This window comes from Jaculus jaculus, chromosome 15, assembly GCF_020740685.1.
Source record: "Jaculus jaculus isolate mJacJac1 chromosome 15, mJacJac1.mat.Y.cur, whole genome shotgun sequence".
Classification (NCBI taxonomy): Eukaryota; Metazoa; Chordata; class Mammalia; order Rodentia; family Dipodidae; genus Jaculus; species Jaculus jaculus.
Genome location: NC_059116.1, coordinates 48,655,551 through 48,777,446, shown reverse-complemented (window position 1 = coordinate 48,777,446; position 121,896 = coordinate 48,655,551). Strand labels below are relative to the sequence as shown.

The window sequence follows — 121,896 nt, the reverse complement described above, 5'->3', positions numbered from 1 at the left end:
GCCAAAAAACCCAGGTTTGATTCCCTAGGACCCACGTTAGCCAGTAGCACAAGGGGGTACACATATCTGGAGCTTGTTTGCAGTGGCTGGAGGCCCTGATGCTCCCTCTTTCTCTGTCAAATAAATAAATAAAATATTAAAAAGGCAGAAAAGGGCTGAAGAGATGGTTTAGCTGTTAAGCACGTGCCTGTGAAGCCTAAGGACCTCAGTTTGAGGCTTGGTTCCCCAGGACCCACATTAGCCAGATGCACAAGGGGGTGCATGCATCTGGAGTTTGTTTGCAGTGGCTGGAAGCCCTGGTGTGCGCTCTCTTTCTCTGTCACTCTCAAATAAATAAATAAAAATGAACAAAAAAAAAAGGCAGAAAAAAGTGACAACAAGGCAGAGCAAAGTTTATTTAAAGTGAATGTAAGAGGTAAAGAAACAGACTTTTGAGAGAGGGAATCCAGAGCTGTTCTTGCTCAAGTGTTTTCTGCCAACAATGAGAAACTCACAGCAACACTCTTTCTGCCATTTTGGGGCACCCCAGTAAAAGAAAATAGCTATTTACCTAAGAGCTCCTCTTCCCTATCTAACAAGCAGAGGAAACTACTTAATTCCTACAGTCTTTCAGTTTGCCAAAGCAAAATCAGAAAAGGACAATGGCCACTGGATTGACAACTCAAGTCCATATACAAATCTACTGTAGCCTAAAAACCTGGATATCAGCATTTGCATCATTTACTTTTCTGTTCCTGAGACAAAATACCCTACCAGAAGTGTCTTAAAGAAGGAAAGAGGTTTTTTTGTTTTGTTTTGTTTGGCTGGTAGTTTTGAGTTAAGTGACCATTATGGTGGGGGATGCATGGCAGCCCGAGCAGGAAGCCTATGTCACATCTTTACATCCTCAGGGAGGAAACAGAAACAGCAAGCTGGGCTGGGCTGAGACCACATGTCAAGGCCCACCCCCAAGGGACACACCTCCTCTAGCAAGGCTCCACCTCCTAAAGGTTCTACAATCTTCCCAAATAGCACCCCCAACTGGGGATGAAGTATTCAAATACATAAGCCCTATGGAGGACATTTTACATTCAACTACCACAGCATCCAGAGATTTATGGCAATGTTGGGACCAGAATGGTAGTGATATAATGAACATCTTGAAGATTAAAATGAATATGCATAATATTGGAATAGAAATCATACTGGGTTACAATCTGTGGAGGGCAGACTAACTGGAAGAGAAGGAACTTATAGGGTGGTGGAAATGTTCTCTGTCATGACAAAAGTATGAGATGTTTGTCAAAACTCAGTAAAACACACAAAAATAGGGATGTTTCAAGAAATTATACCTCAATCAAAAAATTAATGAAAAAAAAAAACCAAAAACCTGGGTTCCTGCCTTCCTTTCTGCATTCCCTTTCCATTCATTCTTACAGTACTGTAGATCTAACCCAGGTCTTCCCCAGGCCAGGCAAGCACTCTACCATTAAGTTATACCTTCAACCCCCAAATGCCTTTATTTTTGCCCACAGTCTGTAGCAGGCTGTGGAGCTCGGGGATGGATAGACTTACTAAGGCAGATGGCTGGTGATCCTCAAATGTTACCTGCCAGTTGTTAGAGTACTGTCAGATCCTTTCCCTGTTTGATGACATAGAAGGTTAGGGGCAAAGAGCAGGAGGGTGTGAGATGCCAGCTCAGTCGCTCAAGGAGGGGCAGCTTCTCAATGAATACAGGGGAAGCTCAGCTCACAGGGTACTCCCACCCTTCAGGCTGTGCTCTGCTAAGCTCTGGATTTTGTTTGAACACTAGGAATGCAAACATAAGGGAGCCTTGTTTCCAGCCATCATCATTGCAAGCTGCCCTTTCAGCTTCTACTCACAGAGAAGGTCTGGAGTCACTCCAGGGGCGGGAGCTGCCGGGGGCTTCTTTCCCCTGTTCTTCAGTTTCCTCTGCTGGAGCACGACTACAGGCCTCTTCTGATTCTTAACTACCCGAGACCTAGGTTGCAGTTGAGAACTTCACCCTGGCAGGACATACTAAATGCATGAACATGATCAAAACCAAATTCTTCCTTTGAAAAACCCATCCCAACTTCACAACAACTTCGCAGATTCGAGCCATCATGATAGGCCCTACTCTCAACTTCCCCAAGGACAGAGAGGCAAAGGTCTTCCCAGGTGAGCCAGTGGGGTAGCCTCTGCCCTTCCTCTCCACTAAGACCATTACAGTGCTCCTTTGGGCAATAGACTGACATTGGACCCATACAGAGGAGATTAGCATAGCTCCTACACAGGAACGAAATACAAATCTGTAAAGTGTTATTTAAAAAAAAAAGACATTTGGGAGTCAGAGGTGGGAGGATCACTGTGAGTTTGCTGCTCATTATGTATGAGACTACATAATGAATTCCAAGTCAGTCAGCCTGAGCTAGAGTGAGACCCTACCTCACAAAACCAAAATAAAATAAAATAGCCATTGGCCTGCTAAATCTCAGGACTCAGGTTTGATTCCCCCAGGACCCACGTTGGCCAGGTGCACAAGGGGGCACATGCATCTGACATTCATTTGCAGTGGCTGGAGGACCTGGCATGCCCATTCTCTCTCTCTCTCTAGTAAATTAAAAATAAATAAATAAATTTTTTTTTTCCAAAAGAAGAGTTGAGCCTTCCTTACATAGCAGCTGCCTCTCCCACCGAGCTAACACTAAGCTAGTAAGTTTAGTTCTGTGCTAAGCCTTCACCTAACTGGTCACTGGGCCCTGGATGCCACTACAGCTCTATCCTCTGGCTCTCCATAAGTGAACCACAACTCACCTGTGGTATGAGGCAGAAACCCTAAGTGCTTCTGTCCCCAGGGCTCTGCCCTGCTTCCTGAGCTCCTGGCCACAGCCCTCCATGACTTGGGTCTGCAATCCCAGACACTGTCCTTGGAGTCCTGACCCGCAATCCCTACTTAGATGCCCCACATCGTCTCTTTATGCTCGACTCATCCCAACCCCATGGCACCGAGTCACCCTAAGCCGGTCAGTCCCCCTCAGTCCCAAGCCCCAGTACTCTTGCACTGTCGTGCCGTCCTGTCCTCACTGCTCTGTTAGCTATATCTCCTGCAGCCGCCGGGCCACCACTATCATGCATCCAACAGCGTCTGTGGCCTTCCCACCAGGTCCCATTTCGCACCTCATAGGGGCCTCCTTCTGGGGTCCTTCACTGGGGCCAAATGTGAACCCTAGGCACACAGTGCGTATAGTTCCCCGGGCGACGGGAGCGAGTGGAGGGCAGCTCTGTACTGTTCCTCCCTAAATTGGCTTCATCTGTGTCGTTGTCTCTACACCAGCACCTGGGATCACACACATGCCACCAACCCACCATCCCACCGCGTCCCATCGGGAGCCCATGTCGCGGCACCGCTACATTCCAGCGCCCAGCTCCGCTCTTTGCGCGTGGGTTTGCCGGGCTCTCCCTGGCATCAGCCGCTCGCTGAGCCTTTCAGGGGCAGGCTCAAGGGCGGAGGCGACAAGGAGCTCCTGTTTGGGCAGCACCAGGGCTTCCCGGTGGGCAATCACAGGGAGCTTATAGGCCAGCTCAAACTTTGTCCTCTGAAACACCAAATGCCACCAGGTACACGTGCGAGTCCTCAGCACAGGGGACCAAATCCCTAGGCGGAGCATGCTGACCGCGCCTTGCTGTGGCCCGGTGGAAAAGAACGCTCTTCCACCTGTCTCGCGGGCATCTAGCCACTACGCGGGAACCTGCAGGTGTCTTGGGACATCTCGGTGGGTGTCACCCGGCGTTTTGCAGAGACGACACGTGGTCCCCGGGCCCCGTCCCAGATGGGCAAAGGCCGGCCAGAAGTGAAAGTTCGCGGTGAGTCAGCGCCGGCCCGTCGGGCGCCGCCCCGCGTCGCGGACCGAGTCACCCGAGGGCCGGAGGCGCGGCCGGGGCGGGGTCTCGGCGGGAGGGCCTGGGCCAGACCCGCCTGGGCCCCGGACGGCAGCGGGAGCCATGGCCGGCGGGGCGGCGGAGCCCGAGCCCGAGCTGCGGGCCTCCCAGCGCTTCCCGGACTCGCTGAGCCGCGCCCCGGGCCTCGGCAGCCTGCGCGGGCTGCGGGAGCGCGAGTTCGGCCGGCTGGCAGGTGAGGCGGCGCGGGGAGGCGAGGTGACCGTCACCCGCAGGGTGGAGCTGTGTCTGTCTCTTGGGGGCGCATTTTGTACTTGATCTCAGCTAAAGGGTCGAGAGGCGGTAGAGCGCATCTGGTCGCACCTGGGAGCGAGAGCCTGGGAGGGATGTGTCCGCGCGTCCGCGGCCTGGTGGCTGCTGTTCTCCGAGGTGCCCCCCCTGCAGCCCCGCACTCGCCTCGGCGATTGCTCCATATACTTTCCAGGGGTTCAAGACCAGCCTGGTCAGTTCGTCTGTTCCCACTCTCTGCCCTCTATTGCTGCGACACTCCTTACTCTCCAAGGTCCCCCTGCAGCCAGGGTCACGGTGGCGAAGTTCTTCAGCGGGATTGGCCCGGTGCGTGGGCAGCGGGGGCGCGCAGCTTCGCGCCGCACTCTGAGGTCCATGGATCTCACGGGCTTGCGAACCAGAGGCTGCGGCCGGGGGACAGCCGTCCGACTCCGCGGGCATGCCTGCATGTATATATGTCTTCTATGCTCCAAGCCTTATATTATTATTTTTTAAAATTTTTTTGTTCATTTTTTATTTATTTATTTGAGAGTGACTGAGAGAGAGAGAAAGAGACAGAGAGAGAGAGAGAGAGAGAGAGAGAGAGAGATTGAGAACGGGCGCGCCAGGGCTTCCAGCCACTGCAAACGAATTCCAGATGCGTGCGCCCCCTTGTGCATCTGTCTAACGTGAGTCCTGGGGAACCGAGCCTCGAACCGGGGTCCTTAGGCTTCACAGGCAAGCGCTTAACCGCTAAGCCATCTCCAACCCCTTATTATTATTCTTAATATTGTCATTACCTATTGCTTTTGGGGAGACGATCTCAAGTAGTCCAGGATGGCCTCCAACCCACTACATAACTGAGGTTGCCCTTAAATTCGTGATCCTCCTCCCAGCACCTCCAGAGTTCTGGGCCTACAGGCATGCAACAAAGCCTCGTTTTTCAGACCACAAGTCCCCAGTGCATCTGAGCTCCGAGCTGTGCCGGCTGGGGGACTAGAAGAATCAGCGAACCCTTCTGATGGAGCGTAACAACCGGGGCGAGCCCGTGAGTTGGACGAGATTACACGTTTTACCCGCTGATTGAGTTGGAAAGGTAGCTTGGTGGGGCAACTGCAGAGCCCCGCCCACTGCTGCAAGTCCTCAACTCCTTTAAGGCTGGAGAGATGGCTTAGCGGTTAAGGCGCTTACCTACGAAACTAAGGACCCATGTTTGACTCTCCTGAACCCATGTAAGCCAGATGCACAAAGGTGAGGCAAGGACAAGGTTGCACATGCCCACTAGGTAGCGCAAGTGTCTGGAGTTCAATTGCAGTGGCTGAGACTCTGATATGCCACTTCTCTCTCTCTTTCTGTAATAATAATAGTGATAATAATAACTCTTTTACATCTCTGTTTGTGGTGGTATATGGGTCCTTTATTTTTGTGTGTGAAGACAAGATCTTACTTTGTAGCCCAGGCTACCCTGGAACTCAGTATGTAACACAGACTGGCTTAGAACTTTCAGTAATCCTTCTGCCTCAGCCTTCCACGTGCTAGGATTAACAGGTCAGTGAGCCACCACATCCAGATAGGTCCTTTATTTTTTTTGTCTTAAAATAACAAAGCAAATGAAGAAAGCTAAACAACACGAATGTTTTAACCCAAACACTAAGATAAAATGCACAATATTTATACTAAAAACAAAGTATTTCAGGAAGAATATTCATTTGAAATGAAATGTTGATTTAAAAAACAGGAAATAAGGAAATAAAAACAGAAAAAAGTGCTACCTTGAAAATGCTTGAATATCAAGAGTCAATAATGGCAAAAATCAACCCCAACAATACTGGGCATTTTTCAAAAAGCTTTATTTGAAAAGACATTAATACTGAAGAAACCAAAATACATCCTCCAAATTGGCAAAGTTTGAGTATGTCCATAACTAATAAAAAATGGCCAAGTTTTTGACTTTATGTTTTTTTTATTTTTTGGTGGTTTATAGGATATTCAGTTTTTACCTCTTCTTCCACTTACACCTTCCTATCCTTTATTTGTTTAATGTAGTTCCCTGCTTTTCTTCTGCATTGTGTTTGAAGTAGACTTTTCTGGACCAAATGGTATCCTACCACCCCTGAAGCAATTTCAATGCCCCTCCCCTCATTGAAGCAAATATGTTGGAGAGAGGACAGAGAAAAACAAACAAACAAAAATAATAAGGCTCCCTCCTCTCCTTCCTCTTCCCTCCCTGAAGGTTCTCTGCAAGTTGAAAAGCACCTGGTTATGGTGGTTCTGAGAGATTAAATGCTTAAACTTGTGCTGAAATTTCTGCCTAACCAGTTGGGTGGGAATTTCCTGGTCTTAGTGAAGGGAGTATATCGAATATCCAGATGTGGCTGGAGTGGTTCTTCAAGCCTCGCTGAGAAGCACTCTGGGAGCTGAAGGAGCCTGACCCAGGAGATGCCCTAGGATTCTCTTTCTTAAAGATCTAATGCAGTTGGCCTTGAGGCTGTTTACAAGCTCCTAATAACAAAGTGTGGGCTGTTTACTGCATGCCAGGCACTGGGCTGGGTAATGTCGCATACCTGCTCACGGAAACCTCATCCATCTGTAGGCAGGATCTGTAACAGCGGCCCAGGTGGCTAGTGAGGGAGCTGGGCTTCAGTCTGGGTTGGTTGACTTGATTCTGCACGGTTTTTTATTTTATTTTGTTTTTGCACATGCGTGTGTGTACTTGTATGTGTGCGTGCATGTTGTATGTGCCCTTGTTTGCCCCATATGCATGCTTGTGATGGTTGGAGTGCAAAGTCTCCCCATTGTTCTTCTGTCCAGTCTTATTTTGAGCTGGAGTTACCTTTTACTAATTCCTGGGTTTGCAGTGCTCCAACAATTCTCTCTTCTCTTGCAGGACTAGGGTCACCAGCACAGGTAGCTGCACCCAGCTGTTTTACTAGGAATATGGAGAATTGAATTTGCGTAGTTTTAGGCCCCCTCAACCCCTCATGCTTGTGCAGGAAGCACACTTGACCTCTAGATTCTGCACTGTTCCCCTTTTATTATCACATCTCTGGGTTATCTAACAGTTGCAGTCCCCACTTCCCAAAGTAACAAACTAAGCAAAGCCAAATCAGGTGCAAAGAATCAAAACAGCACACACAAAGTAGCAAGGGGTTTTTAAAAGAGGAAGGTGAGGGAGAGGCACTCAGAGAGTGTTGGTAGCTGGAGAGATGGCTTAGCAGTTAAGGTGCATGCCTGTGAAGCCTGAGGACCCCGGTTCAATTCTCCAGGTCCCACATGCTAGCCAGATGCACAAGGGGTTGCACGCGTCTGGAGTTCGTTTGCAGTGGCTGGAGGGCCTGGCGCGCCCATTCTCTCTCTCTTTCTCTCCTTCTCTCTGTCTCTAATAAATAAATAAAAATAAAATCTTTTAAAAAAAGAAGAAGGTGAAAATCTAGGTTGGGTCCCCCACAAGGGAGTCTGGCAGTACTTTTAGTCGTTTCTAGGAGGAGGACTTGGTGGTTGAGAGCCTAGGGTGTCTTTGTTTTGACTGACAGGCTGGGGTTACCTAAACCTTTATTCACTGCGCATGTTCTTTTCCATGATGCATCTGATTGTAATATGTATGCCCAATCATGCATAGACATAAGATGGTAAATAGGGGCTTTTCTCTAAAAGTTTATTCAGAGGACACATTTTGCCTTACTGCATGTATATACAAAACTGGTTCAGGCCAGATTGGCTCCCTGTTTCTATTTTGGGAACATGTTTGGATAGAAATGGGGAATTGCTATAGGGTTGTTAGGGAGATCCATGTATTATTTGAAGTAAGTGAAAGGTAGCTCACTGCAGGTGGCAATCTCAGGCTGCTAGGTGCATTGATAGAAAATAGCCCGAGTGGAGTCTTAAGCTATCTTATGATCCTATGTTTGCCTGCCTTACTTTAAAAAAATATTTTTTAAAATTTCTTTGAGGGCTGGAGAGATGGCTTAGCGGTTAAGCGCTTGCCTGTGAAGCCTAAGGACCCCAGTCCGAGGCTCGGTTCCCCAGGTCCCACGTTAGCCAGATGCACAAGGGGGCGCACACGTCTGGAGTTCGTTTGCAGAGGCTGAAAGCCTTGGCGCGTCCATTCTCTCTCTCTTCCTCTGTCTTTCTCTCTGTGTCTGTCGCTCTAAAAAAAAAAAAAAAATTTTTTTTTTAATTTCTTTGAGTGTGTGTGTGGGGGGGGAGGGGTGTGCCAGACACTCTTGGCACTGCAAATGAATACCAGATGCATGCACCGCATTTTACATCTGGCTTTACATGGGTAAATGAGGAACTGAAACTTGGATGTCAGGCTTTGTAAGCAAGTACCTTTAACCACTTAGCCATGTCCACAGCCCACTAGCTTCAGTTTCTTTTATATATATATATGAATTTTTTTAGAGATAGAGATAGAGACAGAGACACAGAAAGAGGATGGGTGTACTAGGGTCCCGGCCACTGCAATCGAACTCCAGGCACTTGTGTCCCCTAGTGGGCATGTGCGACCTTGAGTTTGCCTCACCTTTGTGCATCTGGTTTACAAGGGATCTGGAGAGTCAAACATGGGTCCTTAGGCTTTGTAGGTAAGTGCCTTAACTGCTAAGCCATCTCTCCAGTCCTAACCTCAACTTCTTATTTATTTTATTTTATATTTTTCGAGGTAGGGTCTTACTCTAGCTCAGGCTGACCTGAAATTCACTACGTAGTCTCAGGTAGCCTCAAACTCACAGCAGTCCTGCTACCTCTGCCTCCTGAGTGTTGGGATTAAAGGCGTGTGCCACCACGCCCGGCTTCTCAGTTTCTTATGACACCAAAGATTCCAGCAATAGGGACTGTGGAGCTAACTCAGTCGATAAGACTGCTTGCTGTGCAAGCATGAGAGCCTGAGTCTAGTTTCCGTCACCTATGTGATGTACCAGGCATGACCTCCCGCACACCTGTAACCCCAGGGCTGAGGGGGCAAAGCCAGGAAGATCACAGATGTTGCTGCTTAGCCACCAAAGCCCAGCAAATTGCAGTTCAGCAAAAGACTCTGTCCCCAGACAGGAAGGCTATGGAGCAGTAGAGGAGAACTCCAACATCCTCCTCAGGTCTCCACACACATGTGCATGGGGCACACTTATGTGCACATATTACAACATACACCACATACTACACACACCAAAATAATTTCCAGCAACAATAACAATAAAAAGAGAGAAATGGGGGCTGAGGAGATTGCTCAGTGGTTAAAGGTGCTTGCTTACAAAGCCTGAAGGCCCAGGTTCAATCCCCAGTGCCCACATAAAGCCAGATGCCCAAAGTGGCTCATGTATCTGGAGCTCATTTGCAGTGGCAAGAGACCCTGCCATGCCAATACTCTCTGACTGCCTCTTTCTGTTTCTCAAATAAAGAAGTACAATTTTTAAAAAGAGAATGAAATGGGATATTAGAATAAGAAACTTCTATGTTTCAGTGGATATCATCAAAAAAGTGAAAGGAAAACCCATTGAATGGTACAAACATGTATTTCTAGATAAGAACCTGTGAAGTAGTATTCATAGTAGCTTATTTATAACAGACAAAATGGAAGCCACCTGAAATATTCGTCATCAGACAAGTGGATAAACACCATGTGATCTGTGCATACTGAGAAGTACATTCAGCCGTGAAAGGAAACGAGGCTCTGTAACATGCTACAACACCAATACACTTTGAAAGCAGGCTAAGAAGCCGCATACAAAAGGTCACTTATTGTATGATTCTATTTATGTGAAATATCCCAGATAGGCAATTCCACTGTGACAGAAATTTGATTGGTGACTGCTAGGGAATGGAGCATAGGGTTTTGGGGCATGGTTAATGGAATGTTTTTGCTGGGGGAAATTAATGAAAATGTTTTACAATTAGATAATGGTGCTGGGCGTGGTGGCGCACGCCTTGAATCCCAGTAGTCGGGAGGTGGAGGTAGGAGGATCACCATGAGTTTGAGGCCACCCTGAGACTACATAGTGAATTCCAGGTCAGCCAGGGCTACAGTGAGACCCTACCTCAAAAAGCCAAAATAAATAAATAAAATAAAAATAAAATTAGATAATGGTGATATAACATTGTAGATCTACTAACAGTCTCTAAATTGCATTTTTTTTTTTTTTGAAACATGTTCTCACTTTGTAGCAAAACTTTCCTGAACTTATATAGACCAGGCTGGCCTTAAGCTCATGGTAATCTGTCTGTCCCATCCCTGAGTGCTGGGATTATAGCGTGAGCCACCATGCCTCATTTTATGAGGATGAATTTTATAGTATGTATATTATATTTCAAGCTGTTATAAAACAAATAAAAATCCAGCCTACATGACACCAATCAAAATCTGTGAAATGAATTAAAGAATAAATAGCCGGGAGGCAGAGGTAGGAGGATCGCCATGAGTTCGAGGCCACCCTGAGACTACAGAGTGATTTCCAGGTCAGCCTGAGCTAGAGTGAGACCCTACCTTGAAAAAGCAAAAGCAAAAGCAAAAGCAATAAAAAAGAATAAATAAATCTATTCTATTTATTTTGCTTCCATTTTTACTTTAAATTTTTATTGACAATTTTATACATGTATATAATGTATTTTCATGATAATACTATCCCATAACCTTCTTTCATCCTGCTACTCAGTCCCTTTTTCACTGACTCCCTTCTTTGCTCCAACTAGGCTCTCTTCTGCTTTGATGTCTATTTTATGTGTGTGTGTGCCCACTGAGTTTATTTGGGATCACCTGCATAAGCATGGGGGATACCAGAGTATGTTCAACTTGCCAGTACATGGTCTTCCAGATATGACATTTTCCAGTATATATAGGCATGTTTGCTGCATATGTATTTGTAGGTTGATTTATTTCTTATTTTCATGATTTAACAATGTCACCCCATTGATTTCTAACTCTCCAAAGAAAAAGTCATTCCATTCTTTGCTTTGCTCTTTTTTTTTTTTTTTTTTTTTTTTTTTTTTTGGTTTTTCGAGGGTCTCACTCTGGCTCAGGCTGACCTGGAATTCACTATGTAGTCTCAGGGTGGTCTTGAACTCTTGGTGATCCTTCTATCTGCCTCCCAAGAGCTGGCATTAAAGGCGTGTGCCACCACGCCCGGCCTTTGCTCTTTTCAATAGGTAATCTATTTTTATTATTTTTAATCATTTTTATTCACCAGTGCTCTCCAAACATTTAGTTATTGTACACAATGATTAAGTTTTCCTAATTATTCTTCTGCATTGGTGTGGCACATTTTCTTGCACTTCTGCTTTTAAAAGGAAATGCTACATTTTTCAGTAGTCTTTTACTACCAATTTTCTTTCAGTTACATATTCTGTTATTTATTCATATAGCTTTATTTGTATATGCTCCACCTTATTTTCAATTTCTTTTATTTCTGTCTGAAGTCCATCTTAGCTATCATGTAACTGAACATATAAAGCATCTGTATCAAGACTATTTTAATTTCTTTTGCTTATAATTGTAGCATCTATTTTTTTTTCACTTTCTTCTTCCTAGCTATTGGTGACATGTTCCCTTGTCACCTTATGTATAGCAATTGTTAAAATATGTTTATTTATTTGTAAGCTCAGAGAGACAGACAGAAAAATAGAGAGCGAATGGGCCCACCAGGGCCTCCAGCTATCTCAAACGAACTCCAGATGCATGTGCCACTTTGTGCATCTGGCTTTATATGGGTACTAGAAAATCGAACCCTGGTTGTTAGGCTTTATAGGCAAGTGCTTTACTGCTGAGCCATCTCTCCAGCTAATTTTTAATTAGCTATCAGCAATTGTGAATGTTGTCTTATGGACTATATGACTTCATTGCATTTTTTAAAAATGTCTTAGATTTTGGTTTCTGTCATGTACTTATATAACTTGCTCTTTAATGTAATCTTACTGATTTCTTCTCATGATCATTTTTGGAGAGCTCACATTTAGCCTTCATGTAAGAGATAACTTCTTGCCACTTCTTTCTATGGATCTGTACATTTCTTATTTAATTTTCTGCATAGTTATTGAGGTTTCTCTACTCTGGCTTGGAGCAACATGACTGCCAGCTCTGTGTTTGCTCTGGGAATTGTTTTTCATATAGCAACCTCATTAACTGTTCTTCCCTCATAAGTTATTCTTATGCAACTGAGTTGGATTTTACCCTTTGCATGTACAGACTTATTTATATCTAGCCAGATATTCAATGACACTTCCATGTAGATTTCTGGACCTTATTCATTAGCCTATGCTTGGTGAATGAATAAAAAAGATAATAACTTTTTAAAAAAGAATAAATAGATCTATTCAGATTGTATGCAGTTGGAAGTGTATCTCAGAATTTGCTCTATGAGTACTTAGGAAGTACTAGATGGGTATACAATTCTTTATCTTTTTTATTTAATTTATTTGAGAAAGAGGCAGAGAGAGAGAGAGAAAGAGAGAGAGAGAGAGAGAGAGAGAGAGAGAGAGAGAGTACACGAGAGTATACCAGGGCCTCCAGCCACCTCAAACGAACTCCAGAGGCATGTACCACCTTGGGCTTCTGGCTTATGTGGGTACTGGGGAATCGAACCTGGGTCCTTAGGCTTCGCAGGCAAGCTCCTTAGCAGCTGTAATGGTGAAGTTTGTATGAACTTGATGTGTTTAGGAATCCACAGACATTTCTCATAAGTGGGTCACTAAAGGTGCTACCAGGAAGGATTAACTCAAGGAGGAATCCTTCCCTTTTTCCAGAGGGGGGGGGCACTCTGGGGTGTCTTTATCTAAAGAAGCTTTGGGAAGAGAAGGATGCCCTTCTCCCACCTGGCTGCCAGTGCTTCTCACTGCTTGCTGCTTTCCAGCGTGGGCTGAAGAGCAGTGTCTCCAGGACACCTCCAGGCCTTCAGTGCCGGATTGGGACTGCTGAGTCATCAGCCTCGTGGACTGAGTAGCTACCGGGTTCCTTGACCCTCAGGCCTGCAATCTGCTGTTGTTGGACTGCCATGAGCTAATCCAATAAATTCCCTTTTAGGACAATTCATTCTGTGGGCTCTGTTCTTCACCCTGACTAATACTACAGCCAAGTCATCCCTCCAGCCCTCAATTCTTTATCTTAAATGCATGCTAATGGGCATCTGTTTCTGATCTTTTGCTGTCACAAGTTGCACTGAATATCCTCATGTACAACTAAGTCATTTGGCAGAAGCCTGAGTATTTATGAGATCAAAGTCTTGAGAAGGAATTGTTGAGGCAGAGTATCTGCATTTTAAGTGTGAATGATATATTCTGATATGTCCATAAAGAAATTGTGTCTGTTAGCATATATGAAGGCTACTGATTTCTGTGTATTTATTTTGTATCCTGCTATATGGCTGTAGGTTTTGATCAGCTCTAACAGCTTGCTAGTAGAGTCTTTAGGGTCCTTTATGTATAGAATCATGTCATCTGCAAATAATGATAACTTGATTTCTTCCTTTCCAATTTGTATCCCTTTTATGTGTGTCTCTTGCCTTATTGCTATGGCTAAGACTTCCAAAACTATATTAAATAAAAGTGGGGACAGTGGACACCCTTGTCTTGTTCCTGATTTTAGTGGAAAAGCTTCCAGTTTTTCCCCATTTAGTAATATGTTGGCTGTAGGCTTGTCATAAATAGCCTTTATTATATTGAGATATGTTCCTTCTATTCCCAGTCTCTGTAGGACTTTTATCATGAAGGGATGTTGGATTTTGTCAAATGCTTTCTCTGCATCTAATGAGATGATCATGTGATTTTTGTCCTTCAACCCGTTTATGTAATGTATTACATTTATAGATTTGCGTATGTTGAACCATCCTGCATCTCTGGGATAAAGCCTACTTGGTCAGGGTGAATGATCTTTTTGATATATTCTTGTATTCTGTTTGCCAATATTTTGTTGAGAATTTTTGCATCTATGTTCATGAGGGAGATTGGTCTGTAATTTTCTTTTTTTGTTCTATCTTTGCCTGGTTTTGGTATCAGGGTGATGCTGGTCTCATAGAAGGAGTTTGGTAGAATTCCTTCTTTTTCTATTTCCTGGAAAATCTTAAGAAGCAATGGTGTTAGCTCTTCCTTAAAAGTCTGGTAAAATTCAGCAGTGAATCCATCCGGGCCTGGGCTTTTTTTAGTTGGGAGATTATTGATAACTGCTCGGATCTCCATGTTTGTTATAGGTCTATTTACGTGATTAATCTCATTTTGATTTAATTTAGGTAGGTCATATAGATCAAGGAAATCATCCATTTCTTTCAGATTTTCATACTTTGTGGAGTATATGCTTTTATAGTATGTCCCTATGATTTTTTGAATTTCTCTGGAATCTGTTGTGATGTTACCTTGTTCATCTCTGATTTTATTAATTTGTGTCTCTTCTCTCTTTCTTTTGGTCAGATTTGCTAAGGGTTTATCAATCTTGTTTATCCTTTCAAAGAACCAACTCTTTGTTTCATTAATTCTTTGGATTGTTCTTTTTGTTTCTATTTCATTAATTTCTGCCCTAATCTTTATTATTTCTTCCCATCTACTGATTTTTGGTTTGCCTTGTTCTTCTTTTTCCAAGGCTTTAAGGCGAAGCATTAGCTCGTTTACTTGCAACCTTTCTAATTTCTTAATATAGGCACTTAAGGTTATAAATTTACCTCTTAGAACTGCCTTCATTGTGTCCCAGAGATTTTGGTATGTTGTGTTCTCATTATCATTTGACTCTATAAATTTTTTGATTTCCTTTTTGATTTCTTCATTGACCCACTCATCATTTAGTAGTGTATTGTTTAGTTTCCATGATTTTGTGTATGCTCTATAGCCTTTCTTGCTACTGATTTGTAGTTGAATTCCATTGTGGTCAGATAGAATGCAAGGAATTATTTCAATTTTCCTGAATTTGTTAAGATTTGCTTTGTGTCCTAATATATGGTCTATTTTAGAGAATGTTCCATGTGCTGCTGAAAAGAATGTATATTCTGCAGCCTTTGGATGAAATGTCCTGTCGTCTGACCATAAGACATAATGACAGGACATTGATTCAAAGTGCTCAGCAACTATAAGATTCTTCTTAACCTGGAGGACCCAGATGTAAGCCCAAGTAGCTATAGCCACCTGATATTCAATAAAAATGCCCAAAATACTCATTGGAGAAAGACAGCCTCTTCAGCAAATGGTGTTGGGAAAACTGGATATATATCTGTAGAAGGATGAAAATAGATTCGCTCTCTCGATGCACAAGAATTAAGTCCAAATGGATTAAAGACCTTAACATCAGACCTGAAACTCTGAAACTGCTAGAGGAAAAAGTAGGGGAAACCCTTCAAACATATTGGTCTTTGCAAAGACTTTCTGAATACAACCCCAATTGCTCAGGCAATAAAACCAAGATCAATCACTGGGACCTCATGAAATTACAAAGATTTTGCTCTGCAAAGGACACAGTGAAAAAAGCAAAGAGGCAACCTACAGAATGGGAAAAAATCTTCACCAGCTATATATCTGATAGAGGATTAATATCTAGGATATACAAAGAACTCAAAAAGTTAAATAATAAGGAATCAAACAAGCCAATCAAAAAATGGGCTATGGAGCTAAATAGAGCATTCTCAAAGGAAGAAATACGAATGGCATATAAGCATCTAAAAAAATGTTCTACGTCACTAGCCATCAGGGAAATGCAGATTAAAACTACATTGAGATTCCATCTCACTCCTGTCAGATTGGCCACCATCATGAAAACAAATGATCATAAATGTTGGTGGGGATGTGGAAAAAGAGGAACCCTTCTACACTGCTGGTGGGAATGCAATCTGGTCCAGCCATTGTGGAAGTCAGTGTGGAGGTTCCTAAAACAGCTAAAAATTGATCTAGCTTATGACCCAGCTATAGCACTCCTAGGCATATATCCGAAGGACTCATCTCATTTCCTTAGAAGTACGTGCTCAACCATGTTTATTGCTGCTCAATTTATAATAGCTGGGAAATGGAACCAGCCTAGATGTCCCTCAACTGATGAGTGGATAATGAAGATGTGGCACATTTATACAATGGAGTTCTACTCAGCGGTAAAGAAAAATGAAGTTATGAAATTTGCAGAAAAATGGATGGACCTGGAAAGTATTATATTAAGTGAGGTAACCCAGGCCCAGAAAGCCAAGCGCCACATGTTCTCTCTCATATGTGGATCCTAGCTACAGATGACTGGGCTTCTGTGTGAGAATGAAAATACTTAGTAGCAGAGGCCAGTAAGTTGAAAAGGAGACATAAAGGGTGGAGAAAGGAAGGGAGGAGGATACTTAATAGGTTGATATTGTATATATGTAATTACAATGATTGTAATGGGGAGATAATATGATGGAGAATGGAATTTCAAATGGGAAAGTGTGGGGGTGGGGAGGGAGGGAATTACCATGGGATATATTTTATAATCATGGAAAATGTTAATAAAAATTAAAAAAAAAAAAAAAGAAAAAAGAAATTGCGTCTGGTCACCCTCCTGCCAGCTGTGTGCCTTTGGCTGGTTGCCACCTGCTCCTCCATAGTGATGCACCAACCTTCTGATCCCACAGTCTGACCTGGAGGAAAGGCACCGCACCTCAAGCCCTTGTCTCTGCAGGACTGTGGCTGGAGGGTCGTGTCTGTCTTTCATTGTCTCTGAGGCTCCAGCGCCAGGTCTAGGCTTGAGGGCTATGGAGCAGGGTAGGAAAGAAGAATTAGGGCTCTCCCTTTCGGGCAGCACACAGAATCTCAGGAGCAGAATGTGAATGGGTGTGAGATAGCTGTGTCATTGTTGGGTGCCTCCTCTGGGTGGGGTGCCCTTCCAAGATGGGCAGGGAGCTGCTCAGGCAGGAAGGCTCCATATGGGCACTGCCTGAGATGGAAAAGTCCAAATCAAGAGGCTCAGGACACAGGCAGCTCAGTGCCATGTGGAAATACAGAGAAGTGTGTGTGGTGGGGTGCACCTGGAGGTGGAGGCAGAAGGATCTGGAGTCCAAGGCCATCCTTGGCTAGATAGGTAAGCTTGAGGCCAGCCTAGGTCTCAAGAGAACCTGCCTTAAAAACCAAAACAACAAACATCAACAATAAACACCAAAAAACCAAAATGAAAACAATCCTAGGAGTGGGAATGTGGCCCAGTTCATGCAGCACTGGCTTGGACTTGCGTGAAGCCCTGGACTCCATGCTCAGCACCACATAAACCAGGTTGGTGGTGAATCCCTGTAATCCCAGCACTCAAGAGGTCTAAGCAGGAGGATCAGAAGTTCAAAGTCATCCTTGATTACTTAGTGAGTTTGAGGCCAACCTGGGTGTTAGGAGCAATAATTAAAAATAAAAATGGGATGTTAGAAGCAATAGTTAGAAGTAAAATGGGAACAGCTAGAAGCAAGAATTAGAAGTAGAAATGGCCGGGCGTGGTGGCGCACGCCTTTAATCCCAGCACTCGGGAGGCAGAGGTAGGAGGATCGCCGTGAGTTCAAGGCCACCCTGAGACTACAGAGTTAATTCCAGGTCAGCCTGGACCAGAGTGAGACCCTACCTCGAAAAACCAAAAAAAAAAGGAAGTAGAAATGGCAGCTGGGTGTGGTGGCATACTTGGGAGGCAGAAGTAGAAGGATCGCCGTGAGTTCAAGGCCAGCCTGAGACTACATAGTAAATTCCAGGTCAGCCTGAGCCAGAGTAAGACCCTACCTCAAAAACAAAACAAACAAAAAAACAAAAAATAAAAAAGAAGTAGAAATGGGACACTCACTCAGCAGTGACAAGGTCGCCATGGCAACCAGGGGCCAAGACCAGAGACCCCCTGCAAGCTGACATGCGAATGAGCTAACCCTAAGGTGGTTATCAGCAGCCAGGATGACTGAGGAAAAAATGGGTATGAGAATTCCAGCAAAGGCTCAGGAAATGGTCACTCAACTCAGAGAGGCAGACTCCACGTCTCTCTGTGTGTTGACATCCTCCGCGAGGAGAGGCAGCAGCCCTCGGGACCCCTGGGCAGCCCCGTCGGAGAGGAGCAAGGCCTGGACCCAGAGTCGCCGCCTGCAGACCAAGTGAAGTCACTTGAGAGTGCCCTGGGGGTTAAGGCCAGGAGGCTAGGGAAGTTGAGAGGATAAGGAAAAGGAAATTGGCTTAATCAACATGTGTGAAAAGTGAATAAAGTGTGTAAACTGAATCTACATAATCCGTCTCTTGACTAATGAGTTTAGCGCTCACTACACTGGGATGTATGAGACTCTGTCTCAAAAACAAGAGGATGAAACAAAACACCACAAAAGCCCAAAGCTGCATAGCGTGGCATGGGTCTCACTCATACCATTAGATGAGGTGACAGAAGGCCCATGAAACAACCTGCAGCTTTATTCCTATGTTTGCCTTTTTTTCCCCCAGGAACCGTCTACCTTGACCATGCAGGAGCCACGTTGTTCCCCCAGAGCCAGCTCACAAGCTTCACAGAGGATCTCATGGAAAATGTTTATGGTAAGGGATGTCACATGCACGCTGACTGCAGCCGAGCGTGCACAGCAGACCGAGCCGTGTGTAGAGATGGTGGATGATAGAGACCATGTCGAGCACCTGGCGCAGAATCAGAGCTAGACGGAGGGTCGGGAAGATTTCCAGATGCTGCTGTGGCATATACAAGTGACTGGGGGAGAGTTCAGGTTCATGGACACACAGATCACTTCCAGAGGGGTCAGTGTCAGGAAGGACTCAGAAGTCTCAAAGCACTGTGCTTAGATGTTGTAAGCAACTCTATACAGTGCACAGGATGCGGCAGCAGGAGAAACAGTCAATCCACTCATTCATTTATTCACTCACCCTGTACATATCTATTGAGTCAGTATGGCATGTGGGCCACATTGCTATAACATAGGATGAAAATAAACACAGTCTATTCTTTTTTTTCCTCGATTTTTTGAGGCAGGGTTTCACTTTAGCCCAGGCCGACCTAGAATTCACTATATAGTCTCAGGGTGGCCTTGAACTCATGATGGTCCTACCTCTGCCTCTTAAGTGCTGGGATTAAAGGCGTGCACCACCACACCTGACTCACAGTTCTGCTTTTTATGAAGTTTTGGTCTAGTCCAGAAGACAAGATATTAATCAAGTGATCTCCAACTAACTATAATTGGTGACTGTTTAAAGAGCTGTGGACAAAGGTGTCTGGCACCAAGAGCATCTGGATTTCAGAATGTAGGTGGAGTTGGCAGTGCGCATGTCACTAAGTTGGGAGGGGCGTGGACGCTGGATACTGAGCTGAAATTCACCAGGCAACAGGAGGAGGTGGAGGTGTGCCACAGTGCAAACAGCATAAACCAAGATCCAGCAAGGTTTCGGGAAGTAGCCCAGGACCACAGGGGGGAAGAGGGGTGGAGGCAGGGCTGTGCAGGGCACTGGGTGATGTAGAGGACATGGTTATTGTAGGGAGGACTTGCCACAGAGCTGTGATAGTTGTGATAAGAACACCCTTCAGGTGAGGAAGACTGAGCACTTGTGATGCATCAGGTTCTGCCCCAAGTGCACTGCATGCACTACCACTGATCGTCCTCACAACACCCAAATGCTACAGGTTCTGTCATTACCCTTGTGCTGTGTAGCTTTTTCTCCCAGGTTAAACATGACCATTGCCATCTTGAATCAGAGCAGCTGTGGTTGCACAAAAGCCTCCCAAGCTCAGGAACACTGACATTTCCTTGTGGAAGGAACCAGGAGACCCCTGGAGCACAGGGGCCCGGGAGCATCCGTGAGCTCCTCAGAAGCCTCCCTCCCCCCCAGGTTATATAAGAGCAACCCATTGCCTGGATTGGGACCCTTCTGTAGCTAGCAAAGCCAGGGGATTTCTGGTGGTGTGGCGGCCTTTGTGCTTCTATAAGAACCCCAGAACATCCATGGGTTCACCAACTGGACTTGGATGCAATCATTTCTTTGGTCGGTGTATGCTCTCGCTATCTAGGGTGAATGTTTCCTTATGTCCCTTTAGGAAAAGTCTCATGATGCCTTGATTTACCAGCAAGGAAACAGGTACTGAAAAAGGCAGGTAACTAATCGGAGGCCACACAAATGGAAAGTTCTGGAGTTGGGAGAGCTGAGGGTGAAATCTCCAGAAGTTCGGCTGCAGAGTCCAAGGTCCTGGCCCTGCATCTGCAGTGACCCCTCTCATCATGTCATGCTGCACTATGGGATCTGAGTTTTGGCTCTGGGTAGCCAGCAGATCTTTAAATCTGAGAAAGTTCCCAGAGGAGGTGCCAGTGAAGGATTTTATCTTGACTGGAACCTGTGATTTACAGAGACCTGTAATTCTCCTTCTGCAATCTTTACAAGAGTCAGGACTGTGGGAATGGTGTTAACTTGAGTGATGGCAGTTTTGAGACTCAGGTTGTCATAATGGTGCAGGTGATTATGGGAGATTTTTAAAAAATTGCACAAAAATAGGGCAATGAAAGAGAGAAGAAGTACTCTTTGTGACCAGTGCCTATTTGTGTAAGAATGATCCCCTGAGATATTGTGAAAAACATAACTAAAAACCTACCTGAGGAAAGGCAGTGAGAATATGTGATAAGTCCCATAGGCTGATGTGAAAAATGACTATCCGGTAGCTATAGGGGTCAGTGAGACCCTGGTGTGGTTTAGGGGAGAAGTGAAAACAGGCCGCATTAGAATACACGTGTTGTCCTGCCCTGGGGATGCTGGTATCCAACACACCAGGCTTTTCCACACTCTGTGTTTATGTCTGAGAACTGAGCTTTGAGGGAGATCATGACATTTGGGGACACCCAAGTGGGAGAGGGATACCACGAAAAAAAAAAACACAACAAAACTTCAAGTCAGCAAAAGTAAGATTGGGAAAGCCTTTACTTTTGAAATTGGTTAGCAAAGGGGATTCAGGTGGGCCCCTTCATGTTCTTGCGGGAGGTGGCCTGTGATCTCTACAGGGACAGTGTAAGCAGTAGTGACAGGAATGGCAGGGCCACAGCCAGCCAGTATAGTGGTGTCTCCTGGTGGAGGAGAGGATGATGTCATACCCTGGTCTTCTGGAGTTCAAAGGCAAGGACCTTGTAAATAAGACCCTTGACCTGACCTGGCTGCCTCTGAGATGACTTACAGTCCCCAAATCCCCTTGTTTTACAAGCCAGAAGTGGTTTTCTTGATTTGCTTGTTTTGTTATTTTGTGTATGTGGATATGTGCATGTGTGTGTGTGGTGTGTGTGTGGTGTGTGTGTGTGTGTGTAAGAGAGAGAGAGAGAGGTATGTATATGTGTATATATACATATATATTGTTTGTTTGGTTTTGTGTTTTGGTTTTTCAAGGTAGGGTCTTGCTCTGGCCCAGGCTGGCCTGGAATTCACTATGTAGTCTCAGGGTGGCCTTGAGCTCACAGCAATCCTCCTACCTCTGCCTCCTGAGTGCTGGAATTAAAGACATGTGCCACTATGCCTGGCTCCTTTCTTTCTTTTCTTTTTTTTGGTGGGGGTAAGGGGGTTTCAAGGTAGGGTCTCACTCTAGCAGCTTTTTAAAAAGTTTACTTATTTATTTTTATTTGAGAGAGAGACAGAAAGGGAAAAAGACACACACACACACAGAGTGAGAGAAAGAGAGAGAGAATGGGCACACCAGGGCCCCCAGCTATTGCAAACAAACTCGAGATGCATGTGCTCCCTGTGCAACTGGCTTGCATGGGCCCTGGGGAATTGAACCTGGGTCCATTGGCTTTGCAGGCAAGTACCTTAACCACTAAGCCATCTCTCCAGCCTGAATTATAATTTACATACCAAATTCACCTGTTGCATGTGTACAACTCAGTGTTTTTTAGTGTTCTTAGTAAATTATATAACCATCAGTATAAACTAGTTGGAATATAATATTTTTCTTCACCTATGAGATCTCCCATATGCCTCACAGTTGATTCCTTCAGCCATTCTCAGCCCCAGGGAACCACTCTCTGTACCTTTCTGTATTGGCCCCATTGAATATTCATTTACATAGAATCATGCACCATGTGATCTCGTGTCTGGAGTCTCTGTATTTTGAAGTTCATTCATGATATAGCCAGAAGCTTGTTCCTTGGTATTGCCAAGTACTTGTCTACTGTTTGGGGACACTGTATTTTCTTTGTCTTTTCACCAGTTAGTAAACATTTCTGCTTTTCCAGAATTTGATTTGATGAATAGGATGCTATGAACATTTGTGTGAAAATAGGCCTTTATTTTACCAGGAATAGAATTGCTGAGTCAAATGGTACTTTTTTTTTTTAATAGTGGGTGACTTTAATACTCTACTCTCACAATAGATTAGGTCGCCTAGACGAAAATAAATAAATAAATAAGATATCACAGTTAAATGACAATGTAGATCAATAGGACTTAACACACTGAATTAGGCAGGGTTCTCTAGAGGAATAGAATGAATTTGTATTCTAAAAGGAACCTACTGAATTAGTTTACAGGACATGAGCTGGAGAGTCCAACAATAGCCTTGTGCATCAAGGAAACCCAGCAGCTGCTTAGTCTACATGACTGGATGCCTCAGCAGTCCCAGTCTGGCACTAAAGGTCTGAAGGCTTCCAGGAGAGGCACTGGTCCTCAGTCCACATTGGGAAGCTGATGAAACTCTGTTCTATCGTCTATAAATAGCCAAATGGGGTAGATGTAGATGCATTGTGGGGGCCGGGGGGTGGGGGAAGGAATAGCAAGGACAGCCAGGCAAAATGCATGCACCACTGAGTAGTACTGGCAGCCAGGCTAAAAGGCTGGATTCTCTTGGAGCTTCTTTACACAAGTAGGGCCACTCACTCTAGAGGAAGGACTTCCTCCCTCAGTTAATCCTTCCTGGAAACAACCTCACAGACCCACTCATGAGGCGTGTGTTTTACCTGATTCCTAATCTGATCCAACTTCTGCCTCCCGAATGCTGGGATTATATTGGTTTCGCCACCATGCCTAGTTTTTCTGAGCAGGTATGCAAAGCCTTGTGCTCATGAATTCTCGTGAGCACTCTACTAACTGAGCTACCAACCCCAGCACGGTAACTTCTCTGTTGTCTCCTTAAAGGAATATAGCATAGTAATAGTTAAATTCATGGAGTTTTGGTGAAAGTTGATGGCATCATTACTGTTCAATGAAGTTTAGATATCAATATGTATTTTATCCCTCCCTTTTCTAAAGGAAAACAATTGCAAAATTCAATGTAACGTAAAAAAGCTAGCCGGGCGTGGTGGTGCACGCCTTTAATCCCAGCATTTGGGAGGCAGAGGTAGGAGCATCGCTGCAAGTTCGAGGCCACCCTGAGACTACTGAATTCCAGGTCAGCCTGGGTTAGAGTGAGACCCTACCTCGAAAACAAAACAAAACAAAACAAAACAAAAAAAGTAAAAAAGCTAATGATTGCTTGACACATATTCATGAATATACCTTGTGCACAGACAGGCTGGGCTCAGTGAATCATATGGTATTTTTATGTTTAGCTTCTTTTAAAAAATATTTTATTATTTCTGTGTGTGTGTGTGTGTGAGAGAGAGAGAGAGAGAGAGAGAGAGAGAGAGAGAGAGAGAGAGAGGGAGAGAGAGAGAGAAGGAGGAGGAGGAGGAGGAGGAGGAGGAAGATGAAGGGAGGGAGGGAGGGAGGGAATGGACATGCCAGGGCCTCCAGCCACTGCAAACAAACTCCAGAAGTATGTGCCATCATGTTCATCTGGCTTACATGGGTTCTGGGCCAGGGTTCTTAGGCTTTGCAGGCAATCGCCATAACTGCTAAGCCATCTCTCCAGCCCTACCTTCTTTTTTGCCCCACCTTACCTATCCATAAAATGGGTTGTAACTCCATTCCCAAGGACACTTCCTTGGATTGCCTAAAATCAAATCTAAAATCATTAGACCTGACTGACCTCAAAGCCAAGCCTTTAGTTTGGCTTTCTACACCTGACTCCAATTTGGAACTTTCAAATTACAAGACCTCACTGATTTGGAAATGGCAAGGGATCTGAGGTTCTTTTTTTTTTTTTTAAATTTTTTGTTCATTTATTTATTTATTTATTTATTTGAGAGCAACAGACATAGAGAAAAAGACAGATAGAGGGAGAAAGAGAGAATGGGCGTGCCAGGGCTTCCAGCCACTGCAAATGAACTCCAGACGCATGCGCCCCCTTGTGCATCTGGCTAACGTGGGACCTGGGGAACCGAGCCTCGAACCGGGGTCCTTAGGCTTCACAGGCAAGCGCTTAACCGCTAAGCCATCTCTCCAGCCCTGAGGTTCTTTATTATCAAGTCTTTTTCCATTTGTGCACGTGCCACTCTCTGTTTGACTAGACTGCTCTGCTAACCAGATTTTCCTTCTCCTCCTTCCTCTGTGCAGACAACTGCTCCCAGTGCTTGTCATCCCCAGCCTGCCTTTTCTGAGTTTGATCCAGCAGATGAGCCCTGTCCCTTCTAAACCCATGGCTCTCTCCTGGACAGCTTCCTCTCTGGGGGTGATCTTGGCTCTCCCCCTCCCCCTCTGTCTCTCACCAGACCTAAGCTATTCCCTCAAATTGGGGACAAACTCTTCTAGACTGCTCCACATCTACCTCCAAAAGAAACTCCTGTCTTTACTAGGCCACTTTCTTTAATGTGCCTCTTTAACTACTACTTCTTCTTTTGTTTGTTCAAGATAGGGTCTCACTCTAGCCCAGGCTGACCTGAAATTCACTACGTGGTCTCAGGGTAGCCATGAACTCACAGTGATCCTCCTACCTTTGTGTCCTGAGTGTTGGGATTAAAGGTGTGTGCCACCACACCTGGCTCTTTAACTTCTTCTGCATATAGATACCTAATTTTTCTATCCTTGATTTTCCCCTTTCCGCCAAGAGTAAAACCTTCTCTTTTATTATACATTGTGCATGTTTGTGTGTGTGTGTGTGTACACCAGGGGACAACCCCTTGGGTTTCATCCTTGGTGAAAGTGTCTCTCACTGTTCTAGAATTCAGCAGTTGGACTAGACTGGTCGGTCAGTGTGGTGGTTTGAAATTTGTGTTTTGAATGCCTGGTCACCAGCTGGTGGCAATTTGGGAACTGGAGCTTTGATGGAGGAGGTATGTTGTTGGGGATGGGCTTTGTCGCAGTCAGGTTCGCGTTGCTGACAGAAGTCACCTGACTAAGAGCAGCTTTTGGGAAAAAGGGTCTATTTTGGCTTATAGACTCTAGGGGAAGCTCCATGATGGCAGGAGAAAACAATGGTATGAGCAGAGGGTAGACATCAGCCCCTGGTCGACATAAGGTGGACAATAGCAACAGAAGAGTGTGCTAAATACTAGAAAGGGGAAACTGGCTATAATACCCATCAGCCCCCCCCCCAACAATACACTGCCTTCTGGAGGTGTTACTTCCCTAATCTCCATCAGCTGAAACCTAGCATCCAGGACACCGAAGTTTATGGGGCACACCTGAATCAAACCACCAGTCACTTCCACATTGCTGGGACAAGCATCCAACCAGAGAGAGTGTATGGTAGGAAGGGGCTTGTTTCAGGCTTACAGATACAGGACTTCCATTAATGGCAAGAGAATCTGACTCTGATAGATTCAAGCAGACGGAGACCAGCAAACAGACATCACCACTAGCAAGCTGTGAGCGCATAAAACAGGAACTCAAATTGCTCTCTCCACACCTTTAAGCTGGACTCTAGGATCTGCCCCACTGATACCTCCTCTAGCTGGGCAGCTGGAGACCCAAGATATAAGCTTAATATTTTTTATTAACAACTACCATGATTGTAAACCATATCCCATGGTGATGCCCTCCCTCCTCCCACTTTCCCCTTTGAAACTCCATTCTCCAAAATATCCCCTCCCCCTCTCAATCAGTCTCTCTTTTATGTTGATGTCATGATCTTTTCCTCCTATTATGATGGTCTTGTGTAGGTAGTGTCAGGCACTGTGAGGTCATGGATATCCAGGCCATTTTGTGTCTGCAGGGAGCACGTTGTAAGGAGTCCTACCCTTCCTTTGGCTCTTACATTCTTTCAGCCATCTCTTCTGCAATGGACCCTGAGCATTGGAAGGTTTGATAGAGATATTGTTGTGACGAGCATTCCTGTCACTTCTTCCTAGCACCATGATGCCTTTTGAGTCATCCCAAGGTCACTACTATCTGAAAAGAGAAGATACTTTACCAAAAGTGAGAGTACCATTAATATATGGGTATGAACATTAAGAGATGTGCTTACTGGGCAATTTGGTGAGCATAGTATATAGTTTTCGCCAGAGAGCAGCAGACGTTACACTCCTAGTGCTCCTGGCTACCCCTGTTGTACATTTTTAGTATCAGGATATATTCCTTCCCATGGAGTGGGCCTCCAGTCAGATTAGAGAGTGGTTGGATCCCCCATAACAGACATGCCACTATTGCACCCGTTGGCTCATTTGGCCTGGCTGGAAAAATTTAAAGTTTGCAGTGTCCACTGTTGAGTATCTTCACTGGTGATATCTCTCTCTCCCATTGAACTACATACAGAATGGCTTCTTCCAACTTTCTGTCTTAGGGTCTTACCATCTATTCATGGTGGGAAAACAAAGGCCTCAGCAATGGCCTATAATGTTTTGGGGGCTCTAACAATTTGCTGGTAGAGTCTTTAGGGTCCTTTGTGTATAGAATCTTGTCATCTGCAAATAATGATAACTTGATCAATTCATTTCCAAGTTCTATCCTTTTTATGTGTGTCTCTTGCCTTATTGCTATGGTGAAGACTTCCAGTAAATAAATAAAATTAAATAAAAGTGGGGACAGTGGACACCCTTGTCTAATTTCTGATTTTAGTGGAAAAGCTTCCAGTTTTTCCTCATTTTGTAATATGATGGCTGTAGGCTTGTCATAAATAACCTTTATTGTACTGAGATATGTTCCTTATATTCCCAGTCTCTGTAGGACTTTTATCATGAAGGGATGTTGGATTTTGTCAAATGCTTTCTCTGCATCTAATGAGATGATCATGTGATTTTTGTCCTTCAGTCCATTTATATAATATATTACATTTATTGATTTGCATATGTTGAACTGCATCTCTGGGATAAAGCCTACTTGGTTGGGGTGAATCTTTCTGATATATTCTTGTATTCTGTTTGCTAATATTTTGTTGAGAATCTTTACATATATGTTCATGAGAGAGATTGGTCTGTAATTTTCTCTTTTTGTTCTATCTTTGTCTGGTTTTGGTATCAGGGTGATGCTGGCTTCATGGAGTTTGGTACAATTCCTTCTTTTTCTATTTTATGGAAAAGTTTAAGAAGCAATGGTGTCAGTTCTTCCGTGAAGGTCTGGTAAAATTCTCCAGTGAAGCCATCTGTGCCTGGACTTCTTTTAGTTTGGAGATTTTTTTTTAAATAATTTTTTTTAATTTATTTATTTATTTGAGAGCGACAGACATAGAGAGAAAGACAGATAGAGGGAGAGAAAGAATGGGTGCGCCAGGGCTTCCAGCCTCTGTAAACGAACTCCAGACACGTGTGCCCCCTTGTGCATCTGGCTAACGTGGGACCTGGGGAACTGAGCCTCGAACCGGGGTCCTTAGGCTTCACAGGCAAGCGCTTAACCACTAAGCCATCTCTCCAGCCCATAGTTTGGAGATTTTTGATAACTGCTTGGATTTCCATATTTATTATATAGGTCTATTTAAGTGATTAATCTCATCTTGACTTAATTTAATTTGTATCTCTTCTCTATTTCTTTTGGTCAGATTTGCTAAGGGTTTGTCAATCTTGTTTATCCTTTCAAAGAGCAAACTCTTTGTTTCATTGATTCTTTGGATTTTTTTTTTTTTTTTTTTTGGTTTCTATTTCATTAATTTCTGCCCTGATCTTTATTACTTTTTCCCATCTACTGATTTTTGGTTTGCCTTGTTCTTCTTTTTCCAAGGCTTTAAGGTGAAGCATTAGGTCATTTACTTGAGACCTTTCTAATTTCTTAATACAGGCACTTAAAGCTATAAATTTCCCTCTTTGGACGGCCTTCATTATGTCTGAAAGGTTTTGTTATATTGTGTTCTCATTATCATTTGACTCTATGAAATTTTTGATTTCCTTCTTGATTTCTTCATTGATCCATTCATCATTTAGTCATATATTGTTTAGTTTCCATGATTTTGTATATGCTCTATAGCTTTTCTTATTGATTTGTAGTTTGATTCCATTGTGGTCAGATAGAATGCAAGGAATTTTTCAGTTTTCCTGTGTTTGTTAAGATTTGCTTTGTGTCCTAATATGTGGTCTATTTTAGAGAATGTTCCATGTGCTGCTGAAATAATGTGTATTCTGTAGCATTTGGATATATGTTAGGTCCATTTCTTTTATGAACTCATTTAATACAGATGCCTTCCTGCTTATTTTCTGCCTGGATGACCTGTAAATTGATGAGAGTGAGGTGTTGAAGTCACCCACTACAACTATGTTTGGTGTTCTCTGTGACCTTAGTTCTAATAGCATTTGTTTGATGAAGTTGAGAGCCCCCATGTTAGGTGCATATATGTTTAGGATTGTAATGACCTCCTGTTGGAGTGTGCCTTTGATCAATATAAAGTGACCTTCCTTATCATTCCTAACTAATGTTGGGCTGAAGACTAGCTTGTCAGATATTAGGATAGCAACCCCTGCTTGTTTTCTAGGCCCATTTGCTTGAAACACCGTTTTCCAACCTTTCTTTGTAAGATAGTGTCCATCCTTTGTAGAAAGGTGTTTCTTGGCGGCAACAAATTGAAGGAGCCTGCTTTTTAACCAAGTCTGAAAACCTATGTCTTTGGGTTGGGGCATTGAGGCCATTGATATTAAGAGATATTTTTATTGAAAATGTATGTATTTATTTTTGCCATTTTTTGTAGTTCTTCCAGTTTTACCTTTGCACTCTTGTGTTAACTGGTATTTGAGTTTTTTTTTTTTTTTTTCCAGGTTCCTTATATGTGTGCTTTTCTTTCTTTTCAGCATGGAGGATTCTTTCAAGTATTTTCTGTAGAGCTGCTTTTGTCTTCAAATATTACTTTAGCCTGCTTTTGTTGTGGAATGTCCTTATTTCTCTGTCTATTTGAATGGATAGCTTTGCAGGATAAAGTAACCTTGGTTGACAGTTGTTATCTTTCAGAACTTGGAATACATCATTCCAAGCCCTTTTGGCTTTTAAAGTTTGTTTTGAGTAATCTGCTGTGATCCTGATGGACTTGCCTTGTAGGTAACTTGATTTTTCTCTCTAACTGCTTTCAGTATATTTTCTTTGGTTTGTATGTTTGGTAGTTTAATTATAATATGGTGAGGAGAGGTTCTTTCCAGGTTTTGTGTGGTTGGTTTTGTAATGGATTCCTGTGTCTTCATTGGCACCTCTTTCCCAATTTGGGAGAAGTTTTCTTCTATGATTTTATTGAAAATGCTTACTATGCCTTTGGAGTGAAATTCTTCTCCTACTATACCCTGAATTGACCTTTTCATAATGTCCCCACTATCTTGAGATTCCCATTCATATTTTCCTATTAGTTTGTCTTTTTCTTTGTTGGACTGTATTAGATCTGCCACCTGGTCTTCTAGCTTAGATATTCTGTCCTCTCCTTCATTCATTCTACTGGTGAGATTTTCTACAGAGTTTTTATTTCATTAACTGTGTTCTTCATTGCTAGTAATTATGACTGGTTTTTCTTTATTATTTCTATTTCCTTATTTACATCTTGTATTAACCTCTTTATTTCATTAAATTGGTTTCCTGTGTCTTTGTTGATTCCTTTGATTTCCTTTTTCATTCCTTTGGTTTCCTCTTGTCTTCTTTGAGCATATTTATAATCATATAATCTTTTGAAATCTTTCTCAGGCATTTCCTCTAACTCATTCTCACTGGAGGTCATTTCTGATGCATTAATAGTTTTTGGTGGATTTATATTGTCTTGATTTTGGTGTTTCTTGTGTTATAATATATTTATTTTTGCATCTTGGATGAATTTAATGCTTGGATTTTATAGTTAGCTGCAGTATTATTAGATGTATCAATCAATCTGATGTTATATATCTTCAGGGTAGGAGCTTAAGGTGCTCAGTGTGGCTCTCAAGACTCTCAGAGTATCTACAAAAGTGGCCCTAGGTGTTGTGTTAGCCTGCTATGAGAGTATTCAAGTAGCTTGAGTGGAACAAAATACAGGCAGATTCTAAAATTTAACTAAACAATGTACACATTCAATGAAAAACAGCACAGAGTATTTATGCAAGAGTAGGTATTATGACAACCAGATCCACTAACAAACTCACTTGCCCTTAGAGTTTGTGTTGCCCTACACCTTTAATTCTGTCAACTAGGATATTAAGATTTCTGGTCTTTTGAGGGTTCCAAGCCAGCTTGTGACCAAGTGAGATCCTTCCCTAATGTATAACAGAAGAAGAAACAAAGCCACTATAAATCAAGAAGCAACAAATAACAAGCCCAAAATATAGCTTATTTAAGAATGGCAAATCTGACCATCCATCAGATTTAATCCTGATATGGAGGGTGCAATTAGCACTTCTGACTCAGGCCTATATACCAGGCGTATTTGGTGGATACTGACCTGCTGTAATCCCAGTTAGTTTTTGGTATCATTCTGGTCTCAGTTACGCTGTGTTCCTGCTTAGGTCCCTCTTTGGTGCACTGAAGGTTCAAGTAGGCTGGATGGGTCACTGGGTCTCTGCTCTGGTCACTGGTGCTGGGTGCTGTGATCTCTCTTTCCTAGGTCTCTTGTGCTTGCATTGGCAGTGGGGGAGGGGAGGCTGTGGATGGTGGCTCTAGTTCTCTCTCTGGTCCACCTAATCTTCTACCTCACAATCTGCTCCTCCATTGTTCACTGAGGTCCTACCTTCATGTTTCTTGAGCTTGTGAGGAGCTCTGGTATGAGTGGAAAATCCCCTCACCTGGCTTTTCCTGCAGCTCAAGTCGAGCCATGCAGCTGTGGCCCCATGGACTGCGGCCACCACACACCTGGTATGCTGCTGCTGGAGCCACTCTGCCTGCCTATGGGAGCTCTAGATGCTCTGGATCTCTCCTACTCTCTGCTGCCATTGGTAATTTCTTTTATACCTTACTTTTTAGCCAAAGAGTATATTTTGCTGAGGGTTTTTTGGCTTTTTCTCCCCTAGGCTGCTTTGGCATGGTTCCTACCAGTGGTCCAACCTTAATTTTAATAAACACCTGAGTCTATAGGGTTATATGTTTAAATTAGGCTGGTGTGGTGGTACACATCTTTAATCCCAGCCCTTGGGAGGCAGAGGTAGGAGGATCACCATGAATTTGAGGCCACCCTGAGACTACATAGTAAATTCCAGGTCAGTCCGGGCTAGAGCAAGACCCTACCACAAAAAACAAACAAACCAACAACCACTTAAGTTATATTCAAACTACCACAGTGGTGTAGCCAGTATTCCTTTGCCAGTTTTTGGCATACTCCCCTGCTGCCTTTGCTCACCTGATGTTGTCTAGGAAGTGATGTCCAGCTTCTGCTCATGCTGTGTTTTCCCCTGCCATTGTGGAGCTTCCCCTTGAGTCTGTGAACGAAAATAAGCCCTTTCATCCCCTCAGTTGCTTCTGGGTGGGTGTTTGTCCCAGAAATGAGAAGGTAACTACAACAGCCTGTGAGCTCCAGGGAGTTTCTTGTCTCTGCCACCTCAGTGCTGCGATTACAGTCACACACCACCGTGTCTGGCATTTTACAGAGTATTCGGGATTGGATGCAGGTTTTCATGCTTGTGAAGCAAGCGCTTTACCAACTGAACTATGTCTTCAGCCCCTGTGTTTAGCTTCTTGAGAGTAGAGGGAGAAGAACTTAAAGGAACACAAAAGGAAATACCACACTATGACTAAGGCTTTGTTTCTGTGACCTGCCAGGTAACCCTCACAGCCAGAACATCACCAGCAAGCTCACCCAAGACACCGTGGAACAGGTGCGCTACAGGTGAGCAACAGGGACAGCCAGCTGCCTGGCGGACCACCTAAGTGGACAGACTTCCTTCTTTCAACAGTGATACTCCTACCTCTTCCTTCTGAGTGCTGGGATTAAAGGTGTGTGCCACCATGCATGGCCATTAATTTAGTTTTTTTGCTGTTGTGTTTTTGAAGCAAGGTCTCACTGTAGTCTAGAATGACTTGGAACTCAGTAATCCTAGCTCAGCTTTCCGAGTGCTGGGGTAAAAGGCATGTGTTACCACACCTGGCTCATTTACTGAGTTTTAAATTTTATCTTATTAGGTTTTGAGACAAGGTATCATGTAACTCAGGCTACCTTGTAGCTCCCTTTATAGCTAAGGGTAACTAAACTTCTGATTCTGCTGCCTCCACATCCCAAATGCCAGAGTTAGAGAACACTGCCCAACTAATCCCCATTATTATTGTTATTATTACTTATCATTATTACCATTATACTGGCCAACATCAGGTGGACAACAGGAACAGGAGAGTGTGCCATCACTGGCAAGGGAAAAGTGGCTATAACATCCATAAGCCCACCCTCAGCAATACACTGCCTCCTGGAGGCATTAACTCCCAAATCTCCATCAGCTGGGAACCTAGCATTCAGAACACCTAAGTTTATGGGGGGCACATGAATCAAACCATGAGAGTGAGGTGGGGGAGAGAATGTTTTCCATGGTCCCTGTGCAGGTCAGAGGACAACCTTGGGATGTTTCTCTTCTCCTTCCACCTTCTTGCTAAGACAGGGTCTTGGGCTGGAGAGATGGCTTAGCGGTTGGGCGCTTGCCTGTGAAGCCTAAGGACCCTGGTTTGAGGCTCGGTTCCCCAGGTCCCACGTTAGCCAGATGCACAAGGGGGCTCATGTGTCTGGAATTCGTTTGCAGAGACTGGAAGCCCTGGCATGCCCATTCTCTCTCTCTCCCTCTATCTGTCTTTCTCTCTATGTCTGTCGCTCTCAAATAAATTAAAAAAAAAAGACAGGGTCTCTTGTTGCTTCTGCTTTTGAGCGTCTGGATTTTCCTGGCTCCACCTTCCATTGCCATGGGCATATTGCAACATTGCCACTTTGTTTCTGGCTATGCATGGACATTGAATAGGCTTGACTCAGCTCACCAGGCTTATAAGCAAGCAACTGTGAAGCCATCTCCCCAGCTCTTTTATTATGTTTTTAGACAGTCTCGTGTATCTCAGGTTGGCTTTGAACTGGCTATGCAGCTGAGGATACACTTCAACTTTTGATCCTCCTGCCTCTACTTTCAAAGTACTAGAATTAGGGGTGTAAACCATCATGTCTAGTTTACGCATTGTGGAGTAGAACCAGGGCCTCGCGCATGCTAGGCAGTCACTCTACTGACTGAGCCAGCCACATCTCCCACCCTATAGTGTGGGTTTCCGCCATGCTCAGTGAGAGATGCGACTGGGACGGTGGAATGGCTGTGATAGTTTGAATGTGCAATGTCCCTCCTAGCCTCGGGTCTTTATGATTAAGCCCCAGACCCAATCCCCAGCTGGTAGCTACTCAGGAGGTGGAAACTTACTAGAGGAGATGTGGCACTAGGGACGGACCTTGGGGTTTGGTAGCCCAGCTCCAGGCCCAGCACTTAGACTACTTCCACCAGCTATGTGACAAGATCCTGCTTGTGCAATGCTTTCCCTGCCACGATGAAACCTCCCTTCAAGACTTTTTAATTTGTTTGGTGTTCTGAGGTAGGGTCCCACTGTAGCTCAGGCTGACCTGGAATTCATCTCAGGGCGGCCTCAAACTCACAGCGATCCTCCTACCTCTGTCTTCCCAGTGCTGGGTTTAAAGGCGTGCGCCACCACACCTGGCCTCCCCTCAAGACTTTTAAGCCTGAAATAAACTCTTTCCTCCCATAAGTTGCTCTGGTTGGGTGTTTTGTCCCAGTAACAAGAAGTTAACTACAACAGTGACCATGGCAACTTCAACCCGTTCTTTTCTCATGACTCCCTTTTGCCCCTGCTCTAACTTTATGGCTATCACAACATTGTGGGTTTTTCCCTAGCTACTATGGTAGAGGTGCCCTGTTTAGTAGATCTAAAACCACCTGGGAACACCCAGCAGGTTACTAAGCCCAGGTGTTGTGACACTGTGACGCTGTGCTTCTTCCAGGATCCTGGCTCACTTCCACACCACCCCAGAGGACTACAGCGTGGTCTTCACGTCTGGGAGCACAGCTGCTCTCAGGCTGGTGGCAGAGGCCTTTCCATGGGAGTCCCCAGGCCCAGGGAGTGGCGGGAGTCACTTCTGCTACCTCACCGACAACCATACCTCTGTGGTGGGCATGAGGAAGGTGGCTGCTGCCATGAATGTCATATCCATCCCGATCAGACCCGAGGACATATGGACGGTGGAGGAACAGGGTACTGTGGACTGCGACCCTGACTGCCAGCTTCCACATCTCTTCTGTTACCCAGCTCAGAGTAACTTTTCGGGCACCAGATACCCCCTGTCCTGGATAGAAGAGGTCAGGTCTGGGCAGAGGAGACCTGTGAGTGTTCCTGGGAAGTGGTTCATTCTGCTCGATGCAGCTTCCTATGTGAGCACCTCGCCTCTGGACCTGTCTGCTCACCAGGCTGATTTTGTTCCCATCTCCTTCTATAAGATCTTTGGGCTCCCCACTGGCCTGGGTGCTCTGTTGGTCAATAACCGTGTGGCTCCTCTTTTGAGGAAAAGCTATTTTGGAGGAGGGACTGCCGCTGCCTACCTTGCAGGAGAGGACTTCTATATCCCAAGATCATCAGTGGTGGAAAGGTAACCTTGACATGGGGGTGGTCAGTATCATTCTTCGAGGCAGGTTTGGTATGTACCACTAACAGGATTGTGTAAGGGGCAGGTCTAGAGCACAGGACAGGGGAATTGAATGTTGGAGGTGGCTGCAGGCCGGGGATGGGGCTCCGATCTGGGAGGCAGAGGGCCACTGCTGTAGGTGGCCTAGAGAATTCCGCCCTGGTGTGTAGACTTCTCCAGGCCTGCCGATAGTTTCAGGCAGCAGAGGGGAAAGGCCTGTAGGGAAGAAAGCAGGGTGGGCACTGGGCCTTGGCACCACAGCACCAAGAAGTTATGGCAGTGAGTGAAACAATTTTTTTTTTTTTGTTCTGGTTTTTCGAGGTGGGATTTCACCCTAGCTCACGCTGACCTGGAATTCACTATGTAGTCTCAGGGTGGCCTTGAACTCCCTGCAGTCCTCCTACCTCTGCCTTATGAGTGCTGGGACTAAAGGTGTGCACTAGCACACCCAGCTTAAAGCAATTAGTATTTTTTGGGGGGTGGGGGAGACAGTTTTTTAAATGTGTGTGTGTGTCTGAGAGAGAGGAGAGAGAGAGAGAATGAGAGAGAGAGAGAGAGTGTGCTAGGATCTCTTGCCATTGCAAATACAGTGCCCAACATTTGTGCCCCTTCTTGCATCTGGCTTTACATGAGTAGCTGGAAAACTGAACCTGGGCTGGCAGGCTTCACAAGCAAGAGTGATGCCCTAGCCCTTCTCCATCCCATAGTGGGGATTCTATAACTTTTTTTTTTTTTTTTTTTTTTTTTTTTTTTTGGTTTCTCAAGGTAGAGTTTCACTCTAGCCCAGGCTGACCTGGAATTCACTATGGAGTCTCAGGATGGCCTCTAACTCACAGCAGTCCTCCTACCTCTGCCTCCCTAGTGCTGGGATTAAAGGCGTGTACCACCAAGCCCAGCTCTTTTTTTCTTTTTTGGAGCTAAGGTCTTACTGTAGCCAAAGCTGACCTGGAACTCACGCTGTAGCCCAGCTGGCCTTGAAATCCTTCTGTAACTGAGGATGACCTTGAACTCCAGATCCTCCTGCCTCTATTTCCCAAGGGCTGGGATTCCACCCAGCTCCATAGTAGATATTCTAACACAGGAAAATGAGCCAGACATGGTGCCTCATTTCTGTAATGCCAACACTCAGAAGGTGGAGGTGGAAGGGTCAGGAGTTCAAGGTCATCCTCACCTATGTATCATGTTCAAGGCCAGCCTGGGCTACATGAGATGAACTCTTAAAAACCACCAACAGGGGCTAGAGAGATGGTTCAGTGGTTAAAGGTGCTTGTTTGCAAAGCCTGATAGCCTGGGTTCAATTGCCTAGTACCCATGTGAAGTCAGATGAACAAGGTGGCACATGTGTCTGAGTTCATTTATAGCAACAAGAGGCCCTGGCATGCTCCATCTCTTGTCTACCTCTTTCTCTCTGTCAAATAAATAAAATTTGAAGTAAAAATAACCCAACAACAAAGAAACAAGCCAGGGGGTAGGTCATGGATGAGCCTAATAATGGTACCAAACTGACTCCATTAGCTGAGTACAGAACTAATTAATAAGAAAAGATATTAAGTCAATTACAAAAAAAAAACCCCAAAAACAGGATTGTTTGGCAAACAATGAAGATTGCAGATGATAAATACTATTTTTTTTTTTTTTTTGGTTTTTCGAGGTAGGGTCTCACTCTGGTCCTGGCTGACCTGGAATTAACTCTGTAGTCTCAGGGTGACCTTGAACTCAAGGCGATCCTCCTACCTCTGCCTCCCGAGTGCTGGGATTAAAGGCGTGCGCCACCACGCCCAGCTATAAATACTATTTTTAATGCCATAATATTTTAATCTCAGTAATCACACTTATGTGCCATTAAAATGAGATTTCCTGGAAAATTCATGACTCTTTGAATCATCTGGAATAAGATGTTTGTAATAGATTGGAAAAAAAAAAAAAGAAACAAGCCAATGACCAAACAAATCCCTCATACCAGGATGCTGATATAAAACCTTTTAAATGATTGCATGATAATTTCATAGAACCAAGTAAAAAAAATATCACAGTCCAGTGTAAATAAGAGGCAAGCCACAAAGACATTGCACAAATTTAACTTGGCCAATGAGGACAACTGGAGACCTGGAGAAGCAGGCCTGCTCACTGGGCAGGCACATCCATGTGGTGTGGATTGGGCTGAACCAGACCTGTTTCTTTTGATGGCATGGGGGCACTTTCAGAGAGCCACACCAAAGTGCCCAGAGCAGAGTGCATCTATTTGCCATTAACAACTGACTTTGGTTTTTTCCTCACAAGCTCCAGACTAGAGCTAGATACAATACTAGATACAATACTTCACCCAAAACTTAGTGAATATGTCCTTAACCTTCTGCATTTTATAATTCAATACAATAAGACCCTTGATAGAAACAAATAAACCTCTTTTTATTCTAAGAGTCTATTAATTTATCATGGCTGAACAAGTAATTATTTATTGTTGATCAAGTAGCTTAAGCCATCATTATCTAATGGTTGAATTTGTTGGAAATCATTTACTATTTGTGTCCTTTACCATTAAGTATAAGGAAATTAACATTGCTGTAAGTGTAGTCTCAGCAGTTCTTACCTCTAGAGTACCCCTGAAACACAAAGCACCATGTTTCCATGTACACAGGACTGCTTTTGTCACCATCTTGTGTTGGGGTGTTTCTAGAAACCTTCCTTTATCACCCTTGCAGTTTTTCCTTCCCCAGTGGCCACTTTTTAAAAAACATTTCATGTATCCCAGACTGTCCTCTACCTTGCTGTGTAGCAGAGGATGATCTTGAACTCATAACCCTCCTGTCTGTATCTCCCATGTTCTAGGGTTACAGGCAAATAACATAAAGCTCAGTTGGAGCCTTTTAGCATTTGGTGTCATGCCATATCTGCTTTTCTGACTACACCTGCCACTTCAGCTCACTTGGGCTCAGTATCTCCTGTTGACCCTGCAGCGGGGCAGGCTTCACTCACAGCCGTGGCTTTGCGTTTCTGTATGGAGCTCTATTTCCCTAGGAAACCCTTAACCTAGCTGCCTTGACAATGCATTCTTTACTTTGCTTATGACTTCTACTGAATCTCTGCTTTGATGATCTTTGTCAGAGTGGGGACCCATCCTGACTAGACTTCTCCCCTCAAGTATAGGTAGTCCCAGAGAGGACCCACCATGACCAGACCCTCTGTGTGTGTGTGTAGGTAGCCTCAGAGAGGACCCACTTTGACCAGACCCTCTTTCTCTCTCTCTCTGTGTGTAGGTAGATTCAGAGAGGACCCACCATGACCAGATCCTCTCTTTCTCTCTCTCTCTCTCTCTCTCTCTCTCTCTCTCTCTCTCTGTGTGTGTGTGTGTATGTGTGTAGGTAGCCTTAGAGAGGACCCACCCTGACCAGACCCTCTCTGTGTGTGACTGTAGCCTCAGAGAGGACCCACCCTGACCAGACCCTCTCTCTCTCTCTCTGTGTAGGTAGATTCAGAGAGGACCCACTATGACCAGACCCTCTCTCTCTGTAGGTAGACTCAGAAAAGACCCATCCTGACCAGACCCTCAGTGTGTGTATAGGTAGCCTCAGAGAGGACCCACCTTGACCAGACCCTCTCTGTGTGTAGCTTCATTGCACCTTTCACCTCTGGTATGTTGACTGCTTACAGCCTCTGGGTGCATTAGCTGGGCCTTGTTCCCTGTTTTATATGATGTGATGCTATGAGGGAAGGAATTTTGCCTCTCATTCACTGTGGTATCCTTAGTGCCCAAAATAGTGATTGATGTGCAGTGAGTGGACAGGAAAGATTTGATAAAGATTCTGATGAAGTTAATAATTGTTAAATGCACACAAGCATTTTAATAACCAGGAAGGTGAGCATCTTCTGTATTGATGAGATGGTTGTGGTTTTAACGTAGACCTGTGAGTCCATGTATTTTGGAGCCATCACTCCCAGGTTAAGAATCTTTTTTTAAAAAAATTTTTATTAGCATTTTCCATTATTATAAAAAAACCCCATGGTAATTCCCTCCCTCCCCCCCCCACTTTCCCCTTTGAAATTCCATTCTCCATCATATTACCTCCCCATCACAATCATTGTACTTACATATATACAATATCAACCTATTAAGTACCCTCCTCCCTTCCTTTCTCTTCCCTTTATGTCTCCTTTTTAACTTATTGGCCTCTGCTACTAAGTATTTTCATTTTCATGCAGAAGCCCAATCATCTGTAGCTAGGATCCACATATGAGAGAGAACATGTGGCGCTTGGCTTTCTGGGCCTGGGTTACCTCACTTAGTATAATCCTTTCCAGGTCCATCCATTTTTCTGCAAATTTCATAACTTCATTTTTCTTTACCGCTGAGTAGAACTCCATTGTATAAATGTGCCACATCTTCATTATCCACTCATCAGTTGAGGGACATCTAGGCTGGTTCCATTTCCCAGCTATTATAAATTGAGCAGCAATAAATATGGTTGAGCACGTACTTCTAAGGAAATGAGATGAGTCCTTCGGATATATGCCTAGGAGTGCTATAGCTGGGTCATAAGCTAGATCAATTTTTAGCTGTTTTAGGAACCTCCACACTGACTTCCACAATGGCTGGACCAGATTGCATTCCCACCAGCAGTGTAGAAGGGTTCCTCTTTTTCCACATCCCCACCAACATTTATGATCATTTGTTTTCATGATGGTGGCCAATCTGACAGGAGTGAGATGGAATCTCAATGTAGTTTTAATCTGCATTTCCCTGATGGCTAGTGACGTAGAACATTTTTTTAGATGCTTATATGCAATTCATATTTCTTCCTTTGAGAACTCTCTATTTAGCTCCATAGCCCATTTTTTGATTGGCTTGTTTGATTCCTTATTATTTAACTTTTTGAGTTCTTTGTATATCCTAGATATTAATCCTCTATCAGATATATAGCTGGTGAAAATTTTTTCCCATTCTGTAGGTTGCCTGTTTGCTTTTTTCACTGTGTCCTTTGCAGAGCAAAATCTTTGTAATTTCATGAGGTCCCAGTGATTAATCTGTGGTTTTATTGCCTGAGGAATTGGGGTTGTATTCAGAAAGTCTTTGCCAAGACCAATATGTTGAAGGGTTTCCCCTACTTTTTCCTCTCGCAGTTTCAGAGTTTCAGGTCTGATGTTAAGGTCTTTAATCCATTTGGACTTAATTCTTGTGCATGGAGAGAGAGAAGAATCTATTTTCATCCTTCTACAGATATATATCCAGTTTTCCCAACACCATTTGCTGAAGAGGCTGTCTTTCTCCAATGAGTATTTTGGGCATTTTTATCGAATATCAGGTGGCTATAGTTACTTGGGCTTACATCTGGGTCCTCCAGGTTAAGAAGAATCTTATAGTTGCTGAACACTTTGAATCAATGTCCTGTCAGTGCTGCCCTCTTATGGTCAGACAACAGCATTTCAAGAGTTTATGACATTCTGTCCAACTTCCTTCTGGGGTCAACAGTGTGTGTGTGTGTGTGTGTGTGTGTGTGTGTGTGTACTGCCCACATATTTTGAAACATCTCATATATCTCTGGATGTTCTCCTCCTTTCTCTGTAGCCAGGATGATATTGAACTTCTGCTCTGCCTTCAAGTGTTGGGATTATAGGGGTGTCTCTTATCTTGTCTCTTGTCCCATTAGTGTTTCTAGGTTGTGACCATCTTTTGTGGCCCTTTATCACCACTTCAAACCCACCCTAAGAACCTGAAGTAGTTCAAGAAGGCTGCAGAGCTGGTTAAGGCCAGAGGTATACAGGTGGGCCTTGGTGTGCAAAGTTCCTCTCTTGAATGGGAGAGCAATGCTTTATAAGACAGCAGAGGGAAACTATTAACAGAGCATCACGGTCTGTATCCCAGCTGTCATCACCCAGTGCAGAATGCACTGGAATGTGTTGGCCACAGCTTGACACCTAGTTCCCTTCACCTCACTCTACAGGTTTGAAGACGGCACCATCTCATACCTTGATGTGGTAGCACTAAAACATGGATTTGATGCCCTGGAGCGCCTCACAGGTTGGTGGATATGTGTATGAAATGAGCTTTTGTTGCCAGTGTCCTTGAGGGAGCCAGGTACAGGAGACAGTGTCTGTGGTATGTGGAAAGTAGCTGGGTTCAGAGGATGGTGGAGTCCAAGAACCTTCAAAATGACTCCGAGAGAAAGGGAGGCAAAGAGGCCTTGGGCGGGGTTGTTTTTTTTCTTCTTTTTGTTGCAATTACCTTTGCTGCTGGGACAAACATCTGATCAGAAGCAGCTTATGGAAAGAAAGGGTTTATTTTAAGCTTACAGAAACCAGGGGAAACACCATCAGTGGCAGAAGAAGCTGGCTTACTTCCATAGACCCAAGCAGAGAGACACCAGCACACACCAACAGTCAGAACTTCAAACTGGCTCTGAGCACACCTTAGGGCTAGACTACAAGAATTGCCCCCAGTGACGCCTCCTCCAGCAGGCCAGTGGAGACTTAAGTAGGAAGCTTAACCTTAGTCAGAAATTCTTGAGCCTATGGGAGACATACATTCTTATTCAGGCCACCACACTTTTCTAGGTGTAAAAATATTTTAATGGGTGGGGAATATTTTGGAGCAGGAGATTCATAACTGTACAAGGTAGGGGTGCTGTGGGTCTCTGCACTGGGAGTATTACCAGACCTGAGGTCTTATCAGCTCTTACCTGGCTGGATCCTCTTTGCATCCCCCGCAGGCAGCTCTAAAGGGCCCACCTTGCCCTCAGAGAGCAGCTACTCACAGAGGTTCAGTGCATTTCCAGGCTAGCGAGCTAGTGCCTGGGAGGAATAGGATTCAAACCCAGTTCATACTGACACCTGTCCCCAGACTCCATCACTGTCTGCCACCAGCCTTCATGTGATGCTTGCTTTCCTGACAAGCCCTCTGGGACACTCACTGGAGACTGACAGGCAGGTGCCACTGCTCTTCTTATGGGAATGGGCATAGAAGCAAGACTGGAAAGGCCTGTCTGGTGAGCCAGGTGTGTTTCTGGAGCTTCTAGAACTGGGTAGTGTGTCTTGTACCATTCATTTGGGGTGCAATTGTGGCATACCAGGCCTATGGGTTTGTGGTTAGGTAGCCTTTCCAATTTCTCTCTTGTTTGTCAAACAAACAGTCCTCTTCATGTGATTAGCTTCAGTCCTAAAACTGAGGTGACTGGATTCCTGAAAGTGAGGGATTTGTGGGTGGTAGGAATGGATATCACACAGGTGGCATGGAGGTGATAATCAAGACAGGCATTTAGAAATGAACACTTTGGGAGGGCACCCAAAGCTCAGGTGGCAGGACTTAGGGCACCTTTGAAAGCAAAGGTTGATAATATCAGTCCACAACAGGACAGATCATGATTTTTTCCCTATTAAATTGCCTTCCCTCCCTTCCTTCTTTCCTTTCTACTTTTTGGTGTGTCTGTGGCATGTGTGATGTGTATGTGGTGTGTGCAGGTGTGTGCAGATGTGCACACTCCATATGCATAGGGGTGGAGGCTAGAGGAGAATATGTGTCCTCATCTATTTGTCTTCTGCCTTGTTTTTCTGAGATAGGGTCTCTTGCAAAAGATGGAGCTGTTTTACAACTAGCCTGGTTGACCAGGAGTCCTAGCAATCCTCCTGTCTTTATTCCCTTAGCATTGGGTTACAGTGTGTGTTACTGTGCCCAGCTTTTTATGAGGGTGCTTGGGACTGAACCCAATTCCTCATTCTTGCACACTAGGTTCCCTTTCCTGCTGAGCCATCTCCCCAAGGCTGCTCTTTCTTTCTTTTGTTTTTTTGTTCATTTTTATTTATTTGTTTGAGAGTGACAGAGAGAGAAAGAGGCAGAGAGAGACAGAATGGGCGCGCCAGGGCTTCCAGCCACTGCAAACAAACTCCAGATGTGTGTGCCCCCTTGTGCATCTGGCTAACATGGGTCCTGGGGAATCAAGCCTTGAACCGGGGTCCTTAGGCTTCACAGGCAAGCCCTTAACCACAAAGCCTTCTCTCCAGCCCAAGGCTGCTCTTTCTTTTAAAGAAAAAATTGTAGTAAAATATACAGAGCACAAAATTTATATTTTAACCAGTTCAGGTATATGATCCAGTGGTTTTTTTTTTTTTTTTCTTTTTGGTTTTTTGAGGTAGGATTTCACTCTAGTTCAGGCTCTCCTGGAATTCACTATGAAGTCTCAGGGTGGCCTTGAACTCATGGCAATCCTCTTACCTCTGCTTCCCAAGTGCTGGGATTAAAGGTGTGCACCACCACGCCTGGCCCAGTGGTGTTTTTAAATACATATTTTATTTATTTATTTCACAAAGAGAGAGGGAGAGGCAAAGAGAGAGAGAGAATGGGTATGCCAGGGCCTCCAGCCACTGCAAACGAACTCCAGATGCATGCGCCCCCTCGTGCATCTGGCTTACAAGGGTGCTAGGGACCAGAGTCCTTAGGCTTCACAGGCAAACGCCTTAACCACTAAGCCATTTCCCCAGCCCAATTCAGTGGTTTTAAATGCATTCCCATTGTTGTGTAGCAATCCAGAACTTTTCATCATCTCAAATTGAAACTCTATCCTGTAAACAATAATGTCCCATCCTCTTCTCACCAACGCTTCTTGACCACTAAAATATTTCACATCTTTATGATTTGGCCTATTTTAGGTCCTTTATATAGGAGGAATGATATCATATTGTTTGTTTATGTATAGCTTATTTCACTTAGTGTAATGTTTTCAAGGCTTATATCTGCAGCAGATATCCTTAATTGCTAAGTATAATATCAAACCACTTTAATCATTTTCAAAAACAGGTTGCCAAAAGTAATAAAGAAAACAATTGTACAGTTTTGGCCAGGTGTGGGTGCACACCTTTAATCCCAGCACTTGGAAGGCTAAGGTGGGAGAATTGACATGAGTTTGAGGCCAGCCTGGAGTATGGAGTAAGTTCTAGGTTAGTCTGGGCTAAGAGTGAGACCCTTCTTCAAAAGAATGAAAAGAGGGACACAAGGTGGCTCACACATCTGGAGTTGGATTCCAGTATCTGGAGGTCCTGGTGCAAATTCATTCCTCTCTGATAAAATATATATATATAAGGAAGCCAGATTCACAAGATGGCGCATGTGTTTGGAGTTCATTTACAGTGGCTAAAGGCTCTGGAGCACCCATCCTTTCTCTATATGCCTCTCTTTCTAATAAATGAACTAAAAAACTTAGGGCTGGAGGGATTGCTTAGCAGTTACGTTGCTTCCCTGCAAAGCCTAAGGACCCAGGTTTGATTCTCCAGGTCCCATGTAAGCTAGATGCACAAGGTGGCACATGAGTCTGGAGTTCATTTGCAATGGCTAGAGGCCCTGGCACATCCATTCTCTCTCAATTTCTCTCTCCCTCTTTCTCAAATAAATAAATAAAAATATTTTTAAAATAAATGAATAGAGCTGGGCATGGTGGCGCATGCCTTTAATCCCAGCACTGAGGAGGCAGAGGTAGGAGGATCGCTGTGAGTTCGAGGCCACCCTGAGATTACATAGTGAATTCCAGGTCAGCCTGAGCTAGAGTGAGACCCTACCTTGAAAACAACAAAAAGATATATATATACATATGTATGTATGTATGTATATGTATATGTATAATATATATAATACATAAATAAAAAGTGAAAATAAATAAGGAATGGAGAGATGGCTTAGTGGTTAAGGCATTTGCCTATGAAGGACCCAGGTTCAATTCCCCAGGGTCCACTTAAGCCAGGTGCAAAAGGTGGTGCATGCATCTGGAGTTCCTTTGCAGCAGCTGAAGGCCCTGGAGTACCCATTCTCTCTCTCTGTCTCTTTGTCTTTCTCTCTCTATTTCTTCTTCCTCTCTCTCTCAAACAAATTAAATTAAATTAAAAGTTTTAAAAAAATTTTAAAAAAAGGATATAGTTTTGCCACCAGCTACCAAAAAGTCTAAATTATCTGAATGCTTAAGTAAATATATATGTAATTATAAATATATGCATATACATAGATCTATGCATGTATAATACATATACATATACACATATATATATGTACATATATATATTTGAGGTAGGGTCTCACTATAGCCCAGGATGACCTGGACTCACTCTGTATTTCTAGGCTGGCCTGAAACTCACAGTGATCCTCCTTCCTCTGCCTCCTGAGTTCTGGGATTAAAGATGGTTTATATATTTCTTTTTAAAAGAGGATGACAAGAATTTCTATGAAAAAATTCCATAGAAAGAGGAAAGATAAACTACTGTTCAGGGTCATAGATGTCAATATTGTCATAAGGGCAACACCCTCTATTTACAAGTATTGTCATTTATAGGAGATCCAGGTTGACCAGTTGTACTCATCTTGTTTTCTTTTTTTTTTTTTTAATTTTTATTAGCATTTTCCATGATCATCTTGTTTTCTTACAAGCAAATGAGTGAATTCTGTGTAACATCTACGCCTCCCTTCATGTTCTGACCTGGCTTTAGGTAGCATGGAGAACATACAGCAACACACCTTCATGCTGGCACAGTACACCCACACGGCCCTGTCCTCTCTGAGCTACCCCAACGGAGCCCCCGTGGTACAGATTTACAGCGACTCGGATTTCAGCAGCCCTGACGTTCAGGGCCCCATCATCAATTTTAATGTGCTGGATGACAGTGGGAATATCATTGGTTACTCCCAGGTTGGCTTTCTGTTCATCTTGCTGGCTGGTCTTGTGTGTGTGTGGTGGTGGTGGGGGGTGCATACACATGTGTGCAGAGGCCAGAGGACAACCTCTTCTGAAATATATTTATTTGGCGAGAGAGAGAGAAAGCATACCAGGACCTCTTGCCACTGCAAACCAACTCCAGACACACGCACCACTTTGTACATCTGGCCCTATGTGGGCACTGGGGAATTGAACTGGGCTGGCCAGGCAGGCTTTGTAAGCTAGACCCTTTAACCACTGAGCTACCCCCCAGCCCTGAGGTGTTATTCTTTTTTCTTTTTTTTTTTTTGGTTTTTCGAGGTAGGGTCTCACTCTGGTCCAGGCTGACCTGGAATTAACTCTGTCATCTCAGGGTGGCCTTGAACTCATGGCGATCCTCCTACCTCTGCCTCCCAAGTGCTGGGATTAAAGACGTGCACCACCACACCCGGCTACTGAGGTGTCGTTCCTTAGGAACACTGTCCATCTTTGTTTTTTTCTTAATATGAAGAACTATCTTTTTTAATTTTAATTTTTTTGTTTATTTTCATTTATTTATTTGAGAGTGACAAACAGAGAAAGAGGCAGAGAGAGAGAATGGGCACGCCAGGGTCTCCAGCCACTGCAAAGGAACTCCAGATGCATGCGCTCTCTTGTGCATCTGGCTAACGTGGGTCCTGGGGAACTGAGCCTTGAACCGGGGTCCTTAGGTTCACAGGCAGGCTACTTAACCACTAAGCCATCTCTCCAGCCCTGTTTTTTTTTTTTTTTTTTTTTTTATGAGGTAGGGTCTCTCTCTAGACCAGGCTGACCTACCTGGAATTCACTGTGTATTCTCAGGGTGGCATTGAACTCACAGCGCTCCTCCTACCTCTGCCTCTGAGTGCTGGGATTAAAGGTTTGTGCTACCACGCCCGGCTCGTCCATCTTTTTTTTTGAGACAATATCTCTTTTTGGCCTGAAGCTGGCCAAGCAGGCTAGCCTGGCTAGCCAGTGATCCTCAGGGATCTTCCTGTCTCCACCTCCCCAGCACTATGTCCACCTTTTCTCCATGTGGGTTGTGGGGATGGAACCCAATTCTTCATGCTTTCGTAGCAAACACTTGCCTGACTGGACTATCTCCCCAGCCTGTGCTGGCCTCTTATACTAGAAGTCCTCTTGACTGAAGCAAGCATGAGGACTTGCATTGCATTCCCAGAACTCATGTGAAAAAGCTGGGCTTGGTGGCACAAGCTTGTCATCCCAGTGCTGAGGTACTGGAGACAGGTGCATTGCTGGCTGCCAGTGTAATCTAATTGGTGAGGTCAAGGCCAGTAATAGATACTGTCTCAAAAAAACACGGACAGTGCCTGAGAGAAACAACACCTGAGGCTATCCTTTGGCTTCCACATACATGCTTCCACACACATGTGCACCTGCCTTACACACACACACACACACACACAGTGGCAGCAATTCATATAATATCACAGAAGCTCTCATTTGTACCTTCATTTCTGCAGGTGGTGACTTTGAAGGTTTTGGTGAGTTGGGGAAAGATAGTTTCTGCATGCTCTGTGCATGGATTTCTTCATGGAAAAAATGGAAGTTGTTACTTGCAGGTTGGGATTTACTTGCACTAGACCACATTCAGTCATCAACCTAATTCTGATGAAAATGATACAGCAGTTGTTTTTTTTTTCCTGAAAATTCCCAATCCCCATGCATCTTTGTGAAACTTTGGGTTCTCCAAACAAAATCTGTATTCCAGACTGGTGCTATGGTATGTGCCTGAAATCATATCTATTCAGAAGGCTGAGATAGGAGAAATTTTGTTTTTGAGTCCAGGAGTTTGGAGCCAATTGAGACAATGTAGCAGGATCCCATCTCAACAAAACCCCAAATATAAAAATCCATTCCCCAAGAACACTTCTCCCATAGCCCTCTGCTCTTCATCTGAATAGTCATCAACTTTCAAAAGAACAAACTTGGGAAATTCGGTTCTGGAGGAGATGTTGGTCCCTGCTGGCATTTGGGGCTGACACTCTACAGCCACAAGTGGTCTCTCAAGTAAGCTGCTGGTGCAGGCCTCGCCCCAAAGCTTCAGCTGTCTCACTGGCCATGGGACCAGCCCACATGACTATGAAGCTTGCAATTTAAGTGTTGAACGTGCGTGCGTGCGTGTGTGTGTGTGTGCGTGTGTGTGTGTGTGTGTGTGTGTGTGTGTGTTGGAGCAGAATATGCCCCTAGGACAAAATGGGCCTTGTTAGTTTTGAGGCAGAGTCTCATTCTAAGAGCCCAGGGTGACCTAGAACTTACCCCATATCCCCAAGCTGGCCTGGAACTCATGGTGATCCTCCTACCTCAGCTTCCTGAGTGCTGGAACTAAAGGTGTGCACTGCCATGTGTGTTTGGGCCTTCTTAATTATGTTACGTTGCTTGAAGTAATTGATAAAATAAGTTTTATTCCTAAATTAAAAGTAAATTTGTATCTGCAGAGGGAGTGAAAAAAGGCAGCTAGTGGACATGAAATGTTTGGAGGTGGGTGTTGCCAACCTCAGGGAAGAGATATCACCAGGACAAGAGGCCTGACTGTCAAGGTGTCCAGAAGAGTCTCTGGGACTCTATTCCCCTCTCTGTATATGGGTAGAGGAATTTCACCACCAAAAGAGACTTGCAGCTTGAGTGTGGCTGTCTGGGCCAGTTCAAGCAAGCCCAGTAGACGTTTTCCTGAGTGTAGGGAATTGTGCAATGTGGGAGTTACACAGGCGTTTGGGTGGCCTTCAGAAAAATCTGATGATGTTATGGTTAGGACTGGCTGTCTTTTATCCAGGGGATGAGTTTTGCCTGCCAAATGTGAAAGTTTTGAGACTTTTTTGACATCTGGCCATCATAGTTTGATCTCCCCATGTTAACATGTAGCTTTACATTATTTTTATTTTTTATTATTCTCTGTGTATGTGTGGTGTGTGTATAGTGTATGCACATGTGTATACAGATGTGTGTCCCATGTGTACATATGTGAAGGCCCGAGGAGGAAGTGGGTGTCCTCTTTTGTCACTCTTCCCCATTGTTTCTTTGAGACTGAGTCTCACTGAACCTGGAGCTGCTGTTTCTCAGTCATACTGGCTGACCAGTGAGTTCCAGCAATTCTTCAGTCCCACCCACCTCAGCACTGGTGTTTACAGGCATGTGTGGCCAGGGCCAACTTTTCACATGGGTGCTGGGAATCAAACTTGGTCAGCAAACACTCTTACCCATTGAACATCTTCCCAACTCGTCATGTGGCTTCAGACTCTTATGGTCCTTTTCTGGATCTGTGAATGTGGGCAAGTTAATGTGAGCTCTCACAGACTATGAAATGAGTATAATAACATGCTCTACTGTTAGTGCCATTACGAGAGTTAAGTGTGATGCATTGAATACTTTACTTAGCACAGTATCTGGGTAATGTTGGGCACTATGGAGGCTGGGCTAAGAGAATGCTACGTCCTGCGGTTGGATCCTTTTTTGCCCCTCTGCATTCAGTGTTCATGGCCTCCTTTCCTTGGCTGGGTCTGGGTGAGGTTCCCCAGGGCTGAGGACTAGGGGAACCTGACTCGTAGATGAGAAATCAGGATAAAGCCTCAGTATGGCTGTGACAGTGTCTTCCACCCACATTCTTCAGCCATGTGAGCGTGATGCTCTGTCTATGGAATCTGTAGTTGATGTCTCTTCTCTTGAGTCTCAGCTGGTTTGTGACTCATTTATAACCAATATAATGCCATGGTGACACTGTATGGCTTCTAATGCAAGGCCATAGTAGTTGATGCTATCTTGGCTTTGTTCCCCAGGACACTTGGTTTTGGAGCCCTAAGTTACCTTGTAAATTATCATCTCATGCTGGAGAGAGGCTAAACCAGACACTACAGGTGTCAGCCTTCCTCCCTCCTCTTCCCCTTCCCAGCTTGGAGACCAGACACTAACTGAGTAAAGGAGCCTTTGGATGGTGCAAGTCACTCTCTGCCTTTGGGTCCTCCAAGTGTCATAGAACAGACAGAGCCATGCCATCCAGGAGCTGTCTGCATTCCTGACCCACTGTTGCTGTGAGAATAACACACCAGCTCTTGTTTTATTCTCTAAAGCCTGACTGGCTGGCAACAGCAATAACTGGAACAGTGAATAGTGTGTAAAAGTTGACAGGTGGCATTTAGGGATGCCAACTTCAGTCTGACAGGAGCTGCACTAGGGAGAGGAAGGGCCTCCCTGCAACTGCTCTGGGAGTGGGGACCTGATGGAGGTGGAGATGGTGGAGGTGGTGCCATGCTGCGACTCTCACCTCACAGGGCCAGGACTCACTGTTAGGTCTCCATGCCACTGGAATTCACTGTGCAGTGTCAGGGTGGCCTCGAACTAATGGTGATCCTTCTACCTCTGCCTCCTGAGTGCTGGATTAAAGGCATGCGCCACCATGCCCAGCTCGCTTTTTTTTTCCCCCAGAATAATCTTTTTAAAGCATTTACAGGAGCTAGAGAGATGGCTTAGCAGTTAAGTCACTTGCCTGCAAAGCCTAATGACCTAAGTTTGATTCCCCAGTACCCACATAAAGCCAGATGCACAAGGTGGCTCATATACCTGGAGTTTGTTTGCAGTGGCTAAAGATCCTGGTGTACCCATTCCCTTTCTCTCTCTGTCTGGTTCTCTCTGCTTGCAAGTAAATAAATACAAAAAGTATTTAGTTACCTATATGTTTATTTATTTGTGCATGTGAGGGCCAGCAGATAACCTAAGGTGTTGTTTCTCAGGTATGTGCCATACACTACTTTTTTTCCAGCATATTTTTAAAGTATTTATTTATTTGTGTGTGTGTGTGTGTGTGTATGGACGGATGCATCAGGGTCTGTTGCTGCTGCAAATGAACTCTAGATGCATATACCATTTTGTATCTGGTTTTATGTAGGTTGTGGGGAATCAAATTCCCTTTGCAAGGAAGTACCTTTAACCTCTCAGGCATCTCTCCAGCCCCATATACCTCTTTTGAGACAGGGTTTATCATTGGCCTGGAGGCCAGCCATTAGCTAGACTGGTTGGCCAGCAAGCCCCAGACATTCTTCTGTCTCGGCCTCCCCAGCACTAGGATTACAGGCACGCATCACCACACTGGGCATTTTACATGCGTTCTGGAAATTAAACTCAGATCTTTGTGCTTATAGAGTAAATATTTTACTGACTGGACTATCTCCCCAGTCCTCAACTGTATAAATGTTAACTGCTAGACCATTTTATGAAATGTTCAGTAAGCCTATGGACTTTTGTATTAGTTAATTTTCTCATAAAAAATTCATGTGATAAAATTCATGGCTTAAGGAAACTTCAGGAAGAAAAAATTGATTTTGGCTCACTGTTTAGGGGGTGAGGAAGGCATGGTGCAGGCAGTTTCAGCAGGCAGGAGTGTGTGAGTGAGACTCCCAACATCCTCACATTTCAGCAAAACAGAAATGAGAAGTTGACCAGAAGAGGGTCTGGGTTATAATTCTTTTTTTTTCTTTTCAATTTTTTTTTTATTAAGAACTTCCATGATTATAAAAAATATCCCATGGTAATGCCCTCTCTCCCCCAATTTTCCCCTTTGAAATTCCATTCTCCATCATATCCCTCCCCCTCTCAATCAGTCTCTCTTTTATTTTGATGTCATGATCTTTTCCTCCTAGTATGATGGTCTTGTGTAGGTAGTGTCAGGCACTGTGAGGTCATGGATACTGAGGCCATTTGTTGTCTGGGGGAAGCACGTTGTAAGGAGTGCTACCCTTCCTTTGGCTCTTACATTCTTTCCACCACCTCTTCCACAATAGACCCTGAGCCTTGGAAGGTGTGATAGAGATATTGCAGTGCGGAGCACTCCTGTCACTTCTTTCCAGCCTTCTGAGTCATCCCAAGGCCACTGTCATCTGAAAAGAGAAGATTCTCTACCAAAAATGAGAGTAGCATTAATATAAGGGTATTAACATTAAGAGAAGTGCTTACTGGGCAGTTTGGTAAGCATAGTATATACATTTAGCCAGATAGCAACAGACATTACACCCCTAGGGCTTGTGACTGCCCCTGTTTTAAGTTTTAAGTATCAGGGATGTATTCCCTCCCATGAAGGGGGCCTCTAGTCCAATTAGAAGGGAATTGGTTTCCACCATGACAGACATGCCAATATTACACCTGTTGGCTCATTTGGCTTGGCTAGCCAAATACAAGGCTTGCAGTGTCTACTGTTGAGTATCTTCACTAGTGATTTCTCTCTCTTCCATTGAACAGCATGCAGAATGGCTTCTTCCAGCTTTCTGTCAGTTGGTCTACATGGAGGAGGTAATCAGTTCAGTTCCAGCAGGATTTCTCAGTGGTCTTGCAGCCCAAGTATGTGGAGTCTTCAGCAATAGGGTCTTACCATCTATTCCTGGTGGGAAACCAAGGGCCTTGGCAATGGCCTATAATGTTTTGGGAGCATCAGGGACCTCCCTGGTGAACAACTCACTGGAAGGTATCCTATCCCTGGCACTGAAAATTTTCTAGCAACAATCTATGGCTTCTGAGTATTGCCATTTTCACAGTATTGATTCTTCTGATCCAGGAACAAGGGATTTCTTTCCATTTCCTAGTGTCTTCTGCAATTTCTTGCTTGAGCATTTTAAAGTTTTCATTGTAGAGATCCTTCACTTCCTCGGTTAAGTTTATTCCAAGGTTCTTTCTTCCCATCTTTCTTTCTTTCTTTCTTTCTTTCTTTCTTTCTTTCTTTCTTTCTTTCTTTCTTTCTTTCTTTCTTTCTTTCTTTCTATGAAATTGTGAATGGGAGTGCTTCTCTGATTTCATTCTCCGTGTGTTTATTGGCATATAGGAAAGCTACTGATTTCTGTGTATTTATTTTGTATCCTGCTACATGGCTATAGGTATTTATCAGTTCTAACAGTTTGCTGGTAGGGTCTTTAGGGTTCTTTATGCATAGAATCATGTCACCTGCAAATAATGATAACTTGATCTCTTCCTTTCCCATTTGTATCTCTTTTATGTGTGTTTCTTGCATTATTGCTATGACTAAGACTTCTAGTACTATATTAAATAAAAGCAGGGACAGTAGACACCCTTGTCTTGTTCCTGATTTTAGTGGAATAGCTTCCAGTTTTTCCCCATTTAGTAATATGTTGGCTGTAGGCTTGTCATAAATAGCCTTTATTATATTGAGATATGTTCCTTCAATTCCCAGTCTCTGTAGGAATTTTATCATGAAGGGATGTTGGATTTTTTTCAAATGCTAATGAGACAATCATGTGATTTTTGTCCTTCAGTCCATTTATATAATGTATTACATTCATTGATTTGTGTATGTTGACCATCCCTGCATCTCAAGGATAAAGCCTACTTGGTTGGGGTGAATGATCTTTCTGATATATTCTTGTATTCTGTTTGCCAATATTTTGTTGAGAATTTTTGCATCTATGTTCATGAGGGAGATTGGTCTGTAACTTTTTCCTTCTTTCTTTCTTTCCTTCCTTCCTTCTTTCCTCTTTCTTTCTCTCTTTCTTTCTTTCTTTCTTTCTTTCTTTCTTTCTTTCTTTCTTTCTTTCTTTCTTTCTTTCTTTCTTTCTTTCTTTCTTCTTTTTCTTTCTTTCATCTTTGCCTGGTTTTGGTATCAGGGTGATGCTGGCTTTGTAGAAGGAGTTTGGTAGGAGTCCTTCTTTTTCTATTTTATGGAAAAGCTTAAGAAGCAATGGTGTTAGTTCTTCTCTGAAGGTCTGGTAAAATTCACCAGTGAATCCATCTGGGCCTGGGCTTTCTTTTAGTCCGCAGATTTTTGATAACTGCTTGGATCTCCATGCTTGTTATAGATCTATTTAAATTATTAATCTCATCTTAATTTAATTTAGGTGGTCATATAAATCAAGGAAATCATCTACTTCTTTCAGATTTTCATACTTAGTGGAGTATATGTTTTTATACTATATCCCTATTATTTTTTTGAATTTATCTGGTATAGTTGTGATGTTGCCTTTTTCATGTATAATTTTATTAATATGTGTCTCTTCTCTCTTTCTTTTGGTCAGATTTGATAAGGGTTTATCAATCTTGTTTATCCTTTCAAAGAACCAACTCTTTGTTTCATTGATTCTTTGGGTTGCTTTTTTTGGTTTCTATTTCAGTAATTTCTGCCCTAATTTTTATTATTTCTTCCCATCTACTGATTTTCTGTTTGCCTTGTTCTTCTTTTTCCAAGGCTTTAAGGTGAAGCATTAGGTCATTTATTTGAGATCTTTCTCATTTCTTAATACTGGCACTTAAAGCTATAAATTTCCCCCTAGGACTGCCTTCATTGTGTCCCAAAGGTTTTGTTATGTTGTGTTCTTATTACCATTTGACTATATGAAGCTTTTGATTTCCTTTTTGATTTCTTCATTGACCTGTTCTTCATTTAGTAGTGCATTATTTAGTTTCCATGATTTTGTGTATGCTCTATAGCCTTTCTTGCTATTGATTTGTAGTTTAATTCCATTATGGTCAGATAGAATGTAAGGAATTATTTCAATTTTCCTGTATTTGTTAGGATTTGCTTTGTTTCCTAATATATGGTCTATTTTAGAGAATGATCCATGTGCTGCTGTAAAGAATGTATATTCTGCAGCATTTGGATGAAAGGTACTGTATATATCTGTTAGGTCCATTTCTTCTATGACTTCATTTAATCCAGATGCCTTTCTGTTTATTTTTTCCCAGGATGACCTGTCAATTGATGAGAGTGGGGTGTTGAAGTCACTTACTACCACTGTGTTTGCTGTTATCTGTGACCTTAGTTCTAGTGGTGTTTGATGAAGTTGGGAGCCCCCATGTTAGGCACATATATGTTTAGGGTTGTAATGTCCTCCTGTTGGTTTGTCTTTAAGTAATATAAAGTGACCTTCTTTATCTTTCCTAACTAATGTTGGGCTGAAGTCTACTTTGTCAGATATTAGGGTAGCAACCCCTGCTTGTTTTCTAGGCCCATTTGCTTAAAATGCCATTTTCCAACCTTTCACCCTAAGATAGTGCACATCCTTTGTAGAAAGGTGAGTTTCTTGGAGGCAACAAATTGAAGGTCCTTGCTCTTTAATCCAGACTGCAAACTTATGTTTTTTGGTTGGGGCCGTTGATATTAGGACATATTATTGAATGGTGTGTATTTGTTTTTGCCGTTTTTTTTTTTTTTTTTTTTTTTTGTAGTTCTTCTGGTTTTACCTTTGCTCTCTTGTGTTAACTGGTTTTGAGTATTTTTTTTTTTGTTTTTTCCAGTTTCCTTATATGTGTGCTTTTCTTTCTCTTCAGCATGGAGGATTCTTTCAAGTACTTTCTGTAGAGCTGGTTTTGTCTTCAAACATTCCTTTAGCCTGCTTTTGTTGTAGAATGTCCTTATTTCTCTGTCTATTTGAATGGATAGCTTTGCAGGATAAAGTAACCTTGGTTGAGAGTTATTATCTTTCAGAACTTGGAATATATCACTCCAAGCCCTTCTGACTTTTAAAGTTTGTGTTGAGGGGCTGGAGAGATGGCTTAGCGATTAAGCGCTCGCCTATGAAGCCTATGGACCCTGGTTCAAGGCTCGGTTCCCCAGGTCCCACGTTAGCCAGATGCACAAGGGGGCGCACGTGTCTGGAGTTTGTTTGCAGAGGCTGGAAGCCCTGGCGCGCCCATTCTCTCTCTCTCCCTCTATCTGTCTTTCTCTCTGTGTCTGTTGCTCTCAAATAAATAAATAAAAAATGAACAAAAAAATATTAAAAAAAAAAGTTTGTGTTGAGTAATCTGCTGTGACCCTGAAGGGCTTGCTTTTGTATGTAACTTGATTTTTCTCTCTAACTGTTTTCAAGATTTTTTCTTTGGTTTGTATATTTGGTAGTTTAATTATAATATGGTGAGGAGAGGTTCTTTCCAGGTTTTGTCTGATTGGTGTTCTAAAGGATTCCTGTACCTGCATTGGCACCTCTTTCCCAATTTGGAGTGGTTTATTTCTATGATTTTGTTGAAAATTCCTAGTATGCCTTTGGAGTGAAATTCTTCTCTTTCTACTATGCCCTGAATTCTTATGTTTTATCTTTTCATAGTGTTCTGAATATCTTGAAATTCCTATTCATACTTTCCTATTAGTTTGTTTTTCTCTTCGTTGGACTGTATTAGACCTGCCACCTGGTCATCTAGTTTATATATTCTGTCCTCTTCTTCATCCATTCTACTGGTGAGATTTTCTATAGAGTTTTTTTTTTTTAATTTCATTAACTGTGTTCTTCATTGCTAGTAATTATGACTGTTTTTTCTTTATTATTTCTATTTCCTTATCTATGTCTTGCATTGACCTCTTTATTTCATTAAATTGGTTTCTTCTTCTTTGATTCCTTTGATTTTCTCTTTCATTCCATTGAATTCCTCTTTGACTTCTTTGAGCATATTTCTAATCATTCTTTTGAAATCTTTCTCAGGCATTTCCTCTAACTCATTCTCACTGGAAGTCATTTCTGATACATTAATACTTTTTGGTAGATTTATATTGTCTTGATTTTTGGTGTTTCTTGTGTTATAATTTATGTTTTTGCACCTTGGATGAATTTAATGCTTTGATTTTCTAGCTAGCTGCAGTATTATTAGATGTATCAATTAATCTGATGTTATACATCTTCAGGGTATGAGCTTAAGGTGCTCAGTGTGGCTCTCAAGACTCTCAGAATATCTACAAAAGTGGCCCTAGGTGTTGTGTTTGCCTGGTATGAGAGAGTATTCAAGTAGGCTGAGTGGAACAAAATATAGGCAGATTCTAAAATTTAACTATACAATGTACACATTCAATGAAAAATAGCACAAAGTATTTATGCAAGAGTAGAAAGCTGGGCGTGGTGGCACACGCCTTTAATCCCAGCACTCGGGAGGCAGAGGTAGGAGGATTTCCATGAGTTCGAGGCCACCCTGAGACTCCATAGTGAATTCCAGGTCAGCAGTGAGACCCTACCCCAAAAAACCAAAAAAAAAAAAATATATATATATATATATATATATAGTAGGTATTATGACAACCAGATCCTCCAACAAAGTCACTGTCCCTTAGGGTGTGTGTTGCCCTACACTGTTAATCCTGTCAACTAGGAGGTTAAGATTTCTGGTCTGTTGAAGATTTCAAGTCAGCTTGTGACCAAGTGAGACCCTTCCCTAATGTACAACAGAAGAAGAAACAAAGCCACTATAAATCAAGAAGCAACAAAAACAAGCTCAAAATCTAGCTTATTTAAGAATGGCAAATCTGACCATCCATCAGATTTAACATATAATTTATCCTGATATGGAAGGTGCAATTATCACTTCCTGTTCAGGCCTATATACCAGGCTTATTTGACAGGTACTGACCTGGTGTAATCCGTTAGTTACCTTTTGGGATGATTTTGGTCTCAGTTACGCTGTGCTCCTGTTTGGGTCCCTTTTTAGTGCGCTGTGGGTTCAAGTAGGCTGGCTGGGCCAGTGGATTGCTGCTCTGGTTGCTGGCGCTGGGTGCTGTGAGCTCCCTTCACCTGGTCCCTTGTGCTTGTTGGTACTTGTGCTGGCGGTGGGGTTGGGGAGGCTGTGGATGTTGGTTCTAGTTCTCCAGGTGGTCCGTATGATCCTCTACCTCGTGATCTACTCCTCCGTTGTTTGCTGTAGTTCTCTCTTCATGTTTCTTGAGTTTTTGAAGAGCTCTGTTGTGAGTGGAAAATCTCCACATGACTTTTCCTGTGGCTCAAGCCAAGCCTTGTCATTGTGGCCCCGCAGACCTGGTGCCACTGCTGGAGCCACTTCTGCCGGCCTGTGTGGGCTCTGGATCTCTCCTACTTCTCTGCTGCTGTTGGTAATTTCTTATACAACTCACTTTTTAGTAGAAGAGTGTATTTTGCTGGTTTTTTTTTTTCCTCCCCTAGGCTGCTTTGGCATGGTTCTATGCTGCCATATCAACTGGAAATCCTGGGTTATAATTCTTGAGGCCCACCTCCTAGTAACCCATTTCCTCCAGCTAGAACCCACCTCTCTCAAATGTTCCACAGTCTTCCAAAGCAGCTCCACCAGTCCCCACACCAGGACCAAGTGTTCAGATACATGAGTCTGTGGGGGATATCTTTACATTCAAAACATAACCACCATGCATTCTTTAGAGCTAATGTCTAGAATGGGCATCATTTTGTTGCTAGGGGAGAGAAGTCCATCACTGTTGGAGATCTTTGTTTCAAGCAATAAAAGTGAGGCCAGACATTTCTAATACTGGTTTCATGTTCTGTTTAATCCTTAGGTAGAAAAGATGGCCAGTTTGTACAACATCCAGCTGAGGACCGGCTGCTTCTGTAACACAGGGGCCTGCCAGAGGCACCTGGGGCTCAGCAATGAGATGGTCAAGAAGCATCTGCAGGTGGGTACAGGACCCTGAGTCTAGCCAGAAAGGCCTCACGGTAGTGAGGGGTCAGATACACTGTGGTCATGTGGCTGGTGGGGGGTTAGTTTTGTGGCTTGTTTTGCCAGGCTCCTTCTGTGGATGGGGAGGGGGAAGAGGCATGACAACAGAAAAGACTCAAGTTTTTATCCCTATGGATGTATCTTCTCATTCCTGTGTGTACTTTATAAGGGCAGAGAGGGCCATTCGGGAGGTAGTGCTGCATACTCTTGCCTGTTCAGCCTCCTTGAGTACACCCCTCACTGCAGTCATCCTCCCCGAGGACGGGAGTGGAGCGTGATTCTTCCGTGGTTCCAAGGAGTCTGTCTTCTAAAACCCACCATCTTCTCTTGGGGTGGAGTGTTTTCACTCTGAGAACCTACAGCCTGTTTTGAACTATTTCATAAAAATAGTTTGGGGGTGGCTGGATAGATGGATTAGTGGTTAAGATGCTTGCCTGCAAAGCCAAAGGACCCAGGTTCAATTCCCTAGGTCCCATGTAAGCCAGATGCACAAGGTGGCACATGTGTGTGGAGCTTCTTTGCAGAAGCTAAAGGGTCTGGTGTGCCTGTTTTGTCTCTCTGCCTGTCTCTCTCTCTCTCTCAAATAAATAATTAAAAATAAACAGTTTTCGGGCTGGAGAGATGGCTTAGCGCTTGCCTGTGAAGCCTAAGGACCCCGGTTTGAGGCTCGGTTCCCCAGGTCCCACGTTAGCCAGATGCACAAGGGGGCGCACGCGTCTGGAGTTCGTTTGCAGAGGCTGGAAGCCCTGGCGCGCCCATTCTCTCTCTCTTCCTCTATCTGTCTTTCTCTCTGTGTCTGTCACTCTCAAATAAATACATAAATAAATTAATTTAAAAAAAATTTAAAAAAAAATAAATAAACAGTTTGAGGGGTGTATTGACTTTCCTCATTCCTGTGACAAAGTACCTGGTGTGAACAACTCAGGAGAAACTCTTAAAAAATTTTTTTTTATTAACAACTTCCATAATTATAGATAATAAGCCACGGTGAAACTCTTTGTTTTTACTAATGGTTTCAGAGGGTTCAGACCATGGTCACATTGATATAGACTTTTTGGGGGTGTCAGGATGTGTCTCCTTAATTTATGAAACCCCAAGTTTGGGTTATATTTTACCTTTTACAAAGAATTGTTAAAGACAGACTTAAGAAGTATAAATTATGAATTATTAAGTTTATTTAGGGAGAAATCACAATTTGTGGGGTTTATTTAAGGGAGATTGGGATCTAGGAAGGAAAGCTAGAACAGAGTCATAAATATGTGGGAAGTAAGAAACATGCTGTCATGTGGAAACACTGCATAGTTTATAAGGTTCATTTAAGAGAAACTATGTTGTTGGGGGGAAATTGGAGTAGAGCAGCAAGCATATGGAGGGAGCTAATCTGAGGCTTTCAAGAAAAGACTGAGGTAGGGCCATAGCACTTGGAAGACAGAACTTAGGAGTGTATGTAGAGAGACTTACAGGGACACATGACATCTGCCATGTGCTTTCTTGTGGAGGGTAGTTAAGGGGGCTTATGCTCAAGGAAAAATAACAGGGAAAATATCAAAGCAGAGACCAAGAAATCCAGAGGAGAAATGAGTAATGAAGAGAGTTACACTGCTACCCTGTTTGAAGAAATTATATATCCACATGGTAAATCTGGGATGTAAGAGAAATATACATGTGGTAGATTAGGAGATCAGAGGAACATCGTGCATGTAATAATGAAAGTGAGAAGTCACCCCAAACTATAAAACAGAAGCAGAGGCAATCAGAAGAGTTCCCCCAGACCCAGGAAGCAGTTTTATGCCCTCTGTGTCACCCACTCAGCCAAGCTGGGAGAGGGGGAAGCTAGACTCACTTTTGTCCATCTGGCCCAGCAAAGAGAGGAAGAGCTGAGCAGAGCCAGAAAGACAAAATGGAACTGACTGGGATGGGGTGGAGCCAGCAATGGGAAGAACACAGTAGCCTTTATAGGCAAGGGGAACACCCCAGAGCCAGCCACCTGAGCCAGCCCATTTGGGTCCTCTTTCTAGGTAGCGTTAGACTGTGGGCAGCAGAGGGCGCTGTAGATCAGTCTAGATCAGACACAAACTCCATTTCTGCCAAGAGTTCCATTCTTGGGTCAGGATGAGGTGCCATGTGGGATGGCATCCCCTGGTTCTCTCTGGGCCTCAATCTCTAACTGAAACTGCCTCAAAGGAACTATTAGCTTTCTTCTACCCTCCTTCAACATGACCCCAGCACTTGGGCAAGAACCTCATAGTAGTAGAAGTATAATGGTGGGAGAGAGCATTTCACATCATGGCTGACTAGGAACTAGAGAAAAGGAGCATGACAAGTAAGGGCTAGGGATAATGTAAGTCCAAGAACCTGACCTCACTGATCTACTTCCTCTAGTTGGGTCTCACCGCCCAAAGTTTCCACAACCTCACAAAACAATGCTGCCACCTGGGGACCAAGTATTCAAAACATGAGCCTATAGAGGACATTTCAGATTTAAACAGTAACAAGTGGCAGAGAGACTTTAAGTAGTTTCTTTTTTTCTTTTTCTTTTTCTTTCTTTCCTTTTTTTTTTTTTTTTTTTTTTTTTTTTTTTGAGGTAGGGTCTCACTCTAGCCCAGGCTGACCTGGAATTCACTATGTAGTCTCAGGGTGGCCTTGAACTCATGGCAGACCTCCTACCTCTGCCTCCCGAGTGCTGGGATTAAAGGTGTGCTCCACTACGTCTGACTCAGAGTAGTTTCCAAGTTGGGTTTCTTTTGATTGCACTGAATAATATTGCATGTACTAGATCCCAATTAACCATGAACTGGATTTTAAAGAGAGATAGAATGACAGAGTAAAAGGTAGAAGAGACTGAAAAGGGGAGGAAGAAAGAGAGAATGAGAGATGAGCAAGGCCAAAATAAACACAGTTCTAGATAAAGTACTTGACTGTGCTGGAAGGCATGTCTCATCTCCTTGGGTGACTATTAAGGACCTGGTACTAAAGGGCTTTCTTGTGCAGCCTAATGTACCAGACAGCCAGGCTTAGAGAGTGCTCCTCCTGCCTTTTCCTCATCCTGGCAGGGGCACCCAGGCTGACCTGGGCCTGATGGTGGTTGTGGACTGCTTATTCCTAAGATCAGAACCTCTGTCTTTCTCTCCTTCAAGGGCAACTATTGTTGATGCAGCTTCCCTTTGGTACTGAGAGATGAGGGTGTCCAGCATCTCTGCATTTCCATCCTTCAAAGACAGTTATTGTGAACATAGCCTCCCTTCAGTGCTGAGAGAGGAGGATGGGGATGGCCTGTATCTCTGCCTCTCTCCCTTCAAGAGCAGCTATTGCAGATACAGCCTCCCTTAGGTGCTGAGAGAAAGGTGGGGGTTGCCAGCAGGTTTTTGTCATGTCTCAGCCTTGGATTACCTGCTCTTTCTGAATTTTTGATTTGTCCCTTGACCTCTCTGGGTGAACACTTTCCATTAAGCATTTCTGTTAAATTCTTTCATGGCCTTTGAAATTGGCACTAACTCCAATTCACAGCTTAGTAATATAAGACCCAGAAAGTGGGTCCCTGGTTATAAAGAACTGAATGGTGTCACAAATATCTATCACATTAGTGCTATAATTCTGTTTCCCTGAGCTGACTTTAAAATTAACAAAATTTGTTTTACGAAACTGTTTTCAGTTTACCCATGAGATGTGAGTCCCTCTGGCTGACTTGTCTTCCTTAATTCTAGGCTGGCCATGTCTGTGGAGATGATGTCGACCTCATAGATGGGCAGCCTACTGGTTCTGTGAGGATTTCATTTGGATACATGTCTACTCTAGAGGATGCTCAGGCCTTTCTCAGGTTCATCAAAGCCACCTGCCTTCGCTTACCAGGTGGCCAGCCTGTCCCTCAAGCCTGTGACAATGAGGCTGGAGACGAGTCAGCAGAGGGCACGGCCCATAATACACCTGCTGTCGCTGGTGTATGTGAGCTCTCACCTCAGAAGGGAGCAGGCCCAGATCCTGGGGTTTGCAATGGCTCCCACCTTGCTGCAAGTACTGTGGGCTTGCATCTACCTCTGAGTGTAGCCACCAACACCCAGTCAACAGCTTCAGAGAAAGCTGCAGGCATCCTGCGTGGGAACTTTGGGCCCCATGTTGTTACCAACCTTTACCTCTATCCCATCAAATCCTGTGCTGCATTTGAGGTGAGTAAGGGTTATTCCCAGAGCAAAAAGGTTCTTCCTGTTTTGCTTTCTCTACAGCTTTCTTCCTTTTCTTCCTTTCTTTCTTCCTTTCTTCCCTCCTTCAATTCTTTTCTTCCTTCTTTTATTCTTTCCTTTCTTTCTTTCTATTTCTCTCTTTTTAAAAATATATTTATTTATTTATTATTGGCAACTTCCATAATTATATACAATAAACCATGGTAGTTCCCTCCCTCCCACTTTCCCCTTTGCAAATGTACTCTCTATCTCATATCCCTTCCCCTTCCAATCAGTCTCTCTTTAATTTTGATGTCATCATCTTTTCCTCCTATTATGTTGGTCTTGTGTAGGTAGTGTCAAGCACTGTGAGGTCATGGATATCTAGGCCATTTTGTGTCTGGAAGAGTGCATTATGAGGAGTCCAACCCTTCTTTTGGCTGTTACATTCTTTCTGCTACCTCTTTGGAAATGGAATCTGAAATGGAAGGGATGATAGAGATGGAGATGTTTCAGTGCTGAGTACTCCTCTGTCACTTCTTCTCAGCACTGTGGTACTTTTTGGATCATCCCAGAGGTCACCACCATCTGAAGAGAAGCTTCTCTAACCAAAAGTGAGAGCAGCACTAATATATGAGTATGAACATTTAGAGAAGTGTTTACCAAGCAGTTTGGTAAGCATAATCTACATTTATCCAGACACCAGCAGGTGTTACACCCCTAGGGCTCATGACTTTCCCTGTCATAGGTTTTCAGTATCAGGCATGTATTCCCTCCCATGGAGTGGGCCTCCATTACAATTAGAGAGTGGTTGGCTTCCTCATAACAGACATGCCATTATTGCACCCATGGTCTCATTTGGCCTGGCTGGCCAGACTTAAGGCTTGCAGTGTCCACTGTTGTTTATCTCCACTGATGATTTCTCTGTCTCCCATGAAGCTGCATGCAGCTTGGCTTTTTCCAGCTTTCTGTCAGCTGGTCTACATGGAGGAGGTTATCAGCTCAGCACCAGCAGGATTTCTCAGTGATTTTACAGCACAAGTATATGGAGTCTTTAGCAATAGGGTCTTACCATCTATTCCTGGTGGGAAACCAAGAGCCTTAGCAATGGCCTGTAATGTTTTGGGGGGCATCAGGTACCTCCCTGATGAACAATTTACTGGAAGGTATCCCATCCCTGGCACTGAAAAGCTTCCAGTAATAATCGATGGCTTCTGGGTATGTCATTGTCCAAAAAAGTAGGTTTCCAGGTCTGGAGGGATGGCTTAGTGGTTAAGGCATTTACCTGCAAAGCCAAAAGACCCAGATTTGATTTCCCAGGACCCACGTTGTCCAGATGCACAAGGTGGCACATGTCTGGGGTTCATTGCAGAGGCTGGAGGCCCTGGCATGGCCACTCTCTCTCTCTGTCAAATAAATAAGTAAAAAATAAAAAATATTTTTAAAAAGTAGGTTTCTATATGATTTATTCATACCCTCATAGATGTTGATTAGCCCTTCCCCCACCCTTCCTTTACTCATTCTCTTCCCTGACCTCACTTAGATCTTTCCACCCCCATTAAGCTGTTCTTCTTCTACTTACATATGTACAATATCATCTCCTTAAGCGCCCCCTCCTCCTTCTCTTATATCCCTTTTATAGCTTACTGGCCTCTGCTATTGAGTTTTATTCCAAGTCACATAAAAGTCTAAATATTTGTAGGTAGGATCCACATATGAGAGAGAACATGTGGTGTTTGGCTTTCTGGACCTGGGTTACTTCACTAAATGTAATCCTTTGCAGATATATCCACTTCCTGCGAATTTCATTTTTCTTTCCCACTGAATAGAACTCCATTGTGTAAATGTACCTCATGTTCACTATCCACTCATCAGTACAGGGACATCTAGGCTGGTTCTATTTCCTAGCTATTGTGAATAGAGCGGCAATAAACATGGATGTGCAAGTATCTCTAAGGTAGTGTGACGAGTCCTTACTTTATCTATTTTTTACAAATGATTTATTTGTTCAATTTGAGAGAGAGTGAGTGGTTACTGTAGGGCCTCCAGCCACTACAGACGAACTCCAAATGCGTACTCCACCTTGAGCATCTGGCTTTGCATCAGTACTGGGGAATTGAACCTCGGTCCCTTGGCATTGCAGGCCAGCACCTTAAACACTAAGCCACCTCTCTTTTTGAAAAGCAGTATATAGCATTTTATTTATTCTATTAGTATCATTGTTATTATTATTTTGGTTATTTGAGGTAGGATTTCACTCTAGGCCAGGGTGACTTGGAATTCACTATATAGTCTCAGGGTGGCCTTGAATTCATGGCAATCCTCCTACCTCTGCCACCCAAGTGCTGGGATTAAAGGTGTGCGTCACCACACCTGGTTCAGTATATAGCATTTTAATGTGTATGTGTGCATGCACATGCATGTGTGTGTACATGTGCATGTGTGTATATGCCTGGGGAGGCTAAGGAACAATCTCAGGTATCTTCCTCAGGAATGCCATCTACCTTTTTCTTCCTTTCTTTCTGTCCCTCGCTCTTTTATTTCCTTCTTCTCCTTCTTCCTTCCTACCTCTCTTTTGAAGGCAGTGCATAGCACTTTGTGTGTGTGTGTGTCTATGAGTGTTCATGTGATGCATGTGCATGAGTGTGCTTGCCTGTGGAGGTCATAGGACAATCTTGGATGTCATTCTCAGTAACAGTGTATTCCTCATTTGAGATAGAATGCCATTGGTCTAAAGGTCACCAATCATGCTCAACTGACTGGTCAGTCAGCCCCAGGGATCCTCCTGTCTCCATCTCCCAGTGCTGGGATTACAGGTATATGTCACCACATCTGGCATTTTCACATGGGTTCTGAGGATTGAACTCAGGTGCTTATGCTTACAGAGCAAGCACTTTATTTGCCAAGGTATCTCCTTAGCCTTATAGAACTTTTAAAATAACCTCTGTCAAGTTACATACATGAGCAAAATGTCTTTTTAAAATATTTTTATTTATTTATTTATTTAAGAGAAAAAGAATGGGTGTGCCAGGGCCTCTAGCCACTGAAAATAAACTCCAGACACATGTGCCACCTTGTGTATCTGGCTTATGTGGGTTTTAGGGAATTGAACCTGGGTCCTTAAGTTCTGCAGGCAAGTGCCTTAACCACTATGCCATCTCTCTAACCCCATGTCTTTTGATTATAATCCCATCCTTCTTTGGTCCACCCTTTTCTATTCCCTCCTACTGAACCCCTTCTTTCTAACTAATCCCTATTCTATTTTGTTGTGCTTTTCCCCCTGTCCAACATACATGATGGAATATTGATGGGTCCAATATCGTACAGGTCTTACATGTAGCACTTAAAAATGTTTTATTTTTACTTACTTACTTGAGAGAGAGAGAGAGAGAGAGAGAGAGAGAGAGAGAGAGAGAGAGAGAGAGAGAGAATGGGCACATCAGGGCCTCTAACCACTGCAAACAAATTCCAGACACATACACCACCTTGTGAATCTGGCTTATGTGGGTACTGGGGAATCAAACCTGGGTCCTTAGCCTTCACAGTCAAGTGCCTTAAATGTTAAACCATCTCTCCTGCCCCCAGCGCTTTTTTTGATAAAGTGGGGAAAAAAAAGATGTAACAAGTAAAGCATGTAAAATGTCAAAACCAGAGCATCATGGTATGTGTTGCAGTTACTTTCTTATTGCTTGGAAAAGCACTTGGTTAAAAGCTGCTGAGGGGAGGAAAGGATTTATTTTGGCTTACAGTCTTGAGGGGAAGCTTCATGAAGGCAGTGGAAAGCCTGGCATGAGCAGAGACTGGACATCACCTCTGCCATAGCAAGTGGAAAGCAGCATCAGCAGAGTGAGCCAATCTCTGCACCCCAAAGCCTACCCCCCAACAACACACCTCCTCCAGCAAGACTCTACTTCCCAAATTGCCATCAGCTGGAGACCAAACATTCAAAACACATGAGTTTATGCACAGCACCTGATTCAAACCACCATATTCCAACCCTGGCCCCATAAACTGATGATGATCTGTGATGTAAAATGCAATTCATTCAACCCAATTTTAAAAGTCTCCATAATTTTTATTAGTCCCAATGCTGTTCAAATATCCCATCGTCCAAGATTTCCTATCTGTGATCCTGTAAAACCAAAAAAAAAAAAAAAAAAAAACCAAAATATAATTGCACAGAGTAAACATTCACACTGCAAAAGATATCATAGCAAGGAGTGATTGAATGAACTAATGTAAGGTCTAAAACAAGCAGGAGAAGTATCAAATCTAGGTTCCACTCCCTTATCTCTGGGGTTCCAATTCTGCCCTTCCAGCTGGCCTGCCCCACAGCCCAGGGAAAACTCCATCCTGAGCTAGCAGCTGTCCTCAGTGGTCATTCTAGAGTCCTGGTATTTCCAGAATCCTGGGTCTCCACTGCCATCCACAGTTCATCCATGGTATGGTCCCCATGGCCTCTATTCAGGGGCTATGACCCTGTTTCACATCACCAAGGGATCATCTCCAAATAACCATGTTGCCAATTCAATGACCCCTCTTTTCTGCATTTGTTATACTAGGTGGGCTACCAAATTTGTTAATCAAGAGGGGAATAAGGCCAAATTTACATAGCAGGAAAATACCTTCAGCATTTTGGCCTCCTACTTTCAAGAGAGTTAGCATTCTTCCTGCTGCTACAATGCAGAACATCTAGTGCAATTTCCGTGGTGATAATCTCTCTCAAGCAAATTACAGCAGAAACAGGCTGCTGTCTCTAGCCTGAAACTTTCATGTTTTTCTGTGCCATATCCCTATGCTCACATCGGTCCATTTCTTCCAAACTCAACCCTGCACAAGTTCTCATGACAGAGTCAACACAAGTAGCTGCTCACACAAACTATCTCTAGGGCAAAGCTCTTTCTTCTCCTTATGAGCCAAACCTCACCGTTCACAGTTCTTTGTACATTTAGGTCTCTCAACTCTAACTGGAATGGTCCATCAAGCTTAAGACTTCTCTTAGGCCAATGTTTCATATACTTCCACACATTCCCTGCAAATCATTTCCAAAAGCCCAAAAGCTATACAGTCATGTTGCTTGCAATAATGACTCCCTTCTGGTACCAATTTTCTGTTGTACTTAGCTTTTTGTTGCTGAGACAAAGCACCTGACCAAAAGCAGCTGATTGTAGACAGGATTATTTTGGCTTACAGTCTCAATGGGAAGTTCCATGATGGCAAGGGAAAGCATGGCATGAGCAGAGGCCGGACTTCACTTCTGACACAGAAGGTAGAAAATAGCAGCAGCAGAGTGAACAGAATTCTAGCAATGGGGAACTGGTTATAATACCTTTAAACTTGCCCCTAATAGCACACCTCTTCCACAAGGCTATACCTCCCAGGTGCCACCAGGTTGGGACAAAATATTCAGAACACATGAATTTATGGAGGATATCTGATTTAAACCACAACAGTATGAAAAGCTACTCTAATGATAACTTTATTGGTATGGGCTAGCTTTTGAATATGGCACTGATTTGAAACCCCTGAGAGGGCCCTGGTTCTGAGTGGTGAGTACTGACAGGCTGCTGTCAGCCGTAGCTGTTGCTTTCACTGAATGCGTGCACTGTCTCCTTGTGGAAATATGATATGTTTTGTTTCATCTGATTCTTTGCACAATCATGTGAATAGGGACATTTTCCCTCATGCATAGATACAAGCCTGAGGGGATTGAAGTGTTAGCACTTTGACCATGTCACTAATAAGCAACATACATTGCAAAGATTTGAAACTGGGACCTGCTGATCCTTGAGGCCATCCTTGTGATAGTTTCAGTGCAAAATGTTACTCATAGCCTCATGTGTTTGCGAGTAAGCCTCACACTTAATCCTCACTGGCGGAGCCTTTGGAAGGTGGAGACTTGCTGAAGGAGGTGTGTCACTGATAGGTGGGCCTTAGGATTGTATAGTCCTGCTTTCCAGTGGTAGGAAGCTGACTCTGTCTAATTCTACCTTGCTGCTGTGGAGATGTGATACAGAGCTCTTGGGTCCTTCCATGTTTCCCCCACAATGATAAAACTTCCTTTTGACACTTTAAGCTGGAAACAAACCCTTTTGTTCTATAAGCTGCTTCTGGTTGGGTGTTTTGTCTCAGCAACAAGAAGGTAACTGCTACAATGCCCTTATGTGAAGCATTCTGCTCAGTCTTCCCTGTGGAAATGAAGTGTACATCTCTATTCATGAGTCTGTATCCATGGATGCAACAGACTAAGGATCAAAACTATTAGAAAAATATTGCATCTGTACTGACATATATACACTTTTCTTTTTGTTTTTCCCTCAAAAATAAAAATAACTATTTACTTAGCATTTGCATTGTGTTAGGTAGTTCAGTCATGTAGAGCTAGAAAGAGTATGTGCACAGTTGTGTGCAAATGCTACACCATTCAATCTGTGTGACTTGAGCATCCAGAGATTTGGTGTTTTGTGGGGGTTCTGGAACTAATCCCTATGGATACTGAACTATTACAAATGTTAAAAAAGATGCTGTCCAGTGAATCATTTTATTAGAGGACAGGGCCCTGCCTTTGCTGTCAACCCTGATTTCCCAAAGAGGGACCTTACTGTGGTCAACTGGAGGCTGTCTTTTTACAATCTCTGTAAATGTCTAAGTCCCAAGAAAAGGTCCCATAGTCCAGGCCTCTGGATGACAGGATCTCTGCCTCCTCATCAAGCACACCAAGTCTATGGATGTTTGATTACATGTCATTCAGGATGGTCCCATAGGAGCCTGGTCTCCAGACTGAGACCATCACTATTATATTTTAAATGGAAAATGTCTCCCATGGGTTCATGTACTTGGACACTTGGTCTCCAGCTGGTGTTGCTGCTGTGGGAGGTGGGTTCTAGCTGGAGGATGTACGTCATGGTGAGTGGCCCTTGAAGGTTATAGTCCATTCCTGCTTCCTGTCCCCACTCTGCTTCCTGGTCCATGGAGATGTGGCCAAGCTGCAGTATGCTCCTTCTGCTACTGCCTCAAGCTTCTCCTGCCACCATGCCTTCCCCATCATGATGAACTGTACCTCAAACTGTGAGCTAAAAAAAAGTATTCCTGAGAAAGGAAGGAGGGGTATTTAATAGGATGGTATTGTATATATGTAAGTAGGAAAACAAATTAATAGGGGTGAAAAGGTCCAAGTGAGGTCAGGGGAAGAGATTGAGTAAAGGAAAGGTAGAGGGAGGGCTAATCAAAATCTAAGAGGATATAAATAAATCATATGGAAATCTACATTTTTTTGGACAATGGAACACTCAGGAGCCATAGATTGTTGCTAGAAAATTTTCAGTGCCAGGGATGGGATACCTTCCAGTGAGTTGTTGGCCAGGGAGGCCCCTAATGCTCCCAAAACATTATAGGCCATTGTCAAGGCCCTTGGTTTCCCACCAGGAAGAGATGGCAAGACCCTATTTCTGAAGACTCCTCATACTTGGGCTGCAAGGCCACTGAGAAATCCTGCTGGAGCTGAGCTGATAACCTCCTCCATGTAGACCAGCTGACAGAAAGCTGAAAAAAGCCATTCTACATGTAGTTCAATGGGAGAGAGAGAAATCACCAGTGAAGATACTTAATAGTAGACACTGCAAGTCTTAAATTTTGCCAGCTAGGCACTATGGTGACTTTTGAGTCATCCCAATGGTCACTACTATGTGAAAAGAGGCTTCTCTAACCAAAGGTAAAAGTAGCATTAATATATGGGCATAAACATAAAATAGTGCTTACAGGGCAGTCTGGTGGACATTAAATATGCATTTAGTCAGACAACAGCAGGCATTATCCCCCTAGGCCTCACTCATGACCTCCTCAGCCATAGGCTTTTGACTAGGTTTTCAGTACTAGGTACATATTTCCTCCCACGGAGTGGGCCTCCAGTCTAATTAGAGAATAGTTGACTTTCCCCATAACAGACATGTCACTATTGCACCAGTTGGCACATTTGGCCTAGTTGGACAGCTATAATGGTTGCATGGTCCACTCCTGTTTAACGCTGTTGGTGACTTCTCTCTTCCAAAAGGCTGCTTGTAGCATAGCTCATTCCAGCTTTCTGATAGCTAGTCAACAGGGAGGAGGTTTCCAGCTCAGCTCCAGTTTGATTTTTAAGTGACTTGCATATAGAGTCTTCAGTAATAGGGTCTTACTATCTAGTTTTGGTGAGCAACCAAGAGCCTTGGTAATGGTATGTAATGTTTTGGGGACATCAGAGAACTTCCTGGTCAACAACTCACTAGACGGTATCCCACCCCAGGCACTGAAATTTTCTAATAACAACCTACAGTTTGTGGGTGCACCATTATCCATGCCCATAGGATACTTCTGCCCAAACTCTCTCTCTTTTTAAACATATACATTATTGGCTAGCAAAGAATTAGGTTTCCATATGGTATCTGTGGATACAGAGGATGAAAGCAGGCATCTCACATCATCTCTTTTGCACATCCCTCTTGTTCCTTCAAGAATCTGAGATGAATTCCTAAAGCCCAGTTGCACCTATACAGTGATATGAAGATCATGTTTGAGGAGCCCTGCCCTAAGTCCCCTTACCTTTTGTTTAGGTGACTGTGTGGCCTGTTGGAAACCAAGGGTTGCTATACGACAGGAGCTGGATGGTTGTGAATCACAATGGTATTTGCTTGAGTCAAAAGCAGGAGCCCAGGCTCTGCCTGATCCAGCCCTTCATCGACCTGCAGCAGAAGGTCATGGTCATCAAAGCCAAAGGTGGGAAATGGTTTGTCTTCACAGAGTGGCCCGAGGGCAGTTTTCTTTCTCAGATGAAAAGGAAAGAATGGCCTTTCTACTGCCAAATATTATAATTATCCCAAAGTAAGTGAAATGATACCAGGAAAGACATTTTTGTTCTGGGAAATTTGGGGGGGTGGAGGAGGCTTAGCAACCCAAAAGTAAAGGGGAGTAAACTTGGAATTGTATGATGTTCTTAGCACTTGCACTTCTTTTCCTTCTTTCTTTTCTTTTTTTTTTTTAATTTTTTATTTATTTATTTGAGAGCGAGAGACACAGAGAGAAAGACAGATAGAGGGAGAGAGAGAGAATGGGCGCGCCAGGGCTTCCAGCCTCTGCAAACGAACTCCAGACGCGTGCACCCCCTTGTGCATCTGGCTAACGTGGGACCTGGGGAACCGAGCCTCGAACCGGGGTCCTTAGGCTTCACAGGCAAGCGCTTAACCGCTAAGCCATCTCTCCAGCCCTTCTTTTCCTTCTTTATCCATCATATAATCTGTTTCTGATTGTGAACTATCTAACATGTAGGAAGGTATTGATCACTTCTGTCCAGTAGAAATTTCTGTGACAACAGAAATGTTCAATATGGACATGTTTCCAGCTGGGTTGTTGTTGTCAAATGTGGCTATGTTGTGTCAAATGTGTGGTCAGAATGAGGCTGGTGGGCACCAGAACTGAACTTCAAAGTTATTTAATTATGATTTATCTAAATAGCCACATGTGGCTTGTGGTGATAGTGTTGGACAGTATAGATGTAGAGAATAATATAATACACCATGATGTCATTCAGTTTTCACAAATTTTAACATTTGTTACAGTTCATTAAGATTTTCTTTGTCTTCCCTTCCTTCCTTCCTTCCTTCCTTCCTTCCTTCCTTCCTTCCTTCCTTCCTTTCTTTCTTTCTTTCTTTCTTTCTTTCTTTCTTTCTTTCTTTCTTTTCACATGGGTCTGGTTATCAAACACAGGTCCTCATGCTTGAAAGACAAACACTTACTAAGTGAACCATTTCTCCAGTCTTTTAACAACAACAACCACAATAAATTAGAGCTATAGTTGAAATTCTCTGCGTACCTCTCCTGGGTCTTATTCCTCTTCCTTCCTCACCTTCCCCAACATTTATAAGCATCTCAGTTTCCCCCTGAGTGTGGCTGGGCTTGGGGATACACATGTCCATGTGTTCGTGACTGTGCTTCTTGGCTGTGGTTTCTTCTGTTACTGTGGTTCAGTTTTCCTTCAACCACTAGGTCAATTTATTAGAGCTCTGAAATGACTTGACATCTCATTCTTCCAAGTTACAGGGCTCTGCTGGGCCTTTGGTTCCCTTGTGGATATTTGAATGTATGTACATATTTGTGTATCTACCCCTACAATCTAGGTACAAAACATCCCATCACTCTTACAGAAGATAATCATGCTACTCCTGGGTCGACCCCTTTCCCCAACCTTAATGCCTGGTACCAGTGAGGTATAAAGAGCCTCAGACAGAGTGTAAATTTGGAGATTGGCTTCTTTCACTGGCGTGATGGCTTTGAGGTCCATGCAGATTCGTATCTGTAGCTTGTTCCTCTATATTGCTGAGTAGTATTCCAAGGTGTGGATAGAACAGAGTGCTTTTGCACATTTATTTATTGAAGGATATTTGAGTTGTTTCTGGTTTGGAGTCCTTTAAAAATTTTAATATTTACTTATTCAATCGTTTTTGAAAAATATCACGATATTTAAAAAGCAGGTCTCCCTGGGCATGGTGGCACACACCTTTAATCCCAGCACCTGGGAGGCAGAAGTAGGAGGATCATCATAAATTTGAGGCCAGCCTGGGACTACAGGGTGAGTTCTGGGTCAGTCTGGGTTAGAGTGAGACCCTACCTCAAAATAAACAAAAAAAATAAGAAAAATAAAAAAACAGGTCTCTCTTACTCCATCCTAGTGGGTGTTTCCCAGTGTTCTCTGTCCCTTTGGAAACATCTCAGGTTCTATAAGCCATGATGAATAAGTAGCCCCGAAACAGATCTGTAACACCAATGGATGCACAAGCCCCAGAGACTGGCTGGATGAGGCTTCATGCCAGGTATGAACCACACTTCTTGGGCTCTGGCTGCAGTGTCACAGGACAGAGCCAGGAAAGCCAGCGTCTTCCCCTGGAGCCATTCCAGACAGCAATTTCTGATTTCGAGTAGCTATGAATAGAACTGAGGTGACCATTTACATCAGGGTTTGGGGTAACCAGTAGCTCTTATTCCTCTGGGAAGATGTAGGAATGGATTATGGCAAATATGTGTTTACCTTTAAAAGAAATTGTCCACTTAGAGTTGGGCTGTCTTGCACTCCCTTTACCATGGTTGAGGGCTCGGTAGCGCCGCCAGCCCTTGCTGCTGTTAGCACTGTGCACGTATCTGCATGTGCGCAGCATGCAGCAGTACCTCTTCCAGGCTCCAGTCAAGGTCTCTGAGGATAAGAATGCCCAGTGAGTCTGGTGTTTTGAGGCTCCTTCCATGTCTCTGATCCAGGAAGTACTAAGCACAATACTAGCAAACCAAACAATAAAAGATTCAAAAATTATTGCCACATACTATTTTTACCTCAAAAGAGCAAAGAGAATTTAGGACTAGACTACCAACATAACATGTCACATTAATAGATGATGTAACAAGAAGAAATGTGACAACCAATAAAACAGAAGAAGTGTTAGGTGAGAATCGACAATCTTTTGTCAAAATAAGAAAAGAAAACTACTTTATCTTAATAAAATAAATTATCAAGCTGGGCGAAGTGGCACATGCCTTTAATCCCAACACTTGGGAGGCTGAAATAGGAGGGTTGCTATGAGTTTGAGGCCAGCCCGAGACTACATAGTGAATTCCAGGTCAGCCTGGGTTAGAGCCTAGGTTCTTTGGTTTTGCAAGCAAGCTCCTGAACTGCTAAGCCATCTCTCCAGCCCACACGTTATTATTTTAAACACATCTATGTTATTCACTCATAAATATGCTGTATTTAACAACTGAAGAAATCATAATAGCTTCCCAATCCCACAGACATTGTTACGATGATGATGTGTGTATTGTGTTTGTATGTATGGTGTATGTGTGTATATGTGCATGTGCATGCCACTGCACACACGTGGAGGTCTGAGGATGACGTTGGGAGCTTATCTTTTCTTTCCATCCTGCTGCAGACAGTTTCTCCCTTGTTGCCCAGCCTGCATCTGTGCTAGTCTGGCTGGCTCTGCCTCTCACTGCTGTAGGCATGCTGGGATCACAGGCTCATGTGCTGCTTTGCTTTTGGCTGTGCGCATGTACTGGGGAGGAAGCAAGCACCTGTGACTGCCTAGCCATCTTCCCGGCCCCTGATGTGTTTTTTTAAGCAATAATGTCATTATGGGTTTGTGTGTCGTATGTTGTATGTGTGGTGCATGTGCTCTGTATGCACACCTGTAAAAATCATAAGAGAACGTTGGGTGTTCTGCCTGAGACAGAGCCAGTCACAGAATTGGACCTTACCACTTTTTAGTTCAGCTGGCTGACCACTTGTCTCCACCTGTGCTCGGGGCACGGGCGTGCGCAGCCATGCTCAGCTTTGAGCATGGTGCCGCAGACTGAACTCAGGTCCTTCGGCCTGTGCGGCAAACACTCTTGCTGACTGAGCCATCTCCCCAGCCCCTAGAAACAACGATTCTTGAAGCAGAAATCCAGTTTGATTGTGGAAACTGACATTCTCCCATTGTCTTTACAACACAAGCCTTCATTTCTGTCTACTTCTAAAGGATTTAAGGTAGCTTAGAGAACACGGAGTCCCGTGGAATAGAGAAATATGCCAAGTAATTTATAGCACATCCCAGGGTCTCTGTGTGGGATCTCCCACTGGAAACCTGTTTTGCTTGAAGCCCTCTACTGGTGGTACTGATTATGATGAAAATCTGGGTGTTTTAATTTTCTAAGAGCCAGCCTCCTTCCTGACCCAACCAAATTCTAGCATCATTAATATCTTGTCTGTTTTACAACAGTGGATTTCAATTACTTACATAGCTGTCCATTTGTGTGATGCTCAACTCACTTCTACCCTTTGTTCATTAGGGATGGAGCCCATAGAAGTGCCTCTTGAGGAAGACAATGGACAGGCTCAGATTTGCCAAAGCAGAGTTTGTATGGACAGGTGAGACTTGGAAGCGGTGGACAGTCCTGGCTCCATGGATGTGGTGGCCCAGAGGAGAAAGGAGAACTTGTCTGATGGACTCATTGCCCTACCACCCACCCTGTCTGCAGCGCATCAACTCCAGCTGCTTGGTATTCTCCGTGCCTAACTGGCATGCTCTATTCTTGCCCTTGCTGCTCCCTCTGCTTGGCAGGCTCTTTCCTATATAACCCCACCAGGGTTATATAGGTTTTATAGGCTCTGCCACAAACCCTTTGTCCTAAGGGCTGCTCGTCTACACACAGAAGCCGATCCCTCCCTCGCCCCTTGCCTTGGCTCTGCTGTCTCTCCTCACATTCCTTGTGTCCAGTACACTAATAATTTTCAGTCTGTCCCACCCGAGCACCCCTGCTGTCCTTTCAGAGCCCAGAACAGTGCTGCGTATAGAGTATGGGGTGGGGAGATAGGGGAGTGTAGGAACAGGAGACTGATGATCAGGGAAGAGAGCTGGTTCACATTTTTTAGAGACTGGCTAGGTGATGTTGACTAGCTGGAAAGGGTTGAGCGGGAGAAGGTCAGTTGAACACCATGTGACATTAGATGGAGGCTTGGGCCATGGGTAAGGAAAAAGTCAGGCAGGATTCGTGGTTATATTCTTGGAATAGCATTACCTGATTCTAGAATTTTATTTATTTATTTATTTTTAAAATACATATTTATTTATTTATTTGGAAGAGAGAAAGATAGAGAGAGAATGGGAGTGCCAGGGCATCCAGCCACTGCAAATGAACTCTAGACGCATGCAACTCCTTGTGCATCTGGCTAACATGGGTCCTGGGGAATCGAACCTGGGTCCTTAGGATTTGCAGGCAAACGCCTTAACCACTAAGCCATCCCTAGAATTTAAAAATACAAGAACAATAAACATACTTATTGTCAGCATTTTATATGAAGGGCATTGATTTTGTAAATGAAACATGTTGGCCCATGTGATCTGACTATGAGGAAAAGTCAGTTCTTTACTATGGTAAAGAACAGGACATGTTTCTGCATTTAAGTTCATATTAAAGCAACACACCTGGCTACCCCCACAATGCGTGACCCACAGGCCCCGTGGGGGTCACTGACATCCCCAACGAGGAGGGTCCCTTTGGAGGGGGCAGGGATGAGGGTAAGGGTGGTACCAACATGTGCTGTTTACACACGGAGTATGTCCATAACTAATAAAAAGAATAATAATACAGCTAGATCCAACATTAATAATAATAATAATAATAATAATAAAGCAACACACCAGACTGGACTGTCTCAAAATTCAAGCTTTGACTTCTCAGTGTCGATAATTTGTATAAAAGTCTTTCAGGAGGATTTGATCTGGACTGAAAGCTTCCTACAAGTCCTACTTTACAATTTTCTCATCTTTGAAAATCTCTCCCCCACCCAGGCTTCCCATGCCACGTGGGCCTTCAGGCTGCCTAGTCCCAAGGCTTCACAGTGCTTTTTTAAATGACTTTTTGCACTTTGCATAATGATTTGAAGAAACACTATATAAAAATTAACCCCCCCTTTTTTTTTGCCAGGGTAAATACTTATGATTGTGGAGAAAAAATTTCAAGCTGGTTGTCAAAGTTTTTTGGCCGTCCTTGTCATTTAATCAAGCAGAGTTCCAACTTCCAACGAAATGCAAAAAAGAAACCCGAAAAAGGTATTACACTTGGGATGTCTCAGAGGACACAGGAACTTACTCTGTGTGTATCCAACCCAGCCCAGAAAATGGGCACACGGGCAACTTGCTCACATGCAGAAAGCTCTCTCTCTCTGTGTGTGTGTGTGTATGTGTGTGTGTGTGTGTGTGTGTGTGTATGTGTGTGTGTGTGTGTGTGTGTGTGTGTTCTACAGAAAACTTCTGTGATGACCCCAGGTCAGTGGGAGGTATGGCTTTCCATCAGCCCCTAATGGAGGCCAAGGAGAAGGTAAGGTAGCTGCTTTGTCTGCACTCCAGCCTTCAGCTCTGTGTGCGTCAAAGCACAGCTCCACTTGCCGGGGCAGTGGAACACACCTTTAATTTCAGCACTAGGGAGGCTGAGGTAAGAGGATTACTGTGAGTTCAAGGCCAGCCTGGACTACAGAGTGAGTTCCAAGTCAGCCTTGGCTACAATGAGACCTTGCCTCACTTCTTTTTTTTTTTTTTTTAAATGATATGTAAGGTGTATTCCTGACCTTACATTCCCTTAAAGCCATCTGTAAGGTTGGTGGCTTTCAGTGAAGTCAGAGATAGGGGACCCTAAGTTTACTTGTTCACACTCTGTGCCTCTACTACAGATGTCCTGCCTGTTATGTATCTTGTTTTATTTTAAATATTTTTAGTTATTTGTAAAGTACTCAAGCCATTGAGTATGTTTTAAAGAGTCAAATAGAAAATTGTAAGTTTAGCTTGGTCCACCTATTCATACCCTCATTTCTTCCCTTTTGCAGTACAGGTTCTTTTCTTATCCCTTTACTGCTCTAATCTTTCTAAAGCATTCATTATGTCAATCACCTATGTGTGATTTTTTTTTTTTACTTTATAAAATTATCTTAATCTTCTGACAAAATTAAAATCATTGCAAAAGTCACCTTTCTGCTATAAAACCATCTATAACTGAATAAAAAGTAACTGTTTTTATTTATGTATTTATTTATTTTGGTTTTTTGAGGTTGGGTCTCACTCTAGCTCAGGTTGACCTGGAATTCACTATGTAGTTTCAGAGTAGCCTCAGACTCACAGTGATCCTCTATCTGTGCCTCCTGAGTGCTGGAATTAAAGGTGTGCACCACCACGCCTGGCTAAAAAGTAACCTCAAAAGAAAAAAAAAAAAAGAGCTGTGAATGGTGGTGCATGCCTTTAATCCCAGCACTTAGGAGGCTGGGGTAAGAGGATCACTGTGAGTCTGAGGCCAGCCTGAGACTACATAGTGAATTCCAGGTCAGCCTGCTCTAGAGTGAGATTCTACCTTGAAAAAAAAAAAAAAAACAAGCAAACAAAAAGCATGTTAGTCATTTGCTGTGTCCTCAGATCAGTTCTGGAACGATGGATACCTGGGTGTCTAGTTTTTAACTTTCTTAAGTAGAGATGACAGCTTGACAAAACACCCTCTAATGCCCTAATTCAGAGTCCGTGGGCCCCCAGACCTTAAAAACCTCTTCCATTTCCCCATTACAAGCCATTGTTAAGAGAAAGCCACAGCAGAGAAGCTGGGGAGGAGAATGCAGGTGCTGCCAAGGGCTAGGGCTCCGTCTTCTCCATGGGGCTGTAGTACCCATTGCAGATTTTTAAGTTGGGAGTTTTGTGACATCCTCCCTTGTGTCTTGGTGTGGCATCTGTACCAGAGTAAGAACTGGAAGCAAAGGGGCCAGGCAGGAGGTCTGTTTCAGGGGAGGAATGTGTGGTGTTGCCAATGTTGTGGGCACAGGGGAGGGAAGGAAGAGTGTCGCCTGCACAATACAGGACCAGATGTCAGTTTGTGACCATGCGCCCAGGACACCACTGACGACACAGAGCTCGGGACCATGCTGTTGGACTTCAGACAGTTTTGGATAGTATACCTTTCAAGATTTTCACAAACTCCCTTTTGGGATTTTGGAGATGGCTGTGGGTAAAGTGCTGGCTGTGTAAGCACAGAGTCTTGAATTCAGGTTTCCAGCTCCCATGCAAATGCCAGCACTGGAAAGGTAGAGGCAGGAGGATGCCTGGGACCAGGAGGCTGGTTAGTCTAGCAAAGCACTGAGCTCTGTGTTCACTGAGAGGCTCTGTCTCAAACATAAGGAAGGGACAGGGCTGAAGAGATGGTTCAGTGGTTAAGAACTCTTGTTATGAAAGCATAAGAGCCCGAGGCTGCTTCCTTCGATTCCCCAGCACCCACATAAATAGCTGGGCAAGGCCACACATACCTGTAACCCCAGTCCTGTCAGTGGGAGAAGCTGAGATCTGAGAACCACTGGTACTTGCTGTGAAAATAGCAGCTTTGGGTTGAATGAGAGCTACTTTCCTGGGCAGGAGATTAAAGTGATTAAAGGCATTTGATGGCCTGGGTTTGATTCCCTAGTACACACGTAAAGCCAGATGCACAAAGTGGCACATCCGTGTGAAGTTTGTAGTGGCTAGAGGTCATGGTATGTCCATTCTCAATCTTTCTCATCTTCTCTCTCTCATAAATAAATATATATTTTATAAAAAGCTACATTCCTCCTTGTTACATTTGTACATTATCTTCAAAAGTATTAAAACAATTTAAATGATTGCAAGACTGGGATTTCCAATACAGCGTAAATACTGTTATTTAAAAAAATTTTTTTTGAGAGAGCAAGAGGGAGATGTAGAGGGGAAGGGGGGGGGGGAGAGAGAGAATGGGTGCACCAGGGCCTCTGGCCACTGCAAATTCCAGACGCATGTGCCACTTTGTGCATCTGGCTTATGTGGGTCCTAGGGAATTGAACTTGGGTACTCTGGCTTTGTAGGCAAACGCCTTAACCACTAAGCCATCTCTCCAGCTCCAAATACTGTTATTTTGAGTTAAAGCTCATACAGGGCCTTTTCCAACATGGTCAATGGAATCTCAATGCCATAGCTATTTGAATCTAATGAGTCTTCATTAAAAATCTGTATGTAGGGGCTGGAGAGATGGCTTAGTGGTTAAGCGCTTGCTCATGAAGCCTGATGACCCTGGTTTGAGGCTCAATTCCACAGTACCCAAATAAGCCAGATGCAAAAGGTGGCATATGCATCTGGCGTTCATTTGCAGTGGCTGGAGGCCTTGGTATGACCATTTTCTCTCTCTCTCTCTCTCTCTCTCTCTCTCTCTCTGCCTCTTTTTCTCCCTGTCACTCTCAAATAAATAAGTAAAAATAAACAAAAAATTGAAAAATACATATGTATATATGAGTTTGAGGGGATATATATACATATATATATAGATAGATAGATAGATAGATAGATAGATATACACATATGTACATACATACTCACAGTTTATATATGTATATCTTTTTAAAAAAATTTTAAATTTTTATTAACATTTTCCATGATTATAAAAAATATCCCATGGTAATTCCCTCCCTCCCACCCCAACACTTTCCCCCTTGAAATTCCATTCTCTATCATATTACCTCCCCATCTCAATCATTCTACTTACATATATACAATATCAATCTATTAAGTACCCTCCTCCCTTCCTTTCTCTTCCCTTTATATCTCCTTTTTAACTTACTGGCCTTTGCTACTAAGTATTTTCCTTCTTACGCAGAAGCCCAGTCATCTGTAGCTAGGATCCACATATGAGAGAGAACATGTGGCGCTTGGCTTTCTGGGCCTGGGTTACCTCACTTAGTATAATCCTTTCCAGGTCCATCCATTTCTCTGCAAATTTCATAACTTCATTTTTCTTTACCATTGAGTAGAACTCCATTGTATAAATGTGCCACATCTTCATTATCCACTCATCAGTTGAGGGACATCTAGGCTGGTTCCATTTCCCAGCTATTATAAATTGAGCAGCAATAAACATGGTTGAGCACGTACTTCTAAGGAAATGAGATGAGTCCTTCGGATATATGCCTAGGAGTGCTATAGCTGGGTCATGTGGTAGATCAATTTTTAGCTGTTTTAGGAACCTCCACACTGACTTCCACAATGGCTGGACCAGATTGCATTCCCACCAACAGTGTAGAAAGGTTCCTCTTTTTTCATATCCCCACCAATATTTATGATCATTTGTTTTCATGATGGTGGCCAATCTGACAAGAGTGAGATGGAATCTCAATGTAGTTTTAATCTGCATTTCCCTGATGGCTAGTGACGTGGAACATTTTTTTAGATGCTTATATGCCATTCGTATTTCTTCCTTTGAGAATGCTCTATTTAGCTCCATAGCCCATTTTTGATTGGCTTGTTTGATTCTTATTATTTAACTTTTTGAGTTCTTTGTATATCCTAGATATTAATCCTCTATCAGATATATAGCTGGCGAAGATTTTTTCCCATTCTGTAGGTTGCCTCTTTTCTTTTTTCACTGTGTCCTTTGCAGTGCAAAATCTTTGTAATTTCATGAGGTCCCAGTGATTAATCTGTGGTTTTATTGCCTGAGCAATTGGGGTTGTATTCAGAAAGTCTTTGCCAAGACCAATATGTTGAAGGGTTTCCCCTACTTTTTCCTCTGGCAGTTTCAGAGTTTCAGGTCTGATGTTAAGATCTTTAATCCATTTGGACTTAATTCTTGTGCATGGCGAGAGAGAAGAATCTATTTTCATCCTTCTACAGATATATATCCAGTTTTGAAAACACCATTTGCTGAAGAGGCTGTCTTTTCTCCAATGAGTATTTTTGGCATTTTTATCGGATATCAGGTGGCTATAGTTACCTGGACTTACATCTGGGTCCTCTATTCTGTTCCACTGATCTACATGTCTGTTTTTGTGCCAGTACCATGCTGTTTTTGTTACTATGGCTCTGTAGTACAGGTTAAAATCAGGTATGGTGATACCACCAGGCTTACTTTTGCTGCTCAGTATTATTTTAGATATTTGAGTTTTTTTGTGATTCCAAATGAATTTTTGGATTGTTTTTTCTATTTCCATGAAGAAAGCCTTTGGAATTTTGATAGGGATTGCATTAAATGTGTAGATTGCTTTAGGTAAGATTGCCATTTTCACAATATTGATTCATCCAATCCAGGAACAAGGGATGTTTCTCCACTTTCTAGTATCTTCTGCAATTTCTCACTTGAGTGTTTTAAAGTTCTCATTGTAGAGATCCTTTACTTCTTTGGTTAGGTTTATTCCAAGGTACTTTATTTTTTTTTGGATGCAATTATGAATGGGAGTGCTTCTCTGATTTCATCCTCTGTGTGTTTGTTGTTAGCATATAGGAAGGCTACTGATTTCTGTGTATTTATTTTGTATCCTGCTACATGGCTGTAGGTTTTGGTCAGCTCTAACAGTTTGCTAGTAGAGTCTTTAGGGTCCTTTATGTATAGAATCATGTCATCTGCAAATAATAACTTGATCTCTTCCTTTCCAATTTGTATCCCTTTTATGTGTGTCTCTTGCCTTATTGCTGTGGCTAAGACTTCCAAAACTATATTAAATAAAAGTGGGGACAGTGGACACCCTTGTTTTGTTCCTGATTTTAGTGGAAAAGCTTCCAGTTTTTCCCCATTTAGTAATATGTTGGCTGTAGGCTTGTCATAAATAGCTTTTATTATATTGAGATATGTTCCTTCTATTCCCAGTCTCTGTAGGACTTTTATCATGAAGGGATGTTGGATTTTGTCAAATGCTTTCTCTGCGTCTAATGAGATGATCATGTGATTTTTGTCCTTCAACCCGTTTATATAATGTATTACATTTATAGATTTGCATATATTGAACCACCCCTGCATCTCTGGGAGCAAGCCTACTTGGTCAGGGTGAATGATATTTTTGATATATTATTGTATTCTGTTTGCCAATATTTTGTTGAGAATTTTTGCATGTATGTTCATGAGGGAGACTGGTCTGTAATTTTCTTTTTTTGTTCTATCCTTGCCTGGTTTTGGTATCAGGGTGATGCTGGCCTCATAGAAGGAGTTTGGTAGAATTCCTTTTTTTTCTATTTCCTGGAAAAGCTTAAGAAGCAATGGTGTTAACTCTTCCTTAAAGGTCTGGTAAAATTTAGCAGTGAATCCATCTGGGCCTGGGCTTTTTTTAGTTGGGAGATTTTTGATAACTGTTTGGATCTCTATGTTTGTTATAGGTCTATTTAAATGATTAATCTCATTTTGATTTAATTTAGGTAGGTCATATAAATCAAGGACATTATCCATTTCTTTCAGATTTTCATACTTTGTATAGTATATGCTTTTATAGTATGACCCTATGATTTTTTGAATTTCTCTGCAATCTGTTGTGAGTTTACCTTTTTCATCTCTGATTTTATTAATTTGTGTCTCTTCTCTCTTTCTTTTGGTCAGATTTGCTAAGGGTTTTTTAATCTTGTTTATCCTTTCAAAGAACCAACTCTTTGTTTCATTAATTCTTTGGATTTTTTTGTTTGTTTGTTTGTTTCTATTTCATTAATTTCCGCCCTAATCTTTACTGTTTCTTCCCATCTAGTGATTTTTGGTTTGCCTTGTTCTTCTTTTTCCAAGGCTTTAAGATGAAGCATTAGGTTGTTTTCTTGCGACCTTTCTAATTTCTTAATATGGGAACTTAAAGCTATAAATTTACCCTTAGAACTGCCTTCATTGTGTCCCAGAGATTTTTATATGTTGTGTTCTCATTATCATTTGACTCTATACATTTTTTGATTTCCTTCTTTATTTCTTCATTGACCCATTCATCATTTTTTAGTGTTTTGTTTAGTTTCCATGATTTTATGTATGCTCTATAGCCTTTCTTGCTACTGATTTGTAGTTTAATTCCATTGTGGTCAGATAGAATGCAAGGAATTATTTCAATTTTCCTGAATTTGTTAAGATTTGCTTTGTGTCCTAATATATGGTCTATTTTAGAGAATGTTCCATGTGTTGCTGAAAAGAATGTATATTCTGCAGCATTTGGATGAAATGTCCTGTTAGGTCCATTCCTTCTATGATCTCATTTAGTCCAGATGCCTTTCTCCTTATTTTTTCCCAGGATGACCTGTCAATTGATGAGAGTGGGGTGTTAAAGTCACCTACCACCCCTGTGTTTGGTGTTATTTGTGACCTTAGTTCTAATAGTGTTTGTTTGATGAATTTGGGAGCCCCCATGTTAGGTGCATATATGTTTAGGATTGTAATGTCCTCCTGTTGGAATGTGCCCTTAATCAATATAAAGTGACCTTCTTTACCTTTCTTGACTAACAGACTGAAGTCTACCTTGTCAGATATTAGGATAGCAACCCCTGCTTATTTTCTAGGCCCATTTGCTTGAAACACCATCTTCCAACCTTTCACCCTAAGATAATGCCTATCCTTTGTATAAAGGTGAGTTTCTTGGGGACAACAAATTATAGGATCCTGCTTTTTAACCCAGTCTTTAAACCTATGTCTTTTCGTTGGGGCATTGAGACCGTTGATATTAAGAGATTTTATTGAAAGGTGTGTATTTATGTTTGCCTTTTTTTTTTTTTTTTGTGGTTCCGGTTCTACCTGTGCTCTGTTGTGTTAACTAGTATTTGAGTATTGCTTTTTTTTCTAGGTTCCTTATATGTGTGGTTTTACTTTTCTTCAGCATGAAGGATTCTATGAAGTATTTTCTGTAGAGCTGGTTTTGTCTTCAAATACTCCTTTGACCTGCTTTTGTCATGGAATGTCCTTATGTCTCCGTCTATTTGAATGGAAAGCTTTGCAGGATAAAGTAACCTTGGTTGACAGTTGTTATCTTTCAGAACTTGGAATATATCACTCCAAGCCCTTCTGGCTTTTAAAGTTTGTGTTGAATAATCTGCTGTAATCCTGATGGGCTTGCCTTTGTAGGTAACTTGATTTTTCTCTCTAACTGCTTTCAATATTTTTTCTTTGGTTTGTGTGTTTGGTAGTTTGATTATAATATGGCGAGGAGAGGTTCTTTCCAGGTTTTGTCTGGCTGGGGTTCTAAAGGCTTCCTGTATCTGCATTGGCACCTCTTTCCCAATTTGGGGGAAATTTTCTTCTATGATTTTGTTGAAGACGCCTACTATGTCTTTGGAATGGAATTCTTCTCTTTCTACTATGCCCTGAATTCTTATATTTGATCTTTTCATAGTGTCCCAAATATCTTGAAATTCCCACTCATATTTTTCTATAAGTTTGTCTTTCTCTTTGTTGGACTGTTTTCGATCTGCCACCTGGCCTTCTATCTTAGATATTCTGTCCTCTCCTTCATCCATTCTACTGGTGAGATTTTCTACAGAGTTTTTTATTTCATTAACTGTGTTCTTCATTGCTAGTCATTCTGACTGGTTTTTCTTTAGTATTTCTATTTCCTTATTTATGTCTGGTATTGCCTTTTTTATTTCATTAAAATGGTGTCCTGCGTCTTCTTTGATTTCCTCTTTGATTCCTTTGGTTTTCTCTTTGATTTCTTCTTTGATTCCTTTGATTTGTTCTTTGACCTCTTTGAACATATTTACAATCATTCTTTTGAAATCTTTCTCAGGCATTTCCTCTAACTTGTTCTCACTGGAGGTCATTCCTGATGCATTAATACTTTTAGGTGGATTTATATCGTCTTGCTTTTTAGTGTTTCTTGTGTCATAATGTATATATTTTTTTGCATCTTGGATTAAGTTAATGCTTGAGTTTTCTAGCTAGCTGGGTATTCTTAGCTTTATCAATTGATTTGATGTTATATATTTTCAGGGTAGGAGCTTAAGGTGCTAGGTGTGGCTCTTAAGACTCTCAGAGTATCTACAAAGGTGTTCCTAGGGGTTGAGTTTCCCTGCTATGGGAGTATTCAAGTAGGCTGAGTGGAATAAAATACAGGTAGATTCTAAAATTTATCTAAACACTGTACACATTCAATCAAAAACAGCCCCAAGTATGTATGCAAGAGTAGTTATTATAATGACCAGATCCTCTATCAGCAAAGAGGTTAAGATTTCTGGTCTGTTGAGGGATCCAAGTCAACTTGTGACCAAGTGAGACCCTTCCCTGGTGCAATCCCAGTTACCTTGGATGATTTTGGTCTCAGTCAAGTTGCTGCCTGGATTGTCGGACTGCTGTTCTGATTTCTGGAGCTGGGCACTGGCTTTTCCTGTGGGGCAAACCGAGCCTGGCAAATGTGTCCCTGCAGATCAGCACCCCCGCTGCTGGAACTGCTGCTGCTAAAGCTGCTGCTGCTGGGTCTGTTGCCACTGCTGCCACTGAAGCTGCTACTGCTGGATCTGCCGCTGCTGCCTCTGAAGCTTCTGCTTCTGGGTCTGCCGCTGCTGCTGCTACTGGATCTGCTGCTGCTAGGGCCACTGTTACCAGTGCCAGAGCTGCTGATGTTGCTGCCGGACTCTGTTCCTGCTTGGGTCCTGCTTTCAGCTCAAGTTGGCGTGGCCGGGTCCCGGGACCACTGCTCTGTTCGCTGGAGCTGGGCTCAGGCAGTGGGGGAGGGGAGGGAGCCGCAGCTGCTCTGGTTGTCTTGCTGTTCCACATGATCTTCTACCTCGTGGTCTGCTCCTCTGTTGCTCACTGCCGCTCTCCCTTCATGTTTGCTGAGTTGTGGAGAGCACCGGTGTGAGGGGAAGCTCCCCACACCTGGCTTTTTCTGGGGCTCCAGCCGAGCCTGGCAGCTTTCTGGTGTGCCACTGCCACAGCTGGCAGAGCTGCCGGGGTCGCTTTTGCCGGCCTGTGCGTGTCTGGATGCTCTGGATCTCTTCTACTTCTCCGCTGCCACGTCAATTTCATACACACCTCACTTTTTAGTAAAAGTGTGTATTTTGCTGAGTTTTTTTGGTCTTTGTCCCCCCTCGGCTGCTTTGGCGTGGTACCTATGCTGCCATCTTAACCAGAAGTCTGTCTTTTTTTTTTTTTTTTTTAAGCAAGGTCTCACTCTAGCCCAGACTGACCTGGAACTCTCTCGGTAGTCCGGGCTGGCCTTAAATCTCATAGCAATCCTATTTCAGGCTCTCAAGTGCTGGGACTAAAAGCATGCACTACCATGCCAAGGTCTATGTATCTTTAATAGCAAGGAATTTTATTTCTTTCCTTATCCTTCTTTTACTTGTATTTCCTCTTTCTCGATAGAATTCTGTCTTAGGTTCTATATTTTATACTTGAGAATCCTTTTTTAAATGGTGGTATTGTTTTATTTATTTTCGTGAGAGAGAATGAAAGAAGAAGAAGAAGAAGAAGAAGAGAGAGAGAGAGAGAGAGAGAGAGAGAGAGGGAGGGAGAAAGAGAGAGAGAGAGAAGAGAGTATGGCACACCAGGGCCTCCAGCCACTGCAAACAAACTCCAGATGCATGTGTCACAGTGTGCATCTGGCTTATGTGGGTCCTAGGGAATAAAACCTGGTCTTTGGGCTTCACAAGCAAGTACCATAACTGCTAAGCCATCTGTCCAGACCCCAAATTTTGTATTGATGACCTTTTCATACTATAAAATGAAAATATGAATTGAAACATATATGTAGGTCTTGAAGTTTGCTTAGACATTGAGGACCTAAAGTGTTAGGAAATTTCTTCTGGCTGGAGTTCTTCTACATATATTTTGTTTTTTGAGGTAAGGTCTCACTGTAGTCCAGGCTGACCTGGTACTTACTCTGTAGTCCCATGCTGGCATCAAACTCACAGGTATCCTCCTACCTCTGCCTCCAGAGTGCTGGGATTAAAGGTGTATACCACCACACCCTGCTATGAGGTCTTATATATTTAATAGTACATCAGTCAAAGCAATGTAAGTTTATTATCCATTTGGAAGACAAGTTAATGAACAGAAAGAACAAAGCTGTTGAACATCTCTCACTGAGCTGCTGGGCTCCTGCTATTGGTTCCCACATACATGAATGGCTGACAGTTATGGACAGGAGTTGGTCATTGTACTCTTCTGAGCAATCTTGTGGGAGTAATAAAGGGCTAGGGAAGGAAGGAGTTTGGTGAACACACTGTCACTCAAACCTTTCTTCTGAGGTCCGTGACCGAGATCTAACATGAAATGCCTTTTATCATCAGTCACTTGACAGCTTAATTAGGTCCTGCAGTTTTGAGGCTAGCTAGGGACTGGGATCCATCTGACCTATGGGAGGACCCTTCACCCAGGCCTCAGAGACTTTTATTTCCTCAGCCTAGGCTCCAGGTTTTGAATGGAGCTTTTGTTTGCTGTGCTGGAGGTTGCTAGTCCCTAGGGACAGCATGTCTTTGCAGACCCAAGGCCTTTCCTCTGTGACAGGGGAGCAGGCCCTTTGTGTGGGGCTGGGATGGCACCTCCCTTCTCAGGCACACTAAAAGGAGGGATGTGAGCTCACGTGTCCTCGGGCTCACAGTGCCAGTTTGGAGATACACGTAGGCTCTCACCCCACCATCCTGTTTTATCAGGCATCTTGGATGAAAACAGAAAGTTTTCACATTTTATTTCAATTTTTTCCTTTTCCTTTTTAAAAATGATATTTATTTATTTGAGAGTGACAGAATGACAGAAAGAGGCAGACAGAGAGAGAATGGGTGTGCTAGGGCCTCCAGCCACTGTGAACGCACTCCAGACGCATGCGCCCCCTTGTGCATCTGGCTAACGTGGGTCCTGGGGAACCGAGCCTCGAACCGGGGTCCTTAGGCTTCACAGGCAAGCGCTTAACCGCTAAGCCATCTCTCCAGCCCCTACTTATTTATTTTTATTGACAACTTCCATAATTGTAAATCAATATCCCATGGTAATTCCCTCCCTCCCTCCCTCCACTTTCCCCTTTGAAGTTTCACTCTCTATCACATCCCCACCCCCTCTCAATCAGTCTCTCTTTGATTTTGATGTCATCATCTTTTCCTCCTATTATGATGATGTGGTGGTTTGACTCAGGTGTCCCCCATAAACTTAGGTGTTCTGAATGCTAGGTTCCCAGCTGATAGAGATTTGGGAATTAATGCCTCCTGGAGGCAGTGTATTGTTGGAGGTGGGCTTTATAGGTGTTATAGCCAGCTCCCTTTTGCCAGTGTTTGGTACATTCTCCTGTTGCTATTGTCTACTATATGTTGGCCAGTAGGTGATGTCCACCCTTTGCTCATGCCATCATTTTTCCCTGCCACTGTGGAGCTTCCCCTCAAGCCTATAAGCCAAAATAAACCTCCATTTCCCACAAGCTGCTCTTGGTTGGGTGATTTCTACCAGCAATGCGGAACCTGACTGGAATAGTTAAGTGGTACAAGGAGTGGCATTGCTGCTAGGCACCTGACTGTGCAGCTTTGGCCTTTTGGAGCTGATTTTCAAGAGGAATATGGGAGGATTTGAAACTTTGGCTTAACAGATGCCTGTAAGTACAGCTGAATGAACTACTCTGGTCAGAGTTGAAAGACCTGGATGCAGTAAGAACTGTGGGCTGTAAGGTTTGCCTTATGAGGGTGAGAAAGAGCTTGGCTTGGACTGGGCTAACAGTTTGTGTGAAAAGCTTGCTGTTGTGCCTGTGTCCCGAGAAGCTGTGCAGGGTTGCTTTGTGTAGAAATGAGCTGGTGTGTGCAGAGGGATATGGCACAGTAAGAAAAATATTTGGGTGAACTGCTGCTCATTAAGCTGCAAGTGAGAGATTACAAGTTTTGAGATTGGGCCAGCTGACCTGCACCGGAGCAAGAGGAAGAATGTAGACTCTTTTGAAGGGGCCTGAGTGCTCAAGGAGTGTCCTGTTCTTCAAGTCTACTTTATTCCCCATTGGATTAACAAATTGGCACCCTACCTGGTATCATGGAGTATAAGAAATGCTGGAAAGAGGATCATTGAGTTTGCAACACGGTGTTGTGTTTTGGAAATGGCCATGTACAATGTGAAGCAGGTTTGTTGGATGCCTGCATGGAGACCCCATGGGGCCGTGAGGATGAACCGTGGCTTGCAGTGGAGACCCACTGGAGATGCCAGGATCGCGAGATGTCTGCTGAAGAAAGCTGCCAGCCCCAATGAAGTTTTCTAGGACTGTGAGTAGTCTAACTGGAGGGGTGGAATTGGAATACTAGAGACTTGCTGCTGGTTAGAATGATCAGACTTTGAGATTTGTTACTAGCTAGAGTTGTTGGATTTGAAGCTACAGAGTTTGATGTTTGCCCTGGTTGTTTTAAATCTTTTTTTAATTTTAATTTTAATTTATTTATTTTATTAGTTTTCTATTCTGCAAGTACATGCAGTTTGGTAACATTATTAGGCTCATCCATGACCTACCCCCTCCCCATTGGCCCCTCCTTGTTGAGGTATATGGGTCGTGCATTGTGGAGTTAGCCCACAGTTATTGGTACAATAAATGTCTCTGCATATCATGACCCAACATGTGGCTCTGACATTCTTTCCACCCCCTCTTCCGCAAAATTTCCCTGAGCCATGTTGGGTTCATTTTTGGTCTGCTTCAGTGATGAGGTGTTGGGGGCCTCTGGGGCTCTGGCTCTCTGATTTGGTTGGCATTGATTTTTCTCTGTGTTGGTCTCCTTCCCCCTTGTGCTGGTATCTGGTTCATCAGGAAAACAGCACCCTTGCTTGTTTTGCCAATTTTCCTTAGTTTCAGTCAGGGACCTTTTGAGGTATGATGGGGTGGCTCTCTCCTTAGGATCTGCATCTATCTGAAAAAGAGAAGCAGATTCTCCAATGGAGAGTAAGTTAGCACCAGGTCAAATGAGATAACCCTTACTATTTTTTTTAATTAATTAATTTATTTATTTGAGAGCGACAGACACAGAGAGAAAGACAGATAGAGGGGGAGAGAGAGAATGGGCGCGCCAGGACCTCCAGCCACTGCAAACGAACTCCAGATGTGTGCTCCCCCTTGTGCATCTGGCTAACATGGGACCTGGGGAACCAAGCCTCGAACCTGGGTCCTTAGGCTTCACAGGCAAGTGCTTAACTGCTAAGCCATCTCTCCAGCCCCCTTTACTTTTTTTATACAGAGTTTAATAGGTGTAGGCCCTCTTGTAGCCCATGATTGATGGTAACTTGATATTGGAGAGTGGGCTTATGTTTGGATATGGTTCTGACTTGTTTCCCAGTTCCAGCTATGGGTCTCATACCACTGAGGGGATCAGTTAGCCGAATCAAGAGCAGTTGGTTCCCCACCATGGCTGTGTGCCACTATTGCACTTATGTGGGCATCACAACAGGTTATTTGCTGCTATGTAGGTTGGACCGTGAGTTGCTTGGACAGATATTGGTCGTTTCCCCCAGTCGCCTTTTTAGCACCTTCTGGCACTAGACATGCTGACTGTCTGGGGACTGACTCTCTCCTGGCTTCCAGCCATGCTGTTCCATTTTACGTGTCAGCTGCATATGGTGTCTTTAGCAATAGGGTCTTAGCACTAACCTTTGGTGGGTCATCAAGTACTCTGACAGAAATCTGTCATTCTTTTAGGAAACCTTGTAGGTTTCTCTGATCAAAAGCTCATTGTGGGTGATAGCCCCATGCTGGTACTTGGAGCTACAGGTCAGTGCCCCCTAAGAAAATGAGGGGAAAAGGTAACTAATATATAGGAGTTAGAGAGGCGAGAGGGGGGGAAGGGAGGGAGGGAAGACGTAGAGGATTTAGGTTAGACTTGATCCTACCCTTTCCAGTGTCATGTGGTTCAGGTGTTTCCTGTAAGGGCACGGTGAAGGTTCAGCCATTTGGTCTACCTTTTAGGAAGTAGAATTTTATGGTACCATTGCCGTTTGGGTCCAGATTAGTGTTTTCCACCCCTTTGATGCCCTCCCCTCACTCCCCATCTCTCCTAGTGTCTAGTCCATGAGATGCTTGCTGGGTGTGTAAGGTATCTTGGGTAGATTCAGGTTAGGTGCTGTAGATGAGTGAGACTATGTGGCCATTTTTTTTCTGTGATTGGGTAAGTTAACTGAGAATGATCTGTTCCAGGTTCAACCATTTTTCCTCAAATTTCTTTGTGTCATTTTTTTTCTTACTGATGTATAGAATTCCATTGTGTAGATATACCACATCTTAGTTATCCATTCTTCTAGTGATGGACATCTGGGTTGATTTCAACTCTTAGCTATTATGAGTTGAGCCGCTACAAACGTGGTTGAGCAAATCTCACTGTCCTGTGGTTTGAAGGTTTTAGGGTAGATGCCCAGTAAGGGAATAACTGGGTCTGTTCATATCTCTATAGTCAGCTTTTTCAGGAGTCTCCATATTGCTTTCCAAAGTGGTTGTCCCATCCTACATTTCCACCAACACTGGATGAATGTTCCTGCTTCTCCACATCCTCGCCAGCATTTATTTTCATTTGATTTTTTGATGTTTGCTATTCTTATTGGGGTAAGGTGGAATCTCATAGTTGTTTTAAATTGCATTTCTCTGATGGTTAGGGATGATGAACATTTTCTTAAGTGTGTGTTTGCCATTTGTATTTCTTCCTCTGTGAACTGCCTGTTCATCTCTTTGCCCCATTTTGTGAGTGGGGTGTTTGACTTCTTACTGTTTATATTTTTGAGTTCTTTGTAGATTCTAGAGATTAGGCCTCTATCAGTTGGATAACCTGCAAATATTTTCTCCCATTCTGTGGGTAATCTATTGGCTTTGCTTATTGTATGCTTGTCTGTAAAGAAATTCTTCAGATTCATGTGATCCCATTGATTGAGTGACTGTTTAAGATCATGAGCTACTGGGGTTTTGTTCAGGAAGTCTTTTTTTCATTCCTATACCATGGAAAGTACTTCCTAAATTTTCTTCCAGTAGTATTCGAGTTTCTGGTCTTATATTGAAGTCTTTGATCCATTTGGATTTGAGTGTAGTGTATGGGGAAATGCGTGGATCAAGTTTCAGTTTTCTGCATATGGTTATCCAGTTTGTTCAGCACCATTTGTTGAAGATACTGTCTTTTTTCCAGCCTATATTTTTTAGGCCTTAGTCAAATATCAAGTAGCTATAGTTGCTTGACCCAAAGTCTAGGTCTTCAAGTCTATTCCATTTGTTTTAAATCTTGTATTGGTTGAATATTTTTTTGCTATGCCCAAAGCCATCTTTTGCAGTGTAAATGTTTATTCTGTACCATTATGGGTTTTTTTTGTTTTTGGATTTTTTGGTATTATGACTCAGTTAAAAGACCTTGGACTATGAGGATTTATGAACATCATTGGAATTGATAAAACCTATGAGGACTTTTAAAGTTAGATGAATGCATTGCATTTTACATCATGTATGGTTATCAGTTTATGGGGACCAGGGGCAGAATATGGTGGTTTGATTCAGGTGTTCCCCATAAACTTAGGTATTCCGAATGCTAGGTTCCCAGCTGGTGGAGATTTCGGAATTAATGCCTCATGGAGGCAGTGTATTGTTGGGGGTGGGCTTATGGGTGTTATAGCCAGTTTCCCCTTGCCAGTGTTTGGCACATTCTCCTGTTGCTATTGTCCACTTTATGTTGGCCAGGGGGTGATGTTCACCCTCTGCTCATGCCATCATTTCCCCCTGCCATCGTGGAGCTTCTTCTCGAGCCATAAGCCAAAATAAACCTCTTTTCCCCACAAGTTGCTCTTGGTTGGGCGATTTCTACCAGCAATGCGAGCCTGACTGCAACAAATGGTCTTATGTAGGTTATGTCAGGCACTGTGAGGCCATGGAGATCCAGTCCATTTTGTGTCTGGAGGAGCACATTCCTTTGGCTTTTACATTCTTTCTGCCACCTTTTCCTCAATGGACCCCGAGTCTTGGAAGGTGTGATAGAGATATTTCTGTGTTGAGCATTCCTCTGGCACTTCTGAGCCCTATGTGGCCTTCTAAGTCATCCCAAGGTCACTGCCATCTGAAAGAGAAGCTTCTCTAACCAAAGGTGAGAGTAGCATTAATAAATGGGTATGAACATTAAGAGAAATACTAACTGGGCAGTTTGGTGAGCATAGTCTATACATTTAGCCAGACACCAGCAGATGTTATACCCCTAGGGCTCATGACTACCAATGTTGTAGGTTTTCAGTATCAGGGATAGATTCCTTCCCATGGAGCAGGACTCCAGTCCAATTAGAGAGTGGTTAGTTTCCTCCATTACAGACATGCCACTATTGTACCCTTTGGCTCTTTTGGCCTGGTTGGCAAAATTTAAGGTTTGCAGTGTCCACTGTTAAGTGTATTTACTGATATTTTATCTCTATCCCATTGAACTTCATGCAGTGTAGCTTTTACCAGCTTTCTGTCAGCTGGTCTACATGGAGGAGGTTTTCAGCTCAGATCCAGCAGGATTTCTCATGAACTTACAGCCCAAGTATATGGAGTCTTCAGCAATAGGGTCTTACATCTATTCGTAGTGGGAAACCAAGGATCTCAGCAATGGTCTGTAATGTTTTGTGGGTACAGGGACCTCTCTGGCCAAAAATTCATTAGAAGGTATCCTATTCCTGGCACTGAAAAATTTCTAGTAACAATTATGGGTTCTGAGTGTTCCATTGTCCAAAAAGTAGGTTTCTGTATGACTTATTTATATCCTCTAAGATTTTTATTAGCTCTCCATCCATCTTTCCTTTACTCAGTCTCTCCTCTGACCTCACTTAGGTCTTTTCACCCTATTAATCTGTTCTTCTACTTACATATATATAATACCATCCTATTAAGTTCCCCTCCCTCCCTCCCTTTTTATTCCCTTTATATCTCCTTTCTAGCTTACTGGTCTCTGCTACTGAATTTTATTCCACTCACACAGAAGTCCAGTCATTTGTAGTTAGGATCCACATATGAGAGAGAACATATGACATTTGGCTTTCTGGTTAGGGTTACCTCACTGAATGTAATACTTTCCAGATCCATCCATTTTCCTACAGATTTCATAACTTCATTTTTCTTTATCACTGAGTAGAACTTCATTATGTAAATGTGCCACATCTTCATTATCCACTCATCAGTTGAGGGACATCTAGGCTGGTTCCATTACCTAGCTATTATAAATAGAGCAGCAATAAACTTGGTTGAGCAAGTATCTCTAAGGATTGAGATAAGTCCTGAGGATATATGCCTAGGAGTGGTATAGCTGGGTCATATGGTAGATCTATTTTTAGCTGTCTCAGGAACCTCCACACTGATTTCCACAATGGCTGCACCAGATTGCATTCCCACCAACAGTGTAGAAGGGTTTCTTTTTTCCACATCCTCACCAGCATTTGTGGTCATTTGTTTTATGATGGTAGCCAATCTGACAGGAGTGTGATGGAATCTCAACATAGTTTTCATCTGCATTTCCCTGATGATTAGGGATTTAGAACATTTTTTTAGATGTTTATATGCCATCTGTAGTTCTTTTGAAAACTCTCTATTTAGATTCACAGCCGATTTTTTAATTGGGTTGATTTCTTATTATTTAATTTTTGAGGTCTTTGTATATCCTAGGTATTAATCCTCTATCAGATGTATATCTGACAAAGATTTTTTCACATTCTGTAGGTTGCCTCTTTGCTATATTCACAGTGTCCTTTGACACACTAAGGCTTTGTAATTTCATGAGGTCCCAGTGGCTGATCTGTGGTTTTATTTCCTGAGTAATTGGGGTTATATTCAGAAAGTCTTTGCCAATACCAATATGTTGAAGAGTTTCCCCTACCTTTTCCTCTTGTAATTTCAGAGTTTCACATTTGATATTAAGATCTTTGATTCATTTGGACTTAATTTTTGTGCATGGAGAGAGATAAGGACCTATTTTCACCCTTTTACAGATACATATCCAGTTTTCCAGCACCATTTTACTAAAGAGGCTGTCTTTTTCCCAGTGAGTATTTTTGTCAAAGATCAGGTTGCTGTAGCTACCCAGACTTACATCTGGGTCCTCTATTCTGTTCCATTGATCTACAAGTCTGTTTTTGTGCCAATACCATGTTCTTTTTGTTACTATGGCTCTGGAATATAGGTTAAAATCAGGTATGGTAATATCACCACCAGAAGGCATTTTCTAGTAGATGCTAATGTTACAGGAGATTAATGAATGTGCAAGAAAATCTTAGATTTCACAAGAAATTTCTGTTGATCTTTGCAAAATGAAACAGTTCAACTATACAGGCAAGAGAAAATAAACCCCTACTAACACATTAGTGGAACTACTGTTTCTTTTCAACTAGTCCCTCTTCAATTTTGATGTCATAATGTTTTTATCCTCATATGATACAGGTGTTACATAGGTAAAATATCTACTGTGAGGTCATGCATGAAATGGCCATTGGTATCTGTGTGGTAGCTTGAATCAAATGCCCCACATAAATTCATGTGTTCTGAATGTCTGGTCCCTAGCATTCCAACTTGGTGTCAGTTTTGTAGGTAGAACTTTTCTGAAGGAGATGTGTTGTTGGGGCATTATATAGACAGCTTCCCCTTGCCAGAAATGAGCTCACTCTCCTGCTGTTGTTTTCTCCCTGCTGTGGCAAATGCAAGATGTCTAGTCTCTGCTCAAACCATGCTCTCCCCTGTTATCATGAAGCTTCACCTTGAGACTATAAGGCAAAGTAAAATATTTTCTCCTATCAGCTGCTTTTGTTCAGGTGCTTTATCCCTACAATGAAAAGGTGATTGCAATAGAAAGTTTGTATCAGAAGTGGGGTTGTTGATTTCTAGAAACCTGACTGTGTGGCTTTTGGCCTTTTGGAACTGATTTAGGTGAGAAAAGTAGAAGGATTTGAAACCTTGTCCCAAGAGACATTTTGAAGTATTGTGAGCAGAATTTGATGGACAATTTTGGTGATAGCTGAAAGACCCAAATGTAGAAAGAACTATGGCCTGTGCAGGCTTAGTTTATAAGGGGAAGAAATAGCTTCATCTGGACTGGGCTAGAGCCAGTTTGTGTGACAGGCTTGCTGCGCTCTGTCTACATTCTGAGATCTTGAGCAGGCTGAGTTTAGAAGAAGTAGAATGCTGTGAGCAGATGAATATGGCAGGGAAAGAAATGAAACTTAGACTGTAGACCATTTTTTCAGCAATTGTTTAAGAGATTGGGCCAGCTGTTCTGTATTGGGACAGCAGAAAGAATGCTTACTCTTTTGAAAGTTAGAGGTCTGCATGTGAAAGTTTTCCTGCTCTTCAAAGTTGGCTTTATTACCTCCTGGATTAACAAATTCGATAGCCCATCCAGTACTAGGAGTATAACAAATGCAGGAAAGAAAGGGTCATTACATTTGCAACATGGTTTAGTTTTTGGCAATGACTACTAGACAATGTGAGCCAGAGTTATTGGAATCTCTGTGTGCAAGATCAGTGGAACCATGAGGATGAACTGTAGGTTACAGTGGAAACACCAGAATTTTTGAAGGTACCAGGACCATGGGATAGTTACTAAGGAGACCTGCCAGCCCAGGATGGACTGTTCCCCAGGCTGTGAGCAGCCCGGTGGGAGGAACAAAATTTGAACCACAGAGACTTCATCATGGGTCCCAGGTAGACACAGAACTGCAGGATTTGATGTTTGTCCATTTTTTTTTTTTTTTGTATCTTGTATTGGTTCAGTCTTTCCTTGCTATGATCAATTCCATCCTTTTAGTGTGAATGTTTATTCTGTGTCATCATGTGGTTTTGGTTTACAGGTTCACTGATAAGAGACCTTGTACTATGGAGATGTTTGAACACTACTGGGATTGATAAAAACTATGAGAACTTTAAAAATTTAAATTTGGGCTGGAGAGATGGCATAGCAGTTAAGGCACTTGCCTAGAAAGACAAAGAACCCAGGTTCAATTACCCAGGACCCATGTAAGCCAGATGCACAAGATGGCACATATGTCTGGAGTTTGTTTGCAACAGCTAGAGGCCCTGATGCACCTATTTTCTCTCTCTCTCTCTCATAAATAAATAAAAATAAAAAAATAAACTCCATTGCATTTTACAGCATGGATGGTCATCAGTTTGTGGGGGCCAGGGTAGAATGTGATGGTTTGAAGATGATGCCCCCATAAACTCATGTGTTCTGAATGAATGGTCTCTAGCTGGTGGCAATTTGGAAGACAGAGGAGGTGTGTTTTTTGGGGTGGGCTTTCAGGTATTATAGCCAGCTCCCTCTTATCAGAACTCAGCTCCCTCCTATCAGAACTGTTTTCCACCTATTGTGGCAGAGGTGACAATTCAGCCTCTGCTCATGCTATGCTTTATCCTGCCATCCTGCTTCCTCTGGATTTTTCCTTATAGCCCAATTAAATTAATTAAAATTAATTAAAAATTTATTGTTGACTGATTGATTTATGAGAGAGAGAGAGAGAAAGAGAGAATGGGTGCACCATGGCCTCTAGCCACTGTAAACAAACTCCAGATGCATGTGCCACCATGTGTATCTGGTTTATGTGGGTTTTGGGGAGTCAAACCTAGGTCTTTAGGCTTCACAGCAAAGTGCCTTAACTATTAAGCAATCTTTCCAGCCCATAGCCTGGTTTTTGATAGGGTTGTTTATTTTTCATTATTTAGTTTTTTCAGTTCTTTTCATATCCTAGATATTAATCCTCTGTCAGATGCATAGCTGGCAAAACTTTCCCCCCATTCTGAAGGCTGCTTCTCTGCCGTATTCACAGTATCCTTTGCTGTGAGATTCCACTGAACGATTAGTTGTCTTACTTTCTGAGCAATTAGGGTTCTATTCAGAAAGACTTTACCTATGCCTGTATGTTGAAATATTTCCTCCAATTTTTTCCTTAGAAGTTTCAGTTTCAAATCTGATATTAAGGTCTTTGATCCCTTTGGAGTCAATTCCTATGCATGAAGAGAGTTAAAGTTCTAGTTTTACTCTTTGGTATCCAATTTTCCCAGAACCATTTATTAAAGAGGTTGTCTTTTCTCCAGTGAATATTTTTGTATTTTTGTCAAAAATCAGATAACTGTAGCTGCCTGGATTTATAACAGGGTCCTTAATTTTGTTCCATTGATCTACATGTCTGTATTTGTGCCAGTACTATGATATTGTTGTTACTATGACTTTATAAGATACTTCAAAATCAGGCATGGTGATACCTTTGCCTTATTTTTGTTTTTTAGGCATGCTTTGGCCATCTGAGTCTTTTGTACTTCCAAATGAATTTTAGGACTTTTTTTTTTTTTTCTATTTCAGTACTGGTTGCCACTGGAATTTTGATGGTGACTGAATTAAATTTGTAGATTGCTTTTGGTAAGATAGCCTGTTTCACAGTATTAATTATTCCAATCCATGAAAATGGAACATCTTTCTACCTCCTAGTATGTTCTTTGATTGCTTTCTTGAGTGCTTTAAAGTTTTCATTGTAGAGGTCTTTTACTTACTTGATAGGTTTATTCCAAGATATTTTTATTTTTTTGAGGCAACTGTAAATGGGAGTATTTCATTAATTAATTGTTAACATGTTTGTTATTGATATATTGAAAGCCTAATGATTTCTGTATGTTAATTTTGTATTCTGCTATTTTGCCAAAATTGCTTGACAGCTCTACCAGCTTTCTCATAGAATATTGGGGTTCCTTATGTATAGAAACATATCATCTGCAAGTAATAATAATTTGACTTCTTCCTTTCCATTTGCATCCATTTCATCTGTGTCTCTTGTCTAATTGCTGTAGCTAAGACTTCCAGTATGAACACTCCACTGTCACTTCTTCTCAGCACTTTGGTGAGTTTTCAGTCACCTCAGTGGTCACTACATTCTGAAAAGAGAAGCTTCTCTAGCTAAAAGTGACGGTAGCATTAATAAAAGGATATAAGCATAAAGATTTAGAGGGCAGTTTGGTAGGCACAATATATACATTTAGTCAGACATAGTAGTGGTTTCCTCCCTAGGGTTTATGACCTCCCAGCCATATGCTGTTTTTTTTTTGAAAGTTTATATTGACAGCTTCCACAGGTATAGACAATAAACCATGATAATTCCCAGCCACTGTTTTCCCGTTATCCCCTCTCAAATCCACCACCCTCCAGTGAATCTCTTCTTTGCATCAGTCATATGTATATATATATATGTGTGTGTGTGTGTGTGTGTGTGTGTGTGTGTGTGTGTGTGTGTGTGTGTCTGTGTCTGGGTGTGTTTCTTTGAGGTAGGGTCTTGCTCTAGCCCAGGCTGACCTGGAATTACTTTCAGGCTGGTCTGAATTCACAGCAGTCCTCCTACCTCAGCCTCCCAAGTGTGGGATTAAAGGTGTGCACCTCCATGACCAGCTTCTCTTCTATTTTGATGACATCATTTTCTCCTCTATTATGAAGGTCTTGTGTAGTTAGTGACAGTAAGGTCATTAATATTAAGGCCATTTTGTGTCTGAAAGGCAACATTGTAAGCAGTCCTTTTTCTTTGGCTCTTCCATTCTTTCTGCTACCTCTTCCACAATGGACCTCAGGGTCCATGGGGGGTGGTGATAAAGCTGTCTTACTTAGTGCTGAACACTCCATTGCCATGTCTCAGCACTATGATGACTTTTGAGCTAGTCCAGGCATCTGAAAAGAGAAGCTTCTCTAACCAAAAATGGGCATAGCAGTAATATATGGGCATAAACAGAAACAAAAAAGTGCATAAAGTGGTGATAGGCTTTTGATTAGGTTTTCAGCAGTAAGCAGGAATTCCCTCCCATGGAGCAGGTCTCAAGTCCAGAGTGCCTTTGTTTTTCCCATAGCAAAAATGTCACCATTGGCCTGTCTGTCCAGCATAGAACTTGCAGAGTCCACTGTTGGTTGATGACTTTTCTCCCCAAGCAGGCTGGACAGCTCTTTCCGTCATCCTGACAGCTGGTCACCAGGGAGGAGGCCTCCAGCTCAGCTCCAGCTTGATTTCTCCGTGCTCTGCAGCTCAAGCACGTGCAGTTTTCAGCAACAGGGCCTGCCATCTAGTTCTGGTGGGCAACCAAGGGTATTTTATGCCCAGAATTGTTGGGATTTCTCAAAGGAGAAAGAGAGAGAAAGGGAGGAGAGAGAGAGTGTGCATACAGGAGCCTCTAGCCACTGCAAGCAAACTCCAGATACATGCTGCACTTTGTGCATCTGGCTTTACGTGGGTACTGGGGACTTGAACTTGGGCCATTAGGCTTTTAAAGCATACACCTGTAGCTGCTGAGCCGTTCATCAGCCCTCAGGTTTGATCTCTTCATAGTGTCCCTAATGTATTGAAATTCCTGCTAATGCCTTCAAATTAATTTTTCCGTTTCCTTGTTGGAATGTTCCAAATATTCTACCTTGTCTTCAAGTTCAAATGGTCTGTTGTCTCCTTGATCCATTCTACTGGTGAGACTTTCTATAGGGTTTTGTTTAGTTTTTTTCTTTTCTTTTTAGTTTGACTTATTGTGTGGGTTTTTTTGTTTGTTTGTTTCCAGTATTTCAGATCATTTTTTTTTCTTCAATGTTGCTATTTCCTTACTGTGGGCTTGTTTCAGCTGGATAAGCTGACCAGCTGGTCTAAGTGGCTGTGTGCGGGGAGGGGTGGCTGGGATCCCTTGGTGTCCTGCAATCTCCAGTGGCGTTCCTTCCCAATGCTGGTGTATGGGGAAGGAGAGGTTGTAGGATATTGTCGGGGTTCTTCTGGGGCAGTCGAGCTGGTTCCTGTTTGCACCGTCATAGTCTTTTGAGTGTTGTGGGGCCAGCGTGAGTGGGCGAGTCCCGTCCCAGCAGTTCCTAGTGCTCTTGCTGGCTCCGGCAGGCCTGGGTGGTGAGCAGAAGCCCTTCAGGTCTACCAGCTGCAGCCTCGTTACCTGAGTGCTGGAAGCTCTTAGCTCCCTCCTGCTTCTCACCTGGCTTTAAAAGTTCCCTACACATTTTGACTTTTTCAAAACAGGACATTGTGATATCTTGACTCTCCACCCCCAGCAACTACTGACTGTTTACCTATCCTCTGGGAGGGTTGGAGCCTGGCTAGCTCCCACCCCCTCCCACCAATCCATGGTGGATCCTTTGGTTTTGGGGGAGGTTTGAGCTATGTTGACAACAGTTTTGGCCAGCATGCCATTTTTCCTCTTGTAGAAAGTATCTGTCCTTAGACACTGCAAGTTCATGGAAACAAGATGTTTCCTAGGAAGCAACCTTCTGTCAATGCCCTGCTTTCAGATCCGTCTCCAGGCACAACAGCTACCCTCTCTCTGGTAAACAAGGCCCAGTATCTTCTGGTAAACACAGCGAGTGCCATGGAACTTCAGCAGCAGTTACGTGCCAGGTAAGATCCTTTCCCTGGGGCCAGTAGACAGGTGCACCTCTTTGTCCCTGGAAGTAGGTCTGCCATTCACTTGGAATGGAAAGATCTGAGGGTCAGTGAGTTCAGACATTTCAGTTGCAGACGAGGAAGAGAAGTCAGCAAGCCCTTTGGGCCAGCTCCCTTTAGTCCTGTTTACCATCTGCGGCAGCCAGCTTAGTTACTGAACAGATACCAGAGACCATCAACTTATAAAGAGAAGTATGTTTTGACGCAGTTACAGAGGTTTCTATCCGTGATTGGTGGTCCTGTTGCTTTGGACCATGGTGACACAACACAGCCCTAGTGCATGGTAGGACAAAACCACTTTACTTATGGTAGGGGAATGAAACAAAGAGAGAGAGAGCTGAGGATTCCACAGTTTATCCCCACTGACCCAAAGACCTTCCAGAAAGCCTCAATTCTTAAAATTTCCACCATCTCTCATGTGGACCTTTGAGGATGTTTAAGATCCAAGCTACAATCTTTCTTGTCACCTTAAAGGTAAAGAGTAGAAAAACCCTAGCTCTCATTATTTTTTTTATCATTCTTAATCTAATTTTAATTGTATTGTTATCAACTTGACCCAATTTCATTGCTTACCCTCCCACTGTCCTCTGTTCCTCAGGAGCCCTGCCCTATTTTACAAGTCATTCTGAAGACTGAAAAGGAATGCTTGTGAAAACATTTTATTTTATTCACTAATTTACTTTTTTCATGTGCATGTTCATATGTGTACAGGGGTGTGTGCATGTATGTGTGAGTGCCTGTGGATGCTAGAGGACAACCTTGGCTGTTGTCCTCATGCATCATCTACCTTTTTTTTGAGCCAGAGTCTCTCACTGGCCTGGAGTCATCAAATTGATAGGTTAAAGTGACTGGCTAGTGAGCCCCACAGATCTGCTTATACGTTATAGTCCTTATATGTTATAGTCCTCTATCCCCTTGCCCCAGCTCCTGTTACCCTGGGGGACCTCCTTCAGTGGAGTTAAGGTATACACTGTGGGGTCATGAAGGCCTCAGTCAGTCCCTGTGGGGTTATGGGGGGACTGTGTCACAGGGTATTCCTATGCACTCTGTGGCTTTTACAATCGTTCCACTTCCTTTTCTGCAATGTTTCCTGTTGGCAGTCTAATTTAGTGTTGAGTTCTCTGTAGCCTCTGGATTTCTACTTTGATAGGTTTTAATTGATCACTGTGTCTGTCACCATTGCCCTGGAGCTGGTTGTCAGGCTATCAGTAAGAGCAGTGTTCATGTTGCCTCTTCCTCTGCAGTTTCTCCTGGGCCTTGGCAAATGAGGTAGAGTTGGCTTGTCTTGTGGTGGACAGTTGGCTATCTTCTTGTTATATCAATGAATCTTGATTCTCATGTTTTTTTCTGCTATCTGTAAAATAACCCTGATTTTTTTTATATGGGTTCTGGGGATCAAACTCGGGACCTCATGCTTATGAGGTAAGTACTTCACTGACCCAGCTGTTTCCTCATCACTGTGAAAGCACTTTAATTGCAACTGGGATTTATTTGTAAGGTCTATCAGCAAGACATAGCGAGTGCCCTTGCTTACCCTTTCCTATCCAGTGATGTCCTGATGGACTGGATTATGACAGCCCCCCTTGCTCTTTAGAGAAGCCAAACAATGCAGGGAGGTAATTAGGAAAATCACCCAGCTGTTAGGCCAGAGTGTGGCAGGCATGGCCTCTTCATTCTTACATCATTAGCCAGGGAGGCAGGTGCACACCCCTAGAGGCACTGTCATTCTCATGTGCCACATGATCTTGTGTATGCTTAAAAGTAGCCAAGGACATCTTAACCTCTACAAGAGATGGGTTATGTAGAGTGTAGTTTCCTGTTTCAAGTGTTTTGTGACATTGTACGATAGTGTTCCTTGGCTGTGGGACACTTTTATTCCTTTGGAGGAGAACTGTGAAGCAGCTATGGAATTTCCAGTATTCACCGAGTATTCTCAGCACAGAAGGACCTTCCTCTCCAGGCACTTACATCTGAGAGTGGATCTGCAGTTTCCTGAGGTCCTTGAGTTAGAAGCTTGTTGCAACTGCTCCCTACCAGCAGGGGGAGACATTTCCCACTAGCTGGCTTATAGCAGGACTAGAGGGGCAGGTGTTAGAGCTGCAGTCAAGCCTGTGACCAGGACGCATGCTTGGGATTTCTCTGTGCTCTATTGGACAGTTTGATGCACTGGAATTTGCATGCTACCTAAGATAGATTTCAGACATAAATCTTCCCCTTTCACACAACACAAAGCAGGCGTATACAACTCAGAAAGAATCCAGATCAAAGGACCGGAAGAGTTAACCCTCTTACCTTGGACCAGCAACTGCAATTCTTTTAGGTGATGGGTGCTATGCACAGTTCATGCTGAAGGTAAAGTTCATTATCCAGGATTCTGGCTTGCACATGGGCTGTCATTCAGGAAGGACTGAACTGTGGTGTCAACCCTTCTCCCCCAGTCCATTGCCCTTCAGTTCTGTCCTCAGGGCACATTCCACCATGCCCAGGGAGCATGTCTTCGTACCTCCCAGCAACTTAACATTAACTTAAACATTCTAGAAATTTATAAAAGTAACTAAAGTGACAAAATCCTAAGCACACAGCTCAGTGAATTTTTACAGTTGTGTGTACACAGACAGCCTGTACCCAGATCAAGTATGGAACACGGTCCCTGAATTTCCCTTGTCCCCATCTGAGTCACCACTCCTGAAGCACTCCGTTATCCTGGCTTCTTTCATTGCAGAGCCTGGACTTAACATGCAGACTTTATTTTTGTGTTGAGAGTTTTCAGTCTGGTTTCCAGTTTCTGTCTGGGGTGGAGTGATGCATGAAAGCACAGAGAACCCTTTTGCAGAAGCTAAGCTAATGGCAGTAAACAGGAAAGAAAAATTTTTTTGAAAAAGTGTCACTCTAGCCCAGGCTAACCCAAAACTCACTCTGTAGTTCAGGATGGCCTCAAACTTAGGGTGATCCTCCTACCTCAGACTCCTGAGTGCTAAGATTAAAGGCATGTACCACTATGCCTAGCTTTAGTAAACAAAAGTTTAAAATGAGCATGGGATAAACCAGATATGGAAGTAGAGTCTTGAGGATTTGGAGTTCAAGGTCATCTGCAGCTATATACTGAGTATGAGGCCAGCCTGAGCTACTGAGACCCTGTCTCAAAAAATGCAAAAATGATGTGGCTAGGGAGATGGCTCCATGCTTAAATGTACTTGCTTGCAAAGCCTGCTGGTCTGAGTTCAGTTCTTCAGCACCAACATAAAGCCAGGTGCACAAAGTGGCTCATATGTCTGGAGATTCTTTGCAGTGGCAAAAGGCTGTGGTGTGGCCCATATGCTCTCTCTCAAATAAAATTTAAAAAAAATTTTTTTTGGGCTTTTCAGCATAGGGTCTCACTCTGGTCCAGGCTGACCTGAAATTAACTATGTAGTCTCAGGGTGGCCTCAAACTCACGATGATCCTCCTACCTCTGCCTCCCGAGTGCTGGGATTAAAGGCGTGAGCCACCACACCCGGCTAAAATAAAATATTTTTTAAAAACAAAAAAGGAAAATAACTGGGCTGAGGATGTAGTTCAGTTAGTAGATGCATAAATACCTAATACTTATGAAGCTCTGGGTTTGACCCCACTGCCACATAAACTAGGTGTGGTGGTACATGCCTATGAACTCAGCACTTGGGAGATAGAGGAGTTCAAGTCATCCTTTACTACATAGTGAATCCTTTACTAGATAGTGAATTCAAAGCCAGCCTGGGCTACATGGAACCCTGTCTCAACAACCCCTACCTCCAGCTACACTCAAGCAAAAGGACAGAAAAATATAAGGTGTTGATTGAAACTTCCAATAGGACAGAAGTTATGCATAATATCCTCTAGTTGGGCATGGTGGGGCATGTGAAATAACCTGGAGGCAGAAGCAGGAGGATTGCAAAGTTGAGGTCAGACTGAGCAGCAATGAGGCCTCTTGTTGTTTTCTGTCTTTCTAAGCTTTGGTGTCCAGAGGGAGCACAGTCTGGGTGCTTTGCGGGGCCTTGGTTAGTGCAGCCTGCTGACGGCTCCTCAAATCGTGTGCCCTGGCCCACTGCATAGAATGAGCATTTCCCAGAAGCTAACTCACCTGGCCTTTGTTTATCTAGTTCCCAAGGCCCTTCATCTCTTCAGATCACACCCATTCACCTTTTGCCTGCCTCCTGTGGGCTTCTCTCTGGAAAGAGGACCATATCCCTGGGGGAGGCTGTGGCAATGTCTTTTAAAACATAACATTTATTTATTTTTCTTTGGGAGAAAGGGACAGAATGAGGCAGACAGAGAGAGGAAGAGAGAGAAGAGAGAGAGAGTATTGGCATATGATGCAATTAGGTTCGCATTGCTGGCAGAAATCACCTGATCAAGAGAAGCTTTTGGAGAAAAAAGGGGTTTATTTTGGCGTACAGACTTGAGGGGATGCTCCATGATGGCAGGGGAAAACAATGGCATGAGCAGAGGGTGGACATCACCCCCTGGCCAACATAAGTTGGACCATAGCAACAGGAGACTGTGCCAAACACTGGCAAATGGAAACTGGCTTTAACACCCCTAAGCCTGCCCCTAACAATACACCACCTCCAGGAGGCTTTAATTTCCAATTGCCATCAGCTTGGGAACCTAGCATCCAGAACACCTAAGTTTGTGGGGGACACTTGGATGCTTTTTGCCACTGCAAACAAACTATAGGGGAATGTGCCACTTTGTGCATCTGGCTTTATGTGGGTACTAGGGAACTGAACCTAGGCCAGCAGGCTTTGTGAGCAAATGTTTTTAACCACTGAGCTATCTTTCCAGCTCCAAGGCTATGTCTTTAACAGATGAATGGCTTTTGGCTTTACACGCATGGGAGAGGTTTGTTGTAACTCTCCAGGCCTCAGGGCAAGAAGGGGGTGGCATGGGCAGGCATGTTGACTACTGCAACAGGGAAGGCACTTGCTACCTCCCTCCACTTACCCTTCTTGGTCTGTCTGAACAGTGATAATAATGGAAAGGAGGAAGTACTCCCAATGAAAGATCTCATCTCCCGTTTCCGTGCCAATATTATCACCAATGGAACAAAGGCTTTTGAAGAAGAGGAATGGCAAGAGCTTTCAATTGGCTCTTTGCGTTTCCAGGTAGGTTCTGGAAAGTTGGGATGAAGTTCTATTTTCTTTATTTTTTGAGATTTAAAATTTTTTTATTTTTATTTACTTGAGAGAGACAGGAAGAGAGAGGGAGGGAGGGAGAGAGAGAAAGACAGAGAGAGAGAGAGTGAGAACAAGCATCACACCAGGGACTCCAGCCACTGCAAACAAACTCAAGATACATGCACCACCTTGTGCCTCTGGCTTATGTGGGTACTGGGGAATTGAACCTTTTGGCTTCATAGGCAAGTGCTTAACTGCTAAGCCATCTCTCCAACCCTCTTCTTTGATTTTTTGAGGTAGGTTTTACTCTAGCCCAGGCTGACCTGGAATTCACTATGTAGTCTCAGGCTGGCCTTGAACTCACAGCCATTCTCCTATCTCTGCCTCCTGAGTGCTGGGATTAAAGGCATGTGCCACTATATCTGACTCTATTATCTGTCTTGAAAAGTTGCTACTAACATTTTTTTTCAATTTCATCTATTTTTTTTTTTTTATAATTTCACCTATTTTTATTAGAAGGAATCTTGAATTCAACATGGCTTTTCAAATTTCTTTATTTCAAATATGCAGGACCTGCTACCAACATTTGACCTGAACCTAGAACTGAATGGTGGCAGGTGTCCTCCCCATGCCTCCTAGCCTGTTACTCACAAAATCTCAGCAGGAGGGTATGTGACCCAGCACTTTGGGGTCTCTTGGGATGATGCATACTTTATGCTCCATGAGGATGTCCACAGTGGGGTTCATGTTAGAAAACAGTGTGCCCATCTTGACTATCGGAGGGTCCAGTACGACCTCTCTGCATCACATCTTGCTGGAATGTTTTTCTGGGATGCTTTGTCTACAACAGCTCATCTTCCTGAACGTTGTGCTTTCTGGCTTTTAGAGGGAGCCCTAAAAACCTGCAGCCCCTCAGTGCCCATGACCACTGCTGCTCCTCCACCTCCTCTTTCCCCTCCTCTTCCTCTTTCTCATCCTCCTTCACTTCCCCATTCTCTTCTTCTTCTCTTTCCCTTCCTTCCCATCTTCCTCCTCTTCCTCTCCCCGCCCCCCCCCTCTGGCTTCTTTCCATGATGGCAGCTAGGGAGGAGATTGAGGTCGGATGCAAAGCTGCTGTCGTCTTCTCTCCCAAACTAGGTTTCCTAACTGTTTGCTGTGGGCGCCAAGGATGTGAGAATGTCCCAGGCTGGCATCTGCACTCCCCGCACGATGACCAGGCTCAGGAAGCTAGCCCTGCTCATCTCTCTGCCTCTGGCCTTGACCTTCCCATCATCCCCCAGACAAGCCAACTTTCCTGCCTCAGTGCCTCTGCTGTTGCTATCCTTTCTGCTAGCCATGATGCTCCAGGGTCTTGGCTCAGAGTTCACCTCCTTGGAAGGTGACCCGAAGGATCCCACTCTGTCTGATTTTCCCCCAGCTTTGGCTCTAGGGAAGGACTTAGAACAGTGGCCGAGTCACTGTCCAATAAGAGGTTGTTGAGGGAATGGGTACTCAGGAACCAGAAAGCAAAGTTGGGGCAAAAGGACAGCTTGTCTGTAGAGAATGCGCTCAGTTCTTCAGTGGGAATGCAGTTGTTTTAATCACAGCAGGGTATAAGCTGGTGGCCATGTGGCTGCTTTGTGTCTAGGCTCTTCACTCAAGTGGAAGAGCTCTCTAACATCAGGAAAAGCAGTACATACTCGTCTAAATCTCTATCAAACGATTCTAGGTTTGGGATGTGGGATGAATGAAAAGCCGTGTGGTATAGCCAACGGTCCCAGAAGCTCCCCTAGCTTCGTTTTTCCTTGGCAGCTACTCCACCTTGGAAATCAGTCTCTTTGTCACAGATCTTTTTTTTGTAGCAGCCCGCCTGACCTTTTACCGCATCCTGCACCCTGACTTCCTTCTCCTTCTTCCTCCCCATCATTGTTTCTGCCGTTCTAGAAGGACCCACGCCTGCATATCCTGCCATGCACACATGCAGACTAAATATACCTTCTTAATTATGTGGAGAGAGTGAAGGATGGAGGGCAAAAGGAAGAAAGGAAAGAGATAAGGAGGGAACAAGAGCTAAACTACACTGGGTTCATTATCAAAAACTTACCTGAACTGGGCATGGTGATGCATGCCTTTAATCCCAGCACTCAGGAGGCAGAGTTAGGAAGATCACTGTGAGTTCAAGGCCAGTCTGGAGCTAAAGAGCGAGTTCCAGGTCAACCTGGGTTGCAGTGATACCCTACCTTGAAAATAAAAAGGAGTGTACCTGATGACAGGGGCCTGAGGACAGAAGTAGTAGAGTCTCATGAAGAAACGTTTCTGAGGAGGTGTCTCAGCAGGCTTTGCTGTCTTTAGGCCACTATTCCTGAAGTACAGCAGCTAATAAAACTTAACTCCCAGCACTTGGGAGGCAGAAGTAGGAGGATCGCCATGAGTTTGAGGCCACCCTGAGACTACATAGTGAATTCCAGGTCAGCCTGGGCTAAACTGAGACCCTTCCTCAAAAAAAAAGTATTGTCGATGACAATGCTCAGTGCTGCCGCACTTGTAACACAGCTGGGAAGCAACACTACGGGTGGCATCCAGTCATAGCCACGTTTGTTCCTGTTGGCTGAACATCATTCAAGGAAACTGATCCTTTAAAAACCCCAAGTATGAGAGAGAATTATGAATTAAGAATTTCACTGCAAAATTATTGATGACAGCTATATTAGTGACTTTTCCTACTGTGGTCTTTATAAGAAGCAACTTAAAGGAGGAAGGGTTGATTTTGGCCCATAGTTTGGGAAGGCCTGGCTTTGGGAACGCCTCTTGCTGTGGCAGCAAGAGAACAAGGCTGCTTGTTCACACCTCAGAGGATCAACGAGCAGACAGGGGCAGGAAGGCTACCCCGGACCCACTTCCTCTAAGAGGTTCTGCTTGCTAAGTTTCCAAACCTTCCAAAATAGTGCTACCAGCTGGAGACCAAGTGTTGAAACCACAAGCTTGTGGGGGACATTGAATATTTAATCCATAACAACAAAGCATTAGAAACTACTTGCATGGCTTTAAAGTAAAGAGCGAAGTATATTTACTGACAGAGATATCAAGCAGTCCATCCCGCAAGTTGCAAACTCCAAGGAAGACGTAGTTATTTATGATCTATGAGCTGACATGGGACAATGTCCAGTATTGCCATGGGTGACTGAAAGAGACCCAGATGCAGAAGTATGGGCAGGTGAAGCTCCATTCCCCAGTTTGGGATGACCCACAGCCCGTGTCCAGTGCTTACCTTTAGAATTGGGAAAGGAGGACTCTACTGACTCTTCCATTTTAATTTTTCATGCTCCTGCATTTGATGTATTTCCCATCTTTGCTGTTTTGGTGTGTGTGTGTGTTGTGTGTGTGTGTGTGTGTACAGATGCTCCTTGGGAAGCCAAGTCCTCCTCTATTGCTCTTCCACCTTATTTCCCTGAGGCAGAATTCCTCACCAAGTCCATAGCTCCTGGTTTTTTGGTTAGGTTGACCAGTGAGCCACAGCCATCCTCCGGTCTCTGCTGCCTCAGCACTGGGGTTAAGGCATGTGTGGCCATGCTTGTGCAGCAAGCGTTCATGCCCACTGAGCCGTCTCTTCAGCCCCTTGGCTTTTTTATTTCTTTGTTTTGAGGTAGGGTTTCACTGTCGCCCAGGCTGACCTGGAATTCACTGTGTAGTCTCAGGGTGGCCATGAACTCACAGCAATCCTTCTACATTTGCCTCCCAAGTGCTGGAATTAAAGGTATACACCACCATGCCTGGCTTCCTTGGCTTATTTTTTTTTTTTAAATATTTATGAGCAGGAGGGGAGAGAGACAGAAAGAGAGAGAGAGAGAGGGAGGGAGGGAGAGAATGGGCATACCAGGGCCTCTAGCCACTGCAAACGAATTCCAGACACATGTACCACCATGAGCATCTGGCTTATGTGGGTTCTGGGGCATTGAACCTGTGTCTGTAGGGTTTGCAAGCAAGTACCATAACCACAATCTCTCTAGCCCCCTTGGTTTATTTTTTAATGAACATATATAATAGCAAATGGATCTTAACAGTGGAAAATGATACTAAGAAAAACTTTAAAAGGACAATGTTTTAAGAAGATTAAAAAATTTTTTTGTTGTTTATTCTTATTTATTTGAGTGCAACAGAGAGAGAAAGAGATGGGGGGAGGGGGCGAGAATGGACACACCAGGGCCTCCAGCCACTGCAGACGAACTCCAGATGCGTGCACCCCCTTGTGCATCTGGCTAACGTGGGTCCTGGAGAATGGAGCCTTGAACCAGGGTCCTAAGGCTTCACAGGCAAGTGCTTAACCACTAAGCCATATCTCTAGCCAGAGAAGATTTTTTATTTGAAAAGAGTGTCTGTAAAGTGTTCCTCCTGCCAGTTTGAGAAACTGTTTTAAGAGGACCTATCCACAGAGTGGAAGGATTTTGACCCAAGGTGTTGTCTGTGAGTGGTATCTGGAGTTTAGGCCTGGGTCCCATCCCTGGCATTCCTTCTATAGGTGCCAAGCCTTAGACAGAGAAGCTGAGAGGTCCCTGGACGTTGAGCACACTGGCTTCCTTTCCATCTCAGGGGCTTTCATCCACAGCAGTGAGACTTCCCAGGTCTGGGCTGGGCATCCCTGAGATAGCATCTGGAGTCCTTATAAAGTCCCGCTAAGATTTTGCATGAGGAAATGAGTCCCAGAGAAGTCACCAGCTCACTGAGGGTCACAGGTGAGCACTGGGGCAGAGCTCCTTTCTGGCACACTCCAGTGCCCACAGGTCCTGGGAATCTGGATGTGGGAGCCACAGAGAGGTTATATTTCTGCTGAGTGCCCACCAGCCAGAACGCATGCCATAGCAACCAGCCAGGGCTCATCCAGATTAGGTGAGCACTTCTGGCTTCAGTGAATAGCTTGTATTCATCCATGAGACAGCTGAGGTAAAAATGTCTGTGAGAAAAGTGAGTAGCCAGTACAGAGGTCCCAGCTATTCAGGAGGCTAAGTCAGATAGACCATTTGAGTTCAGGAGTTCAAAGCCAGTGTTGTCAACATATTGATATCCTGTCTCAAAAAAAAATTTTTTATTTATTTATTTTATTTATTTTTTTTTGGTTTTTCGAGGTAGGGTCTCATTCTAGTTCAGGCTGATCTGGAATTCACATGTAGTTTCAGGGTGGCCTCAAATTCATCATGGTAATCCTCCTACCTCTGCCTCCCAAGTGCTGGGATTAAAGGCATGAGCCACCATGCCCAGCTTTGCATTTTTTTATATATGCAATAAGGAGCAATTTTATTACTGCTGAGCTGCAAACTTCATTTTATATGTTAACATTTATGGGGGATTCTCTTTTGCTGTAAAGGCAATTAAAGCAAGGCAGATGACAAGTATCAAAGTTCTGTCACACCGTATGACCCATGTCAAGCAGATGAATATTGTTTTATGTGTGTGATATGTAGATGTGTGCATATGCACATAAAATGAACACAGAATTTTGTTTCCTGCCTCAATTATAAAAACAAATATTTTCCCAGTGTTATTTTAAAGGCCTCCATAGATTAACCTTGATAGTTGCATGATCCCATCACATAGGCATGACATAAATTATGTAACCATTATGTACCAGATGATATTTAAGATGTTACAAGTCTTTCCTCTCAGTAATGTGAGAGCAAAACGAGCATATGGGGCTGAGGAGATGGCGCAGTTGGTGAAGCACGTGCCTTGCAAGCATGAGGATCCAAGTTAGATTCCAAGTGCCCGCATAAAACACTGGGCATGAAGGCACGCGCCTGTGACTCCAACACTGGGGAGGTAGTGACAGGAGGACCCTGGGGCTCACTGGTTGGCCAGTCTGATCTGAGATCTCCAGGCCAATGAGAGTCCCTGTCTCAAAAAAGGGGAGGGAACTTTGAGGATGATGTCTGAGGTTGTCTTCTGGCCGAAATGCATACGCACATATGCATTCATGCACATGCACATATGCATTCATTCACATGCACACACAGACACACACACACAGTAGAGAAATCCTTGAATGTGATTCTGCATTTGTACTTCTGGTTCTTTCCTTAGGTAAAATTTCACATGTGTAATTGCTGCTTGAAGGATAAGGCACCCAAGGGTTTTTTCTGATGGCTTCCTCATAGGGGCCCAGCCCTGGCCAGGTAGTGGTCTCTGTCATCCACAGTTTCTAAGCGCTTTCCTTCTCAGTGTCCCTAGCATTCCCTAAGATGTCTCAAGATTGTCTTCTACGCTTTCTTTCCCTCTGCAGCTCTTAAGCAGCAGCCTTCCAGCTGGAAGTCCACATGGGAGATTCTGTGGTTAGGGTAGTGGCCATCTACATGTGATTCCCCCATGCAAGGTACAAGGGTCTAGTCACTTTTCCCTTCCTATCCACCAGGTTGTGGGGCCTTGTCACAGATGTCAGATGATTTGTATCGACCAGCAAACTGGGCAACGGAATCAAGATGTTTTTCAACAACTTTCTGAGAGTCGCAAGCGAAAGGTAAGTATGATCAGAAAATAGAGCACCCTGCTTGAAAATCCTGGTGCACTATCGACACCAGAGCTATATCACTGGGCTGCCAAGGAACTTTAGAAGTAGAGGGTTGCTGTACTTTTCAAAGCTAATGAGGTACCAGAAAGATCCTGACTTTGTCCTTGTCTCGGTCTTATTTTCCTTTTCATCCAGTGCCTTACTGTTGTTTCATTACACATATTTTTATGCTTTCAGATCTTGTCGCAGATGTAAGCAGTGTAAATATAAGGCAGGGCTGAGATGTTGCAGGGAGGTAGAGTGCTCAGCTAGCTTATGCCTCAGCTTTCCAAGTGCTGGAATTAAATGCATGTGCTACCATATCCAGCTCTTCCCAGGTTTTTAATGGCCGTCTTACATGGATGGCAGACCTTGAGCATTCTAGAAGCTTCTTCATTTTGTACCTTTCATCTTTGGTCTACAGATGCTGGAGAACTTAACTTTCATCATTTGTTCTGAAGGAAAATACAGACTTTTGACATTATTGTCCTTATGCTTTTATGCTGGGGAACAGAGTCAGAGGACAGAGGCTGAGAGCAAGAAGGTCTTCCTGCGGAAAGCTCAGGATATAGGAAAGGCTATAAAGCATGTGCCTGACAAGAAAAGAGTGTGGGGGAATTGTTGGGAAGAACTCTTTGGGGTCTGATGTTAGGACCCTCCTCAAGTCTCCTGCATTTTACTGTATAATGGAGACCTCTTTCAAGCACCTTCTACCCCAGTGACATATGTCTCAGCAAATATTTTTATTTACTTATTTATTTATTTGAGAGTGAGAAAGAGAGAGGGAGAGGGACAGAGAGAGGGAGAGAGAGAGATAGAGAGAGAGAGAGAAGAGAAGAGAAGAGAAGAGAAGAGAAGAGAAGAGAAGAGAAGAGAAGAGAAGAGAAGAAAGAATGGGCACGCCAGGGCCTCCAGCCACTGCACATGAACTCCAGATTCATGTGCCCCCTTGTTCATCTGGCTTATGCAGGTCCTGGAGAGTTGGACCGGGATCCTTTGGCTTTGCAGGCAAAGGCATTAACTGCTAAGCCATCTCTCCAGCCCTTAGCAAATGTTTTTTAACATCTGACATGTTACTTTAACTGTTAAGATAGTATAACTTTTCCTGTCACTATTGGTTTGTTTACAGGTGAACTTTGGCATTTACCTGATGCATGAATCCTTGGATTTGTCTTCTCCATGTGTTCTATCTGTGGGATCTGAGGTACACCCAGTGTTGAAAGAGATTGTGGAATGCCAGGATCCACCTGCTTCTCAGAAACCCCGTGGTGTTATCTCCTAACATCTTTCTCATCAACATTAAAGTTTCTTCTTTTCAATGCTACCTACCATTATTTTGTGTGTGTTCATGTGGGGGGCACAGGAAAACGTTTTTTTTCCCCCATTTTAATGTCTATGAGTTTTATTACATTTTTTTTTCTTATTTCTCTGGCTAGAGTTTCTAGGATGATATCATCCTAGAAAGGAGTAGCGAGGTGAAGTGACATATACCTGTACTCCCAGCACTTGGGAGGAAGAGGTGGGAGGATGGCTGGGAGTATGAGGTCAGTCTGAGACCACCTAGTGAATTCCAGGTCAGCCTGGACTAGAGAAAGACCTTACCTTGAAAGGAAGGAAGGAAGGAAGGAAGGAAGGAAGGAAGGAAGGAAGGAAGGAAGGAAGGAAGGAAAGAAGGAAGGAAGGAAGGAAAGAGTGGCCATCTGTGCCTCTCTCCAACTTTGGCATAAAGTGATAATCATTAAGTATGATTTAGCTGTATAGATTTTCAAAAAAAAATTTTTAGGTTAACTTACAAAGTAATGGGTTTAAAGGCCTAGGAGTAGCTCAGCAGATAGGAGTGCTTGCGCATAAGTATGAGGGCCTTAGGCGGCCTCAGTTTGATCCCCAGCACCTTCATGAAAACCTGGGCATGACCAAATGCACCTGTAACCTCAGATTTATGATAGACAGAAACAGGAGAATCACTGGGGCTTACTGATAAGCCCGTCTGACTTGAAAGCCTGCCACTCTGGATTCAGTGAGAGGAAACAACATGGAAGAGCCATGCAGAATGTTCTCCTCTGGCCTCTGCACATATGAGTAAGGGGCACACACATCTACACAATGCACTCTACATGTACACAACATACCATAGTGCTATATACAGATGGGCCAAAAACTAAAATAGTAAGTTTCAGTTATGACAGTTTCATACATGTGTCATTATACTTTGCCTTAACTGATGATCCATCTCCCCAGTTTGTATCATTCTACACTGTAGTCCTGGGCTTCACTTACTGATTATTTTGTTGGGAATATATATTCATGAGTAAGACTGCCCATAATTGTTCTTTTTTGTACTGTCTGGATGCTAACACATCTAAGTGCAACATAGATTTGTTTCTTTCTCCTTCCTGCTGTATTAACTTTTTTTGATCTGTGTATTTTTGGCTTGTGTATGTGGTTGAGAGAGGGTCACACATGGCCCAGGTTGGCCTTGAACTCATGTAGCTGGCTCTGGCCTTGAACACCTGATCCTCTTGTTTCTACCTCCCACGTGCTGTGATTACAGGCGCACACCACCATGCAGGGTTTGTGCAGTGCTGGGGATCAATCTCGGCCCTCATGCATGTGAGGCAAGCTCTCTTCTAACTCAGCTACTGTTGCAGTCAGGTTTGCATTGCTGGTAGAAATCACCCAACCAAGAGCAGCTTGTGGGAAAAAGAGGTTTCTTTTGGCTTACAGGCTGAAGGGGAAGCTCTATGATGGCAGGAAAACGATGGCATGAGCAGAGGGTGGACATCACCCCCTGGCCAACATAAGGTGGACCACAGCAACAGGAGAGTGTGCCAAACACTGGCAAGGGGACACTGGCTATAACACCTATAAGCCCACCCCCAACAATAACACTGTCTCCTGGAGGTGTTAATTCCCAAATCTCCATCAGTTGGGAACCTAGCATCCAGAACACCTAAGTTTATGGGGGACATCTGAATCAAACCACCACAGCTACATTCCCAGCCCAAGTTTCTATGTCTTCTTGTCGGACTGGTTCTTTTATTGATATGTGGCATATTTTTGTCCTTGGTCATTTTCTTTGCTCAGTGGACTATCATATTCATATAGCTATTTCTGGGAGTCATGGGCCCATTCTCACTAGTGAACACAAATTCTGAAGTTCTTTAAAAAGTAGCAAACTTAGTCGAGCAATACCTATGAAGATTATGTATCATGAGCATTGGATTTATTTCATGTGTACCATAGTGTTTTTATTTTAGAAAATTAAGCAAGAGTAAAAGAGCAAGCAGGGCTGGAGAGATGGCTCAGTGGGTAAAAAGTAAATGCTGTGTAAGTACAAGTACTCAAAAGGGCTTGAGGCAGCCTGAGTTCAATTCCCCAAGACCCATGTAAACAGTTGGGTGTAGCCACTCCTATCTTTAATTCAGTCCTGCAGAAGGTGGAGCCTGGAGAATTGTTGGGTTTTACTGACCAAAAAATTGGCCAAAATAGTAGCTCTGGGTTGAGTGAGAAGCTCTATCTCAAGGAAACAAGTGGCTGAGCAAGAGAAGGCCCTAACATTTTCTGTCTTCTGCACACATATGTACAAGATGCACATATCGATATGCATAGAATACACACACATCCTACTTCATACCACACACACACACACAAATACCACACCACACACCATCGAAAATTGTTTTAAAAAGCATGTTAAATTGATTCAATAATTGAAGAAAACCAGTGGTGGGATTACTGGGATGCATCATTATGTCTAGTCTAATGTATACTTGCATGCTAGCCTGTTCCATGTCCTTGTACTGATAAGAGCTAGGGCTGAAACCTGGGGTGTCCACAGTCTGCTCACTTTACTCAAGGAAAGCCACTACTGTTGCTGAATGAGTACATGAAATAGGATAAAACACAAGCATTGATTTGCTTGTGGGCCCATGCTTCTCCCACTGCAGTGTGCAGTGCACTCTCTGCGTGCACCTAGCATTGCAGTGTTCTCACTGCAGTGTACCTCCCACGGCACTGCACCCTAAACCTCCCATTGCAGTGTATGTCTCACGGAAGTATACCTCCTATTACAGTGCACCTCCCCTCACACTTCACTACACCTCCCATTGCAGTGCATGTCTCACTGCAGTGTGCCTCCTATTTCACTGCACCTCCCACTGCACTCCATCTTCCACTGCTCCCACTGCAGTGTTCCTTCCACCCCATGGCACCCCATTTCAGTGCACCTATCACTGTGCTGCACCCCTTACTGCAGTGTACCTTCCATTGCAGTGCACCTCTCATTGTACCACACCTCTTACTGCAGTGCACTGCACTTCCTGTTGCACTGCATCTTCCACTGCAGTGTACTTCCCACTGCAGTGTGCCTCCTTTCGTAGTGCACCCTCCAACTGCAGTGTACCTCGTATTATGCTGCATCTCCCATTACAGGGTGCTTCCCATCGCAGTGCACCTCCAACTTCAACATCTGATGTTGTTGGAACAGGAGGAGCCATAAGTCTTGTGTTCTTGAGCTTGGTGGCTCATTTCAGCCCATTACAGCACGATGGTCTAGGAGAGATGAGATCAGCCTTTGTGGGAGGAAAGGAAATCCCACAGAGTTGGAAAGAATAGTTCTATCTCTTTGTGGCGACACAAAGCTTCACTCGCCAGCATCCCTGTCTCCTCCCACCCACAACTACCTCTGGTTTCTAGGGCCGTTAGCATGCCAGAACCTTCTGCTGTGAAGAAAAGGGCTGAGGGTTGGAAAGTTGGTGCCAGGGAGTGGCATTACTATTTAGAGTGATTGATTAGAAGAGGCCTTCAAGAGCAAGTGCAGTCTTCTTTCCCATCTTTCCTTTATCCATGGTGAGTTGCTGAGGAGAGAACATGTAGGCTTCAGAGATGAGGTGGGTTCAATTTCTAAGCTGCCCAGGTAAGCTAGATGAAAAAAGTAGCCTCAGAATCTGAATTCACTTGGCAGCGGCAAGAGGCCCTGGTGCACATGCATGCGCACACCTGCGGATCAATCCAAATGAAACAAAAGTCAGTTCACGAATCATTTCCTGAGTTGAGTACTTTTCAATCTAGTTGGCATCAACTATTCTTTTGCGTACACTTTGATATGTGTTTGTGCTGTGCATGTCTGGGTATGTACAGTCGCACATGTGTACAGCTGTGTATGGAGGTCAGAGGCCAGCATTGGGCACCATCCTCAGGAACACTGTGCACCTTTTTCTGAGTCAGGGTCTCTCATGACCTGGAGCTTCCCAGTTAGACTAGACTGACTGTGAACTACAGGGATCTGCCTGTCTTCACCTTTCTAGTCCTGAAATTACAGATGTGTGCCATAATATCCTATATTTCTCTGTGAATTTTGGGGATAAAACTCAGTTATCAGCTCTAACAGTTTGCTGGTAGAGTCTTTGGGGTTCTTTATGTATAGAATCATATCATCTGCAAATAATGATAACTTGATCTCTTCCTTTCCAATTTGTATCCCTTTTATGTACATCTCTTCCCTTATTGCTATGGCTAAGACTTCCAGTACTATATTAAATAAAAGTGGACACCCTTGTCTTGTTCATGATTTTAGTGGAAAAGTTTCAAGTTTTTCTTCATTAAGTATTATGTTGGCTGTAGGCTTGTCATAAATAGCCTTCATTATGTTGAGATATGTTCCTTCTATTCCCAGTCTCTGTAGGACTTTTATCATGAAGGGATGTTGGATTTTATCAAATGCTTTCTCTGCATCTAATGAGATGATCATGTGATTTTTGTCCTTCAGTCCATTTATATAAGGTATTAAATTTATCGATTTGCATATGTTGAACCACCACTGAATGTCTGGGATTAAAGCCTACTTGGTCAGGGTGAATGATCTTTCTGATATCTTCTTGTATTCTGTTTGCCAATATTTTGTTGAGAATTTTTGCATCTATGTTCATGAGGGAGATTGGTCTGTAATTTTCTTTTTTTGTTTTATCTTTGTCTAGTTTTGGTATCAGGGTGATACTAGCTTTGTAGAAGGAGTTTGGCAAGATTCCTTCTTTTTCTATTTTATGGAAAAGGTTAAGGAGCATTGGTGTTAGTTTTTCCATGAAGGTCTGGTAAAATTCAGCAGGGAATCCATCTGGGCCTGGATTTTTTTTTTTAGTTGGGAGATTTTTGATAACTGCTTGGATCTCCATAGTTGTTTTAGGTCTATTTAAATGATTAATCTCATCTTGATTTAATTTAGGTAGGTCCTAGACATTAAGGAAATCATCTATTTCTTTCAGATTTTCAAACTTACTGGAGAATATGTCCTTATAGCATGTCCCTGTGAATTTTTGAATTTCTCTGGTTGTGATGGTACCTTTTTCATCTCTAATTTTATTAATTTATGTCTCTTCTCTCTTTATTTTGGTCAGAGTTGCTAAGGGTTTATCAATCTTGTTTATCCTTTCAAAGAACCAACTCTTTGTTTCATTGATTTTTGGATTTTTTTGTTTCTATTTCATTAATTACTGCTTAATCTTTATTATTTCTTCCCATCAACTGATTTTCAGTTTGCCTTGTTCTTCTTGTTCCAAGGCTTTAAGGTGAAGCATTAAGTTGTTTACTTGCGACCTTTCTATTTCTTAATATAGGCCCTTAAAGGTATAAATTTCCCTCTGACAAACACCTATATCCATGTAGCAGGATACAAAATAAACACAGAAATCAGTAGCCTTCCTATATGCTAACACCAAACACACAGAGGATGAAATCAGAGAATCACTCCCATTCACAATTACATCCAAAAAAAAAAAAAAAAAAGTACCTTGGAATAAACCTAACCAAGGGAGTGAAGGATCTTTACAATGAAAACTTTAAAATACTCAAGGGAGAAATTGCAGAAGACACTATGAAATGGAAAGACATCCCTTATTTTTGGATCAAAGGAATCAATATTGTGGAAATGGCACTCTTACCAAAGGCAATCTATATACATTTAATGCAATCCCCATCAAAATTCCAATGACATTTTTCACAGACATAGAAAAACAATCCAAAAATTCATTTGGAAGCACAAACAACTTTGAATGTCTAAAACAATACTGAGCAACAAAAATAAGGCTGGTGGTATCACCACACCTGATTTTAACCCATACCACAGAGCCATGGTAACAAAAACAGCATGGTACTGGCACAAAAACAAACATGTTGTTCAATGAAACAGAATAAGTGATCCAGATGTAAGTCTGGGTAGCTATAGCTACCTGATACTCAACAAAAATGCCAAAAAATACTCACTGGAGAAAAGATAGCCTCTCCAACAAATGGTGCTGGGAAAATTGGATATGCATCTGTAGAAGGATGAAAATAGATCCTTCTCTCTCTCCATGCACAAGAATTAAGTCCAACTGGATCAAAGACCTTAATATCAGACCTGAAACTCTGAAACTGCTAGAGAAAAAAGTAAGGCGAAACCTTTCAACATATTGGTCTTGACAAAGACTCTGAATATCACCCCAATTGCTCAGGCAATCAAACTACAGATTAACTGCTAGGACGTCATGAAATTACCAAGCTTTTGTATGGCAAAGGACACTGTGAATAGAGCAAAGATGCAACCTACAGAATGGGAGAAAATCTTTGCCAGCTATATATCTAATAGAGGATTGATATCTAGAATATCCAAAGAACTCAAAAAATTAAATAAGAAATCAAACAACAAAATTAAAAATGGACTATGGAACTCAATAGAGAGTTCTCAAAAGAAGAACTACAGATAGCATATAAACAGCTAAAAAAAGGTTCTACATCCCTAGTCATTAGGGAAATGCAGACTAAAACTACATTGAGATTCCATCTCATTCCTGTCACATTGGCTACCATCATGCAAACAAATGACCATAAATGCTGGCAAGGATGCAGAAAAAGAGTAATCCTTCTACAATGTTGGTGGGATTGCAATTTGGTCTATCCATTGTGGAAATCAGTGTGGAGGTTCCTGAGACAGCTAGAAATAGATCTACCATATGACCCAGCTATATCACTCCTAGGCATATATCCTAAGGACTCATCTCACTACCTTAGAGGTAATTGCTCAATCATGGTTATTGACACTCTATTCACAATAGCTAGGAAATGGAACCAGCCTAGATGTCCCTCAATTGATGAGTGGATAATGAAGATGTGGCACATATATACAATGTAGTTATGTTTAGCAGTAAAGAGAAATGAAGTTAGGAAATTTGCAGGAAGATGGGTGGATCTGGAAAGGATTATGCTAAGTGAGGTAACCCAGGCCCAGAAAGCCAAACATCACATGTTCTCTCTCATATGTGGATCCTAGCTACAAATTATTGGACTTCTGTGTGAGTGGAAGAAAACTCAATAGCAGAGGCCAGTAAGCTAGAAAGGAGATATAAAGAAAATAGAAAGGGAGGGAGGGAGGACTTAGTAGGATGGTATTGTATAGATATAAGTAGAAGAACAGATTAATGTGGGGGGAAGACCTAAGTGAGGTTATGGGAAGAGATTGAGTAAAGGAAAGGTGGAGGGAGGGCTA

At 43.2% G+C, this 121,896-nt stretch overlaps 1 protein-coding gene and 1 non-coding gene across 2 annotated transcripts; both read left to right on the top strand.

Moving 5' to 3' along the window:
- The first annotated feature begins 2,211 nt into the window (after positions 1-2,211).
- LOC123455190 lies at positions 2,212-2,313 on the top strand. Its single transcript, XR_006633741.1, has one exon. It is a non-coding gene; the product is annotated as a U6 spliceosomal RNA (small nuclear RNA).
- A 1,429-nt stretch (positions 2,314-3,742) lies between these two features.
- Positions 3,743-114,702, top strand: Mocos (molybdenum cofactor sulfurase). Its single transcript, XM_004666800.2, has 15 exons — positions 3,743-3,846; positions 18,508-18,597; positions 31,966-32,032; positions 34,178-34,819; positions 40,795-40,871; positions 45,314-45,513; positions 57,788-57,904; positions 61,653-62,111; positions 70,694-70,856; positions 74,949-75,027; positions 76,587-76,711; positions 101,579-101,684; positions 106,714-106,852; positions 113,244-113,348; positions 114,508-114,702. Exons 1-15 carry the CDS (start codon positions 3,813-3,815, stop codon positions 114,658-114,660), a joined length of 2,556 nt encoding a protein of 851 aa, XP_004666857.2. The 5' UTR covers positions 3,743-3,812; the 3' UTR covers positions 114,661-114,702.
- Positions 114,703-121,896: the final 7,194 nt, after the last annotated feature.

Excerpts from the sequence above, each read along its gene's own strand:
- Mocos (XM_004666800.2), top strand. The coding sequence starts at position 3,813 with ATGGGCAAAGGCCGGCCAGAAGTGAAAGTTCGCG. Across the intron at positions 32,033-34,177 it reads GTGGAACAGGTGCGCTACAG|GATCCTGGCTCACTTCCACA; the intron begins GTGAGCAACAGG and ends TGCTTCTTCCAG. Across the intron at positions 34,820-40,794 it reads AGATCATCAGTGGTGGAAAG|GTTTGAAGACGGCACCATCT; the intron begins GTAACCTTGACA and ends CTCACTCTACAG.